The sequence below is a fragment of the Bos taurus genome, chromosome 12, assembly GCF_002263795.3.
Source record: "Bos taurus isolate L1 Dominette 01449 registration number 42190680 breed Hereford chromosome 12, ARS-UCD2.0, whole genome shotgun sequence".
Classification (NCBI taxonomy): Eukaryota; Metazoa; Chordata; class Mammalia; order Artiodactyla; family Bovidae; genus Bos; species Bos taurus.
The window spans coordinates 5,302,642-5,446,820 of NC_037339.1; positions in this window are offsets into that span (position 1 = coordinate 5,302,642).

Sequence of the window (144,179 nt, forward strand, 5' to 3'; positions counted from 1 at the left end):
AGGAAGCAACAGTTAGAACTGGACATGGAACAACAGACTGGTTCCAAATAGGAAAAGGAGTACGTCAAGGCTGTATATTGTCACCCTGCTTATTTAACTTCTATGCAGAGCATAGAAACGCTGGACTGGAAGAAACACAAGCTGGAAGCAAGATTGCCTGGAGAAATATCAATAACCTCAGATATGCAGATGACACCACCCTTATGGCAGAAAGTGAAGAGGAACTCAAAAGCCTCTTGATGAAAGTGAAAGTGGAGAGTGAAAAAGTTGGCTTAAAGCTCAACATTCAGAAAATGAAGATCATGGCATCCAGTCCCACCACTTCATGGGAAATAGATGGGGAAACAGTGGAAACAGTGTCAGACTTTATTTTTCTGGGCTCCAAAATCACTGCAGATGGTGACTGCAGCCATGAAATTAAAAGACGCTTACTCCTTGGAAGGAAAGTTATGACCAACCTAGATAGCATATTCAAAAGCAGAGACATTACTTTTCCAACAAAGTTCGTCTAGTCAAGGCTATGGTTTTTCCTGTGGTCATGTATGGATGTGAGAGTTGGACTGAGAAGAAGGCTGAGCACCGAAGAATTGATGCTTTTGAACTGTGGTGTTGGAGAAGACTCTTGAGAGTCCCTTGGACTGCAAGGAGATCCAACCAGTCCATTCTGAAGGAGATCAGCCCTGGGATTTCTTTGGAAGGACTGATGCTAAAGCTGAAATGCCAGTACCTTGGCCACCTCATGCCAAGAGTTAACTCATTGGAAAAGACTGATGCTGGGAGGGACTGGGGGCAAGAGGAGAAGGGGACGACAGAGGATGAGATGGCTGGATGGCATCACTGACTCGATGGACGTGAGTCTGAGTGAAGTCCGGGAGTTGGTGATGGACAGGGAGGCCTGGCGTGCTGCGATTCATGAGCTCACAAAGAGTCGGACACGACTGAGTGACTGATCTGATCTGATCTGAGTTTTATTCAGTTTTGAAAATTATTTTTATAATAATTTAAGTAACCTATTTTACATGTTCATTCTTTTTAGGGGAAACTTATTTACCTGTTACTTTTAGTTACTCAAACCCTCCTACCTTCCCAAAGAATTGTCTCAGAATGTGGAGGGATAATCTAGTGAGCTCTAGGGGTAACCATGCTGATCTGGTGGTCTCTGCTATACTGGTTCTAGTAACACTTGTTCAGTCCCTTGTCCAGGTACTGGTGGTAGTTCCTGATTAACTCAGCTCCTCCTTTCCTGACTCACATAATCCTTCTCAGGGTGTCTCCCATCTTTTCCTTCTGAATCCTGGACTCATCTGTGTACCATGCAGTCTCAACTTCCGGGTAAAGTTTCCCTTTGAAATAGTAGACATCATGTAGACTGCCAGCCTTGACATCAACTTCTTTCTCAGTCTCCTCTATGCAGCACCAGAAGGTTCTGCAGACTAATGGCTGTTTGTCAGTACTAGGCATTTGGTAAAGTCAAAACTGGATTTCAAGTAACCATGATGCCTATAGTTGTGGATAAAATATGTCTCCTGCCATTTCAGTAAACAAAGGATGTTGGGCTATAACCATCAGTCACTGCAGTAACCCCCAAGAGTGTACACTGAGGAGAACTCAGGATGGAGAAAAGCAGGATATTGGTCTTAGATAGTTAAGATGCATATCAAAGGAATAATTCCAGTAAGTCCAGATTCTAGCATATTTTTGAATCAGATGCCCACTTACCCCAACACCCAGACACCCAGGGAAAGCAATTTGAGTTCATTCATTGAGGAAAGAAACTCCAAACTATCAGTAGAAGCTCAATCCAGAGAGGAGGCTGGGCTTTCCCAAATAAAAGATAAGAGACCACGTGTTTCTCATTCTTGAAGTCAAGGAAACTTCCCTGACTAGAAAGATCCTTGGAGGTAAAAGGGGAGTGATGTCAAAACTATCCATAAATGTCTTCATTGGAATCCATCTTGGGTGAGAGATGCATGTACACAAGTCAGAAGATCCTGAAATATACCAAATAATCAATATGACTGACCAAAGAAGCCTGGAAGAAATGCCACATATGACTGATTTAAACTAACACAAGAGTGCAACTCTCTCTCTGAATCCACCTGTGTGTTTATTCATACTGTATTCTTTTTCCACCTAACAAACACTTCACTTGTTTCAGTACTTTCTGTCCTTGTAGGAATACTTTTTCTCAAAGCTGAAGGGACAGGGCCTTGCCATTGACCAGTGGCTAAGATTCAACTTTCTCACTGCTCCAGCCAACCTCTGTCTCTGGCCTGGAACTCAAACCCTGCTTCAAGCCACTGCAGGCTGAGGCCAACTGAGATCATTACCACACATATTTGCTCAATCACTAAGTCATGTCCAATTCCTTGCAACACTGTGGACTGTTACCAGCCAGGCTTCTCCACCCATGGGATTCTCCAGCAAGAATACTAAAATGGGTTGCCATTTCCTCCTACAGAGGATCTTCCCAAACCAGGGATGGATCCCAGGTCTCCTGCCTTGGCAGGTGGATTCTTTATCACTGTGCCACCTGGAAACTCTTTCGTTAACATGCATGGAAAAGTAACATGCATGGAAAGTCATTAACTTGAGATGTCTGCTTTTTGTAATTAGCTTTAATTTTTTGATGTTCAACTATATATATATATATATATATATTTTTTTTTTTTTTTTTCTCCCAGAAAAAACTCTTATATATATCCTGGATTCTCCTTTACTCTTTGAAACAGTCCCTCAGAGCTAACTGAGAGGCTATGTCTCTAGCTATAGTTTTCAGTAACCCTGTCAAGTAAACCACAATTCTCAACTTTTAAGTTGTGCTTTTTATTTTATTTTATTTTTCCAGTCAACACAGAACTGTATTGTGATGAGGCTACCCTCTGAGATGATGTGAGGGTATAGTTTAGAAGGTGATCACTCATCCCATACATGAGTGGTAGACAGTAACCTTTGTCTTCAGCACAACATCCCTATGGAATTCTAGAGTCTAAAGAAATGTACAGATTTCTTTTATTTTTTTCTGAAGGTGTGATGGATACATTCTGAGGAATGTACACTTCTATTTCTCTCTTCTCTCTCACCCTCTTTTTTTCTTTTCGTCATGAAATATAGAAACATACTCTCTCTCCTCTATTTTTAACACAATCCTTAAGAATTGGAAGTTATCTGCTTTTCTGTTTTCTACTTCCAGACTGATTAGGTCTTCCCTTATCTAAAAGTTTATTATCAAATTTGCCAGTTGAAATCATTAACTGATTAAAAAAAGAGAGAGAGAATGATAATGAAATTTAGCTTACTCACTTTTTTGTTACACAATAAAACATCCCCCTCTTTCTTGAGAAAATCACTTTCTTGGCTTGATGGAGGTGGAAGGCTGCAAAAGAATATTGTAAAGGATTATAGTGTAAGCTTTGACAGTTGGTTTTTCTTCTTTGTAATGCAAGTGCCTGACTTAAGCTTTGATTGCCTAAGAATTCACTTCAAAGAGTCATCCACTTCAAAGGCAGCTATCTCTAATAAACACATTTTCACATGTCTGACTAGGTAAAGAGTCAGCCCCCCAGCCTCCATTGTTTTAGAGATCTTGGATGATTTCAATAAATGACCAGTTAGTAGCCCTGATTTTATTTTTTTAGTTCCAGAGATTTAATTCTCACTCTTTTGTTGTTTCAAATTCACCAGTAGAGTCAATTCTAGAAAACCTAGGCTTCCACAATAGGTCAGTAAAAACAGAATTCTAGATCCCCCAATTTTCTCTATCTCTCTCTACCTGTGATTTTAAGGAGCTTCCCAGGGGGTGCTAGTGGTGAAGTACCTGCATGCCAATGCAGGAAACTTAAGAGATGTGAATCTAATCTCTGGGGGGTGGGGGGCAGGGAGAGAGATTCCCTGGAGGAGGGCATGGCAATCCATTCCAGTATTCTTGTGTGAAATGAAATATTTTCTGCTGTACATTCTATCAGTAAACAAGCCTTTTCCAAATGCAAATTTCTGAAACCAGGGGAAACAAACCCAGCTATTTGGAAGCCATTGGCTACTTTCTCTCTGGTAAGCATGAGAAACTGAGAGGATATGAGGGGCAGTCATCCCCAATTCACCATCTCTTATGGTAAACAAGGAATTAGTATGTGAACAATAAAGAAAGCAGGATTGGCCCCAGAGACCTAAATGCATATGAAAGAAATAATTTCAGCAGGCCCAGACACTTGAATCTTTCCATACACCAGTTCAGTTCAGTTCAGTTCAGTTGCTCAGTCATGTCCGACTCTTTGTGACTCCATGGACTGCAGCATTCCAGGCTTCCCTGTCCATCACCAATTCCCAGAGCTTCCTCAAACTCATGTCCATCAAGTCAGCGATGTCATCTGATAATCTCATCCTCTGTTATCCTCTTCTCCTCTTGCCTTCAATATTTCCCAGCATCAGGGTCTTATCTGATGAATCAATTCTTCCTATCAGGTGGCCAAATTATTGGAGTTTCATCTTCAGCATCAGTCCTTCCAATGAATTTCCTTTAGGATGGACTGGTTTGATCTCATTGTGGTCCAAGGAACTCTCAAGAGCCTTCTCCAACACCACAGTTCAAAACCATCAATTCTTCAGGTCTCAGCTTTGTTTATAGTCCAACTCTCACATCCATATGACTACTGGAAAAAACACAGCTTTGACTAGATGGACCTTTGTTGGCAAATAATGTCTCTGCTTTTAAGTATGCTATCTAGGTTGGTCATAGCTTTGCACCCAAGGAGCAAGCATATTTTAATTTCATGGCTGCAGTACCATCTGCAGCAATTTTGGAGCCCCCCAAAATAAAGTCTCTCTTTGTTTCCACTGTTTCCTCATCTATTTGCCATGACATGATGGGACCAGATGCCATGATCTTAGTTTTCTGAATGTTGAGTTTTAAGCCAGTTTTTTCACTCTCTTCTTTCACACTCATCAAGAGGCTCTTTAGTTCTTCTTCGCTTTCTGCCTTAAGGGTGATGTCATCTGCATATCTGAGTTTATTGAGGTTTTTCCCTGCAATCTTGATTCCAGTTTATGCTTCATCCAGTCTGACATTTTGCATGATGTACTCTGCATATAAGTTAAATAAGCAGGGTGACAATATACAGCCTTGATGTACTCCTTTCCCAATTTGGAACCAGTCTGTTGTTCCATATCCAGTTCTAACTGTTGCTTCTTGACCTTCATATGGATTTCTCAGGAGGCAGGTAATGTGATCTGGCATTTCCATCTCTTTAACAACTTTCTATACAGAGAAGATCACTAAATCTCTTCATGTGAGAGATTTAGCTTTCTTTTAATTAACAAAAATATTTTCATATTCAGATTACTTGTCCCTTACTGCAAACATCACCAAAGAATGTTCAAACTACCACACAATTGCACTCATCACGCATGATAGCAAAGTAATGCTCAAAATTCTCCAAGCCATGCTTCAACAATACATGAACTGTGAACTTCCAGATGTTCAAGCTGGATTTACAAAAGGCAGAGGAACAAGAGATCAAATTCCAACATCCATTGAATCATCAAAAAAGCAAGAGAGTTCCAGAAAAGCATCTGTTTCTGCTTTATTGACTATGCCAAAGACTTTGACTGTGTGATTCATAGCACATAACAAACTATGGAAAATTCTTCAAGAGATGGGACTACCAGAACACCTGACCCCTACTGAGAAATCTGCATGCAGGTCAGGAAACAACAGTTAGAACTGGACATGGATCAACAGACTGGTTCCAAATCTGGAAAGGAGTACGTCAAGGCTGTATATTGTCCCCATGCTTATTTAACTTATATGCAGAGAACATTATGTGAAATTCTGGGCTGGATGAAGCACAAGCTGGAAACAAGATTGCTGGGAGAAATATCAATAACCTCAGATATGCCAATGATACCACCCTTCTGGCAGAAACAAAGAACGAAAGAGCCTCTTGATGAAAGTGAAAGAAGAGAGTGAAAAAACTGGCTTAAAACTCAACATGCAGAAAGTTAAGCATGGCATGGGTTACTAAACCATTGTTTACATGGTTTCCATGGCATTGAAATCCAAAACATGGCATCTGGTCCCATCACTTCATGGCAAATAGATGGGGAAACAGTGGAAACAGTGAGAGACCTTATTTTGGGGGGCTTCAACATCATTACAGATGGTGACTGCAGCCATGAATTTGCTCCTTGGAAGCAAATTTATGACCAACACAAACAGCATACTAAAAAGCAGAGACATTACTTTGCCAAAAAAGTCCATCTCATCTAAGCTATGTTTTTTTCCAGTAGTCATGTATGGATGTGAGAGTTGGACTATAAAGAGAGCTGAGTGCCAAAGAATTGATGCTTCTGAATTGTGGTGTTGGAGAAGACTCTTGAGGGTCCCTTGGACTGCAAGGAGATCCCACCAGTCCATCCTAAAGGAGATCAGTCCTGAATACTCATTGGAAGGACTGATGCTGAAGCTGAAGCTCCTGTACTTTGGCCACTTGATGTGAAGAACTGACTCATTGGGAAAGACCCTGATGTTGGGAAAGATTGAAAGTGGGAGGAGAAGGGGACAGCAAAGGATGAAATGGTTGGATGGCGTCATGGACTTGATGGGCATGAGTTTGAGTAACCTGGGAATTGGTGATGGACAGGGAAATCTAGAGTGCTGCAGTCAGTGGGGTCACAAGGAGTGAGACACCACTGAGCGACTGAACTGAACTGAACTTCTACAAACTTGTATCGAGCCTGGCTCCTCCCCTGTCTCCTTGGAGTCTGCTCCCTTGGGGTCACCTGAGATGCTGTTTCCCATGACCAAGTCCTAACATTCCCACAAAACAAAACCTACCTCTCAACTTTTAGGTTGAGCACATTTTTTTTAGTCAACATTTGCTTGGAGAATTCCATGGACAAAGGAGACTGGCAAAGATTCGACACAACTAAAGAGACTTAACACAAACTACCTGTCACCTTACTGTGTGACTCCACATGTGCCCTGTACCCTCCAGGAGTTTTAATAAAATCTTGTTCTTTTTCTTCCCTAAAATTCACTGATTTTACTGCGAAGGTATCATCCAATCATAGTAAGACCCACAAGGGCTGGTCCAGCCACTACATTGGTTATGGATAGGTTAAGATAAGTACAAAAGGAGGATGAAGTAAAGATTTAAGTTAATGTTTTCAAATTGTTTTCCACATAATACTTCCTTGGTAACATTTGGTGATACTTAAAAACTTTTTTAACCCAAATATTAAAACAGGGCTTGAGAAGCTATAACCCAATTCCTGTTTTTGTAAATAATGGAACAGAAGCACATCCATTCATCCACATGTATATGTGCCCAGTATGAGAGATATAAATATAAAGTGATAGCCCAGAGAGAATGCACAAAATAGGGCAGTAAACATTGATAGAGTAATAGATATCCAGATTGCCATAGTCTCCTTACAAATATGTGGACTTGCTAATGAGCTTTTGTAACCAGTCAGTGTTGACTCTTCTACTCTAGAGGTGTGTTTTTGGCATCTTTTGCTATTATAATTGCACATAATGGCCTGCCTCAGAGAATCCTACCCCTCTGCCTGGCTGTTAAGCTAAAGTGCCTTTGTTCAGCACCCTGTCACCTGTGGATGGCAAGAAAGACAAAATTAGCACATCCCCCTGCCTGAGGCTTGCGATTTTAGGAGATATTTGCAAGATTAAGTGGCCTTTTTACTTTGTTTCCCCCACCTTTCCCCTTTCCTGAACCATTAAAGAACCTAGCATCCAGACACCTACAAAATGGTTATTTTGAGACGTTAGTCTGCCATCTTCTCTGTCAGCCTGCTTTCAGAATAAAGTCTTAATGCTTGCCTTAAACCTCATCTCTTGGATTCATTGTCCTCTTGCACAGCAAGTTAGAGCAAGCTCAGACTCAGTAACACTCACATGAGCTATTGAGTTTTTGCACTAAAAACACAGAGTTTCAAATCTTCCTTATGGCTGGATCATATAAATCTACCATGATCTTTTCCTAAACCCCACTTAAAGTTAATTACTAGAATTCAGTTTCTAATAGCTAAAATATTTAACTTCATTTTGACCACAACTCTCTGCAAAGTAATTCTGCTAATATTAATTCTGCCCTTCAGAATGCTGCTTACTATCTAATTGACATACCCAAATAGTAATGTCTGGGGAGTGTGTAATTTCCTTGGTTCTGTCTCACCACAGAAAAATTTGAAGTGATGGATGGACCAGTGTTATAACTCAGTGTGAGGGCAGGCCAGTCCAAAAGACTTCAAGAGAAGAGAAGCCCATGGCTCAATTTTGGCTCCTCTTTTTATGTCTTTTTCTCTTCCCCCTGAGCCTGCCCTATGTAAATTGGGATGGGCAGGAGGGCTGTTTGTTTTACCTGAGGTTCTCACTCTGGTCCTTGGACCTTCCTTTATTCCATTTTCATGGGTTTTTTTCTTTCTTTGTCTTTTCAGTTCAGTTCAGTTCAGTGGCTCAGTCGTGTCCAACTCTTTGCGACCCCATGAACCACATCTTTATCACTGATTCTAAGGTAGGAGTTAGATGGGCTTCAGGTTGGACATTTACAATCAGCCAACCTCCTCTTTGCATTTCCTGAGACAAGAAATAGGTGGGCTCCAGTTTTGGAATTTACAATCAGCCTCCTGTTTGCCCTCCAAAATGGAAGTAACAACAGAAACAGAAAGACTGGGTAAATGCCCAGTCTTTGTCTCTTGTAAACATCTTAAGGAAATAATCATGGCAAAGATGGAGAGACAAAACTCTCTTTGAGTAAAGGATTAAGGGATCTCCACTCCCCCATCTTTAGGATAAGGAGACACTACACATGCACAGAAAGACTCCTTGGAGTCAAAATTAGAGGATAATTTGAGAACATAATGAATCTTGCTCCTCCCAAAAGCCTTCACTTCAAGATTCATCTTGGCTGAGGGGTGTATGCACACCCCAGGGGAGAGTCATAATACACATTAACCAGGAAAAGGGGGAGGGGTGAAAAGCAAAATGATTGGCTTGAGAAAAGACAAAGACCCAGAAAACTGCCCCTTTATAAAGGATTTTAACTTCCCAAAGGCACAACTCTCTGTCTCAGCTCACCTATGCGCCTCTCTGCATGTACTTTTCTTTTCAATAAATTTCTTACTTTACTTATTTTACCTTCTGCTTCCTCACCTGAATTCATTCTTGACTAAAGAGGTAAGGATTGGGGACTCTATCCCTAACTGCTGGCTCCTGTGGTCCAGTGCTTAGGACCCCTGGTCCAGAAAACTTTGCTTCCAGCTATTGCTTGCTGGGGCTTGCTGCAAGCTGTCACTTACTGCTGAGGGACTGAAATAAATTCTTTCCACAAATAGCCCTATGTTCAGGATAATAAAGGGCCTATAGCCTGTAGCGTATGTTTCATGAAGATTTCTAGATCATTTAAAAATTTTCAGTGACAAACCATGCACCAAATGGCAAAAACATGAGTGAGATGTGATCCCTATCCACAAAATACTGGAGAGATAAAACATGCAAGTAAATTTCATATAAATAATACAGTGGTGGCCCTACAGGTATACTGGTAAAGTCTACCTGAGTGATGATAGCAAGAATGTTGGGAAAATAATGAGAAATAAAATAAAAAAAATTGTGAATTTAGACTGAAAATATTTTGGAAATGATAGTTATAACAAAGCATGTTAGTATTAGTCACTCAACCATGTCTGACTCTTTGCGAGCCATGGACTGTAGCCTGCCAGGCTCCTCTGTCCATGGAATTCTCCAGACAAGAATACTGGAGTGGATTGTCATTCTCTCGTCCAGCTGATCTTTCTGACCCAGGGATTGAATACAGGTCTCGCACCTTGCAGGCAGATTCTTTACCATCTGAGCTACCAGCAAAGACCTACAGAAAAGTGTATATGTGTATATATACATATATGTGTGTGTGTGTGCGCTTATGTATATATGTGTTAAGTCTAGACATAAACAAATTGGATTATGAGCAATTTGCTTCAAAGATAAAAATGCTGAAACAGTAAAATGTATACTGAATCAGGTTTTTCATATTAGCAGTAATTTTACTGAAAATTAGTGACTAGATGAGTAGAAAGATGGGACTACAAAACATGGAGCTATTAAATATCAGACTATATAGGTACTGGAGATTAGCCAAAAATTTGAAACTTGGAAGGCTGCATTAAAAAAGATACTAACAGTTTCCAAAAAGAACCTTGTTAACTGTGGAAGTGTTTGCTCATTTGGGGGTAAAAGAGTTCTATTACACAAGTAGTGTATTGATAGAAAAAATCTAACAATTGCATTACTTTTTCATGTTTTATATTATATTTTAATACATTTAAAATTATATTCTTTATGTTTTAGTTTTCTGGTGTACAATAATATATTTTTGTGAAAATTTGTGTAATTATCTTTTAGGTGGTGAGTATATAAGAGAGTTATTCCAAGCATTTGGACTTAAGACATTTGGGGGAAAAAAAATCTTAGGAAAAGTCATAAATTTACACACAACAGTACATGCTAAATAGAGCTGTATAAATTCAAATCAGGAACTTTGATATATGTGTGTGTGTTTGTGTGTGGAGAATGTGAGGTAAGAATTTTTATTACTACTTCGTCTTTAGGGATCACTGCATCAGTTTTTCAGTAAAGCAAACAGATTACTTATATATGTGCCAAGAATTCAGTGGAATTCCACTGACTGATTTAAAGGGTCCATAGAAGAGGGTTTTGTCATGAAACACCTTTAATTTATTTAATGACAATAATAAATAATATATATTTATATTTATATATAAATTTATAATTATATATATTTCAGTATATATATATATATATATATATATATATATATATATATATCCCAGCCATAGGAGCTTAAAACAGGAAAGGAGAATGTTGACCCCAACCAAGGGACAGAATAACCCTACATTTTGGGGACTGAATGTTTGTGTATCCCTTGAATTCATATATTGATGCCCTAACCCCAATGTGAAGAAGGCTGAGCACCGAAGAATTGATGTTTTTGAACTGCGGTGTTGGAGAAGACTCTTGAGAGTCCCTTAGACTGCAAAGAGATCCAACTAGCCCATTCTAAAGGAGATCAGCCCTGGGATTTCTTTGGAAGGAATGATGCTAAAGCTGAAACTCCAGTACTTTGGCCACCTCATGTGAAGAGTTGACTCATTGGAAAAGACTCTGATGCTGGGACGGATTGGGGACAGGAGAAGGGGATGACAGAGGATGAGATGGCTGGATGGCATCACTGACTCAATGGATGTGAGTTTGAGTGAACTCCAGGAGTTGGTGATGGACAGAGAGGCCTGGAGTGCTGTGATTCATGGGGTCACAAAGAGCTGGACATGACTGAGCGACTGATCTGATCTGAATCCCAATTTGAAGGAATTTGTAGATAGGGCCTCTGGGAGGTAATTAAGTTTAAACTGAGTCATGAAAGTGAACCCCTGTGATAGTATTTGTGTCCTTATAATAAGAAGACGAGATCATGGCTCTCTGCCATGTGAGGACATAGCAAGAAGGTGGCCATCTACAAGTCAGGAAGAAAGTTCTCATCAGAATATGACCCTGCTGGCACCCTCATTTTGGACTTCTACCCCCTAGATTTATGAAAATATAGATTTCTGTGTTTTAGCCATTTTGTTATGGAAAACTAAACTGACTAAGACACATTTTGGCAACTGGAAGTGAGGTGTTGCTGTAACAAATTTCTAAAAATGTGAAAACAGCTTTGGAATTAGATAATGAGTAGAGGTTGAAAGAGTTTTGAGGTAAAAAAGCCTTACTTTTCTATGAAGCGACTATTAACTGTTTCTGGTGAAGGCTCAAGAAGGAAAGAAGAGAATTATAGAAAGAGCTTCCATAAATAATTATGAATAGAATGTTGGTAGATATATACATGTTAACGATGATTGTGATGAGATCTCAGACAGAAATGAGAATGATGTTATTGGGAACTGGAGGAAAGGTAATTCTTATTAAAATGTTGTGAACTCTTGGCTGGACAGTGTTCTAGTGTTTTTGCGAAAGGTAGAACTTGAAAGCAAAAATTTTATATGTTTAGCTGAGATTTCTAAGCAAAATTTTGAAGGATAGTTTTAGCTCCTCCTGACACCTTATAATCAAATGTGACAGAGAGAATGAAACTAAAGATGGAATTGTTAAGCAAAAAGGAAACATAACTTGGAGGTTTACAAACTTTCAGCCTATTCTTGTTTCAAAAAATGAGGAAGCCTGTTCAGAAGAGAGTGCTAAGTGTTGACTACACAGTCATAAGAGAAGGAAACAAGTGTGGGTGTGAATACTGGACTAAATCAGTCTTTCAAGGAAAAGACAAAACAACAAAACTGCAGTATGAACTGAAGGGAAGAGAGAGGAGAAAAATGGAGGGGTTTCCCTGGTGGCTCAGGGGTAAATATCTGCCTGCCAATGAATGGGATGTGTGTTCCATCCCTGGGTCAGGAAGATCCCCTGAAGAAGGTAATGGCAACACACTCCAGTATACTTGCCTGGGAAATCCTATGGACAGAAGAGTCTGGTGGGCTATAGTCCATTGGGTTTCAACAGAATTAGGCCTGACTTAGTGAACTAAACAATAAAAACAAAATGAAGGAAGACTGTCAGATTTCTTAGACTATACCAGACCATATCATCAACAATTTCAGCCACAAATGTGCCTTATTCTTTAATACAAGGAGGAATGACCCTGAACATTATTCAGAGATCTTCAGGGCTGCCTCTGTGGTTTTAAAGGTGGAGATGGGGGTCCATTTCCCCAGTTTCAGCAGACCAGATGATGGCTATCTGGAATCATAGAACAGGACCAACTGAGCTGTGGGAAAAGTGTGTCCTAGAGTCTTGGGGCTACCAATCCTGCCTAGAAGAGGTGCAAGCATAGTATGATAGACCCACTGGGTCTGAAAAATGGAGCTGCCATCCCTGTAGGTCAAGAAGACAGAGCCTCAAATCAAAAAGGATTATTCTTAATAGTATTTTTCTTGCTAGGTTTTGAACTCTCTTAGGACCTATCATATCTTTTTGCCACTTCTTACTGTTCATGAGGTTCTCAAGGCAAGGATACTGAAGTGGTTTGCCATTTCCTTCTCCAGTGGACCACATACTTTGGCCACAAATCAGATGCAAAGAACTGATTGATTGGAAAATACCCTGATGCTGGGAAAGATTGAAGGCAGGAGAAGAGGATGAGATGGTTTAATGGCATCACCAACTCGATGAACATGAGTTTGAGCAATCTTTGGGAATTGGCGATGGACAGGGAAGTCTGGCATGCTGCAGTTCATGGGGTTGCAAGAGTTGGACATGACTGAGCGACTGAAATGTACTGAGTTGGAGGACCATCCTTCCCTGTCATTGTGATGTCTCCTTTTAGAACAGGAATGCCTATCTTATGTCTTATATCTTATGCTATTCTAGCATATTTTGGAAACATAAAATTGTCTGGTTTCACACGTTCACATTTAGAGAGGAATTTTACCTCAGGACAAATCATATCTCAAATTCTAACTATCTGATTTAGATGATGTTTTAGAAAAGACATTGAACATTATTTAAAAATATTTTTCTCTACTTATTGCTATATTATTGACATATAGCATACATATGTAACTGCAAGTTGTACAATATGATTACTTGATACACATATATATTGCAAAACAATAACACCTTCATTCATATACATATTTATAAATACACTTATATTTATACTTATACTTTATAAATATATATATGCTGCTGCTGCTGGTAAGTCGCTTCAGTCGTGTCTGACTTTGTGCGACCCGATATACGGAAGCCCAGCAGGCTCCCGCTGTCCCTGGGATTCTATAGGCAAGAACACTGGAATGGGTTGCCATTTCCTTCTCCAATGCATGAAAGTGAAAAGTGAAAGTGAAGTCGCTCAGTTGTGTCCGACTTTTCGCAACCCCATGGACTGCAGCCCATCAGGTTCCTCTGTCCATGGGATTTTCCAGGCAAGAGGCAAGATTCTACAGGCAAGAACACTGGAATGGGGTGCCATTGCCTTCTCCAATAAATATATATACATAAAGATATATAACATGTATGTTGTTTGTTGTTTTAGTTGTTAAGTTGTGCCTAACTCTTTTGCGACCCTATGGACTGTAGGCTGCCAGGTTGCTTTGTCCAAGGGATTTTCCAGGTAAGAATACTTCAGTCAGTTGCCATTTCTTTCTCCAGGGGATCTTCCCAACCCAGGCATTGAACCCATGACTCCTGCTTTGGCAGGTGGATTCTTTACCCCTGAGCCCCCAGGGAAACTCCTGCATATATACATATGTATATATAAATATATACACATTTTTGGGTCGTGACATTTAATTAACATTTATATTAGCATCATTATGTTATAGTCTCTATGCTGTACATTAAAGCCCCCCAACTTACTCATCTGAAATCTGGGAGTCTGTACCCACTGGCCAATATCTTCCTATTTCCTCCACTTCCCTATCCCTTGACAACTGTCATTCTACTCTCTATTTCTATGAGTTCAGGATTTTAGATTCTGCATATAAGTGAGAATATACTGTATTTTTTACTTCATTTTGCATAATGCCTTCAAGGTCCATCGGTGTTATTGCAAAAGGCAGAATTTACCTTTTTTATGGTTGAATAATGTGTCATTGCATGTATGTGTGTGTGTGTGTACCACATTTCTTTAGCCATTCATCTATTGATGGACACATACTTTGTTTCTATGTCTTGACTGTTGCTAAGAAAACTGTAATAAGCATGGGGGTACAGATATGTCTTGCAAACAGTGTTGTCACTCTCCAGAAGTAGAATTGCTGAATCTTATACATTTCTATTTAAAACATTTTGAAGAACCTTCAGGCTGTCTACAAGGGCCAGTGTGAGAGGGAACATGGATTGGTGGGAGCCCATTGGGGAGCCATCTAAGGCCTTGGGTTTCTGCCTGGTGCCCAGGCTTGCTAGCTCTGGAGTCTGCCATGAAGCCAGGTTCACTTTACTCTCCTGTGGGGAAGGTGTCTCTCTTCAGCTAGATTTCACAGGCTTGAGAGAGGGATAATAGAAGTGGCGTGGATCTATCTTTCCTACCTTCCTCAATGTGTCCTTTATTGTTTCTGCCCCTCACCCTGGCTCTCATGAAAGTGCAGATAGTTGTTTAAATTGATGCTACTTGGGGTGTACCAAGAGAGGTAGAAATGCCAATGCCACCATTTTGCTGGCATCACCCTTATATCATGACTTTGGATGATAGACTTTAGGGTTGATGCTGGAATGGGTTAACCTCCTTTTGGGGTGTTGGGAATGTAATGAATATATTTTGCTTGTGAGAAAAAACAGACATTTTGGGGGTCTAGGTAGAATGCTTTGGATTGCATTTTTATACATCCTCCAAATATATATAGTGAATTATTAACTCCAAATGTGATGGTATTTGTAGATGGGGCGTTTTTTGAGGTAATTAGGCTTGAATGAAGTCATAGAGATGGGATCCCCATGATGAGATTAGTGTACTTATAAGAGGAAGAAGAGGAAGAGACAGGAGCTTGCTCTCTCTGCCTTGTGAGGACATGGGAGAGCACGTGTTGCCATGTAACCATCTGCAAGCCATGATGAAGACCTTCACTAGAATCCAACAATGCTGGTATCCTGATCTAGAACTCCAGCCTCTAGAATTTTGACATGCATACATATATATACTATATGCGAGGCTTCCCAGGTGGTGCAATGGTAAAGAATCCTACCTGCCAATGCAGGAGATGCAAGACATGGGGGTTTGCTGTCTGTATCAGAATGATCTCCTGGATGAGGAAATATAATCCACTCCAGTATTCTTGCCTGGAAAATTCCCCAGGCAGAAGAGTCTGGAGAGCTGTAGTCTATGGGGTTGCAAATAATTGGACATTACTTGGCACACACACACACACACACACACACACACACACACACACACATAATGAATAGTGAAAGCTATTTATATGTAGTATTTTGCCTATGGCATTTTGTTATGGAAGCCAAGAAGACTAAAACTCTAAAACATTGCCCTGCTACTTGTCTTCAAAATTGTTCTCTAAACTTGAATACTACTCAGACACACAACTATTCTCTCCAATAATAATACAAAACTAAATAACACATAAAACATCTGAGGATCAGGAGATGCTCTGGGGTGAGGGGGAGGAATTTACAAGAGAAATATATGTTAGAAATATGCTTTTTGTTACCAGTAAGATTTAAGTACATGTATTCTGTTGGGATCCCATCACTTCATGGGAAATAGATGGGGAAACAGTGGAAACAGTGTCAGATTTTACTTTTTTGGGCTCCAAAATCACTGCAGATGGTGATTGCAGCCATGAAACTAAAAGACACTTACTCCTTGGAAGGAAAGTTATGACCAACTTAGATAGCATATTCAAAAGCAGAGACATTACTTTGCCAACAAAGGTCCGTCTAGTCAAGGCTATGGTTTTTCCTGTGGTCATGTATGGATGTGAGAGTTGGACTGTGAAGAAAGCTGAGCACCGAAGAATTGATGCTTTTGAACTGTGGTGTTGGAGAAAACTCTTGAGAGTCCCTCGGACTGCAAGGAGATCCAACCAAAGCATTCTAAAGGAGATCAGTCCTGGGTGTTCTTTGGAAGGACTGATGCTAAAGCTGAAACTCCAATACTTTGGCCACCTCATGCGAAGAGTTGACTTATTGGAAAAGACCCTGATGCTGGGAGGGAATGAGGGCAAGAGGAGAAGGGGATGACAGAGAATGAGATGTCTGGATGGCATCACCAACTCGATGGACATGAGTTTGAGTAAACTCCGGTAGTTGGTGATGGACAGGGAGGCCTGGTGTGCTGCAATTCATAGGGTCAAAAAGAGTAGGACATGACTGAGCAACTGAACTGAACTGAACTGAACTGATTCTGTTGGGGCAGGGGAAGGAAGAAAAAGATGTAACAGAAAGAACTAGTAAAACAGTAAATTAAATTACTAATTGTCTCCTTGGGCCTGCGATGACCAGCACACTAAGCGCTGCCAAGAGGAGCTACCCCACGTCTGAGGTTAGGGGCAGAAGCCAGGAGGACCCCATGCCTAAAGGGCGGTGGCCAAGAGGAGTTACCCCACATCTGAGGTCAGGGGCAGCAGCTGAGAGTGCAAGGCTGCGGCAGTGCAGGAACGGCCAAGAGGAACTACCCCACGTCCAAGGTCAGGGGCGGTGACAAGAGGAGTTACCCCGCATCCGAGGTCAGGGGCGGCGGCCGGGAGGAGCTACCTCATGCTCCCACGCCCAAGGCCAGGGGCAGCAGCTGGGAGGACCAACTCCACTTCCAAGGAGCCGTGGCTACGCGGGCGCAGGAGGGCCTAGAGGAGCTATCCCACGTTGAAGGTCAGGAAGGGTGGCAGTGAGGAGATACCCCTCGTCCAAGGTAAGGATCAGGGGCTGCGCTTTGCTGGAGTAGCCGAGAAGAGATACCCCACGCCCAAGGTAAGAGAAACCCAAGTAAGATGGTAGGTGTTGCAAGAGGGCATCAGAGGGCAGACACACTGAAACCATACTCACAGAAAACTAGTCAATCTAATCACACTAGGACCACAGCCTTGTCTAACTCAGTGAAACTAAGCCATGCCTGTGGGGCAACCCAAGATGGGCATGTCATGGTGGAGAGATCTGACAGAATGTGGTCAACTGGAGAAGGGAATGGCAAACCACTTCAGTATTCTTGCCTTGAGAACCCCATGAACAGTGTGAAAAGGCAAAATGATAGGATACTGAAAGAGAAACTCCCCAGGTCAGTAGGTGCCCAATATGCTACTGGAGATCAGTGGAGAAATAACTCCAGAAAGAATGAAGGGATGGAGCCAAAGCAAAAACAATACCCAGTTGTGGATGTGACTGGTGATAGAAGCAAGGTCCGATGCTGTAAAGAGCAAAATTGCATAGGAACCTGGAATGTCAGGTCCATGAATCAAGGCAAATTGGAAGTGGTCAAACAAGAGGTGGCAAGAGTGAATGTCGACATTTTAGGAATCAGCAAACTGAAATGGACTGGAATGGGCGAATTTAACTCAGATAACCATTATATCTACTACTGCGGGCAGGAATCTCTTAGAAGAAATGGAGTAGCTATCATGGTCAACAAGAGTCCGAAATGCAGTACTTGAATGCAATCTCAAAAACGACAGAATGATCTCTGTTCATTTCCAAGGCAAACCATTCAATATCACAGTAGTCCAAGTCTATGCCCCAACCAGTAACGCTGAAGAAGCTGAAGTTGAATGGTTCTATGAAGACCTACAAGACCTTTTAGAACTAACACTCAAAAAAGATGTTCTTTTCATTATAGGGGACTGGAATGCAAAAGTAGGAAGTCAAGAAATGCCTGGAGTAACAGGCAAATTTGGCCTTGGGGTACGAAATGAAGCAGGGCAAAGACTAATAGAGTTTTGCCAAGAAAATGCACTGGTCATAGCAAACATCTTCTTCCAACAACACAAGAGAAGACTCTACACATGGACATCACCAGATGGTCAAAACCGAAATCAGATTGATTATATTCTTTGCAGAAAAAGATGGAGAAGCTCTATACAGTCAGCAAAAACAAGACCAGAAGCTGACTGTGGCTCAGATCAAACTCCTTATTGCCAAATTCAGACTGAAATTGAAGAAAGTAGGGAAAACCACTAGACCATACAGGTATGACCTAAATCAAATCCCTTATGATTGTACAGTGGAAGTGAGAAATAGATTTAAGGGCCTAGATCTGATAGATAGAGTGCCTGATGAACTATGGAATGAGGTTTGTGACATTATACAGGAGACAGGGATCAAGACCATCCCCGTGGAAAAGAAATGCAAAAAAGCAAAATGGCTGTCTGAGAAGGCCTTACAAATAGCTGTGAAAAGAAGAGAAGCGAAAAGCAAAGGAGCAAAGGAAAGATATAAGCATCTGAATGCAGAGCTCCAAAGAATACCAAGAAGAGATAAGAAAGCCTTCTTCAGTGATCAATGCAAAGAAATAGAGGAAAACAGGATGGGGAAGACTAGAGATCTCTTCAAGAAAATTAGAGATACCAAGGGAACATTTCATGCAAAGATGGGCTTGATAAAGGACAGAAATGGTAGGGATCTAACAGAAGCAGAAGATATTAAGAAGAGATGGCAAGAATATACAGAAGAACTGTACAAAAAATATCTTCATGACCCAGATAATCATGATGGTATAATCATTCATCTAGAGCCAGAAATCCTGGAATGTGAAGTCAAGTGGGCCTTAGAAAGCATCACTAGGAACAAAGCTAGTGGAGGTGATGGAATTCCAGTTGAGCTACTTCAAATCCTGAAAGATGATGCTGTGAAAGTGCTGCACTCAATATGCCAGAAAATTTGGAAAACTCAGCAGTGGCCACAGGACTGGAAAAGGTCAGTTTTCATTCCAATCCCAAAGAAAGGCAGTGCCAAAAAACTCTCAAACTACCACGCAATTGCACTCATCTCACACGCTTAAAGTAATGCTCAAAATTCTCCAAGCCAGCCTTCAGCAATATGTGAACCCTGAACTTCCTGATGTTCAAGCTGGTTTTAGAAAAGGCTGAGGAACCAGAGACCAAATTGCCAACATCCGCTGGATCATGGAAAAAGCAAGAGAGTTCCAGAAAAACATCTATTTCTGCTTTATTGACTATGCCAAAGCCTTTGACTGTGTGGATCACAATAAACTGTGGAAAATTCTGAAAGAGATGGGAATACCAGACCACCTGATCTGCCTCTTGAGAAATTTGTATGCAGGTCAGGAAGTAACAGTTAGAAGTGGACATGGAACAACAGACTGGTTCCAAATAGGAAAAGGAGTACACCAAGGCTGTATATTGTCACCCTGTTTATTTAACTTCTATGCAGAGCACATCATGAGAAACGCTGGACTGGAAGAAACACAAGCTGGAATCAAGATTGCCGGGAGAAATATCAATAACCTCAGATATGCCGATGACACCACCCTTATGGCAGAAAGTGAAGAGGAACTAAAAAGACTCTTGATGAAAATGGAAAAGGAGAGTGAAAAAGTTGGTTTAAAGCTCAACATTCAGAAAATGAAGATCATGGCATCTGGTCCCATCACTTCATGGGAAATAGATGGGAAAACAGTGGAAATAGTGTCAGACTTTATTTTGGGGGGCTCCAAAATCACTGCAGATGGTGATTGCAGCCATGAAATTAAAAGACGCTTACTCCTTGGAAGGAAAGTTATGACCAACCTAGATAGCATATTCAAAAGCAGAGACATTACTTTGCCAACAAAGGTCCATGTAGTCAAGGCTATGGTTTTTCCTGTGGTCATGTATGGATGTGAAAGTTGGACTGTGAAGAAGGCTGAGCGCCGAACAATTGATGCCTTTGAACTGTGGTGTTGGAGAAGACTCTTGAGAGTCCCTTGGACTGCAAGGAGATCCAACCAGTCCATTCTGAAGGAGATCAGCCCTGACATTTCTTTGGAAGGAATGATGCTAAAGCTGAAACTCCAGTACTTTGGCCATCTCATGCGAAGAGTTAACTCATTGGAAAAGACTCTGATGCTGGGAGGGATTGGGGGCAGGAGGAGAAGGGGACGGTAGAGGATGAGATGGCTGGATGGCATCACTGACTCAATGGAAGTGAGTCTTGGTGAACTCCGGTAGTTGGTGATTGACAGGGAGGCCTGGCGTGCCGCGATTCATGGGGTCACAAAGAGTCAGACACGACTGAGCGACTGAACTGCACTAATTGTCTCCTTGAGAAAAAAAACAAAAACAACAAGTGAATAATGATGGAAACAAAATGCCACATCAGAGTTAAAAATCATTGTGAAAATGCAGAAAAATGAATGAGTGCTGTAAAAATAAGAAAATATAAGAAATTATTATTCTGGAGAAAAGAAGGGAATAGAAAGGGAAACCTGGGCACAAACACTCAAAGACACAATGGGAAAGAAAAGAATTTTCTACATTAAGATTTTTCATAAATCAAGATTTATTGTGTGAAGAAAATTATTTGAAAATAAATTATTAATTCCTATGCAGAGTACATCATGAGAAACGCTGGGCTGGATGAAGTACAAGCTGGAATCAAGATTGTTGGGAGAAACATCAATAACCTCACCTACTCAGATTATGCCACCCTTATGGCAGAAAGTGAAGAAGATCTAAAGAGGCTCTTAATGAAAGTGAAAGAGGAGAGTTTAAAGTTGGCTTAAAACTCAACATTCAGAAAACTAAGATCATGGCATCCAGTCCCATGAATTCACTTCACTTCACAGCAAATAGATGGGGAAACAATGGAAACAGTGACAGACTTTATTTTCTTAGGCTCTAAAATCACTGAAGATGGTGACTGCAGCAATGAAATAAAAAGATGCTTGCCCCTTGGAAGAAAAGTTATGACCAACACAGACAGCATATTAAAAAGCAGAGACATTACTTTGCCAATAAAGGTCTGTCTAATCAAAGCTATGGTTTTTCCAGTAGTCATTTATAGATGTGAAAGTTGGACTATAAAGAAAGCTGAGCACTGAAGAATTGATGCTTTTGAACTGTGGTATTGGAGAAGACTCGTGAGAGTTCGTTGGACTACAACGAGATCCAACCAGTCCATCCTAAAGGAAATCAGTCCTGAATATCCATTGGAAGGACTGATGGTGAAGCTGAAACTCAAATACTTTGGCCACCTGATGTGAAGAACTGTCTCATTGGAAAATACCCTGATGCTGGGAAAGATTGAAGGTGGGAGGAGAAAGGGACGACAGAGGATGAGATAGTTGGATGACATCACCGACTGAATGGATATGAGTTTGAGTAAACTCTGGAAGTTGGTGATGAACAGGGAGGCCTGATGTGCTGCTGTCCATGGGATCACAAATAGTCAGACACATCCGAGTGACTGAACTGAACTGATTGAACTAAAAATTCCCCACACATTAATGGATAAGTAGGCTAAACTAAAGAACTTAAGATGGAAATGTATAACTGAACAAATAAATAGTAGGCAATTTGCTCTTCTCATTGGCACTGTGGTAGTAGGACAGTGGTAAAGAGATTTTAAAATATGAATGATTCAAAAAGTCTGCTGCCACATACTTAACCATGTAACAAAGTACTGAAAGACTCAAATAATGAAAACAGCACCAAAAATTAAGCATCTGCAGAGGATGAATCAGTATAAGACAGAAAACATAAAATAAAAATAAGAAATAAGAAGGAAAAAGATAAAATAAAACATTAGGAAATTAAACAGCACAGTTAAAAGTTTTTAAAAAATCATTAAAAGACAAATTCCTAGTTAATTTGAGGATAACAGTTAAAGCTACACAATTAAGTCAAAGTTTTATATATTTATAACTGAACTATTTAGTAAATATAGTTTCAGAAAACACCGAAAAAATCAGAATAGAATAGAAGATTTTTAGAATATATAAAGATCAGTAGGTCTTAAAGAAGAAGCAGAGAATAAAGTTAGACTGACAGCAAGGATGTAATGAAATAACATGCCCAATACCTATCTTAAATAGAAAACACCAAGATCATATATATATTTTTAAGATAAATTTAAAATTTGCTGTGAATTTTTTTAAACATATATCTTCAAGGCGTTCAAATGTAAAAAATAGGATACCAGATTTCTGAATTATTTTATGAGGCTAGGAAACTTCTGTTACCAAAACAAGACAAAAACAGTACAAGAAAGAGTATTAAAGATACATTCCATGTTTGAAAAATGAAGTGAACATTTTAGTTTAATATGTGTGTAATCTAACAAAACAAAACTAGCAAAACATAATCAAGCAGGATTATTTTCTGGGAGTTCTTAGAAAGGATAATACAATCAGTCTACTAATGTTCCAATGTATTAATATAATTCATTTAATCACAGGTCAAAGGGAAAAATATAACTATGTGGTAGATACAAATTGGATAAAATCAAATAGATAACATTGATAACATTTGTTAATGGGATAGGAACAGAAGGATATTATTTTGTATATCATAAGTGTAGTTATTAATCAGATCAGATCAGATCAGTCCCTCAGTTGTGTCCGACTCTTTGCGACCCCATGAATCGCAGCACACCAGGCCTCCCTGTCCATCACCAGCTCCCGGAGTTCACTCAGACTCACGTCCATCGAGTCAGTGATGCCATCCAGCCATCTCATCCTCTGTCGTCCCCTTCTCCTGCCCCCAATCCTTCCCAGCATCAGAGTCTTTTCCAAGGAGTCAACTCTTCGCATGAGGTGGCCAAAGTACTGGAGTTTCAGCTTTAGCATCATTCCTTCCAAAGAAATGTCAGGGCTGATCTCCTTCAGAATGGACTGGTTGGATCTCCTTGCAGTCCAAGGGACTCTCAAGAGTCTTTTCCAACACCACAGTTCAAAAGCATCAATTCTTCAGTGCTCAGCCTTCTTCACAGTTCAACTCTCACATCCATACATGACCACAGGAAAAACCATAGCCTTGACTAGACGAACCTTTGTTGGCAAAGTAATGTCTCTGCTTTTGAATATGCTATCTAGGTTGGTCATAACTTTCCTTCCAAGGCGTAAGTGTCTTTTAATTTCATGGCTGCAGTCACCATCTGCAGTGATTTTGGAGCCCAGAAAAATAAAGTCTGACACTGTTCCCACTGTTTCCCCATCTATTTCCCATGAAGTGATAGGACCAGATGCCATGATCTTTGTTTTCTGAATGTTGAGCTTTAAGCCAACTTTTTCACTCTCCACTTTCACTTTCATCAAGAGGCTTTTGAGTTCCTCTTCACTTTCTGCCATAAGGGTGGTGTCATCTGCATATCTGAGGTTATTGATATTTCTCCCGGCAATCTTGATTCCAGCTTGTGTTTCTTCCAGTCCAGAGTTTCTCATGATGTACTCTGCATAGAAGTCAAATAAACAGGGTGACAATATACAGCCTTGACATACTCCTTTTCCTATTTGGAACCAGTCTGTTGTTCCATGGCATTAATCTTGAATTTTCATCCCATGTAATAAAATATAAAATAATACATCTATTGTTTAAAAAAGTGCCTAACACTTTTTATTTTAAAAATAAATGTTCCCTCTAAAAAAGGAAAAAAATATTGATTCAAATGGTCTCAGAAATAATAATAGATTAATTAATAAGACTGCTTTAAAATGAGAATTTTAAAAAACAATGATTCTTCCCATTTTCGACAATAATTTGTTAAGTAGAATAATAGAATAGGAACCCCTCTTCATAATTAACCAAAAATATAAGTTTAAAAAGTGTTTAGCCAGAAATCTAAATCCCAGTAGGATTCAGGCACTGGAAGCTTTTCTAAATGGTGTTTTTCAAAGATGGTTCATTTTTGAAGTCCTAAGATTGTAATAATGGAACAATAATGAAGTTCTCAGTGAATCATATGGATGTGATCTGCTCTGTACAGATGAGCAGGTGGTAAGTTTTTTCAGCACAATTCACATAACGATATGGGCTGTGTGGGTTGTAATTAAGGAATTGTAAATGGCTCTGTCAGAAGCTACCTCAAATTGGCCAAAAATGCCATACATTTCCAGGGACATAGACTTTGAATTTTTGACTAGAGAAACTCCAGATATATAGACTGAAGCAGGAATGCTAAAAACAAAGCTGTAGTTAAGTTGATAAGAATATAAATGCATATTTTCAAAAGTGCTCTTTATCCCACTCTGTGGTTTTATGCAGATGTTGTGAAAATAAATTCAGTTGAAAAACTATTTTGTTACAGACTTAATGCAGTATTTCCTGGTAAGTAAGTTGCATTATTGATTTGATTGATTTTTTAAAAATTTTAATGAAAACCAGTGAATTTTGCAAAGTCTGAAATTTTGTGAAAGAACTGGTAGAGCAAATGCATTATTTCTGCTCAAATCTATAAATTTTAGATTTTCATGTAACCTGCTATTTCTTCAATGTTCAGATAAAGCAAATTATTTTAAATGGATCCAAAAATGACAGCATATTGGTAATCCATTTTCATTGAATGATAATGCTGCATAATGGTGGAAGGGGCTCACTGGCATATACTGCTGCTTCCATTTTGGGTGTGGATAATTTACATGCAGAGAAGGAAGAGAAAACCTACTGTCCTCTAAATTGTCAACTTTTCACTGTATGGAGAGACATGGTGCTGTTTGCTACATGTCATCACCAAGGTTTCAGCAGAGTGGAGCCAGCTTCAACTCAAAAGTTAGGCATGGGACCAAAGCATACCATGGGAAAGAGCAGGAAAATCTCCCAACATCACGTTACATATTTGTAAGTTAGCAGCCCAATATGAGCCAAGGAATGCCTAGTTTCTCTTTTGCTTGAGAACTCTGGTCCAGGAGAAGTCCTGGGATGCATACCTATGCCCTGGGGACAGTTCTACCAGCCAGAGATTGTTCAGCTGGACAGTTACCAGCGTTTGTTGTTGTTGTTACATCCTATATCTTAGGGAAACTTCCCTATTTTCATTATTTTGATCTGGAACTATAACAGAACCAAGAGTTTGGAAAACTAGGAGGGGGTAATTGTATTTGGTGTGTTAGAAGAATGTAAATGATTTGTGGGAAGAGGGCCAACTCTGATGAATTAAAAATAGACATAGGTGCTTTGCCCCTTTTCTTTCATGCAGTGGAATCTAGTAATCTTCCCCTTGAATCTTGACTACCTGTGATGGATTTGACCAGTAGAGAATAGCAAAAATGACTTTCCTAAACCAAGCCATTAAGAAGCTGGAAGCTTAAGCCTTAATTTCTTGAACCCTGAGATGACATGCATGAAATTCAAAAACTGCTAAAGAAACCATGTGGAGAAGCCCTGAGATTAAATGGAAGGGGACCTTTCCAGCTCTCCATGTTGGAATTATGGGCAAGGGAATTATTGAATTCACATACAATTCAATGTATGTGAATTGTTAGGTATTAGATATGTGAATGAGACTGTCTTGGAAACTTCAGACCAGCTCAGTCAGACTGGAATATCACCAAGTGACCCTAATTGAAACTGTGTGGCACAGAATTGACTAGCCAAGCCTGGCACAAATTTTTGATCCCCCATGTCCATCATAGGATATGATAAGATGTATGTCACTTTAGGCCACTAAGGTTGGAGGTAGTTAGTTATACACTAATTGATAACTAGAACAAAATTCTTTTTGGATGAATATCACCTTTTCATGCAATTTCAATAAAACCCAAGTTCTATTGTTTAACTGATAGAAATATCTCACATGGGAAAAAAAAGTGAAATCCAAATGAAAAAAAAAATATTGTAAAAGAAAGTTAATGGAGAACTGTAAGGCCAGATAATTAAATGTATTCTAAACTTTAAATAGTTTAGGAGAGTATGATACTAGCACTATAAAACACAACCATGGTAATAAAACTAAAGTGAAAATACAGAAAAAGATCTCAGCTTGCATAAGTGTTGTTGTTGTTCAGTAACTCAGTCATGTCTGACTCTGCAACCTCAAGGACTGCAGCATGCCAGGCTTCCCTGTTCATCAACTCCCAGAGTTTACTCAGACTCATATCCATTGCGTCGGTGATGTCATTCAGCTATCTCATCCTCTGTCGTTGCCTTCTCCTACTGCCCTCAATCTTTCCCAGCATCAGAGCCTTTTCCAATGAGTTTGTTCTTTGCATCAGGTGGTCCAAATATTGAAGCTTCAGCTTCAGAATCAGCCCTTCCAATGAATATTCAGGATTGGTTTCCTTTAGGATTGACTGATTTGATCTCCTTGCAGTCCAAGAGACTGATTTTATGATAAATTTGTCATTGGTGAATAATTCTTTTATAATGTATCTTGTATATTACTTAGCATGTTATAAGCATTTCTAAATTAGACAAAACTGAAATCCCCAAAGAACTGGAATGGAAATGTGGCTGATTATTAGATTGGGATTTTTATAATTATTTAAAAAGCATATTTATTCATGCATTTTTCACTTGTTTAACTGAATATTTTTTTATGGGCAGAAATCATATATTTGTCTTTAATCTCTCACAGTGATTATCACAGTTTAATATTTTTATGAGACATTTAGTACTTTCTTCTATATATAATGCTTCTTCCAAAATGTATAAATGTGATGATTTAGTAACAACCCTGGATTATATTATTAAAATGTAGACAACTTTCCCTAACTAGTGTGAGAAAAATTTGCATGCAGTCAATTTTTGTTCTGCTAAAGAATCTTGCTTCCAAGACATCAGAGTACAGAAAGATATTCTTGCAGTTAATACACTGCTATGTGGGAAAATGTATAGTTTCCCATGTGCAAGGGCTCATGATATCATCGAGTGACATTTAGCAGCACTTACCTCTTGGCTGCTAATTCATCACTTTGCATGATACATTTCTTACATAAAAACTAAGACATAGGGAAGTTTACAGTTGGTATGTCCTTGTGGGATGATAGCATGGTTAACATAAGAGTAATAAACGCAGACTTCGAATGTACAGAGACAGCCATATTTTCGCCCTCTAACATTTGCCCACACTTCATACTTCCATGCTGAAATGCTGAACAATTACAGAAGGAAAAAAAACAGTGCACCATGGAAAAAAGTAGTATAAAAATAGATAACACTAAGTACAGTTGCTATATGGTATACCATTCACTATATGACAGTTCTATTTTTTCTGGGTAGTTACTTTAAATACCACTTAGTGAACAAGGCAATACATTCATTTTGGAAGAGATTTGCACTTCTAGGCAGTATTATAAAACACGTTTTAAATCAAAGAGATTGACTATACAGCATTTCAAATTGAAAATTTTCTTATTTTTCCTGACACATTACAAATAAAATCATATTTTTCTCCAGATTGCCACTGAATATTTTGAAGTGCCATAATGTGAATGCTGGTTGCTTAAGTGAGTTTAAATTTTATTAAATTCATGATCACATCACTGCTACTTTTTGTCTCCTCACACATGTAACAGGGGCAGAGGATACAGCTGAATACTTCACACCTGACAGAGCTTGAAAGGTCGTTGAAAAAACAAATATGTGTGTACTCAGTCAGTTCAGTCGTGACTGACTCATTGCAACCTTATAGACTCTGTCCATGGGATTCTCCAGGCAAGAATACTGGAGTGGGTTGCCATGCCCTCCTCCAGGGGAATTCCCAACCCAGGGATCAAACTTGAGTCTCCTGTGTCTCCTGCATTGCAGGTGGATTCTTTACCCATTGAGACACCACAATAGAAAATTGAGCTAATTTGGTAAGCAGGCTATTCAGTAAAGTATAAACATATATAACAATACTAGTGAACAGATATTCAGTCAGTTCAGTTCAGTTCAGTTGCTCATTCGTGTCCGACTCTTTGTGACCCCATGAGTTGCAGCACGCCAGGCCTCCCTGTTCATCACCAACTCCCAGAGTTCACTCAAACTCATGTCCATCGAATCAGTGATGTCATCCAGCCATCTCATCCTCTACCGTCCCCTTCTCCTCCTGCCCCCAATCCCTCCCAGCATCAGGGTCTTTTCCAATAAGTCAACTCTTCGCATGAGGTGGCCAAAGTATTGGAGTTTCAGCTTTAGCATCATTCCTTCCAAAGAACACCCAGGACTGATCTCCTTTAGAATGGACTGGTTGGATCTCCTTGTAGTCCAAGGGACTCTCAAGAGTCTTCTCCAACACCACAGTTCAAAAGCATCAATTCTTCGGCGCTCAGCCTTTTTCACAGTCCAAGTCTCACATCCATACATGACTACTGGAAAAACCATAGCCTTCAATAGACGGACCATTGTTGGCAAAGTAATGTCTCTCCTTTTCAATATGCTATCTAAGTTGGTCATAACTTTCCTTCCAAGGACTAAGCGTTTTTTAATTTCATGGCTGCAATCACCATCTGCAGTGATTTTGGAGCCCCCCAAAAATAAAGTCTGACACTATATCCACTGTTTCTCCATCTATTTCCCATGAAGTGATAGGACCAGATGCCATGATCTTAGTTTTCTGAATGTTGAGCTTTAAGCCAACTTTCACACTCTCCTCTTTCACTTTCATCAACAGACTTTTTAGTTCCTCTTCACTTTCTGCCATATAGGTGGCATCAATAACTTGCATATCTGAGGTTATTGATATATCTCCCAGCAACCTTGATTCTAGCTTGTGCTTCTTCCAGCCCAGAGTTTCTCATGATGTACTCTGCATAGAAGTTAAATAAGCAGGGTGACAATATACAGCCTTGACATACTCCTTTTCCTATTTGGAACCAGTCTATTATTCCATGTCCAATTCTAACTGTTGCTTCCTGACCTGCATATAGGTTTCTCAAGAGGCAAGTCAGGTGGTCTGGTATACCCATCTCTTGAAGAATTTTTCACAGTTTATTGTGATCCACACAGTAAAAGGCTTTGGCATAGTCAATAAAGCAGAAATAGATGTTTTTCTGGAACTCTCTTGCTTTTTGGATGATCCAGAGGATGTTGGCAATTTGATCTCTGGTTCCTCTGTCTTCGGTCAACACTGAAATCAGATTGATTATATTCTCTGCAGCCAAAGATGGAGAAGCTCTATACAGTCAGCAAAAACAAGACTGGGAGCTGACTATGGCTCAGATCATGAACCCCTTATTTCCAAATTCAGACTTAAATTGAAGGAAGTAGGGAAAACCACTAGACCATTCAGGTATGACCTAAATCAAATCCCTTATGATTATGCAGTGGAAGTGAGAAATAGATTTAAGGGACTAGATCTGATAGATAGAGTGCCTCATGAACTATGGATGGAGGTTCATGACGTTGTACAGGAGACAGGGATCAAGATCATTTCCATGGAAAAAAAATTACAAAAAAGCAAAATGGCTGTCTGGGGAAGCCTTACAAATAGCTGTGAAAAGAAGAGAAGTGAAAAGCAAAGGAGAAAATGTAAGATATAAGCAGCTGAATGCATAGTTCCAAAGAATAGCAAGGAGAGATAAGAAAGCCTTCCTCAGTAATCAGTGCAAATAACTAGAGGAAAACAACAGAATGGGAAAGACTAGAGATCTCTTCAAGAAAATTAGAGATACCAAGGGAACATTTCATGTAAAGATGGGCTCGATAAAGGACAGAAATGGTATGGACCTAACAGAAGCAGAAGATATTAAGAAGAGGTGGCAAGAATAGTATTCTCCAGGCAAGAGCACAGAAGAGGGTTGCCATTTCCTTCTCCAATGCATGAAAGTGAGAAGTGAGAGTGAAGTCGCTCAGTCATGTCCGACTCTTCAGGACCCCATGGACTGCAGCCCACCAGACTCCTCTGTCCATGGGATTCTCCAGGCAAGAGTACTGGAGTGGGGTGCCATTGCCTTCTCCAAGAATACACAGAAGAACTGTTCAAAAAAGATCATGACCCAGATAATCACGATGGTATGATCACTCATCTAGAGCCAGACATCCTGGAATATGAAGTCAAATGGGCCTTAGAAAGCATCACTATGTACAAAGCTAGTGGAGGTGATGGAATTCCAGTTGAGGTATCTGAAATCCTCAAAGATGATGTGAAAGTGCTGCATTCAATATTTCAGCAAATTTGGAAAACTCAGCAGTGGCCATAGGACTGGAAAAGTTTTCATTCCAATCCCAAAGAAAGGCAATGCCAAAGAATGCTCAAACTACCTCACAACTGCACTCATCTCACATGCTAGTAAAGTAATGCTCAAAATTCTCCAAGCCAGGCTTCAGCAATACATGAACTGTGAACTTCCAGATGTTCAAACTGGTTTTAGAAAAGAGTGAACAAGGAGCTGCTTAATAGTAAGTTTATCATTTTGGAATAAGAATAAGTCTAGTTTTTGTCATTGTTTTTGCCATTTTGTGACCTTTATTACTACTGCATAGATGTGATTTCTAGCAGTATGTTTCTCATTACCATATTAAATGAGTTCAACAAAGGCACATTCACCCACTGCCACCTCCTAACATTATTCAATGCTGCCTGAAGCATCCCAGTCACTTTCCAGACACTGAGCAGTGAGGGACTAAATATTTCAATGCTGTTGCATTGTGATCTCCTTTTTCTGCACTTTGGCTGTATATTTATTTGTTAGAAAGGCATTCTCCCATAGTACATATAATATGCACCACAGAAGAACTAGGTGGCCCTGTAGGATTTGTAGTGTGAGCTATCCATCCATGTACTTACAGCTTTTCCTTAATGTTATTCCCATTATTCAGAAGATTGCTTTTGTTGGACTGAATGATTTCCACTGGTGCAAAGAAATTTTATATTAGCTTTCTTAGTATTTCAACACTTCAATGCATGCCTGATCTGTAGGTTTAGCTTGTTAGATTTTTCTGCAATGTATTTGCCATCCTGCAGTTTCTCACTGTTTTGATCATTTTGAAGTATAATTCTTTCCTACTTACTAAGACATTTCTTATGATATTTCATCATCAACACTGTTTCTTGTACTCTCAGAGACTGTAGAATCTTTTTGTCTTAAATAAACACTCCTATGCAAGCAGACATATGCACACACAACATGCATATATATGTGTATATATATATATATATATATATATGCATGCATACATATATATATATATTTAAGAGAAGGTTAACCACAGGAGTTAACTGTCCAGTGTTTTGCCTGGGCTAGCCAAAGAGGACTATATGTAAGGGTCAGTACTTGGGACTTTGTGTCTTCTTAGCTTTGGTATCACACAAAATTAAGTCCTTGATTTTCCGTATGATGATTTGTGATGAGGAAGATGATGCAATATAACTCTTCATAGGCTAAGTGAAGCAGAAATTGGTGGTATAAGAGTGAGTGATTGTCAACTTTTATTAATTGAAAAACTCCATTCTGATGATTCTATTGTTACTAAAATATAAGGAATTAAAAAGACTCTGCAAGAAACTCATAGAAAAGAATATTTTTTTCCTTGAAAAAAAAAATGGTCCTATTTTGTCTATCTTACTCATGCACTGATAAAATGCCCTCTTTAGAGTAGTTCTGATTATTTATGGATGACCATTGTTTTAATATTTGCTGTTGGTAAACATCTGCAAAACACTTATCACCTGCTGCACTCAAGAGATTTATGGGGAATCCAAACAGTTATATGTGTTTGATTTGACATTTTAATTAAATAGTAATTTTAAAGGTTGGGTTTGGTTGACTAAACTTTAAATCTCAGGTAAAAGTAGCATAATGAAAGGAATGCCATTTAACTAAGCAAAAGTACTTTTATTTTTATAATCTATGTTGAAAGAAAATGCTCTTCAAATACTCAAATTATCTTAAATGCTCATTATGAACATGAGAAATTATTTGGTAATTTGTATTTTGCTTTGGGCTTTCCTGATGGCTCAGAGGGTAAAGCATCTGCCTGCAGTGTGGGAGACCAGGGTTCGATCCCCGGGTCGGGAAGATCCCCTGGAGAAAGAAATAACAGCCCACTCTAGTACTCTTTTCTGTAAAATTCCATGGATGTAGGAGATTGATAGGCTACAGGCCCGTTTAGCCAATTAATTTACAATTACTATGTTTTATGAAAATCAGATGAAACATGAGTAAAACTACAGATACAAATATGTATATTATTACTATCTGTGAGGAATAAGTGCTTGAAAAAAGAGGGCTGTATACTTTTATATATGTCTGAAATACTTCACCATCATCATCATAAAGAAATGAAGGATAAAAGGAGGGATAGAATAGCTCAAATGAATATCATAGCTATTTATAAGGACACTATTATAATAGTATTATGTTTATGGGAAAATAGAATAGAAATAAACAAACCACTAGTAATCAGCATGGGTTTTCTGAAAATGAATTGCATTTATAATACACAGTAATGTAGGATGCTTTTGTCTCATCATCAGTATTTTATACAGTATGATACAAGCAATAAATCCTTCCCACTTTTGTGATTTGGTAAAATTTTCATTGTGTTAATGGTTGATGATTTCAAAAATATAGTAGACACATTTTGTTGTGATTTTAGATGTGTTTTTGATAATAACTCATGTTGAATAGCTGTTCAGGTTTATCAGATATTTTTAGCTCCTCTTTGGCAAAGTTTTATCTCTCATTCGCCTGTTTATTAATTTGTTCTACTGATTCATGTAAAATATATATGACATTTTTATATTATAAAGTAATTAACTTCCTTTCCTGTTTTTTTTTTTTTTTTTCTTTTTACCGTGAATATTTTCTGAATTTTGTTGGCCTTTTTATAACTTGTTTTAAATTGTGAAGTTGCTCAGTCGTATCCGACTCTTTGCGACCCCATGGACTGTAGCCTATCAGGCTCCTCCGTCCATGGGGTTTTCCAGGCAAGAGTGCTGGAGTGGATTGCCATTTTCTTCTCCAGGGGATCTTCCTGACCCAGGAATCGAACTCAGGTCTCCCACATTGCAGGCAGATGCTTTTACCATCTGAGCCACTAATAGTAAAATTTGGCAATATTTTTCTTTCTGATATTTTCTATCAGTATAAATTTTCATGTTTCCGTTCATAATATATAGAAATTTAATTTTCTCTTTAGTTTTTTTGGCTTAATTCTTACTTAGTGTTGCTGATTATGACTCTTGAGTTTGTTGAGAACATTTACTTCTCTCCATCCTCTGCCCTGAGAGCATTTTGTCAACCTTGATTCTGTAGATTATTGCATGAGTTACCTCATTCTCTCCATTCCAGTTTTGCCTTTTATCAATCCACTTTCTATGATTCAAACTGAGTGATCTGTTCATTTCACTTTGATACTTGGAATCTGTTCTGGTTTTCTAATGCATAAGCAAACATTACCTCACGCCCTGTGTGATTGCCTGCTGAGCCTTGTTCCCAGCACTTTAATGCTTCTACATTTCACCTCAGTCAAATGCAGTGTTTTTTAGTTTCATGAGTGCAATAAACACTATCTTTCTTTTGTGGCTTTTCATGCCTTCTTCCTGATAATTTCCTTTTTCATGTTTGCCTTCAAGTCTTGCCCAAGTTCATGCTTACTTAATACATTGAGCCAATATTCATTAAGGGCTATTTTGATCAAGATAGAATTAGTATATAATCTTCAGAATTTGCAGTTTAGTTGTGAAGACATAAAGTAGAAGATAAAAGAAAATATGAAATTGATATGAAATTATAATTTATGACAAATATTATTTAAAAAATAGGTCCAATGAAATAAAATAGCAAGAGGTAAATAATTTATGCTATAAGAAAATAAGAGGTAAATAATTTATGCTATAAGGAAATACAAAATAGCATCTGAAAAAGTGGCACTTGAATTTAGAATTGAAGAAATAATGAAAATAAACCAGGATACAAGTAGAATAAGAATGCCTGTGATTCAGGTAATTCTTTAGACATCACTATTTCTAGGAAGCTCTGTAACTGCTTAATTAGCTTAAGCTCTGTGTTCAGAGAAAAACTTCATCTCTTCTTATTATAACTTGTTCTTATTATAGTCATTAAATAATAATAGCAATGTACTCTATGAGCTATGATTTATATATGTTTTTCTATTTCTGGGTAAAGGTGCCACACTGTGTGGTCTGATAGTATTTATACTCATATCAATTCACACCTATCACTTTCCCATCACAGTCATTTCAGAATCATATCTTTGTATATAAGAATAGGGTACTATGCCTTCAGCTCTGATAGACTCCAACTTGCAAAGGTCACTGATGTCTTTCCCCAGAAAGCACTTAAGTATAAGTGCTTCCAAAATTGCATTTTTATGAAGTTTATAAGTCTGGTTGCCATCCACAATATTTAATACATAAATATTATCTAGATGACCTTCCCGAATTCTTAATGGTATATGTAAGCTTTCCTATTTGCCACCAATCACTGCTACAGATCGGAGACATCTCATTCACCACTGAAACTCCTGGCTATCCCTTGCTGATTGAGAGCTGAGTGGTTATATTTAAACCACATTAATAAGGTTTGTTTTTACAGGAATAATCATTTATAAAGTCACCTGATCTCCTTGTTGTAAGAATCTTCCTATGTTGCATTTGCTGTTCTCTGAGTCCAGTTTGCTCTTCCTCCCCAAATCTCAATGGTTCAATCCATCACCACTTTCAAGTGTCTGTTTTAAATGTAATCTCCTTAATAAAACTTTACCTGACCATGGTATTTTCTATAGCACCTATATTCCAAACCACATATTATCCACCATCCATTCCCTTCATTTTTCTTCATATCAGTCAACCCAATGTTATGAGGTTGATAGGATGAGATCAGTTGGTAAAAATTTACAACATTTTGGACCTGCTATTCATTGCTTGATGAAGGTGATATGTTCTATATCCTTAACTGAGAAAACATGGGCCCTAGTCCAATGAGAGTTTCAATCCTACCTCTAAGATTCACAGTTACTGTAAGCAGTTTTATTATGTTTCTCCAAAGTCCTCTCAAACATAGCATCATCCACATTCAGTGCTTTCAAATACCTCATTCCTCTACTGTCAGATGAGGAGATGATGCCCTCCCTCAGATGACCCAAAACACTTTCTCAAACATTCTGACCCTACTGGACAAATACTGAAGGTCCATGTCCCCTTATCCTTCTCCATGATAGAGACTAGTCTGTCTGTGCTCAGTCATTTCTACTACTACTAAGTCGCTTCAGTCGTGTCCGACTCTGTGCGACCCCACAGACGGCAGCCCACCAGGCTCCGCCTTCCCTGGGATTCTCCAGGCAAGAACACTGGAGTGGGTTGCCATTGCCTTCTCCGTCATTTAGTTGTATCCTATTCTTTGTGACCCCATGGACTGTAACCCGCCAGACTCCTCTGTCCATGGGATTTTTCAGAATACTGAGGTGAGTTGCCATTTTGTACTCCAGGGGATCTTCCTGACCCAGGGATCAAACCTTTGTCTCCTGTGTCTCCTGCATTGCAGGCAGATTCTTTACCAGCTGAGCCATTGGGGAAGACCAATAAATCTTACTAGTATCTATGTCTTTCTTAATTTCTTTCTTTTTAATAGCTCTCTCTCTCTACTAGGCAATTCAAAATTGCTATTCTTTTTTATTTGAAAACATATTGTTCTTTGTTTAGCATTCTTTAACTGACACAAATTTAATATTCCAGACTTTTTAAGCACTGCCACAATTAGAGATGTGTATAGACTCTGAGAAAGGGACACAGGACTATGAATGAATGGTTCCTTAATATTATTTCTTAAATAATTGATCACAGACCTATAGGTCTTCTGGATTGTTTAATAGAATGTCCTCTAAATATCTCATGCTGCTCACCTCACTTCCCATTAGAACGGAGAACACTTTGCTCCTAGTAGGGAGCTTTTCCTTCATCTTCCCTTTTTGTTCCTCTGGTGTTAGTGAATATACAGAGTCAGACTCTCTATACTTAGAGCTCTGGTGCCTCCCTTTCAGAGACTTTTGTCCCTGACTTCAGTAATCCTTTCCAAGAGTTTTTTTTTTTTTTTTTTTTTAATGATTATCTGATAGTCTGAGTAAGCAACTTTTGCATATGGAGGAGTAGGTAGAAGATTTTTTCAGGTGCATTCAGACATGTGGTTTATTTTTAACCCTCAAATTCCTTTTGAGACTTTGGGCTTATCACAGGATTATAGAGATATGCATAACCATTTGCACTCTGACCGAAAGGGCAATGTAAAGAAACATATGAAATCTGTTACTAATAAATTAAAGACTGAAATTTATTGTTACTTGAAATTCACTGTCAAAGATGGCTTTTCTTTTCTCCTCCTCATGCATATGTCCAATGGTTGTCTCTCTAAGCTTGAAGGAGTAGGCCACAAAATGGGCAGTGCTATTGGAAGTGCCTCAATTTTATTGATTATATTTAAATGAATTATTTATCAGGGTTTGGCTGACTTTTGCTAAAGTCTGAAGTCATGTTTCCTAAAAAACATGCAAAATGATGGAGGCATAACAGAGATGGAAGGAAGAACATTAACAGAAAGAAGAGAAAAGAGAGAGGAACTGTTTCGCATGTATGGAGAAAATTACAGAGTAGGGGAAGGAACCCAAAGGAACTGAAAGGTAGGTCAGGGTCCTACCATGGACTAGAGGGCATTGAAATTGCCTTGTTTTCAGCTCATTAAGTGGACTTCTCTGGTGGCTCAGTTGGCTAAGAATCCAGCTGCAATGTGGGAGCCCCAGATTTGATGTCTGGGTAGAGAAGATCCCCTGGAGAAGGAAATGATAACCCACTTCAGAATTCTTGCCAGGGAAATCCCATGGACACAGTTGGACACGACTAAGTGACTAAACCACAACCATCAGCTCAATAAAGAATGGAAACTGTGTATGCAGAAAAGAACTAGTTCTAAGTTATTGCAAAGTTTCCCTGTTCACTCTGCACTACAGAAACAAATTCTCTGTCTACTCCATGCTAAAATGATTTTTTAATTGTAAAATTGGTTGTGTGTTTATTCATAGAATAGTTCCTTTATGATCTATGGGTAATCTCTGGGCAGATATTATGTCTAGAAGACAATCTGGGTGATTGAATGATACATAGATCATTTTGAATGCTTAATAAATGGTAACTGACAATGCTAGTCCAAACTTTGATAATCTTTTGGCAGTTTTTATATGATTTGGAAGTGTATTTCTACACAGACAGTTCATACTTCTCATTGTTTATCAAAGGAAGACTGTAAATAAGAGAAAACTGAAACAGTAAAAAGGAAAGGAATTAAGCAGCAAAGGTTATATACAAAATCATGTATGTGTATAACAGACACGGGCTCAATCCCTGAGTCAGGAAGAGCCCCTCTTCCAAGGGAACCCTCTCCCGTATTCTTTTCTTTTTTTTTAATTGAAGGACAATTGCTTTACAGAATTTTGCTGTTTTCTGTTAAACCTCAACATGAATCAGCCATAAGTATACATATATGCCCTCCCTTCTGAAACCCCCTCACATCTCCCTCCCTTTCCCACCCCTCTAGGTTGATACAGAGCCCCTCTTTGAGTTACGAAAACCATAGAGCAAATTCCCGTTGGCTGTCTATTCCACATATGGTGATATAAGTTTCCATGTTACTCTTTCCATACCTCTCACCCTCTTCTCCACTTTCCCTGTGTCCATAAGTCTGTTCTCTAGTCTATTTCCCCATTGTTGCCCTGTAAATAAATTCCTCAGTACTATTTTTCTAGATATGTGTTAGAATATGATATTTATATTTTTCTTTCTGACTCATTTCACTTTATAAAATAGGTTCTAGATTAATCCACCTCATCAGAACTGACTCAAATGCATTCCTTTTGATGGCTGAGTAATATTCTGTTTTGTATATGTACCACAACTTCTTTATCCATTCATCTGTCGATGGACATCTGGGTTGTTTCCATGTTCTAGGTATTTTAAATAGTGCTGCAATGAACAATGGTATACATGTGTCTTTTTCAATTTTGGTTTCCTAGGGTATATGCCTAGGATTGGGTTGCTGGTGGTTTCATTCCTACTATTTTAAGGAATCTCCATACCATCTTCCATAGTGGTTGTATCAATTTGCAATCCCACCAACAGTGCAAGAGCATTCCCTTTTCTCCACACCATCTCCAACATTTATTGTTTGTAGATTTTTTGATGATGGCCATTCTGACCTGAGTGAGGTGATATCTCATTGTGGTTTTGATTTGCATTTCTATAATAATGAGTGATGTTGAGCATCTTTCCATGTGTTTGCTAGCCATCTGTATGTCTTCTTTGGAGAAATGTCTGTTTAGGTCTTTTTCCCACTCTTTGATTGGGTTGTTTATTTTCTGGCATTAAGTTGTATGTATGCTTGTATATTTTGGAAATTAATCCTTTGTCAGTTGTCTCATTTGCTATTATTTTTTCCCATTCCGAGGGTTGTCTTTTCACTTTGCTTATAGTTTCCTTTGCTGTACAAAAGTTTTTAAGTTTCAACAGTTCCCACTTGTTTACTTTTGTTTTTATTTCCATTTCTCTAGGAGGTGGGTCATAGAGGATACTACTTTGATTTTTGTCATGGAGTGTTCTGCTTATATTTTCCTCTAAGATTTTTATAGTTTCTGGTCTTACATTTAGGTCTTTAATCCATTTTGAGTTTATCTTTGTATACAGTGTCAGGAAGTTTTCTAATTTCATTCTTTTCCATGTAGTTGTCCAGTTTTCCCAGCACTATTTATTGAAGAGGTTGTCTTTGCCCCATTGTATATTCTTGCCTCCCTTGTCAAAAATAAGATACCTTTAGGTGTATGGGTTTATTTCTGGGCTTTCTATCTTGTTCCGTTGGTCTATACTTCTGTTTTTGTGCCGGTACCATACTGTCTTGATGACTGTAGTTTTGTCATATAGTCTAAAGTCAAGAAGCTTGATTCCTCCAGCTCCATTCTTCTTTCTTAAGACTGCATTAGCTATTTGGGGTCTTTTGTGTTTCCCTATGAATTCTGAAATTTTGGTTCTAGTTCTGTGAAAAATGCCATAGGTAATTTGATAGGGATCACACTGAATATATAGACTGCATTTCGTAGTATAGTCATTTTCACAATATTGATTCTTCCTACAAAGGAACATGGAATATCTCTCCATATGTTTATGTCATCTTCGATTTCTTTCATCAGTGTCTTATAAGTTTCTGTGTACAGTTCTTTTATCTCCTTAGGTAAGTTTATTCTTATTTAATTCTTTTTATTGCACTGGTGAATGGGATTGATTCCTTAATTTCTCTGAATTTTCATTGTTAGTATATAGAAATGTATGTGATTTCTGTGTATTGATTTTGTATCCTGCAACTTTGCTAAATTTACTGATTAGCTCTAGTAATTTTCTGATCCTATCTTTAGGATTTTCTATGTACAGTATCATGTCATCTCCAAACAGTGAGAGTTTTACTCCTTCTTGTCTGAGCTGGATTCCTTTTATTACTTTTTATTCTCTGATTGCTGAAGCTAGGACTTCCAGAGCTATGTTTAATAATAGTGGTGGAAGTGGACACCCTGGTCTTGTTCCTGATCTTAGGGGAATGCTTTCAGTTTTTCACCATTGAGAATGTTTGCTGTAGGTTTATCACATATGGCCTTTAATATGTTGAGGTAGGTTCCTTCTATGCCAATTTTTTGAAGAGTTTTAATTATAAATAGGTGCTGAGCTTTGTCAATGGCTTTTTCTGCATCTATTGAGATTATCATAAGGTTTTTACCTTTCATTTTATTAAAATGTGTATCACATTTATTTGCATATATTGAAGAATCCTTGCATTTCTGGAATAAACCCATCAGGATTATGGTGTATGAGCTTTTTGAAGTTTTGCTGAATTTCGTTCCCTAACATTTCATTGAGGATTTTTGCATCTATCTTCATCAGTGATATTGACTTGCAGTTTTCATTTTTTGTCTGGTTTTGGTATCAGGGTGATGGTGACCTTGTAGAATGAATTTGGAAGTGTTCCTTCCTCTGCAATTTTTTGAAAGAGTTTTAGAATGATAGGCATTAGCTTTTCTCTAAGTGTTTGATAGAATTCTTTTGTGAAACCATCTTGTCCTTAGCTTTTGTTTTATGGGATTTTTTTTTTTTTTTTATCACAGCTTCAATTTCAATGCTTGTAACTGGGTTGTTCATAATTTCTATATCTTCCTGGTTCAGTCTTGAAAGATTGAACTTGTTTAAGCATCTGTCCATTTCTTCCAGGTTATCTTTTTTATTGCCATATAGTTGTTCATAATAATCTATTATAATCCTTTGTATTTCTGCATTGTCTGTTGTAACCTCTCTTATTTAATTTCTAATTTTGTTGATTTGATTCTTCTCTCTTTTTTCTTGATAAGTCTGGCTAAAAGCTTGTCAATTTTGTTTATCTTCTCACAAAACCTGTTTTTAGTTTTATTAATCTTTACTACTATTGTTTCTTTCACTTCTTTTTACATTTGTTTCTCCTGGGATCTTTATTATTTCACTCCTTCTGCTATTTTTTTTTCTTCTTTTTCCAGCTGTTTTAGGTGTAAAGTTAAGTTGTCTATTCAATGTTTTTTCTTGTTTTTTTGAGGTAGGATTGTATTGCTATAAACTTCCCTCTTAGAAATACTTTGGCTGCATCCCATAGGTTTTCAGTTGTGTTTTCATCATAGAAATTCTTTGATTTCCTTTTTGATTTCATCAGTAAACATGTTGGTTATTTAGAAACATCTTTTTTAATCTCCATGCATTTGTATTTCTTACAGTTTTTTTTTTTTTCTTTCCTTCTTGTAATTGGTATCTAGTCTCATAGCATTGTTGTCAGAGAAGATGCTTGATATGATTTCAATTTTTTTAAATTTCCTGAGATTTGGCTTGTGACCCAAGATGTGGTCTATCCCGGGGAATGTTCCATGTGTATTTGGAAAAGAAGGTGCGTTCTTCTGCATTTGGATGGAATGTCCTGAAGATATCAATGAGATCCATCTTATCTAATGTATCATTTAAGACTTGTGTTTCCTTATTAATTTTCTGTTTTGATGATCCATCTGTTGGTGTGAGTGGGGTGTCAAAGTCTCCTACTATTATTGTGTTACTGTTAGTTTCTCCTTTTATGTCTGTTAGTGCTTGTCTTGTGTATTGAGTTGCTCCTATATTGAGTGCATGCTGCTGCTGCTGCTAAGTAGCTTCAGTCGTGTCCAATTCTGTGTGACCCCATAGACAGTGGCCCACCAGGCTCCCCCGTCCCTGGGATTCTCCAGGCAAGAACACTGGAGTGGGTTGCCATTTCCTTCTCAAATGCATGAAAGTGAAAAGTGAAAGTGAAGTCGCTTAGTCGTGTCCGACTCTTCGTGACCGCATGGTCTGCAGCCTACCAGGCTCCTCCGTCCATGGGATTTTCCAGGCAAGATTACTGGAGTTGGGTGCCATTGCCTTCTCCATACTGAGTGCATAGATATTTACAATTGTTATGTCTTCTTCTAGGATTGATCCCTTACTCATTATGTAGTGTGCTTTCTTATCTTTTATAAGGAATAAATATCTTGTATTTATTTTAAGGTCTATTTTGTGTGACATGAGGATTGCTACCCCAGCTTTCTTTTCATTTCTATTTGCATCAAATTTATTTTTCTATCCTCTCACTTTTAGTCTATATGTGTCTTGAGGTCTCGGGTGGGTTTCTTGTAGGCAGCATATATACAGATCTTGTTTTTGTATCCATTTAGCCAGTCTGTGTCTTTTGGTTGGAGGATTTAATCCATTTACATTTAAAATAGTTATTGATATATATGTTCCTGTTGTAATTTTCTTAATTGTTTGGGGTTGATTTTGTAGATCTTTTGTCTTCTCTTGTATTTCTTGACTATATAAGTCATTTTAACATTTGTTGTAAAGCTGCTTTGGTGGTACTGGATTCTCTTAACTTTTGTTTGTCTAAAAACCTTTTGATTTCTCCATCAATTTTGAATGAGATCCTTGCCAGGTACAGTAATCTTGATTGTAGATTTTTCCCTTTCAGTACTTTAAATATGTCCTGCCATTCCCTCCTGGCCTGCAGAGTCCTGCTGAAAGATCAGCTGTTAAGCATTTGAGGTTTCCCTTGCATGTTACTTGTTGCTTCTCCTTTGCTGCTTTTCATATTCTTTCTTTGTGTTTAGGCTTTGTTAGTTTGATTAGTATATGTCTTAGCATTTTTCTCCTTGTATTTATCCTGTATGGGACTCTTTTTGCCTCTTGGACTTGACTGACTATTTCCTTTTGCATGTTGGGGAAATTTTGAACTACAATCGCTTCAGAAATTTTCTCATACCCTTTCTTTTTCTCTTCTTCTTCTGCGACCCCTATAATTCAAATGTTGATGTGCTTGATATTGTCCCAGAGGACTCTGAGACTATCCTCAGTTCTTTTCATCCTTTTTAATTTATTCTGCTCTTTAGAAATTATTTCTACCATTTTATCTTCCAGCTCACTGATTCCTTCTTCTGCTTCAGATATTCTGCCATTGATTCCTTCTAGAATATTTTTTTTTTTTAATTTCCGTAATGGTGTTGTTTGTCTCTGTATGTTTATTCTTCAATTCTTCTAGGTCTTTTAATTGATTCTTGCATTTTCTCCAATTTGTTTTCAGTGTTTTGATCCTCTTTACTATCATTCTGAATTCTTATTCAGGTAGTTTGCCTATTTCCCCTTCATTTATTTGGACTTCTGTGATTCTAGTTTGTTCCTTCATTAGTGTATTATTTCTCTGTCTTTTCATTATTATTATTATTTTAACTTATTGTGTTTGAGGTCTCCTTTTCCCAGTCTTCAAGGTTGAATTCTTTCTTTCTTGGTTTCTGCCCTCCTGAGGTTGGTCCAGTGTTATGTATAAGCTTCATATAGGGTGAGATTTGTGCTGAGTTTTTGTTTGTTTGTTTTTCTTCTGATGTGCAAGGCTGAGTGAGGTGTTAATCCTGTATGCTGATGACTGGGTTTGTGTTTTTGTTTTGCTTGTTATTTAGATGACATCCTGCACAGGGTGCTACTGGTGGTTGGGTGATGTGGGTTTTATATTCAAGTGGTTTCCTTTGTGTAAGTTCTCACTATTTGATACTCCCTAGGGTTAGTTCTCTGGTAATCCAAGGCTTTGGAATTAGTGCTCTCGCTCAAAAGCCTCAGGGTTTGACCTCTTTCAACCAAGATGGAATAGCCAATACCTGTACCTTTCTGCTGAAACTAATTCTGATATTAATTGGGCAGGATCCAGTCTCCTTCCATTTGTGGCTTTGCCTCTGAGAAGTCATGGAGTATTCTTCCTTCAGATCCCTCAGGGATCCAGGGTCTAAATGTTCAGAGAGGAACATGCAAGGTTTCAGCTCACCTTTCCAAGTGCTGCCTAGGGCTCTCAAAGCAAAAGTACCCTGACCTCACATCTTTGGCTGAGTCCAGCAACTCCTTGGGCTGTCCCAGCAGTAAGCTGCCTCCACCTCCATCCTACAGGTGCCTAGAGCCCTCTCAAGTATTCTTGCCTGGAGAATCCCATGGAAAAAAGTGCCTGGTGGGTTAGAGTCCATAGGGTCATCAAGTCTTAGGACATGCCTGAAGTGACTTAGCATGCATGCACACATGCATGTAAGCAAAGACCTGCACTCTAAGATTTTAGAATATGTTTACTTTTCTTTCTTTAACTTTTAGTTCCATTATACAAAAATATGCTAAAATAAAAGACTTTTGTTTTGTAAAAGTAGTTAGAGTTTGGGCCAGAGTATGTCTATATACATGGATATCAGTGTATTTATCACGGTTTATTAATAGAGTCTAAGAGAGTTCCTTTTACATACTTTATTTGCACTGGTTGCTGTTTAGTCGCAAGTAGTGTCTGACTCTTTTGTGATCCCGTGGACTGTAGCCCACCATGTTCATCTCCACGGATTTCCCAGGCAAGTATACTGCAGTGAGTTGCCATTTCCTTCTCTAGGGGATCTTTGCAGACCAGGGATTGAATCCACATCTCCTGTACTGGCAGGCAGATTGCTTACCACTGAGCCACTGGGGAAACCCTCATTTTATTTGCACTGCTTGTCATCAAATCAGAAATGATACAGCAAGATATAAGGAGAATGTGCTAAATTATTTTATTTGATTTCATTTGAATAGAAGATAGAGTTTATTTAACTCTTTTTAAAATCAAAGAGAGAATAAACTCAAATTATGTAATTCCAATTTTGTAACACTTCCTCTCTTGCACAGTCTACTGAAAGTACTGGCTAATTATATTTTATATGAAACAAGAACATAATTTCCAATGTTTTGACAATCAACAAATTGCACATTAGTTAGTTGTAAATAAATTTATTAGAAACAGTTGTCCTTGTTTGTAGATTCTGCTTTGAAAGAGTAAATTAATTTAAGGGTCATCATTCACAAGAAATGTATTATAATATCAAAGCAATAGTTATGAAAAATCAGAAACAGAGACCAAAGCCTACCTACTAAATAGCAGAAGAAATCTAATATTGCAACAAGATAAAAGAAGAAAGCATGTGAGGTCTATGATATCAGCATGGTGCCTTCTGGTAATCAGATTTTCAGTCATGATTCATTTGGCTCAATTATTTTACTAATAATGTTATCTGTGCTATAATATAAACATTATACTGGTTTCCACTGAGAAATGTAAATTACAGGTTGTTAAGCATCTTTTCTTGAGGATTCTTTCATTGTCAATTAATTGGTAGAAATGTCAGCTTCTTTACACTTTGAGAACAATAGTTCTTGAAGTATATTAGCAAGAATGGCTATATAGAAATCATAATCTTTCTATAATAAGATTTGGATAGCCTAACTAAAACAGGGACTTTATTTGAATATGGCCTGTAATTATTTAGCTTTTGTAAAAATGTCATAATTTAGTCATAAATATCATTTTCCATATGTAGGAGGATGGTTTGAAATATGTCTGATTTTCTTACCAATTAGTATTCATTAGGTAGGCATCCTAGGTGGCAATAGTGAAGAAGAATCTACCTGCCAATGCAAGAGATGTAAGAGATGTGGGTTTGATCCCCAGGTCAGGAATATACCCTGGAGGAGGAAATAGCAACCCATTCCAGCATTCTTGCCTGGAGAATACCATGGACATAGGAGCCTGGCAGGCTACAGTACATAGGGTTGCAAGAGTTGGACGTGACAGAAGCAACTTAGCACACAGCATGTCAGGATTGAGGAATGTGAGGCTTCAGAAAGTGAATAATCCAGTCAGCTTTACAAAAGAATATCTGTATTTAAGTTTAAAGGATATGTCACAGTTTAGGTACTTCAGGCAGTTGATCCTGATCCAGAGATAAGCAAGCTAAAAGTGTACTCCAAAGTGTTTGTGAGTTCACCACCTGTGGAAGAGAATGGAATAAGGCAGGGCTGTCCACAAGGAGAATTTGGGCTAAATTGCATGCTCAGGAAGGCATTACTTCACTCTCCAGCGATTGAAGCTGAAATAGCCTTTTGGAACTCTCTCAAACTTGGGAGATGTGGACAGTTCATTATATACTGATGTAACTTAGTCATTGAATATGGCCTGCCCTAGAAAGGTGGTTTAACTTAGGCAAAAAGGCATCCTCAGCAGAGGTAACTCCCAAAGAGAGCTGAATGCTGAGGGCTTTCTGCAGGCAGTACTCCCAGTAGTGGAGGAATAAACTGCCAATTCCAAATGAGGATTTGGGAAATCTCACTACATGTATATGTAAGTTCAGTTCAGTTCAGTTCAGTCGCTCAGTGGTGTCTGACTCTTTGCAACCCCATGAATCACAGCACGCCAGGCTTCCCTGTCTATCACCAACTCCCAGAGTCCACTCAAACTCATGTCCATTGAATCGGTGATGCCATCCAGCCATCTCATCCTCTATCATCTCCTTCTCCTCCTGCCCCCAACCCCTCACAGCATCAGGGTCTTTTCCAATGAGTCAACTCTTCACATCAGATTGCCAAAGTATTGGAGTTTCAGCTTTAGCATCAGTCCTTCCAAAAACACCCAGGGCTGATCTCCTTTAGAATGGGCTGGTTGGATCTCCTTGCAGTCCAAGGGACTCTCAAGAGTCTTCTCCACCACCACAGTTCAAAAGCATCAATTCTTCAGCGCTCAGTTTTCTTCACAGTCCAACTCTCAAGGTACATATATATGCATGGGTCAAATGTACCCATATGTATATGTATATATGTGCATATGAATATGTATATATACACATATGTATATATAATGTCTGCTAAAAGTACTGGTGAAGTTATGATTCTTATTAGACTTTAATATGTAACAAAATAAAATTAAACTTATTAAAATGTAATGATGTCATGATAGGAAGATAATTTCTCAGTTACACACTATTTTAAGTTAAGACATTAAGATAAAAACAATGACATTTATGTAGTAAAGCAATAGCTTTCTATAGGTAGTAAGACTTGGAATTCTGTCTTTAAAATTATAAATTACATTAAGGTGTACTAGCTACAGATTCACTATATTTCTTGCTGCTGCCCATAAAATAATAACAACAATTAAAAAATGCCTTTAAATGACAATTCTTTTGAATATCAATTTAAAAGAAGAGAAGTGAAAGGCAAAGGGGAAAAAGAAAGATATACCCATCTGAATGCAGAGTTCCAAAGAATAGCAAGGAGAGATAACAAAGCCTTCCTGCATGATCAAGGCAAAGATCTAGAAATCTCTTCAAGAAAATTAGAGATACCAAGGGAACATTTCATGCAAAAGTGGACACAATAAAGGACAGAAACATTATGGATCTAACAGAAGCAGAGAATATGAAGAAGAGGTGGCAAGAATATACAGAAGAACCATACAAAAAGGATCTCATGACCTAGATAACCACGAAGGTATGATTACTCATCTAGAGCCAAACGTCTTAAAATGTGAAGTCAAGTAGGCCTTAGGAAGCATCACTACAAACAAAGCTAGTTGAGTTTATGGAATTTCAATGGAGCTATTTCAAGTCCTAAAAGATGATGCTGTGAAAGTGCTCCATCCAATATGCCAGCAAATTTGGAAAACTCAGCAGTGGCCACAGGACTGAAAAAGGTCAGTTTTCATTCCAATCCCAAAGAAGGACAATGCCAAAGAGTGCTCAAACTACCACACAATTGCACTCATCTCACATGCTAGCAAACTAATGCTCAAAATTCTTCAAGCTAGGCTTCAACAGTACATGAACTGAGAACTTCCATAAATTCAAGCTGGATTTAGAAAAGGCAGAGGAACCAGAGATTAAATTGCCAACATCTGTTGGATCATAAGAAAAGACAAGAGAATTCCAGAAAAACATCTACTTCTGCTTCATTGACTATACTAAATCCTTTCACTGTGTGGATCACAAGCTGTTGAAAATTCTTCAGGAGATGGAAATACCAGACCACCTTACCTGCCTCTTGAGAAATCTATATGCAGGTTAAGAAGCAAGAGTTAAAACGACATGGAACCATGGACTGGTTCCAAATTTGAAAGGAGTACATCAAGGCTGTATATTGTTACTTTCTTGTTTAACTTATATGCATATGGCCTCATGCTAAATGCCAGATTGGATGAAGCACAAACTGGAATCAAGATTTCAGGGAGAAATATCATTAACCTCAGATATGCAGAAACCACCCTTATGGCAGAGAGTGAAGAAGAACTAAAGAGCCTCTTGCTGAAAGTGGAAGAGGAGAGTGAAAAAAAGCTGACTTAAAATTCAATATTTACAAAATGAAGATGATGGCATTTGGTCCCATCACTTCATGGAAAATAGATAGAGAAAGAATAGAATCAGTTATAGACTTTATTTTCTTGGACTTCAAAATCACTGCAGATGGTGACTGCAACCATGAAATTAAAAGATGCTTGATCCTTAGAAGAAAAGCTATGACAAACTTAGCATATTATGAAGCAGAGACATTAGTTTACCAACAAAGGTCCAACTAGTCAAAGCTGTTTTTTAAAGTAGTCATGTATGGATATGAGAGCTGGACCATAAAGAAGGCTGAGAGCTGAAGAACTGATGCTTCTGAGCTGTGGTGTTCGTGAATACTCTTGAGAGTCCCTTGGACAGCAAGGAGATCAAACAAATTAGTCCTGAAGGAAATCAGTCCGGAAGATTCATTGGAAAGACTGATGCTGAAGGTGAAGCTCCAATACTTTGGCCATCTTCTGTGAAGAACTGACTCATTGGAAAATACTCTGATGCTGGGAAAGATTGAATCCAGGAGGAGAAGGGGATGACAGAGGATGAGATGGTTGGATGGCATCATTGACTCAATGGACATGAGTTTGAGCAATCTCTGGGAGAAGGTGAAGGACAGGGAATTCTGGCGTGCTGCAGTCCATGGGGTCACAAAAAGTCAGACATGGCTGAGTGACTGAACTGAACTGAAAAATGCCTTTGAATCACACACCTACACATTTTTATATTTTTGTGTTTTATCTAAATTCAAAACATTGATAAAGAATTAAATAAAACGTTAATTGTACAGGATATTAGAAGAAAGATAAGTTGTATTTTAAATATAGAAATAAACTTTTAGGATAATCAAACTACTGCTCAACATGAAAGAAGAAAAAATATATAGATTGCCAGAGAATAAGATGGTAGAGAAATAGGTGGATGCGGAGTACATCTCTCTCCATGATACATCAGGAATACACTGTCAGACACAGAAGTGCATGGATAACACCAGCTGAGAGCAGACAGGAGTACCTGACCAGTGGAAAAGAATATATAGACCCACGCAAAACTTGGTAGGATGAAGGAACTAGGGGAAAAAACAGGAGTGTTAGTAGGATTGGACCTGCCCGCATCGGGATGGGGAGCTGAAGTAGGGGTCCGATCCCCACATTGTGGCAATTGTCTAAGTCAGAGGAGAAACATTTAAGAGTGAAACAGCTGATCTGTGGTAGCCTAAATGGAATGAGAATCAGACAGTCTTTGGTGCAGCCATATATACCCAGGACAGGGACGCTGGTCCCCTGGAAGGCCCATTGGCTGGGAGCTGGAATTCAGGGATTGTGCAGCGATCCAGGGCGAGGGCTGCTGTTGACTGCAGAAAGACAGATCGAGGGGATGCGAGGGAGGATACTGTGGAGGGCATTTCCTGTGGAAGAAAGCCAGGCAGCCATGAAAGCAAGGTTTTAACTGCTAAGTCATGCATAGTGGGTGGAGTCATCACCATAGCCTCTCTCTCCACACGCCAGCATCGGCAGCTGAATGATAGAGAGGCTGGCCCATCAAACGCCTGATGCACTGCACTACTGAGTAGGACACCACCCAGGGTGCTCATTTAGGTGACTGATGCACTGAACTACAGAGTAGGACCGCTCCCAAGGTGCCCCTTTAAGTGCCTGATGTGCTGATCTACAGAGTAGGATCCCAGCCAGGGGGTCTCCTTTAGGTGCCTGACCTGCCAAACAACAGAGAAGGACCCGAGGCAAGGGAGCCATCTAAGTGCCTGAATGGAGGAGCTATGGAGAAAGACTGGCCAAAGAGGCCTTCTGATTGCCAGCTACAAGAGGCTTGAAAGAGGCTTGAAAAATGACTCCAATAGGGCCATATCTCCTGCGGCAGAGGCAGTCTATGTCCCTGCACACTTGGCGACACCAGAGTCCCTGCAAGCCAAGCAGCTGTGCCACCTTCATGCTCAACTCTCACTGGGACAGAGCTGACAGAGGCAAAACATAGTCTTGTATCTTTGCACACAGGGTCACTTTGGTCGTGTCCAACTATTTGCAACCCTGTAGACTGTGGCCTTCCAGGCTTCTCTGTCATGGAGGGAGGTTCTCCAGGCAAGAATACTGGAGAGTATTGGCCAATACTGGTTGCCATGCCCTTCTTTTGTATGGCACTAGAAGGGTATGTATTTCCTGCAGCCCCTTCTGTCAACTCCCCCAAGTACCTGGTGCTACCAGAACCCCTGCAACCAAAGAAACTGCACCACCTCCACACCTGGCCCTCACAGGGGCAAGCCCAAGTCCTCCAGGGCAGTCTCAGTTGCAAATCCCAGTGGACGACCCACAAGCAGAGGTGGAAATAAAACCACAATTGAAGCCCAGGGGCAGTGTAGCTAAGGAAGGAGACCCAAAGCCTTTCCACCAGCTATACAAACTGCAGATTAAATCCACAGGATCAACTAGGCAGACTGTGTCTATGGAATATGTAAAAGGACACTGAGAGTTCCTGCAAAAGAAAACACACTAAGTCTGATAGCTCTGGGCTTTGGAAGCAAGAACACAAAGGAGTAGGAACAGATTAGAATCTGAACTGCCCCCACAACAGTTCCAGAGATCAGTACAGTGCTGGAGGGCATGCTAGGGAGGTGAGGTGGACTGTGATTCCAGTGAGGAAAAGGATTCTGACAGCAGAGACTCAAGATAAATATTTATTATTCTTATGTTTTGACTTGTTCTGTATATATTTTTCCTTTTTCTTTCCTCCCTCTGTTGTATTGTTGATTTTATTGGCACTATGAAATCTAATTAAGCTCTTGAGTCTTTTCCCCCCCTCAGTCACATTTTTTGCATTTTTTTTCAGTTCAGTTCAGTCACTCAGTCATGTCCTACTCTTTGCGACCTCATGAATTGCAGGATGCCGGAGTTCACTCAGACTCATGTCCATCGAGTCAGTGATGCCATCCAGCCATCTCATCCTCTGTCGTCCCCTTCTCCTTCTGCCCCAATTCCTCCCAGCATCAGAGTCTTTTCCAATGAGTCAACTCTTCGCATGAGGTGGCCAAAGTACTGGAGTTTCAGCTTCAGCATCATTCCTTCCAAAGGAATCCCAGGGCTGATCTCCTTCAGAATGGACTGGTTGGATCTCCTTGCAGTCCAAGGGACTCTCAAGAGTCTTCTCCAACACCACAGTTCAAAAGCATCAATTCTTCGGTGCTCAGACTTCTTCACAGTCCAACTCTCACATCCATACATGACCACAGGAAAAACCATAGCCTTGACTAGATGGATCTTTGTTGCCAAAGTAATGTCTCTGCTTTTCAATATGCTATCTAGGTTGGTCATAACTTTCCTTCCAAGGAGTAAGCGTCTTTTAATTTCATGGCTGCAGTCACCATCTGCAGTGATTTTGGAGCCCAGAAAAATAAAGTCTGACACTGTTTCCACTGTTTCCCCATCTATTTCCCATGACGTGATGGGACCGGATGCCATAATCTTCCTTATCTGAATGTGGAGCTTTAAGCCAACTTTTTCCCTCTCCACTTTCACTTTCATCAAGAGGCTTTTGAGTTCCTCTTCACTTTCTGCCATAAGGATGGTGTCATCTGCATATCTGAGGTTATTTATATTTCTCCTGGCAATCTTGATTCCAGCTTGTGTTTCTTCCAGTCCAGTGTTTCTCATGATGTACTTTGCATAGAAGTTAAATAAGCAGGGTGACAATATACAGCCTTGACGTACTCCTTTTCCTATTTGGAACCAGTCTGTTGTTCCATGTCCAGTTCTAAATGTTGCTTCCTGACCTGCATACAGATTTTCCAAGTGGCAGGTCAGGTCATCTTGTGTTTCCATCTCTTTCAGAATTTTCCACAGTCTATTGTGATCCACACAGTCAAAGGCTTTGGCATAGTCAATAAAGCAGAAATAGATGTTTTTCTTGAACTCTCTTGCTTTTTCAATGATCCAGCGGATGTTGACAATTTGATCTCTGGTTCCTCTGCCTTTTCTAAAACCAGCTTGAACATCAGGAATTTCACAGTTCACGTATTGCTGAAGCATGGCTTGGAGAATTTTGAGCATTACTTTATTAGCATGTGAGATGAGTGCAATTGTGCGGCAGTTTGTGCATTCCTTGGCATTGCCTTTCTTTGGGATTGGAATGAAAACTGGCCTTTTCCAGTCCTGTGGCCACTGCTGAGTTTTCCAAATTTGTTGGCATATTGAGGGCAGCACTTTCACAGCATCATCTTTCAGGATTTGAAAGAGCTCAACTGGAATTCCATCACCTCCACTAGCTTTGTTCCTAGTGATGCTTTCTAAGGCCCACTTGACTTCACATTCCAGGATGTCTGGCTCTAGGTGAGTGATCACACCATCTTGATTATCTGGGTCGTGAAGATCTTTTTTGTACAGTTCTTCTGTGTATTCTTGCCATCTCTTCTTAATATCTTCTGCTTCTTTTAGATCCCTACCATTTCTGTCCTTTATCGAGCCCGTTTTTGCACGAAATGTTCCCTTGGTATCTCTAATTTTCTTGAAGAGATGTCTAGTCTTTCCCATTCTATTGTTTTCCTCTATTCCTTTGCATTGATTGCTGAGGAAGGCTTTCTTATCTTTTCTTACTATTCTTTGGAACTCTGCATTCAGATGCTTATATCTTTCCTTTTCTCCTTTGCTTTCACTTCTCTTCTTTTCACAGCTATTTCTAAGGCCTCCCCATACAGCCATTTTGCTTTTTTGCATTTCTTTTCCATGGGAATGGTCTTGATCCCTGTCTTCTGTAATATGTCACGAACCTCATTCCATAGTTCATCAGGCACTCTGTCTATCACATCCAGGCTCTATTTCTCACTTCTACTGTATAATCATAAGGAATTTGATTTAGGTCATACCTGAATAGTCTAGTGGTTTTCCCTACTTCCTTCAATTTAAGTCTGAATTTGGTAATAAGGAGTTCATGATATGAGCCACAGTCAGCTCCTGGTCTTGTTTTTGCTGACTGTATAGAGCTTCTCCATCTTTTTCTGCAAAGAATATAATCAATCTGATTTCAGTGTTCACCATCTGGTGATGTCCATAGCAAACTGGTTTGCTATGACCAGTGCATTTTCTTGGCAAACTCTATTAGTCTTTGCCCTGCTTCATTCCGTATTCCAAGGCCAAATTTGCCTGTTACTCCAGGTGTTTCTTGACTTCCTACTTTTGCATTCCAGTCTCCTATAATCAAAAGGACATCTTTTTTGAGTGTTAGTTCTAAAAGGTCTTGTAGGTCTTCACAGAACTGTTCAACTTCAGCTTCTTCAGTGTTACTGGTTGGGGCATAGACTTGGATTACTGTGATATTGAATGATTTGCCTTGGAAACGAACAGAGATCATTCTGTCGTTTTTGAGATTGCATCCAAGTACTGCATTTTGGACTCTTTTGTTGACCATGATGGCCACCCCATTTCTTCTGAGGGATTCCTGCCCGCAGTAATAGATATAATGGTCATCTTAGTTAAATTCACCCATTCCAGTCCATTTTATTTCACTGATTCCTAGAATGTCTACATTCACTCTTGCCATCTGTTTGATCACTTCCAATTTGCCTTGATTCATGGACCTGACATTCCAGGTTCCTATGCAATATTGCTCTTTACAGCATCGAACCTTGCTTCTATCACCAGTCATATCCACAGCTGGGTATTGTTTTTGCTTTGGCTCCATCCCTTCATTCTTTCTGGAATTATTTCTCCACTGATCTCCAGTAGCATATTGGGCACCTACTGACCTTGGGAGTTCCTCTTTCAGTATCCTATCATTTTGCCTTTTCATACTGTTCATGGGGTTCTCAAGGCAAGAATACTGAAGTGGTTTGCCATTCCCATCTCCAGTGGACCACATTCTGTCAGATTTCTCCACCATGACCCGCCTGTCTTGGGTTGCCCCACGGGCATGGCTTAGTTTCATTGAGTTAGACAAGGCTGTGGTCCTAGTGTGATTAGATTGACTAGTTTTCTGTGAGTATGGTTTCAGTGTGTCTGCCCTCTGATGCCCTCTTGCAACACCTACCATCTTACTTGGGTTTCTCTTACCTTGGGTGTGGGGTCTCTCTTCATGGCTGCTCCAGCAAAGCTCAGCCCCCTCCTTACCTTGGACGAAGGGTATCTCCTCACCGCTGCCCTTCCTGACTTTCAATGTGGGATAGCTCCTCTAGGCCCTCCTGCGCCTGCGCAGCCATGGCTCCTTCAGGTAGCTCCTCCTGGCCGCCACCCCTGACCTCGGACTTGGATAGCTCTTCTCAGCCATTCCTGTGCCGTTGCAGCCTGGCACTCTCGACCGCTGCCCCTGACCTCGGACGTGGGGGTAGCTCCTCTTGGCCACACTTGGTGTGCTGGTCACAGCCGCCCACCCTTACATTTTTTATTGTTGCTATAAACCTCTGCCTCTACACTGGGCTTTTGCAGCTCTGTGGAGTTTTGTTTTTTTCCCTTTCTTTTTTTTAGTTTTAATTTTTAAACCCGTTATCATTTTTTCCACATTTACTCTTTTATTTTCTTTTCCTACTGTTCTTTTCCCCTTGCAGTTAATCTTTAATGTATATAAATCTTCTTTATCTACTTCTATTTAACTTTGCATATGTATTCTTTTTTTCTTTCCTTTCCTCTCAACATATTTGTTAGTTTTATTTTCATTGCATTACTTCCCAATTGGCATCTTGTTTTAGCTTTGCTTTCCAGTTTGTGCTTTAGTTAGCTTTGTTCTTAACAGGTAGATATAATTTTTGGTTACCTTTGTTCACCAGCTCAGTCTATTGTACTTTAGTTTGTTGGGCTGTTTTGATTTCGCTTATGGATATATATGTATATGTGTATATTCAGTCATACTTTTTATTGTTGCTATAAACCTCTGCCTCAACAGTGGGGTTTTGCAGTTCTTGGAGTTTCCTTCTTTTTTACCTTTTTTTCTTTTTTTCTTCTTTCTCTCTCTCTCTCTCTTTTTTTTTTTTTTACCTTTTTTATAATTTTAATTTTTTAAACCTATTATATTTTTTCTACATTTATATCTTTGTTTCCCTTTCCTACTGTTATTTTCCCCTTGAAGTTAATCTTTAATTTATATAAATCTTCTTCATCTACATCTATTTAACTTTGCTTATCTATTTTCTTTCTTTCCTTTCCTCTCAGCATATTTGTTAGTTTTGCTTTCACTGCTTTATTCCCCACTTGGCACCTTGCTTTAGTTTTGTTTTCCAGTTTGTGCTTTGCTTAGTTTAGTTCTTAACAGGCAATATAATTTTTGGTTTCTTTTTGATAACTTATGGTGAAAGGTGTCAGGTTCATGATCTCTGAAGAAGATTTAGCTTAGGGACCAGGGACCAGGCTTGATCACTCAAGAGCTTTTGTGTAACAGAGTTTTATTAAAGTGAAAAAGGAACAGAGAAAGCTTCTGACACAGAAATCAGTAGGGAGTGGAGAATGCCCACTTTGCTAGTCTAAGCAAGGGAGTTATATTCTTTTTAAATTAGTTATTACAATCAATCAAAAGAACTGAGGATAGTCTCAGAGACTTCTGGGACAATATCAAATGCACCAACATTCAAATTATAGGGGTCCCAGAAGAACAAGAGAAAAAGAAAGGGTATGAGAAAAATTTTGAAGAGATTACAGTTGAAAATTTCCCCAACATAGAAAAGGAAATAGTCAAGTCCAAGAGGCAAAAAGAGCCCAACCATCTCATCCTCTGTCGTCCCCTTCTCCTCCTGCCCTCAATCATTCCCAGCATCAGGGTCTTTTCAAATGATGTGAGCTCTTCACATCAGGTATCCAAAGTACTGGAGTTTCAGATTAAACATCAGTCATTCCAATGAATATTCAAGACTGATTTCAATGCTCCAACCACAGGATGAATACTGGCTGAATGGATACAAAAACAAAACCCATATATATGCTGTCTATAAGAAACCCACCTCAGACCTCAAGACAAATATAGACTGAAAGTGAGAGGATGGAAAAATATATTCCATGCAAATGGGAAGCAAAAGAAAGCTGGAGTAACAATCCTCATGTCACACAAAATAGGCCGTACAATAAATATTACAAGAGATAACAAACGACACTACAGAGTGAGTAAGGGATGAATCCTAGAGGAAGACATAACAACTGTAAATATCTAGGCACCCAGTATAGGAGCAACTCAATACATAAGACAAGCACTAACAGACATAAAAGGAGAAACTGACAGTAACACAATAATAATAGGAGACTTTGACACCCCACTCACACCAATGGATGGATCATCAAAACAGAAAATTGATAAGGAAACACAAGTCTTAAAGGATACATTAAATGAGATGGATCTCATTGATATCTTCAAGACATTCCATCCAAATGCAGAAGAATACACCTTTTCAAGTGAACATGGAGCATCCTGCAGGATAGACCACATCTTGGGTCACAAATCAAACCTCAGTAAACTTAAGAAAATTGAAATTGTATTAAGCAGCTTCTCCATCCCTGTTGTAAGAATAGATATCAACTATAAGAAAAAAATCTGTAAGAAGCACAAACACATGGAGATTAAACAACATGTTTCTAAATAACCAAAAGTTTCCTGAAGAAATCAAAAGGGAAATAAAAAACATTGTAGAAACAAAAACAATGAAAACACAACTCAAAACCTATGGGATGCAGCAAAAGCTGTTTTAGGAGGAGGTTTTAGCAGTACTATCTTACTTCAAGAAACAAGAAAAACATCAAATAGACAGCCTAAATATACACCTAAAACAACTGGAAAAGAAGAACAAAAAACACCCAAAATTAGGAGAAGGAAAGAAAACATAAAGTTCTGAGTAGAAATAAGTGAAAAGGAAAAGAAACAATAGTATGGATTAATAAACATAAAACCTGGTTTTTGAGAAGATAAACAAAATTGACAAGCCTTTATCCAGACTTATCAAGAAAAAAAGAGAAGAATCACAACAACAAAAGTAGAAATGAAAAAAGAGAGGTTACAACTGATGCAGAAATACAAAGGATTATAAGAGACAATTATAAGTGAACACGGATTATAAGTGAACAACTATATGGCAATATAATGGATAACCTGGAAGAAATGGACAGATTCTTTAGTTCAGTTCAGTCACTCAGTCGTGTCCGACTCTTTGCAACCCCATGAATCACAGCACGCCAGGCCTCCCTGTCCATCACCAACTCCTGGAGTTCACTCAAACCCATGACCATTGAGTCGGCAATGCCATCCAGCCATCTCATCCTCTGTTGTCCCCTTCTCCTCCTGCCCCCAATCCATTGGAAAAGCATCAGAGTCTTTTCCAATGAGTCAACTCTTCACATGAGGTGGCCAAAGTACTGGAGTTTCAGCTTTAGCATCAGTCCTTCCAAAGAACACCCAGGACTGATCTCCTTTAGAATGGACTGGTTGGATCTCCTTGCAGTCCAAGGGACTCTCCAGAGCCTTTTCCAATACCACAGTTCAAAAGCATCAATTCTTTGGTGCTCAGCTTTCTTCACTGTCCAACTCTCACATCCATACATGATTACTGGAAAAACCATAGCCTTGACTATGCTTTTAAATATGCTATCTATGATGGATTCATTTTGATATTTGGCAAAACTAATACAATTATATAAAGTTTAAAAATAAAATAAAATAAAAAAAAATATGCTATCTAGGTTGATCATGACTTTCCTTCCAAGGAGTAAGCATCTTTTAATTTCATGGCTGCAATCACCATCTGCAGTGATTTTGGAGTTCCCCCAAAATAAAGTCTGACTCTGTTTCCACTGTTTCCCATCTGTTTCCCATGAAGTGATGGGACTGGATGCCATGATCTCAGTTTCCTGAATGTTGAGCTTTAAGACAACTTTTTCACTCTCCTCCTTCACTTTCATCAAGAGGCTTTTTATTTCCTCTTCACTTTCTGCCATAAGGTTGCTGTCATCTGCATATCTGAGTTTATTGATATTTCTCCTGACAATCTTGATTCCAGCTTGTGCTTCTTCCAGCCCAGGGTTTCTCATGATGTACTCTGCATAGAAGTTAAATAAGCAGTTAACTTAAATAAGAAGTTAAATATACAGCCATGATGTACTCTTTTTCCTATCCAATAAAGCAGAAACAGATGTTTTTCTTGAACTCTCTTGCTTTTTCGATGATCCAGAGGATGTTGACAATTTGATCTCTGGTTCCTCTGCCTTTTCTAAAACCATCTTGAACATCTGGAAGCTCATAGTTCATGTATTGCTGAAACCTGGCTTGGAGAATTTTGAGCATTATTTTACTAGTGTGTGAGATGAGTGCAATCGTGTGGCAGTTTGTGTATTCCTTGGCATTGCCTTTCTTTGGGATTGGAATGAAAACTGGCCTTTTCCAGTCCTGTGGCCACTGCTGAGTTTTCCAACTTTGCTGGCATATTGAGTGCAGCACTTTCTCAGCATCATCTTTCAGGATTTGAAATAGCTCAACTGGAATTCCATCACCTCCACTAGCTTTGTTTGTAGTGATGCTTTCTAAGGCCTACTTGACTTCACATTCTAGGATGTCTGACTCTAGGTGAGTGATCACACCGTCATGATTATCTGGGTCATGAAGATCTTTTTTGTACAGTTCTTCTGTGTATTCTTCCCACCTCTTCTTACTATCTTCTGCTTCTGTTAGTTCCATACCATTTCTGTCCTTTATCGAGCCCATCTTTGCATGAAATATTCCCCTGGTGTCTCTAATTTTCTTGAAGAGATCTCTAGTTTTTCCCATTTTGCTGTTTTCTTCTATTTCTTTACATTGATTGCTGAGGAAGGCTTTTTTAAATCTCTCATTGCTATTCTTTGGAACTCTGCATTCAGATGGGAATATGACCCGCAATCCCACTCCTGAGGAAACCAAAATTGAAAAATACACATGTATCCCATTGTTCATTGTAGCACTATTTACAATAGCTAGAACATGAAAGCAACCTAGATAATCTATCAACAGATGAATGGATAAAGAAATTGTTGTACATATACACAATGAAATATTACTCAGCCATAAGAGGGAACACATTTGAGTCAGTTCTAATCATGTGGATGAAACAAGAATCTTTTATACAAAGTGAAGTAAGTCAGAAAGAGAAAGACAAATATCCTAGTCTAATGGGTATATATGGAATCTAAGAAAATGGTACTGAAGAATTTATTCACATGTCACCAATGGAGCAACAGACATAGGGAATACACTTATGAATATGGGGAGAAAAGAGGAGAGGGTGAGATGTATGGAACAAGTAACATGGAAACTTACATTACTAAATGTAAAATAAATATGCAGCAGGGATTTGCTGTATGGATCAGGAAACTGGAACAGGGGCTCTGTATCAACCTAGAGGGATGGTATCAGGAGAGATGGGAGGGAGGTACAAAAGGAAGGGGATATATGTATACCTATGGCTGATTCATGTTGAGCTTTGATTGAAGACAACAAAATTCTGTAAAGCAATTGTCCTTCAATAAAATAAATAAATAATAAAAAAGAAAAATGTGTAATAGATATGACATCAGATCAGATCACATGTATGCATATATGAGCTTCAAAGAAAAAGTGTGGTACTGAAGATAATAAATATATGCAAAATTAAAATATCTTATATGATATATATTCTATAAATACCTTCAAAGATACATGAATGAGATTATTTTCATTATAATGGATTATGATGCCAGGTTTGATAATAAAAAATTACTTGCTATTCTATCTACTTGCTATTTCCAGTTCAAAATATTAGATACCTTCAGGAGAAAGTGTGTGAAATAAAATCTATTTATCTCTAGTGACCAGAATTCCAAAATGTAACATGGGGTTTTCAAACTTAAAAATATGTTTATAAGCAACAAAAATTATTATAAGACAGTATATTTGAAATAATATGAAATGTTAAATTAGAAACCTTAAATTATCTAGTTAATATTTATCTACAAAGTTTATCTTTGTCTTAAAAAGCAACATGCTGCAATAGAACTTTCTGTTTATTCTAGCTTTAATTTAATATAATTTTTATTAACAAATTCACATGTCAGATCACACATTTATAGGTCATTTCTGTGTAAAAGAAAAGTAGACATTATCATTTCAATGGATACAAAAAATTGACTCATATATTGAAGAAGGTATAAGTTAGTAAAATTCTGTGAGTTCTGAATTAACTACTGTAAATTCAAACTAGTGCATTGGAAGGTTCTCCAAAAGCACTGTACTGTGACCCTGTATTAGATGGTGTTATGACCCTTACGGACCACTAGGAGGCACTGATTTGATAACGCATAAAGAACGTGGAAAACAATGCCACTCTATAACATTAGAATGCTGGGTTAAAGAGTTTTGACACTGACAAAACAAGAGTAAAGATAAGTGTTGCTTGTTTGACCATTCACTCTTTATGTTTGGGTGAACAGTGTCAGTGAGCCAGAAATAAAGGCTTAGGTATTATGTGTGTTCTCAGACAAGCAGTCCTCCTACAGTATTTCTGCTTTGAATGCTTGTCATGAATGTGATAGGCAGGAAGCCATGGCAACTAGAAATATACGAAAGGCATCAGAGAGCAAAGCTAAGCCACTCTGCTGCTATGACAAATACTATATTTGCGTTTTCCTGATTTACCTAAATTAAAGCTTTCAAATCAATCTGTGTAGATTTTTTTTATTAGTATTTCTCTTTGAAAGATAATCACACCCCCTCAAAGACTGGTGGAAGAAAAAAGAAAAACAAAGGCATGCATAATTTAGTCTTACATAATACTCTGTTTTTACAAGTAATTTCTAAAAAAAAAAAAGAAAGAAAATAAAGCTATGAATAAATGCAATTACAGTTGATATTATTTACTTCCCAATGGAAATACATGTTGCACACAAAAAGTTCTGTATAATAATAAAATAAGTATTTAAATGTCTATTAACTATAGCTTGGGATTGGATTAGTTATTTCTCTGCACAATTAAACAAATGTTTAATTGAGCTTAAACTCACACTTCAAAAACTAAAACTAACAAAGGAACTATATCAGCTATAGAATTTCACAGAATGCTTCTATCTCTCAAGCCTTTTTTCTTTTTGCTATAACTTACTTAAAGCAGTATCTTGCTCCATTCAACCTCTGTCTTATATAAGGATGATTTCTGATACAATAGTAGTAAAAATCGGCTTATTTTGGGAGGATTCTGTTCTATATTATATGAAAACTTTGGAGACAGCTATATATTGAACACTATAATATTCTTAGCTTATAATTGAAATAAAGTAACAGTATACAAATTAAAAACATAGAATTTTTGCTTCAAATATAAATGTGTTCAGCCCTTGAGGTGAAGACAGTTTACCCTCTATTTTATGTCCTCCCCTCCCTAGAGGACCATCTAACTCTACCCATTGTTATCTGCATATTTGCTTGTCTTTATCAGAAACGACAGAAATGAGATCCTGATGAAGAACTTCTGTCTATAAGCCAGCATCATAGAAAACCTTTGCCTGAGAAGAAGCAGGTCTCATATGGATTGCACAGGGCAAATATACTAGAGTGGTTAAGCATGAGAGCTCAGAGGACAGTTTACTTGGGTCAGTTTCAGCACACTTCCTTTAAGCTAATTTCCTTCAATGTGATGGAGGTTGTAATCACACTCACCGGATAACTTTGCTAAAGGAAAATCACTTAGCAAATCACCTGGTGCACAGTAAGCCGTTGATAAATGTTAGTTTTATCATCATCATTATCATCATCATCATTGTTGTCATCCTCCTCATCAAAGGACTTTTTAGACACTTTAGTTCAGGAAAAAGGATGTTTATCAGCTCAGTTCTTTCAGTAATTTGGCAGAGTACAAGTAGAAAAAATTCATACAAGTACACTTGCAAAAACTTTTCAGAAAATTTTATGTATTAAAGGTTTCCTAAGTTTTAATTATTTTTAATAGGGCAGCATTAATTTAAGAATAGAGGTTCTACAGACAGGATACATTACAAATTTATTGTTTTTAAATCTTTCTTAATTAACTTTGCATGGCTACTTTTAAGCACTTCTAGTAGATTTCTCATTCTTGTGTTAGAAGTTATCCTGAACTTCAGATAGCCTTTTAGGGAACTTTCACAAGCTTATATCCAACCACTGTTCTCTGAAAACTAGCAGCAAAGTCGGTGCTATCCTCTCAAGAGAACAGTGTAAGGTTTCTTCAGAGTGCTTAAGAGGCTAGTGAAAAGAACTGAAAAAAAAAAAAAAAAGAAAGAAAGAAAGAAAAAGGAAAAAACAGTCATTTGTAAAATCAAGAAAGGTAACGATGAAGAGTAGTTCCAAGTTCAGGCTTGACAACCAGACCGTTTGATTCTGATCTTAGCTTTTCACCTCACTGGCTGTGCACCAGTCAGGACAGGGTAAGTTTGGCTGTGATAACAGACACATGCCAATTTTTTCTTGGTTTAAGATAATTAAAGTTAATTTCTCATTCACAGCTATTTTATCTTCAAGTGTTTACAAGGGTGCTCGCCACATATTCACTGATGAAGGCTTCTGCTTGGCTTATCCTCTAAGATAATAAAAGCAGGTAAAAGAAAATATGATGGATTTTATGCTGGTTCTGAAAGCTTATGCTCAGAATTGACAGGTACTTGTACTTACATTGTATTACATAAGCCAAGTATCATTACCATCTCTGAATTTAAGAAGAAGATATATAATTTTTCTTAAGGAAGATGGCTCAAATATTAATGAAGTAATGAAATAGTCTATTGTATGTAGCACTAAGTAAAAATTTTACCCTTCAAGTTTTTTTATCAGTAAAGTGAGAATCATAATAAAACCTTTTTCATAAGGTTGCTGTGAGAACCAAATAGGATAATAATTTTAAAACACTAAAGAGGTTTATCTGAACCTGATAAATGGTTAATTAATGGCTTTTGTTACTCAGATCCCATGTGAGAAAAATCATAACTTAAAGATCAACTGTTTCAAGAATAACTAATATTTTAATGATCATTTCACAAGTAATAATTGATATTCACAGCATTGCTTCTGAGGTATTATTATTTTAATTTGAAAAATGATATATTTATTTATGATTGATCAAGTCATGGCTCAAATATAACTCTTCCAGCTCAGAAAATAAGACATGTGAACCTTAGGAGGACCAAAATTGAAAAAAAGAGCTAATGAATCATCTGCTCAGAAAAATATATAGTGCAAAATTTTGCATAAAATTTCCAAATTTTACTGACTCCCTGAAATACAAGTATGTTAAGAACTCCATTTTTATGTAATAAAACAAACATGGACTCATGAATACAGAAAGCAAACTAGTGGTTAGCAATGGAAGAGAGGTAGGGGGAAGGACAAGATAGGAGAAGGTATTAAGAAGTAAAGACTAGTAGGTATAAAATAAATAAGATACAAGGATGTAAGGTACAATGTAGGGAATAGTCCATGGGGATTCTCCAGGCAAGAATACTGGAGTGAGTTGCTACACCCTCTTCCAGGGGATCTTCCCAGCCCAAGGATCGAACCCAGGTCTCCAGTGTTACAGGAGGATTTTTACTGTCTGAGCCACAGGGGAAGCCCTATAATAATTTACATGGAATGTAATCTCTAAAAATATCAAGTCACTATGTTGTATACCTGAAACCAATATAACATTGTAAATCAGCTATACTTCAATTAAAAAATAACCCCATTTATAGAAATTCTTTCTGATGGAAAGTCAGCCTTACATTCCACTTGCATTTTGACAATAAGACAGAACATCCATCAGAAAATCATTTATAGTTTTTAATGTACATTGCAACATCTTTAAGAGGTGAATAAAAGTACCATTAATTATTTTGCAAAACTATTTGAATAAAATGATAAATTCATGGGCTGTCTAATAGGAGTAACTTCATGCTAAAAATAAAGACTAATCAATGAGTCCTATGAGTGGAACTTATGATTGTATGAAATGAGCCTAATTCTATGCTTGAACTCTAGTTCTATTGTCTTACCAGTGACTATTTCAATTTACTTGTCTGGTTTTAGTAATGATCTTCAAATATCTAGCTATGGAAATGGAAGATTCTTAATTTTGTCAAAAAGTAAACTGTACCTATTTTATACTTATTGTAGTAGATAGTGACCAGAGAAGCCCACTATTAATCCCTCCCCTTTTCCATCAAGATATAGTCTTGGGACTTCCCTGGTGGTACAGTGTATAAGAATCTGCTGTCACTGCAGGGACATGGGTTCAATCCTTGGTCTAGGAAGATTCCACATGACATGAAGCAACTAAGCCTGTGTGCCTCAACTACTGAGCCCATGTGCCTAGAGCTCATGCTCTGCAACAAGAAAGGCCACTGCAGTGAGAAGCCGGTGCACCACGAGGAAGAGTAGCTCTTACTTGCCACAACTAGAGAAATCCTGCACGTGGCAGCAAACACCCAGCATGGCCAAGAATAAATAAATAATTTTAAAAAAGATGTAAAGTCTTCTAATTTTAAATATGAGCTGGCCTTCTTTAACCAAAAAACTGTGGAAAAAACAATGACTAACTCTATCTGTGCCTAAGCTTTAAGAAGCCTGGGGTCTTACAGTAACGTGCTCTCAGTAACGTGCTTACAGTAACGTGGGGAAGGGAGCCTTCTTGTAAGGAGAATGACTAACTTGAAGCAATGTGCTATAACAAAGTCCCAACCTGCCATGTGGATACACCCTGTACAAGAACACTAGAGGCCAGTTGTGCATGAAGCTGTCTTTGATTTTTAAAGCAGCCTGGCCACCTGTTTAGTGCAAGTGAATGATTTCAGCTGGTGCTTTACAGAAGAAACATCTAGCAGAGAGAAGAGCCAGTCTGGTGGAGCCCAGCCAAATCAGAACTGCAAGAAATAGCAAACTGATGTCTGTTGTAAGCCATTAAGTTTCAGAGTGACTTGTTATACTGCAATAAATAATTGAAGCATGTATTCAATATGCATAGTTTAAATGATCTTACCTATAGGGATTTGTTAGTTAAATAAAATGAAAGGCTTAGCTCTCAGGAAATGAAAACCTTATTTTGATTGTTCAATAAGACGGTTGATATCTTTCATGTTGTTTTCAAGATATGTATGTATTATTTTAAAAAAAATATATAATGATTTTTCAATATTTACAAGTTGATTTTAAAACTTAAAAATATGCCTGAAAATGAAATGTGTAAAATGGAACCTGGAAAATGCATATATGTAAATAGAGTAAAATAATGACTTTTGTATAGCCAGTTCATAATTATAAGCATGTTACATAGTTACTCCAAATCCTTCCTTGTCTGTTTAGTGTGGATTCTAGATAGATCCATGCTTAATTTTCTGATCACATTTCCCTATATTGATTTCTTCTCCTTTTGTAATATTGACTAGTTCTATCTCTTTTCAAACACATCCTTTCAATGTTCTATGCATTATTGCAACTCCTGTCTCTACCCTGCTTGACTTTCTTAACTATTCTTAGCTTTTTCTCCAAACTGCACTTAAGTTCAGCCCTATCTCTGAAGCTTTCTGTGAAATCACCTATCAAAACTTAATCATACCATCATCTATTGTATTATTATCTACTGTTGTGTAACAACATTATCATAAATATAGGAGCTTGAAACACCACATGGTTCAGTTTCTGCGAATCTTGGCCAAAACTTAGTTGAGTTCTCTGTTTCATGATTCCACAAAACTGAAATCAAGGTGTTGACCATGACTACAGTCTCATATATTGCTTGTCTGGGGAAATATTTGCTTTCAAGATCACATGTTTCTGGACAGCTTAGTTCCTTGCAGGCTGAGAACTGAGAACCTTGGTTTCTTGCTGGTTGTTGCCTAGAAGTCACCCTAATTTGCTTATCATGTGGTCATTTTCATAGGCCAACTCTCCACCTAGCATCTTGCTTTTTCAAAGACAACAGGGGAGATGGTTTCTCAGGAAAACAGAAATTGTAATCTTATGTAATATCATCACTAAACTGACATCAGTCACTATTATGGACTGAATATTTGTGTCCCCCTGAAAATATATATATTGAAGCCATAATCCCCAGTGTGATGGTACTTGACATGGGGCTTCTAAGAAAGATATTAAGTGAGGCTATAAAAACAGAGTCCTGGTTCCATAGAAGAGAGAGCACAGAGCAGATTCTCATTTTTCCTCTGTGCATATGCACCAAGGAAATGCCATGTGAGAATGCAGTGAGAAAGTGGCCAATACATAAGCCACGAAGAGAACCCTCGCATGAAATGAAATAGACCAGAATCTTGAACATGGATTTTTCCAGCCTCTGGATATGTGAGAAATAAATGATGTATAAAACACTCAGATACTTTTCTAAGTAGCCCCCACATACTAATTACCTCCAAAATATTATTTTGATTAAAACACGTAAAGGGTCCCACTCATATTCAAAGAGTGGGAATTTAAGCAAGACATGAATACCAAGAGGTGGAGATCATGTGGGCTACGTTAGAGCCTGTCTACCACGATTCCTTTTTATTTTCTGTTATTCTATTATGCATGCATCCTGCTTTGGGACATAAGTCAACCTTTAGATCTATTCTCGTGTATTCCTAAGGTGCTTCCTAGGAAGCACTATTTGATTCTGTCATTACCATACAAGTGGAAGATACTGTGTCATTTCTGAATGGCAGATTTAAAAGCCAGTGGTTGATTCACCTTGTTTTTTTCCCCATTTGCTTTGATGATTATCAAAGCATGCCACAAAACAGACTCTGTCAACCTGGATCCTGGAACAACTATGATGTGCACAGTTCTCCCATCAAACTCTATTTGACATGTAGTATGAATAAGGAAATAATTTTTATTGGGGTGAACTAAAGAGCCTCTAAGTCAAATCAAGTCCCTTATGATTTTGCAGTGGAAATGAGAAATAGATTTAAGGAACTAGGTCTGATAGATGGAGTGTCTGAAGAACTGTGGACGGAGGTTTGTGACATTGTACAGGAGGCAGTGATTAAGACCATACCCAAGAAAAAGAAATGCAAAAAGGCAAAATGGTTGTCTGAGGAAGCCTTACAAATAGCTGTGAAAAGAAGAGAAGTGAAAAAGAAAGGAGAAAAGGAAAGATATATCCATTTGAATGCAGACTTCCAAACAATAGCAAGGAGAGATAAGAAAGTCTTCCTCAGTGACCAGTGCAAAGAAATAGAGGAAAACAATAGAATGCAAAAGACAAGAAACCACTTCAGGAAAATTAGAAATACCAAGGGAATATTTCAAGCAAAGATGGGCTCAATAAAGGACAGAAATGGTATGGACCTAACAGAAGCAGAATATATTAAGAAGAGGTGGCCAGCAATCCCACTGCTGGGCATACACACTGAGGAAACCAGAACTGAAAGAGACACGTGTACCCCAATGTTCATCGCAGCACTGTTTATAATAGCCAGGACATGGAAGCAACCTAGATGTCCGTCAGCAGATGAATGGATAAGAAAGCTGTGGTACATATACACAATGGAGTATTACTCAGCCATTAAAAAGAATACATTTGAATCAGTTCTAATGAGGTGGATGAAACTGGAGCCTATTATACAGAGTGAAGTAAGCCAGAAACAAAAACACCAATACAGTATACTAACGCATATATATGGAATTTAGAAAGATGCTAACAATAACCCTGTGTACGAGACAACAAAAGAGACACTGATGTATAGAACAGTCTTATGGACTCTGTTGCAGAGGGAGAAGGTGGGAGGATTTGGGAGAATGGCATTGAAACATGTATAATATCATGTATGAAACGAGTTGCCAGTCCAGGTTCGATGCACGATACTGGATGCTTGGGGCTAGTGCACTGCGACAACCCAGAGGTATGGTATGGGGAGGGAGGAGGGAGGAGGGTTCAGGATGGGGAACACGTGTATACCTGTGGCGGATTCATTTTGATATTTGGCAAAACTAATACAATTTGTAAAGTTTAAAAATAAAATAAAATTCAAAAAAAATTTAAAAAAAGAGAGAGAAAAAAAAAGAAAGTTAGAAGAAGAAAAAAAAAAAGAATACACAGAAAAACTGTACAAAAAGGGTCTTCACAACTCAGATAATCACGATGGTGTGATCACTCACCTAGAGCCAGACATCCTGGAATGTGAAGTCAAGTGGGCTTTAAGAAGCATCACTATGAGCAAAGCTAGCGGAGGTGATGGAATTCCAGTTGAGCTATTTCAAATCATGAAAAATGATGCTGTGAAAGTGCTGCACTCAATATGCCAGCAAATTTGGAAAACTCAGTAGTGGTCACAGGACTGGAAAAATCAGTTTTCACTCCAATCCTAAAGAAAAGCAATGCCAAAGAGTGCTCAAACTACCGTACAATTGCACTCATCTCACACGCTAGTAAAATAATGCTCAAAATTCTCCAAGCCAGGCTTCAACAATATGTCAACTGAGAACTTCCAGATGTTCAAGCTGTATTTAGAAAAGGCAGAAAACCAGAGATCAAATTGCCAACATCTGTTGGATTATCAAAAAAGCAAGAGAGTTCCAGAAAAACATCTACATCTGCTTTATTGACTATGCCAAAGCCTTTGGTTGTGTGGATCACAATAAACTGTGGAAAATTCTGAAAGAGATGGGAATACCAGACCACCTGACCTGCCTTCTGAGAAACTTGTATGCAGATCAGGAAGCAACAGTTAGAACTGGACATGGAACAACAGACTGGTTCCAAATAGGAAGAGGAGTAGGTCAAGGCTGTGTATTGTCACCCTGTTTATTTAACTTATATGCAGAGTACATCATGAGAAATGCTGGGCTGGATGAAGCAAAAGCTGGAATCAAGATTGCCAGGAGAAATATCAATAAGCTCAGATACGCAGATGACACCACCCTTATGGCAGAAAACGAAAAGAACTAAAGAGCCTCTTGATGAGAGTGAAAGAGGAGAGGGAAAAAGTTGCCTTAAAGCTCAACATTCAGGAAACTAAGATCATGGTATCTGGTCCCATCACCTCATGGCAAACAGATGGGAAAGCAATGGAAACAGTGAGAGACTTTTTTTTTTTTTTTGGGAGAGGGGGGTTGGTTTCCAAAATCACTGCAGATGGTGACTTCAGCCATGAAATTAAAAGACACTTGCTCCTGGGAATAAATGTTATGACCAAGCTAGACAGCATACTGAAAAAGTAGAGACATTACTTTGCCAACAATGGTCTGTCTAGTCAATGCTATGGTTTTTCCAGTAGTCATGTATGGATGTGAGAGTTGGACTATAATGAAAGCTGAGCACCGCAGAATTGATGCTTTTGAAATGTGTTGTTGGAGAAGGCTCTTGAGAGTCCCTTGGATTGCAAGGAGACTGAACCAGTCTATCCTAAAGAAATTAGTCCTGAATATTCACTGGAAGGACTGATGCTGAAGCTGAAACTCCAATACTTTGGCCACTTGATGTGAAGAACTGACTCATTTGAAAAGATCCTGATGCTGGGAAAGTTTGAAGGCCGGAGGAGAAGGGGAAGACAGAAGATGAGATAGTTGGATGGCATCACCTACTCCATGGACATGAGTTTGAGTAAACTCCAGGAGTTGGTGATGGATAGGGAGGCCTGGCATACTGCAGTCCATGGGGTCACAAAGAATCGGACACAACTTAACTACTGAACTGAACTGAGAGAAGTGAAAAAGCTGGCTTAAAATGCAACATTCAAAACACCAAGATCATGGCAGCCACTCCCATAACTTCATGGAGAAAAAGGGGAAAAAGTGGAAACAATGATAAATTTCTTGGGATTCAATATCACTGCAGATGGGGACTCCAGCTACAAAATTTAAAGAAGCTCCTTGGAAGGAAACTATGACAAACCTAGACAGCATATTAAAAAGTAGAGAAATCACTTTTTGTTGACAAGGTCCATGTAGTCAAAGCTATGGTTTTTCCAGTAGTTATGTATGGATGTGAGAGTTGTACCATAAAGAAAGCCGAGCCCCAAAGAATTTATAATTTTGAATTGTAATACTGGAGAAGACTCTTGAGAGTCCCTTTTACTGCAAAGAGATCAAACCAGTCAATCCCAAAGAAAATTCACCCTGAATATGCAATGGCAGTACTAATGCTAAAGCTGCAGCTCTAATACTTTGGCCACTTGATGTGAAGAGACGACTCATTGGAAAATACCCTGACACTGGGAAAGATTGAAGGCAAAAGGAGAAGGGGGCGGCAGATGATGGGATGGTTAGGTAACATCACCGACTCAATGGCCATGAATTTGAGCAAGCTCCAGGAGACAGTGAAAGACAGGGGAGCCTGGCTTGCTGCAGTCCATGGAGTCACAAAGAGTCAGACATCACTTTGTGACTGAACAACAACTATTAGAATGTTAGATACTTTTGTCATTGCAGTTTAAATAATATTAGTCTGATATAGAGTTTTGTACATTTTTTTTATTGTTATAGATTTAATCACAGTTGTCAAAGGAATCATCTCTGCTTTGTTCACCCCATGGCACCCAGTTTTTAATAAGTATTAGGCATATGGTAGAAATTCCCCCAACACTTATGAAATGAATGAGAAGGTTAATAAATGCATCTGACTCTGTTTCACTGATTCTTTTATATATTTGCCTCTTTTTTCTTGGGATATATCAGATATTTCATAACTTCTATCAAATTATACTGATTACTTATCCTGATGATTTCAGCATCCTCTTAACTCATTTCAAACATTAGTTTCACAGTCTCTTGATATGTATTCTAATAAAAGTGATCTGATTAAGTAACTTCTTCATATGAACACTCATAACCAGAGTCTTCTAATTATCTTCACCTAAAATTTCTCAATCTCTCCTGCTCTCTTCCTCCTCTTTACTGTCTTATTTATTAAAAAAAAAAAAAAGTTGAAACTTATACCACATTGCAAATCAACTGTACTTCAATTAAAAATAAAAATAAAAAGCTGATTAACTTGATCCTAACCTCCAATTCTTTGAGCTCTGTACTAGTTTAACAGTCCATTAACAATTATTACACCAACCCCACCATTACTGTTGCTATATTTTCCTGTGTGTTATGAACATCTCAGTCAAAAAAGCACAATATAACTCCCTGAGGTCCTTCAGATTCTAAACTCCTCTCACTTTCTTTTATAACTGCACTGTAAATATGCATTTGAAAATGATCAGAGACTTTCCCCCTTCTCCTGGCTTTGAGATGTGGAATTCAATTGAGAACTCACTGGAGTGCCTTGATTAGCATCTATGTAAACTTGCAGGACCTATCTTGTATTAGGAATAGATTTTACTGTGTTCACATCTCACTTTTGACTGTGACTTTTTCAAGGATGGTTTACTATTTTTATTCATTTGTATGTGTATGTGCATTATTCATAATCCAACATGGTGGATAATACTAACAATTTATAAGTAAATATAGAAATTTAAAGTGAAATAATATTAAACACAACTATCAATAATTTATACGTACATTTGTCCTGGAATGCAAACTACTAAAAGACATATCTTCAGAAGCTGATACTTGTTTGATAAGGCTGGATGAAACTGAGGGTGAGCTAATATTTACATTTAAGAGCCTAACTTAAAGACATGGGTCAATTTAACTTCTGTGAGCCAATTTACTCATGTATTAAACAGAAAAAGTAATGTTAAACATGCCATTCAGTTGATATAAAAATTAAATGAGATAATGCCTTGCACATACATTATGAACTGTCAAGTCCCATGCAAATACAAAGTAATAAAAGGCAAAATTTTAGCACTCCGCAGAAACCAGTTGCCTCCTGAGTGTACGTATTTTTCTAACACCTATGAATTTCCTGTCATCCTCTCTTGCTGCTGAATGGAAGATATAAATAATAGACACTAAAAGTCTTTGTCCCTGAATTTTAAAAGTCTGTAGGTAGAATTTAAAAAAAAAAATGTATACAGAAAACAAAATATGACAGGATAATTTTATGTTCTTTAATACCGGCATCAAAAATATGTCAGGAAAAACAAGCTTAGGAAAATATGCCTGTAAGTTCAAAAGGGTGGTTATTTAATACTATATTTTGGAGAATTTGTATAAAAATAGCTCATTTGTGAGAAACTGTAATCCCTCTTATGTTACAAAAGTCACAGAATCTTTATACAATGTTCTAACAAAAGTGATTTTATTTCTTAGAGCTACAAAGAACTATTTTTGCTACCTTCCTGATTACACTAAACCTCATAAAATTGTTGGTATATCTGTTTCTAACTATCCTATATTTCCAAATTTACAAAAAGAGAGAAAATTATATCTTCTTTCAGAGGCCAAATTATCCATGTCATACAAAAGAATTTAAAAATAAATTACCGAATCTGTTGCTGATGTGAGAAAATTGCATATGGAAAATTTTATTTTGATATATTCTCACTCCAGTAATAAGACCTGCTTAAGGGTACAGGCTACCTATCTCATAGTGTCAGGAATTTTGAGTTTGTTGTGATAAATTCCCAATAGTTTTCTTTAAAATATGTTAAAGAAAATCAATTTAGGCAAATTTTAATGAGCCATATTTTAAATGATGTGTTTTATCCATACATTCATATTTGATTCACAAGTGAGAGTTTAGTAGTTTTGTAGTTTTAAAAAAATCGCAGTTATGTAATATATTGTTTCTCATATTGAGGTTATAGATGAAAATATAATATCCTCACCATATTGGAATAATTCTCAGATTTCTTGTTTACCCTTTAGGGTACTACAAAATAACTAATACATGCACTCAGAGAAGGTAAGGAATATTTAAGGGAAAATGCAGTAAATCACTTCTGTTGTAACCAACTCCAGGTTGAGCTTACATAACTTTATGTTACAAGTTTAAAAGTCCCAAACTTCCTCAAAGTTTCAGTCAGTCCATATTCCCTGTGATTTTATACTTTCAAGGTACCAAAAGTTATACTGATTTTAAGATAGGTGTCCCAATAATAATGAAGGTAAAATAATTCAAAACAGTAAGTCAAGAGGCAAATACACTAATTTCTGCTTTGTCATTATCTGGTTTTGGGGAAAAAGGTTTCTGGCTTTTGCTTCAATTAAAAGTCTGTTTATGCTTCTATAGTGACCCACTCCTTGCTCTAAAATTCAACCAATACTTAGGTAATTATGAACCACAAAATCTTCTGTGGCTGTATATATGGGGGGGGGTAGTTTTTAAAAACATACATCTAGTTTGATCACTATTTGTTATCAGGGAAGGTGATATACAACATAGGTGTAAAGGAGGAGAATAGAAAGGCAGAGACTTTGCAAATAGAAGTCATTGTTAAATCAAGGAATCTGGAGAAAATAACTTAATTATTGATGAACAATAACAAACTCTGTCATCTCTCTTACTTAACTGCCCTAGATAGATAAACCACAAGATCCTAAGGTATAGCCCAGGGAGCAATATTCAATATCCTGTGATAAACCATAATGGAAAAGAATATTAAAAAAAAGAATGTATATATGTATATGTATAACTGAATCACTTTACTAAACAGCAGAAACTGGGACAACATTGTAAATCAACTATGCTTCAATAAAAATATAATTAATTAAAAATTAAAAGTCAATGATATTTCCTAATGGAGTTATATTGTGTATAATATAAACATTTTGTATATATGCATTAACTATATAATGTGTATACATGTACCATAAATATGTGAGTATGAGGCGGGGTGTGTATGTGTGTGTCCTTTATATGAGCTAAAGATGTTGCTACTATTTTTGTTTTGCTGTGTAGCTATTGAAATGTTAGTTAGGGTATTATTAAATATAAATATAGTAAATGAAGAATGACTTTTTATTTATATCATGATTTTTTGTTTTGAACCTCTAAAATGTTTTTAATACTGATGTGGGTACCACAGAAGATATAAAAATAATGCAAATTATGTAAGTCATGGAAACTACCCTGGGAGATTTACACTTTGTCTCTACAAATTAGGGTCTCTTGAATTAGATTATTGATAGTAAATTATATCCAGGTTAACCATAGACATATTTAGCAACCTTAAAGATTGGCATACCTATAGTTGCAAGTGACTTTAGATAGATAGACTTGTTGAGCATTAATAAGGATTACTGAGATAATTAGCATTTCATATGCTACTTCATTAACTATAATTTGACATTAAAAAAAAATATCTGAAACATGAAGACAGAGGTGAGTAGTAGCAGCACTAAGGTCACTTAGAATTTAGCCTTCATGACCTTTATTATTCTATTCTCCTAGGCACTGATCACTCTTCAGGGCTGACATTTCTTATGCAATTTATACACTACTCTAGTCTTAAGATTTATTTATTAAAGACCTTGCATTAAAACACATAAATTTTGTCTCTTTAGAAGCCAGTCAGATTGAAGAGAGCAGTTAAAGGGATAAATGTTATGTGGTAAGTTTTAGAAGGCATTGTCCCTGAGAATAAATAATTTTTAAATTTATGGTTATAACTATGGTTTCCACTCAAGGTTAGGTTTTTGTCTCTGTCTCACCTTTGTAAATTCAGTTATAATTTACTAATATTAGCTAATATGAAGTGTTGTCCATGAGCATGGTTTGGAGTGATACTCTACCTGATCCATTTCCCCCAAATCATTTCTTTCTTATTTGCTTGACTGAAGATTAAGGAAACTATAAGAGCTTCTTAGTTTAAAAAATCCAACTGAAGTTGGGAGTGAGGCTCAAGATAACCTGCATTGTTATCTTTGAGAGGGGCAATGCATAATGGATGATAAGTACTTATATTGCCATTTTCATATGTTTAAGTCTATTTTCCAGCAAATCCAAACTGGCCAGTACAGCGTTTTCAGAAGGGGATGAATAAACAAAAAAGTAAAGCAAAACAGATTCAGAGAAATGAAAGCCAGCATATTAAGGTTGTATACTCTTTATTGTTCTCTGAGTAAATCTTTTATTTATTTTATTATTTTTTTTTGTATTTCTATATTATTTATTTTTTAATTATTTTATTTTTAACTTTACAATATTGTATTGGTTTTGCCATATATCAACATGAATCCACCACAGGTATACACGTGTTCCCCATCCTGAACCCTCCTCCCTCCTCCCTCCCCTTACCATCCCTCTGGGTCGTCCCAGTGCACCAGCCCCAAGCATCCAGTATCGTGCATCGAACCTGGACTGGTGACTCGTTTCATATATGATATTATACATGTTTCAATACCATTCTCCCAAATCATCCCACCCTCTCCCACAGAGTCCAAAAGACTGTTCTATACATCAGTGTCTCTTTTGCTGTCTCGAATACAGGGTTATTGTTACCATCTTTCTAAATTCCATATATATGCGTTAGTATACTGTATTGGTGTTTTTCTTTCTGGCTTACTTCACTGTGTATAATAGGCTCCAGTTTCAAAAAGGAGTAAATATTTCATCATGGAAATCTTTTGGAAATGATCTACTCTTCCGTAAGTCCAGTGATTTTTAAAAGTCATTTTAGAGTTAAAAAATGTATTTTCTCTTTCTTATGTATGCAAAATAGTACTAATTGTATTAATTTACAAACAATCAAATCAAATCCTATATAGTTAGTTATTATGATGGTCTTATTTTTAATCATTGAGTGAACTTGTGAATATCATATATATTCAGCTTTATTATAATTTTTGGAGGTTATGTGGATTTATACAATACTTTGTTCACATATTTTCTCAGAATAATTGATATTAGTCAACTGAACAGAATTAATGTTTTTTAACATTGATAAAACAAAAAAACATAATTATGACTCTAAGTAATCATCAAATGGTAACAGTTTTATTTCTTCTTTCTAAAATACATATTTGTGATGATGGCTAGAAGTGTGAATACTTTTCATAATCTTTAAATAAATAATTCTTCCTCTATTTTTGTATTTTATCAGATTGTTTCATACATAATAAGAATAGAGAAGGTTCTAACTTAAACTCACAAAACTAGAAAATGTGTAGTGAGACATCATTGTGTTCCAAGTCACACCAATGTGTTAATTAGTATCATTTCTGTAATAGGGGTCTAACTGAATTTATCTGCATAAGTGTTGTTCTACTTTACTGAAATGGAGAGAGGAAAACATTCAGGAAAGAAGAGATTAGTTTTAAGTGGAAATATACTTTTATATTCCCTCACATAATATTAGTCATGGCTAACCATTCCCTTAATGTAGCTGATGCACTTATAGGTGGAGAATGAAGGCATATATAAAGTTATATTCCTATTGCTTTAATATTTGGTGAAATACAAGACTGGGCAACTAACTAAAAACAACTACCAATATTGGTGAGGTACTACCAATATTTCACTTGAAGTGATTTTAATTAATTTCCATTTTATTTTTTATTTTATTTTATTTTTTTTGTTTAAAAAATATTTTATTTATTTATTTTTTTTTTAAATTTTATTTTATTTTTAAACTTTACATAATTGTATTAGTTTTGACAAATATCAAAATGAATCCACCCCAGGTATACATGTGTTCCCCATCCTGAACCCTCCTCCCTCCTCCCTCCCCATACCATCCCTCTGAGTCGTCCCAGTGCACTAGCCCCAAGCATCCAGTATCGTGGATCGAACCTGGACTGGCAACTCGTTTCTTACACCATTTTAAAATGACTGAAAACACAGCTGTATCACTGAACTTTATTTAAATTCCTTGCAATTTCTTTCAAAACTGAAAAAGAATGCTACTACTGCATTTAATGCATGCTACTTTCAAAAAATATTATATCTCTAAAGGGTTATTAAAATATCTTTACTTCTAAAAATATAAATACATTAATCATTTTCCAGATCACTGGAAATATTTCTTAGGAGTCAAGTAGAAATACATCCAACATTTCTATTATCTCACAATCAGTAATATGATACTATCGTATTTTTGGAGAAATTTTTCTTAATCTCTGCATGTTTTAATCTTTTCAATTTATTTTATAATGCACTTTCAGTGTTTACATTAGCAGTGTTCTCTTAAGATAGTTGACTGTAATAACACAGTATTGTCTCAAATATGATTTTTCATGTTTTATCTTTTCCAAACAACTTCTTGTGGTGGTGGTTTAATCACTAAGTTGTGTCCAACTTTTGCAAGAATACTGAAATGGGTTGCCATTTCCCTTTCCAGAGGATCTTTCCAAGGGCTAGGGATCGAATCTGGGTCTCTTGCACTGCAGGCAGACTGTTCACAGACTGTTGTTCAGTCACCCAGTTGTATCCAACTATTTGCAATCCCATGGACTGCAGCATGCCCGCCCTCCCTGTCCTTCACCGTCTCCCGAAGTTTGCCCAAGTTCATGTCCTTTGCATCAGTGATGCCATCTGCCATCTAATCCTCTGACGCCCTCTTCTCCTTCTGCCCTCAATCTTTCACGGTATCAGGGACTTTTTATAGATTACAATAATTCACATTCCAGAGTTTCAGAAAGTGGAAATTTTCTTCATAATCATTCAATGACTGAATTTGGGAAGATAAGATTTCCATTCTCAGTATAATTTCCTGTGGACAGATACATAACAACTTTGTATTGAATACCAAGCCTCATTATTAATTTTCTTTAAATAATTCTGAGAATTATTATTTTCATCACATAATTCAGGACTTAAACTTCTTTGTGCTATTTCTTTGAAATATCTACAGCTATTGGAGTAAACAATTCAGCTGCAGAAACCATGGCTTGTATATTTTCTCAAGAGCCCATATTTCCTTACTAACTTCCTAGATATATAATACTTATGCTGCATAACATAAATGACTGATAGACTCTGAAGACAGAGGACAAACTTCAGTGCTATAGCATATAAATTAGCTTATTGCACATTAGAAATTTTGAAATTATAATCATTTGAGATAGGTCATGAAAACAGCATTCTGTGTTCTGCCAATTTTGGAAAATGTTGCATGAAATATATCTAATTAAGAGATTAATAATGGATAGGCTGGAGGCTTTGAGTTATTCTGTCTTAGGGAAAACGATATATTCTTCATTAATCTAGCATTTTTCAATTTATTCACATAATAACACTTTTTCTTGTAATACCTAATCACAGTAGGAAGTTTCTACAGACATTCCATCAAAAATACTAATAAACTAGTTCATCTTCACTCTTCACTGTTTTTTCCTTAAAGACAAAAAACAAGGCCCTTTTTTCAGACCTGTAATATTAATTTGCTTCTCCTTTCAGGGACAAGCCACTGATACTCTTTTCTTCACCCTATTCCTTACACTTAAAATATCTCTATTTATTTCTTCCATCTAATTTCAAATACATGCAAGGTCTCTTAATGCTATACAATTTTAAAATATATTATGTTATGATTTCAAGTTACCAATATAATTAAGTCAAATTCTTTGGCATATCAAACATTGTTTATAATCTACCTTTCTAAACTTTGCTGCCTTCCCTCATGCTCTGATATTTTAGCCACATAGCAATATCTCCCATATACATTGTAGGTTTCTCAGTTTTTTTCTCCAGTGCTGTCTCTTTCTGGAAAAAAAATATCTTTCCCTTTTCCAGATAATTCAATACTACTCAATCATATACTTTCTCATATTTTACTATTTCTAGAAAGCTTTCCCTAATTTTTTTTTTCTCACTGGTGATAATAATTTTTTTCATTCTAAGTAACTTACAGTCTTTAGTACAAATCACTTTTGGTTGGTGTACAAGAGAATTATTCAAATGCCTTGTTGGTTAGACCCTCTCTGAGGGAAAATAATTATGCCATATTGTCTTGTAAAATCAACGATCATCACTTAGCTCAACATTTATTGTTGTTGTTCAGTTGCTCAGTCTTTTTGACTCTTTGCAACCCCATGGACTGCAGCACACCAGGCTTCCCTGTCCATCATCTCCCAAAGCTTGCTCAAGCTGATGTCCATTGAGTCAGTGATGCCATCCAACCATCTCATCTTCTGTCGTCCCCTTCTCCTCCTGCCTTCCATCTTTCCCAGCATCAGGGTCTTTTCAAGTGAGTCAGTCCTTCGCATCAGGTGACAAAAGTATTGGCATTTCAGGTTCAGCATCAGTCATTCCAAGGAATATTCAGGATTGATTTCCTTCAGGATGGACTGTTTGGATCTCCTTGCAGTCCAAGGGACTCTCAAGAGTCTTCTCCAACACCACAGTTCAAAGGCATCAATTCTTCAGTGCTCAGCTTTCTTTATAGTCCAACTCTCATATCCATACATGACAACTGGAAAAACCATGGCTTTGAGTATATGGACCTTTGTCAGGAAAACCCTGTTGCTGTTTTTTAATATGCTGTTTAGATTTGTCATAGCTTTCCTTTCAGGGAGGAACCATGATTTCATACCATGGCTGTAGTCACCACTCACAGTGATTTTGGAGCCCAAGAAAATGAGATCTGTCACTGTTTCCATTTTTCCCCCATCTATTTAAAATTTCTAGTTTAAAGATGTTTTTATTTTTTTAATATAAATTTATTTATTTTGTTGGAGGTTAATTAAATATTGTATTGGTTTTGCCATACATCAACATGAATCCGCCACAGGAATTCACGTGTTCCCCATCCTGAACCCCCCTCCCTCCTCCGTCCCTGTACCATCCCTCTGGGTCATCTTTTTTAAAATAAAAGTAATTAATTTTTAATTTTTCTGTCTTGAAATAAAAAAGACATATTTTGTTCAATAGACTGTATTAGAAAAGAGTTAGCATTTACTCTTTTTTTTTTTTTTTTTTGTGCTTTAACTTTTATGGTAGGTGCTCTTTGGACTTTCCAGGTAGCTCAGTGGTAAAGAATTTGCCTGCCAGGCAAAGACGTATGTTTGATCCCTGGGTTGGGAAGAGCCTATGGAGAAGGAAAAGGCAAATCACTCCCATATTCTTGCTTGGAAAAATCTGTGGACAAAGCAGTCTGGTGGGCTACAGCCCATGGATGTGACTGAGACTGCACACATGCAAGACACTTTTTATTTTAGTTCATTTTTACTTCACAAAAATTAATTCAAAGTGAATCATAAACCTGAATGTAAAATGCAAAATTATAAAACTTCTAGGAGACATCATGAGGGAAAATCTAGATAACCTTGAACATGGGGATGACTTTAGATACAAACACCAAAAACAGGACCTATGAAAGAATTGACAATCTAGACTTCAGTAAAATTAAAAAATTCATGCTCTGTAAAATATATTGTCAAGGGAATAAGAATACAGACCACAAACTGGAAAAAATATTTGCAAAAAGGAACACATTTGAGTCAGTTCTAATGAGGTGGATGAGTCTAGAGCCTATTATACAGCATGAAGTAAGTCAGAAAGTGGAAGACAATTATAGTATATTAACTCATATGTAAGGAATCTAGAAAGAAGGTGCTGATGAGCCTATTTACAGGGCAGCAAAGGAGACACAGATATAAAGGGCAGACTTCTGGGGTGGGATGATTTGAGAGAGTAGCACTGAAACACATACATTACCATATGTAAAATAGACAGCAGGTGGGGATTTGCTGTATGGATCAGAGAACCCATGTGGGTGCTCTGTGACAATTTAGAGGGGTGAGATGGGGAGAGAGGTGGGAGGGAGTTTCAAGAGGGAGGGGACGTATGTATACCTATGACTGATTCATGATGATGTACGAAACAATCACAATATGCAAGGTAATTACCCTCCAACTGAAAAAAAAAGAAAAAGAACACATTTGATGAAGGGCTGCTCCCCAAATATACAAAAAGGAAAAAAAAAAAAAAAAACTCTTTTAAAACTCAACAAGGAAGCAAGCAACCCAATTAAAAAATAGGCTAAAGACCTTAACATCTCATCAAAGAAGACAAACACACACCAATAAGCATATGAAATGATGCTCCACATAATACATCATTAAGAAAATAAAGATGAAAACACCAATGGAAATAGCTGTACATTAAAATGACCAAAATCTGTACCCTGATAATGTCAAATGCTGGTGAGGATGCAGAGCAATAGGAAGTCACATTTATGAGTGGTGGGAATGCAAAATCATACAATCACTTTGGAAGACAATTTGGTGGTTTCTACTAAGCATACTCTTACTATATGATTCAGCAATCACAGTCAATGCTATTTATACAAAATAGGTGGAAATTTGTCCTTACACAAAAAAAGCTGTAGATAGATGCTTATAGTGGCTTTAGTTATAATTGCCACAACTTGGAAGCAAGCAAGATTCCCTTCAGGATGTAAATGGATAAACAAACTCTGGTACAGCCAGACAATGAAATGCTAAAAATTAATATTATTCATTGCTATCATTTATGGCTTAAGCTTTCCAAAAGACATGAAAGAACCTTAAATACATATCACTAAGGAAAAGCAGACTTTACAGTTATATTGTACATTATAGTTTTAAGAGCGTGCATGTATCTTGTAAGTGGTAGAGGACTCATTAAAGTCCATAAAAACAAATAACAACCAAAAAAATACATTCAGTTTTTCAGAGTTTTCAGAAAGTATGAAGTCATATATTTTGTTTATTTTCTGGAACAAGTAGTACATGTAGAGTTGTAGAGTTTCGGAGGCATTTCTAATGATAAATGATTCTATATTTAAATATTCTCATTTAAATGCACTATTATAAATGTGTTAGGTTGGGCTCCCCAAAGCAGATAGTGATTCTAGGATTCTTGTGCAAATGATTTATTAAAGAAATTCTCCCAGGCAAATCCCATGAAGGATTCGAGGAAGCAGGACAGATTGAGAAGAAATGAAGGAAGAAGACCTGGGTGAAATTTCAGGAAAAATCTCACAAACTGTAGCTTCAGCCTGATATATCAAGAAAACTCTGCTGGGAAGATTATGCCCTGGAAACTGTCTTAACCAAAGGTATGTAAGCTGGGGTTTCATCAGTTATTTCAGGGTTGCTAGGATTATGCATGTGGTGTGATATATCATGGAGAAGGAAATGGCAACCCACTCCAGTATTCTTGCCTGGAGAATCCCAGGGACAGAGGAGCCTGGTGGGCTGCCATCTATGGGGTCACACAGAGTCGGACATGACTGAAGCGACTTAGCAGCAGCAGCAGCAGCTGCAGTGATGTATCTTTCAGTCAATTTAGGTTCTCTGGGCTTTAGGACACCAAGGTCACTTCTCTAAAGAGTAGCAGCTACAGGTTATTGGAGGGAAAATCAAAAGTACACCAAAACTAGGGGAAATTAATACAGAAATGCTATAATGGATCTGAAAGGTTCTGGGTGGGACAACAAAAGTGTCCTCTAAAATGAAGTTGACAGAACAGTGCCATCCAAATTTACAAGTAGGAATATTCGACAAAAAAAGAATAGTGATTTCTCCACTTAATGTGGCAGATAGTGAAACACAAGTCTTCTGAGTCCCCTGTTTTTTGGGCTTCTCTGGTGGCTCAGACAGTGAAGAATCTACCTGTGATGCAGGAGACCTAGGTTTGATCCCTGGGTCATGAAGATCCCCTGGAGAAGGAAATGGCTACTCACTCCAGTATTCTTGCCTGGAGATTACTACAGAGACAATCTTGGTGGGCATAGTCTATGGGGTTCCAAAGAGTCGGTCACATTGAGACACATAGAGCATAGTGACTTTCCCACTTAACAGGGCAGATATTGAAACATGAGTTTCGGAGTCCTCTACATTTTAATGCTATTTAAAATTACTCAATTGGTAACGAATCTGCCTGCAATGCAGAAGACCCTGTTTTGATTGCTGGGTTGGAAAGATCTGCTGGAGAAGGGTTAGGCTACCCACTGCATTATTCTTGGGCTTAGCTTGTGGCTCAGCTGGTAAAGAATCTGCTTGCAATACAGGAGACCTGGGTTTGATCCCTGGGTTGAGAATATCCCCTGGAGAAGAAAGGCTACCCACTCCACTATTCTGGACTGGAGAATTCCAAGGACTGTATAATCCATGGGGTCACAAAGAGTTGGACATGACTGATCAACTTTCACTTCATTTCACTTTAATTACTTGGCTAAGTAACTTATATCACATGTAGGAACAAAGAGATGTGCTTATTATTAATTAAGCCTGCCATTAACAACTCTGAATTTCAGTAGATCAACCTCAAAGAATTCTGTTCTCTCTCAATTTATTTCAGCTCAGTTGCTGAGCTGTATCCAACTCTTTGTGACTCCATGGATTGCAGCGTGCCAGGCTTCCCAATCCATCACCAACTCCCAGAGCTTGCTCACACTCATGTCCATGTTAGTGATGCCATCCAACTATTTCATCCTCTGTTGTCCCCTTCTCCTCCTGCCTTCAATTTTTCCTAGCATCAGGGCCTTTTCCAGTGAGTGGGTTCTTTGCATAAGGTGGCCAAAGTATTGGAGCTTCAGTATCAGTCCATCAAATGAATATTCAGGACTGATTTCCTTTAGGATTGACTGGTTTGATCTTCTTTCAATCCAAGGGACTCTCAAGAGTCTTCTCTAGCACCGCAGTTCAAAATCATCAATTCTTCACTATTCAACTTTCTTTATGGTCCACCTCTCAAATCTATACATGACTACTGGAAAAATCTTAGCTTTGACTAGAGGGACCTTTGTCCATAAAGACATGTCTCTGCTTTTTATTATGATGTCTAGGTTTGCCTTAGCTTTTCTTTCAAGAAGCAAGGGTCTTTTAATTTCATGGCGCAATCACTAACCTTAGTGATTTTGGAGCCCAAGAAACTAAAGTCTGTCACTGTTTTCATTTTCCCCATCTATTTGTCATGAAGTAATGGGACTGTATGCTATGGCCTTAGTTTTATGAATGATGAGTTTTAGGCCCATCTCTTTAAGAACTTTTCACAGTTTGTTGTGATCCACACAGACTTTAGTACAGTCAATGAAGAAGAAGTAGACGTTTTCCTGGAATTCTCTTGCTTTTTCTATGATCCAGTGGATGTTGACAACTTGATCTCTAGTTTCTCTGCCTTGGTTCACATACTATTGTAACCCAGCTTGGAGAATTTTGAGCATTACTTTCCTAGCATGTGAGATGAATGCAATTGTGCAGTAGTTTGAACATTCTTTGTCATCCTGTTCTCTATGTTGGTCATTAAAAACTTAGGTTTCTGATCTGTACCTATAGTCTTGAATTCTCTGGGATGAGAACTTGGCTCCAAAAACCACACGCTATCTTCCTGGGTTGATGGAGAGCCTCTGGCCTTAATCTTTCTCTCTCTCTCTCTTTTTTATTTTTTTTTTACTTCAGAATTTCGGGTTTTCATACAATGTCCTAATTCTTGTAATTTTTTGTTTCTTGATCATATATATCAAAATATTTCCAACATAGAAAACATATCAATTAATGACGTTTTCAGTATCTCCTGAATTGAAAATTTAGGTAACATAACTTTATTACCAAGTAAGATTTTTATACATTTTATTTATCCATTGTATAAGCAAAAAAAAAAAAAAATTCTTCACAGGATAAGTCAAGTTTTAGTTTTATTTAACATTGTACAAATGTATTTGAATAATACTTCAACCTTACAAACTTGGTGTAAAAATTTGCAAAGTTTTAAAAAGGTGACATTTGATAGAATGTTTCCAGATTATATTGTCTTTCCCCTCCAACCAGCCCCTAGAAACCTACAATTTCAATATGTGCTATTAGGTTCAGGTATGATGTTAAATTTACTGTTTTATGCTGTGTCTGATTGAGTTAGGTTATGCAGTTTTATTTGTATCTTTCTTTCACAAACCTTCGTGAGATCTGCTACTACTCATTCATTTTGGTGCTATTATTTTCTAGAAAATGAAGCAGGAGTAATTTACAGGGTGACTGAAAGCTCAGGCTCGTAGTCTTACTCACAGTTTTCCCCAGCCTGCTGTGTGGGTATATATAGATCACTCTGACACTTTTTACAAGGCTTGATGCTTGTTTATTAACACCCTGTTCAGAATTTCTCTGTAATACTTCTCCAGCAAGAATTAATTAATTTTATTTTTATTATTAGCACAGAAAAATTGCATTAAAATTTTGCTACTGCTTTTTAAATGTCCTTAAAATTGTTTCTTGTTTATCTGAAGAGGTAGAACAAAGATGAGTAAGCTAATTGTCATGCAGCTAAGTAAATCATGTTGCTTTTGCAAACAACCTAACAATTCATCATACTTTGGTATTTTACTTATAGTTGAAAAATAAAGTTCTCTGACATCTGATAGTTGTAAATCATTGTTGCTCTTTCAGAGTGGGGTTTTAGTTATAGCCATTAATTATTTAAAAAATCAATCAAAATAAAATTATTTGAAAATGTACACATATGATCTTCACCTCACTACACAAAGAGCAATTTATTGTGAGTGGAAACAATTGCTACCTCCACAGACACACTCAATTATTAATTTATTTAAGATCAGAAAGATCAATAAGATTTTAACATAAAAATTGAAGTGTTACACTTCCACTAGATACCCAAATACAGAATTAAATATTACTCCAAATGATTATTCGGAGAAAGCAATGGCAACCCATTCCAGTACTCTTGCCTGGGAAATTGCATGGTCAGAGGAGCCTGGTAGGCTGCAGTCCATGGGGTCGAAAAGAGTTGGACACAACTGAGAGACTTCACTTTCACTTTTCACTTTCATGCACTGGAGAAGGAAATGGCAACCCACTCCAGTGTTCTTGCCTGGAGAATCCAAGGGACATTGAAACCTGGTGGGCTGCCCTCTGTGGGGTCACATAGAGTTGGACACGACTGAAGCGACTTAGCAGCAGCAGCAGTAGCCAAATGACTATTAACTTGATAAAGTCCTTTATATTCAGGAATAAACTAAAATCATTAGTAGTCATTAGATTCTCTCCATCAAAAAAAAAAATTGAAATTTCAGTACTGACTGACTATATTTTAGTGTATACTAGGCCAGTGTACCTAATTTCTCAAAATAAAATATTTATTGATAGATATAAGGTGAGCAGAAATAGTTGGAGTCTTTTTTAAAATATACTTTTTCTTTGTTTCTTTTAGATTTTGAACTAAAAAGAAAGAGGTAATTATAAACATAACTGTATATTTAACTCCTGTAGCATTTTGCTCTCTATTTTATGACTTTTAATGGTTTGTCAGAATTCCTGATTTCTAAATAAAATCCCTATGATTATACAGTGGAAGTGAGAAATAGATTTAAGGGACTAGATCTGATGGACAGAGTGCCTGATGAACTATGGACAGAGGTTCATGACACTGTACAGGAGGCAGGGATCAAGATCATCCCCATGGAAAAAAAATGCAAAAAAGCAAAATGGCTGTCTGTGAGGCCTTGCAAATAGCTATGAAAAGAAGAGAAGTGAAAAGCAAAGGAAAAAATGTAAGATATAAACATCTGAATGTAGAGTTCCAAAGAATAGGAAGGAGAGATAAGAAAGCCTTCCTCAGAGATCAATGCAAAGAAATAGAGGAAAACAACAGAATGGGAAAGACTAGAGATCTCTTCAAGAAAATTAGAGATACCAAGGGAATATTTTATACAAAGATGGGCTCAATAAAGGACAGAAATGGTATGCACCTAATAGAAGCAGAAGATAGTAAGAAGAGGTGGCAAGATTACACAGAAGAACTGTACAGAAAAGATCTTCACGACCCAGATAATCACGATGTTGTGATCACTGACCTAGAGCCAGACATCCTGGAATATGAAGTCAAGTCGGCCTTATAAAGCATCACTACGAACAAAGCTAGTGGAGGTGATGGAATTCTAGTTGAACTATTTCAAATCCTGGAAGATGATGCCGTGAAGTGCTGCACTCAATATGCCAGCACATTTGGAAAACTCAGCAGTGGCCACAGGACTGGAAAAGGTCAGTTTTTATTACAATCCCAAAGAAAGGCAATGCCAAAAAATGCTCAGACTACCACACAGTTGCATTCATCTCACACGCTAGTAAGTTCAGTTCAGTTCAGTTCAGTCACTCAGTCGTGTCCGACTCTTTGTGACCCCATGAATCGCAGCACGCCAGGCCTCCCTGTCTATCACCAACTCCCGGAGTCCACTCAAACTCACGTCCATCGAGTCAGTGATGCCATCCAGCCATCTCATCCTCTGTCATCCCCTTCTCATCCTGCCCCCAATCCCTCACAGCATCAGAGTCTTTTCCAAAGAGATAACTCTTTGCATGAGGTGGCCAAAGTACTGGAGTTTCATCTTTAGCATCATTCCTTCCAAAGAAATCCCAGGGCTGATCTCCTTCAGAATGGACTGGTTGGATCTCCCATACTCCAGTAAAGTAATGCTCAAAATGCCCCAAGCCAGGCTTCAACAATACATGAACGGTGAACTTTCAGATGTTCAAGCTGGTTTTAGAAAAGGCAGAGGAACCACAAATCAAACTGCCAACATCCGCTGGAAAAAGGAAGAGAGTTCAGGAAAATATCTATTTCTGCTTTATTGACTATGCCAAAGCCTTTGACTGTGTGGATCACAATAAACTGTGGAAAGTTCTTCAAGAGATGGGAATACCAGACCACCTGACCTGCCTCTTGAGAAACCTATATGCAGGTCAGGAAGCAACAGTTAGAACTGGACCTGGAAGAGCAGACTGGTTCCAAATAGGAAAAGGAGTACGTCAAGGCTGTATATTGTCACCCAGCTTATTTAAATTATATGCAGAATACATCATGAGAAAGCCTGGGCTGGAAGAAGCACAAGCTGGAATAAGGTTGCTGGGGGAAAGATCAATAATCTCAGATATGCAGATGACACCACCCTTATGGCAGAAAGTGAATAGGAAATAAAAAGCCTTTTGATGAAAGTGAAGGAGGAGAGTGAAAAAGTTGGCTTAAAACTCAACATTCAGAAAACTAAGATCATGGCTTCTGGTCCCATCACTTCATGGGAAATAGATGGGGAAACAGTGGAAACAGTGGCAGACTTTATTTTTTGGGGCTCCAAAATCACTGCAGATGGTGATTGCAGCCATGAAATTAAAAGACACTTAGTCCTTGAAAGGAAAGTTATGACCAACCTAGATAGCATACTGAAAAGCAGAAACATTACTTTGCCAACAAAGGTCCATCTAGTCAAGGATATGGTTTTTCCAGTGGTCATGTATGCATGTGAGAGTTGGACTGTGAAGAAAGCTAAGTGCCAAAGAATTGATGCTTTTGAACTGTGGCATTGTAGAAGACTCTTGAGAGTCCCTTGGACTGCAAGGAGATCCAACCAGTCCATTCTAAAGGAGATCAGCCCTAGGTGTTCTTTGGAAGGACTGATGCTAAAGCTGAAACTCCAGTATTTGGCCACCTCATGTGAAGAATTTGGAAAAGACTCTGCTTCTGGGAGGGTTTGGGAGCAGGAGGAGAAGGGGATGACAGAAGATGAGATGGCTGGATGACATCAGTGACTCGATGGACATGAGTTTCGGTGAACTTCGGGAGTTGGTGATGGACAGGGAGGCCTGGCGTACTGCAGTTCACAGGGTCGCAGAGTCGGACAGGACTGAGCGTTTGAACTGAACTGAAGGGAAAAAAGACTGAAGAGGAAGGAAGCTTGATAGAGAATAATCCTGCTGTCCTGACTTTGAAGATGAAGAAATGGGACCAGGAGTCAATGACTATGAAGGTATAGGAAGGAGTAGCCTTAAAAACATCTGGGAATAGCCCTCAGTTTTATAGCAAAATGTTAGTCACTTGACCGTGTCTGACTCTTTACAACCTCATATACTGTAGCCCCCCAGGCTTTCTGTCTATGGGATTTCCCAGGCCAGAATATTAGAGTGGGTGACTATTCTCTTCTCCAGGGGATCTTCCAAATTGAGGGATTGAACCTGGGTCTCTTGCATTGAAGTCAGATTTTTTACCCTCTGAGCCAAGAGGGAAGCCCTCTTATGGCAAAAGGAACTGAATTTTGTTAATTCAAATGAACAGGAAATGGATTTTCTCCTATAGCTTCCAGAAATAAAAGTTGCTCTGTTAACACTTAGATTTTATTTAAATAAGGCCCTTACTGGACTTTTGACCTACAAAACTGTAATGAAATACATTTGTGCTGTTTCGAGCCACCAGCTTTAGGGTAATTTGTTACTACAGAAAAAAAAAAGTAACATAAAAAGGTGAATCTATTTGTCTTTAAAGTATGTTCATTTTTTGAAGTATGTTCATTGAATATTTTTCAGTTCAATCTCCAGGTTTAACTAAAAATATATATACATGGGTATATGTATATACATGTGTGTGTCAGGGTGTGTCTCTGTGTTAGTTGCTCAGTCATGTCTGACTCTTGTGACCCCAGGAACTGTAGCCCACCAGTCTCCTCTGTCCATGAAATTCTCCAGGCAAGAATACTGGAGTGGGTAGGCATTTTCTTCTCCAGGGGATCTCCCCAACCCAGGGATCAAACCAGTGTCTCTTGCATTGCAAACAAATTCTTTACCATCTGAGCCACCAGGGGAGCCCACATACACAAATAATATGATTTAGTGTTCCTTGCTTTTTCAGGATCTAACAGGATTTCCATTTGTTTATGCCAAACATATTAGAGAAAACCATGGGATAAATATATGTCAATGATTCAATGAAAATTATTCTCCAAAGATTCAGGGTACTAAGTGGGGAGCTAACAATGACTTCCTGTGAATTATTTTTCCCAGTTTATTGGCTATATTTGTTGGTGATTGTTTTGGTGCAGGACTTACCATTCTGCCTGCCATACAAATGAGCGACCATCCCCGAGTTTCACACTTTCCGTTCTCTTCCTCCTTGGCCTATAAACCAAGCTTCAGCATGTGGGCTGTTAACATCACATATTTCAGATCTTTACTGTTATTTCTATTTTCAAGTTCCTTTTGCACACATTATTTCTTCATGTATTCCTCTGGCACTTCAGGGAAGTCTTTTTATATATTGCTGTAAATTTTTCCCAATAGAAAGCTCAGATGGTTAATAGTCTTGCTTTCACTGTTGCTTAAATATGTGATCATAAATCTCTGTTGCAAGTTTTATTTCAGGTTTTAGAGCTTAGCATCATTAAGAAGTTATTTTTCTTAGGAATAACTAAGTCTTCATTTGGAAGATGTTGGTGCTATCAGTGATCTCAGGGGACAGATATAGTACAGATGGTTGGGAGGCTTTGTTTTTTCTCACTTATCAAAAAACAAGAAGGACTGTTTTTCACGTTTTTATGATTATTTTCAAAAAAAATAGGTAATTTAATCTTATATCTTCTGTTAAAATAAGAAACCAACCAAAAAACAAACAAACAAAAATCAACTCAGTGTCTTACAACAGCTTTTCATATACAGGTTGCCTGAGCCTTATTTCTACCATATGCATGCTAAGTCACTTCTGTCATGTCTAACTTTTTGAAACCCCATGAACTATAGCCTGCCAGACTCCTCAGCCCACAGGATTCTCTAGGCAAGAATACTGTAGTGGGTTGTCATGCCTGCCTCTAGGGAACCTCTAGGAACCCAGGTAACGAACCCTCATCTCTCATGTCTCCTACATCTCTTGCTTTGGCAGGCAGGTTCTTTATCACTAAAGAATCTGCTTGCAATGCAGGGGACCTGGGTTTGATCCCTGGGTCAGGAAGATCCTCTGGAGAAGGGAATGGCAACCCACTCCAGTATTCTTGCTGGAGAATCCCATGGACAGAGAAGCCTGGTGGTTTACAGTCCATGGGGTAATAAAGAATAGAACACGACTGAGCGACTAAGCGCACATCACCTGGAAGCGCTCTTTCTACCACAGCACAGACTACATAGTCTACTTTTATATAGGATAAGATGTTCTTCTGATGGAAATGTACAAAGGTTAGTAATTTACAAAGCACAATTCCATTTCATCCTAATTTTAATGATCAAATCAATTCACATGCCAAAATATGACATCAATGGGGTGGGGAAAATTCCTCTCACAGAAGGAACTGGAGGTCACACGGCAAGGGGTTTTACAGAGAGCTGCTGCTGCAACTTCTAAGTCGCTTCAGTTGTGTCCGACTCTGTGTGACCCCATAGACGGCAGCCCACCAGGCTCCCCATCCCTGGGATTCTCCAGGCAAGAATACTGGAGTGGGTTGCCATTTCCTTCTCCAATGCATGAAAGTGAAAAGTTAAAGTTAAATCACTCAGTCATGTCCCACTCTTAGCAACCCCATGGACTGCAGCCCACCAGGATCCTCTGTCCATGGGATTTTCCAGGCAGGAATACTGGAGTGGGGTGCCATTGCCTTCTCTCTCTCTCTCTTTTTTTTTTTTACAGGGCGGGGGATACATAATTGATACAGTAATAAAATGCAGCATACTATATTTAAAATATGCTTCATGTGTTTCTATATAATGCCTTGTTTTCCTCTCTTGTTTATGAGTAAGGAGCTAAATACTTCTCAGTTTCTAGAATGAGTAAGCTCTGTGGTAACCCAGTTTATTATTCTTTCAGATATATTGCAAGCAACCAGTTTGCAATCATCAATCAGTTATTTTAAACACTTTAAAATCTATAGAGTAACAGTTGAAAATATGAAATAAGGTGTTATATTAATCAATGTTATTCTTAGCAATCTTTAAAATTATTAAGCTTTACTGTGTGTCCACTATATAGATTTCCCTGCAACTGTTGTTACCAAAATTCATATTCCCTGTTTAAGTAGAAGGGGAGGGGAAGGAATAGAGATATTTTTGTGCTTTCTCTATGTTAATTTTTCTAAAAGGTGAATTATAATTGATTTACAATATCATAATAATTTCAGATGTACAACATAGAGATTCAACATTTGTATAGGTTATACTCTTTATAAAGTTACTGTATAGTATTGACTATGCTGCTAAGTCACTTCAGTCGTGTCTGACTCTGTGCGACCCCATAGATGGCAGCCCACCAGGCTCCCCAGTCCCTGGGATTCTCCAGGCAAGAATACTGGAGTGGGTTGCCGTTTCCTTCTCCAATGCCTGAAAGTGAAACGTGAAAGTGAAGTCACTCAGTTGTGTCCGACTCTTAGCGACCCCATGGACTGCAGCCCACCAGGCTCCTCTGTCCATGGGACTCTCCAGGCAAGGGTACTGGAGTGGGGTGCCATTGCCTTCTCCAATATGTGTACATATATAATATTGACTATATGTGTGCTAAATTGCTTCAGTGATGTCTGACTCTTTGCAACCCTATGGACTGTAGACCACCAGGCTCCTCTGTCCTTGGGATTCTCCAGGCCCTCCTCCAGGGGATCTTTTCAACCCAGGGACTGATACTGCATCTCCCACATTGCTGGAAGATTCTTTACCACTGAGCCACTGGGGAAGCCCATAATATTAACTATTATGGACACATTTACTTTATTCATTCATCTGTTAATAGACACTTAGAATGTTTCCATTTGTTGGCAATTGCAAACAGTGCTGCTATAATCATTGAGATGGATGTCATCTTTTCAAATTAGTGTTTGTTTCTTCTGGATATATACCAGGGAGTAGATTTGCTGGATCATATGGTGGTTCTAGTTTAAGTTTCTTTAGGAAGCACACTGTTCTTGCCACAGTGACTGCAACAATTTACATTCCCATCAACAGTGTACCAGGACTCTCTTTTCTCCACATCCTGGCCAATATATGGTTTTTGTGGTCTTGTTAATGGTAGCTATTCTGACAGATGTGAGGTGGTATCTCATTTTGGTTTTAATTTGCATTTCTCTGAGCGTCTTTTCATGTGCCTGTTGATCATACGTGTGTCTTCTTTGGAAAAATACCTATTCAGATTTTCTGCCCACTTGCTAATCACGGTGCTTGTTTGTTTTTGGATGTTGAGTTGTATGAACTGTTTATATGCTTTGGGTATTAACCCTTTATCAGTTATATCATTTGCAAATATTTCCTCCTATTCAGAAGGCATGGAAAAATGAACTGGTTCCAAATTGGGAAAGGAGTTCATCAAGGATGTATATTTTCACCCTGCTTATTTAATTTATATTCAGAGTACATCGTGCAAAATGTCAGGCTGGATGAAGCTCAAGCTGGAATTAAGATTTCCAGGAGAAATATCAATAACCTCAGATATGCAGATGATACCACCCTAATGGTAGAAAATGGAGAGGAACTAAAGAGCCTCTTGATGAAAATGAAACAGGAGAGTAAAACAGCTGGCTTAAAAATCAACATTCAAAACACTAAGATCCTGTCATCCAGTCCCATCAGTTCATGGCAAATAGATGGGGAAAAAAAGGAAAGAGTGGGAGACTTAATTTTCTTCTGCTTCAAAATCACTATGGATAGTGACTGCAGCCATGAAATTAAAAGATGCTTGCTCTTTGGAAGAAAGCTATGAGAAACCTAGACAGTGTACTATGAAGAAGAGACACTTTGCCAACAAAGATCTGTCTAGTCAAAGTTATGGTTTTTTGAGTAGTAATGTGTGGATGTGAGAGTTGGAGCATAAAGAAGACTGAGCACTGAAAAATTGATGCTTTCCAAATGTGGTGCTCTTGGACAGTGAGAAAATTAAGCCAGTCCATCCTAAAGGAAATCAACCTTGAATATTCATTGGAAGGACCAATGCTGAAGCTGAAGCTCCAGTACTTTGGCCACCTGCTGTGTAGAACTGACTCACTGGAAAAGACCCTGATGCTGGGAAAGATTGAAGGCGGAAGGAGAAGGGGATGACAGAGGATGAGATGGTTGGATGACATCATGGACTCAATGGGCATGAGTTTGAGTAAACTCTGGGAGTTAGTGATGGACAGGGAGGCCTGGTGTGCTGCAGTCCATGGGGTCTCAAAGAGTCGGACACAACTGAGTGACTGAACTGAACTGACCTGATAGAAAAGTTACTCCTACCTCTATTTATTTTATCTGCTCTTGTGTTATTATGGTTACACATAATATGTCTATATATTTTAGAATTTATCCAATATATTATTAAAGGTATTCGTTTTTATAATTTTACATATTTTAAAAAAGATTAGATATGCAGGCAGAGCAAGTATATATTTATATTGTTTGTTATATTAAAAATTATTGTCCATTTCTGTATCCCTTCATTTCTTACTGAAGATTTAATTACCATAGTGTGGCAAGTCCCTGTTCCAAAACAGCTTTATTCTCACCCATCTTCTTTAAGCCATTAGTGCTGAATCTGTTATATCTCTACATGTTTGTTATAAGACAAATAATACACTTTTATATATATATGTCCACATACCTAAATATATGTGTGTGTGTGTGTGTGTGTGTGTGTGTGTATATGTGTGTGTGTGTATATATATGTGTGTGTGTGTGTATATATATGTGTGTGTGTGTGTATATATATGTGTGTGTGTGTGTATATATATATATATATATATATAATTGTTCAGTTCAGCTCAGTCACTCAGTCGTGTCCGACTCTTTGTGACCCCATGAATCGCAGCACCCCAGGCCTCCCTGTTCATCACCAACTCCCGGAGTTCACCCAGACCCACATCCATCAAGTCAGTGATGCCATCCAGCCATCTCATCCTCTGTCGTCCCCTTCTCCTCCTGCCCCCAATCCCTCCCAGCATCAGAGTCTTTTCCAAAGAGTCAATTCTTTGCATGAGATGGCCAAAGTACTGGAGTTTCAGCTTTAGCATCATTCCTTCCAAAGAAATCCCAGGGCTGATCTCCTTCAGAGGACTGGTTGGATCTCCTTACAGTCCAAGGGACTCTCAAGAGTCTTCTCCAACACTACAGTTCAAAAGCATCAATTCTTCAGTGCTCAGCCTTCTTCACAGTCCAACTTTCACATCCATACACGACCACAGGAAAAACCATAGCCTTGACTAGATGGAAGTTACATATATTTATATATAGAATTACTATAGGTGGTCTTTCCAGGTGGTGCTAGTGGTGAATCTGTCTGTCAAAGCAGGAGATGCAAGAGACATGGATTTGATTCCTGGGTCAGGAAGATCCCCTGGAGTAGGCATGGCAACTACTCCAGTATTCTTACTTGGAAAAGTCCATGGACTGGTGGGCTGTAGTCCATGGGGTCACAAACAGTCAGACATGATTGAGTGATTGAGCACACACACAATTACTATATATAAATATACAGTTTTATAAAATAGCTTTTTGAATAAGTTAAGAGAAAGGAAGTAAACTAAGAAGCATTTATACCATTTTCTATAATTACATAATTACTTTTACTGATGGTCTTTATTTTTTCTTATGGGTTTGAATTTCTATCTAGGTTTACATGCTTTCTGCCAAAGAGCTTCCTTTAATATTTTTTGTGTTATTGGTTATGTAGATGAGTTCACTCAGGTTTTGCCTTTGGAAAGAAATGTCTTTACTGCATCTTCAGTTTTTGAAACATACTGTTCTGGGTATAGTAAAACATTCTTGTTTGAAAGTTTTTCTTTGGGAGATGTAGTGAGGGTTATTGATTATTTTACTCACTGTCTTCTAGATTCTATTATTCTTAATGAGAGATTTTCTATTAATTTTATTGGAGGATGTCTCCATTGTAAGAGGTAAGTTGTTTTATCATGCTGCTTTCAAGAATTTCTTTTCATTTTCACTTATCAAGATTTTGGGCTTCCTGGGTAGTGCTAGTGGTAGGAGACATGTGTTTGATCCCTGGGTTCTGGAAGCTCACCTGGAGGAGGGCATGGCAACCCACTCCACTATTCCTGCCTGGAGAATTCCATGGACAGAGGAGCCTGGTGGACTGGAGTCCTGTGGGGTCGCAAAGACTTGGACACAACTGAAGCTTCTGAGCTTGCATCAAAATTTTTATGATAAATGTGTCTGGGTATTTATTGTAGTTGTAGTTCATTGAGCCTCTGAGATGTGTAATTTAATCTTTTCCATCAAATTTGAAGAGAATTTTGTTGTTATTTCTTAAAAAAAAAATATTTTTTGCTTATTCTTTTTTTTTTTTTGTTCTACTGTGCTTCTGGCATTTCAATTGTAAGTCTGTGCTGGTGGTTTTCCACATTTCTCTGAAGCTGTGTTCAGTTTTTACCATTCTCTTTTTCTTTTTGTTTTTTAATTTGTAATCTTTTATCATCCTATCTTTAAGTTCATAAATTTGTTTTTCTGCCAGTTCAAATCATCAATAGAACATCTCTAGTGAATTTTTTATTCAGTTATTTTTTTTTTTTTACTTTTTAACTGCAATTTTTTTATTTTGTTTCTTTTCAAAAATTCCATCTCTTTATTATTATTTTCCATTTGAGGAGACTTTTTCATCTTACCCTCCTTTAATTCCTTAACATGGTTTAAATCCACACTCTATATTTTGAGTGTATTTATAATATTTACCTTGCAGCTTATGTCTCTTAAACCCAGCATTTGGGTTTCCCTGAAATGTAAACAATATTTCTGATCAAAGGCATATATGCTATCAACATAATTTTATTTCCTCAGTATTCTAAAATAAGTTTGGTGACTGCTATTTAAACTCTTTTCTTAAATATTATTAGCTGTTGTGCTGCACTAACTATGTTAATGTGCTAGATAGTATCTGGTAAATTAATATTCTGATATATTATTAGTAATGTTGATGGCTTAATCCAATATAAATTTTATAAAATTCTATTAGATTCAGTACCTTTTGTTCTTTGACTTAGCATTCTAAATATTATTTTATGTATGTTTAGAGAGTAACTGCTTTTATTATAAAATAAGTAAAAAAATATGCATATATTACATATATAATCTGATTGGTAAAATGTTAGCACTCTCACTTTTCAATGTGTGTCCATTTAATAGAAAATTCAACAGGTGAAATATAATATTTATCACAACATATTCTAATCTTTTCTAGATATGAACATGATATGGGAAATAACATTCTTAAATATGTTCATATTTTAATCTATTTGAAATTAAAAACTAAGCTTCTCTAAGGCTACTTTTAGGAATTTCTAAACTCTCAAGGTGTAAATGAAAATTTTGAGTCAAGAAGGAATATGCAACTTTTCTGGAGTAAAAAAAATATATATATATATATATAATTAATTAGAATGCTTAAGTTCTTTAACAACATCAAAAGGAATTTCAATTAAAATAATAAATTTGCAAGATTTTTGAATAATATTGATTCAAATTAATCTATATATATATATATTAATTATAATTATTGACATACAGAAACAGAAAGTTTGCCTTTGATGCGATTTTTAACACAAACTGTAAACCTTGTCACAAACATTAAGGTTGACAAATTAGAACATTGGAACCATAGAATATTAAGAACTAAAATTGCTAGTTAAGATAATGTCATCAATGCTTACTTCTTTCACAGAAAACTCTGGAAATCTTAGTGCCAACAAAATTAAATATTTATTTTTTATTCATGTGAAGGATAACTAATTCACTGCTCGTGTGAATTGATAATACTCAGGCTTTTGCTTTATGAAGTTGTTCCTAGACATGTGCATAATACCAGAAAGATCAATTGAATTAATTTCTCTAAAATTTGACTCTAAAGATGGGAAATATTTACTATATTTCTTTCTACAGGAACATATAAGTGTATGAGTCATTATGGGATGCAAACTGTAAGCGTGACTTCTCCAGTGATTTAAACGGTGGCTCTAGTGGTAAGGGGCTTCCCTGGTGGCTCAGAGGGTAAAGTGTCTGCCTGCAGTGCGGGAGACCCGGGTTCGATCCCTGGGTTGGGAAGTTCCCCTGGAGAAGAAAATGGCAACCCACTCCAGTACTGCTGCCTGGATAATTCCGTGGACTGAGAAGCCTGGCGGGCTACAGTCCATGGGGTCGCAAAGAGTCAGACACGACTGAGCGACTTCACTTCACTTCACTTCTTCTAGTGGTAAAAAAAAAAAAAAAAAACAAAAACCCTGCTTGCTAATACAGGAGAGGTAAGAGACACAGGTGTGATCTCTGGGTTGGGAAGATCTCCTGAAGGAGGGCCTGACAATCTGCTCCAGTATTCTAGCCTGGAGAATGCCATGGATATAGGAGGCTGGTGGGCTACAGTCCATAGGGACGCAAAGAGTGGGACATGACTGAAGCGACTTAGAATGCATTCAGTAATGATACTTATATTCGGTTCAAGCTTTATATTTAGGTTTTAGTATTGACTAGCCCCTGAAGCTTTGAAGAAAATAACATAGGTTAACACCTTCTACTTGATCTCAGGCTTATGCAATAAAGCTTGAAATTTGCTTACATCATTATTCTTGGCTAGTGTAATTATAAATGTGATTAGTAAGAATAAAGTACAATTATACTGTTTATAAAACCAGTAGTGATTTTTCAGCTTCACAAATTTGTTTCTCTCAGAGAAGTTAACTTCTTTGAGCAAGGCACTGCTTATATTTTAATTCTGTATATTTATTTTTTAAATTATCCAATCCACTAGGGATAGGGGGATTATCCAATTCCCTTATCACTTCCCTATCCCAACTTCTCACTGCTGTATTTCATATATCTCAATATTAAAACAATATTGAATATTATGGCTCAGTATTAATCATTACAGTGGGTTATGAGTTTTACAAGTAAACTTACATTTAGTTTACATTTAGTTCTTACATTTTGTACACTCTTGTTACTGAGATAAATGAGCTACATTTCCTGATAACTTAGTTTAGGATCAAAATAGACTTTTAAATAGATGGTTGCACTACAATGTGGGTGTCCTATGAAAGAAATATTTAACCCTAACTATAGAAGCATTTGGGATTTCTGCTTGGACAATAGCTTCCCAAGTGGATTATTAGTTTCCCTGGGAAATGATCAAGGGGAAGGAAAGTTCTAAATTCCAGAGAGAGGAAACAGGTAAAACACAGATTTTTTTCGTTGTTTAGTTGCTAAGTCATGTCTGACTCTTTAGGGACTCACGGACTATAGCCCACCAGGCTCCTCTGTCCATGGGATTTCCCAGGCAAGAATACTGAACTGGGTTGCTATTTTCTTCTCCAGGGGATTTTCCCAACCCAGGAATTGAACCTGTGTCTCCTGTATTGGCAGGAAGATTCTTTACCACTGAGCTACCAGGAAAGTCTAAAGAACAAATGCTAGTGGTAAAAATTGTATGATTGCAAGCAGTTTAGTAGCAGTAGAATGATCTATGTGCTTTGGTGTGCTGGAGCTGATCCCTACTTGCTCACAAGACCCATTTATGCATGTTTTTCCCCTACATTGTTTTCAATGAAATCTCTTTGGTAGCTCAACATTGGCCATGTCCAGACTATTAACATGATGACACTTGGCAAATTTTCAGTGCTGTTCCCTTTCTTTCTTTCTTTCCTCCTGCCTTGCTTTTTGTCCTGGAGGGTTGATGGTTAAACATTTATAAGGACAAAACTGCTTTTGTAGTAAAATGTTTTTAAGAATGTTACATACTAGGATGTATGCAAAAAGCATGCAGAACTATGACTTAGCCACATGAGCTAGGATGTGAAAGACTCTATTTCTCACAACTTCTCTAGGGGATATTTCTATACTCTAAAGCATGGGAAATACTGACAAATATATGATGGGAAGCTGTTGAGGATTTTGAAGTGAAAAGATGGCTCTGATGATTTGTAGTGGGACTGAAATCAGTGTCCAAGAAACCAGTGACTGCATGGTTCATGAAAAAACAGACAATCTTTATTTATTTTCTGGGAGTTGAAACTGAATGCTTGGAGAGCTGTTCAAAAGAAAAGGAGCACTTCAGAGTCAGATGCAGTGCTCATGGGGAGAGCTACAGGGGTTGAAGAAAACATCTTTTATTTTTCCCCCAGGTTGAGCAAGAGGCTTCCTATAGCATGAGGGAGGAAATATTTGTCTGTTTTATTGTAATAACAGTGAATGACTATTGTTGTTAAATTCTTGAATTCTTATAGAAGAATTTAGAAGAGAAGAATGGAGATCTGTCAAACTATGGAGATAGAATAGATTTGGTTGAACTACAAAGCAATGTATTGCTTTGACAATAGGACAAGATTCTGCTTAAGCCAAACTGCAAAAGACCCATCAACACTTTATAAACTGTTGAAATAACTTCTTTATCAGTAGAGCATCACACTGTTTCACCACTTAACTTTCATAACTTTATCTTCTTTGAGCTATTTAATTTCTTATTATGATCTTGAGTGCTTGGCAGACAGATGCATATAAAATGACATAATGGACCTTTTATGGGCTATTCAACTGGTGATCTTTGAACTCATATTGTTAAGTAGTCTGTGGAAAGATAAGCCATTTTAGTCAAGCTTTAAAGCAATCTGCATTTCAAACCCATACTGATGGTATATTTATTGATTCTAGTAAGATATTATACATTGTTAAACTTTTTTTTTTTTAATGATGTGAGAATCTGTCAGGTTTAGGAAAGAGTGATTATGTTTAATTCAGTTCACTGGCCATAAATTTCATGACTGAGTTCTGGTATATTATCTTCACATAGCCATTTTGGTTGTACTCTGGGGGGTCTAAAAAGATTCAAATTATGTAAACTGTAATGTAACTATACTCCAGATGAACTGGCTTGAACATTAAAGCTGTAGATTGAAGAAATCTTACATAGGTAAAGATTAAGATGTGAAGAAACAGCTTCCAACATACCTGTCCTTAGAAATATAAAATTTCCGAGTGTCTTTAGTAATGAAGATGGAGATACTATGCAGTTACATAAAACTTTTCTCTGGATAATCCTTTACCTCTAAGGAGGAAAATGAACCAAGATAATATTATCATATACTCTCATTAGACTATGAATACATCTAGGAAAAGATGAGGAAAAAAATGTTCAGAACTGTAGAGTCTGAGATATTATCATAGCTGTGAGCTTAAAAAGTTTCCTGCCATAGGTACATAGATGCTGGCAGAAGACATAGGGCTCCTGATTGGAGACAAATGGCCTTATTGTTCCCAGACCAACAGTCAACATGTTTTTGCTTCAGTTTCATTAGTTCCCTAATGAGGCAGATTCTTCCTCTGTTGGGACTCTAGATGATCAAGGATCCTGAGTGGCACCTTAACTGCAGCCTTGTGAAACCTTGAGAACAGGACCAGTTTAAGCTGTGTCTGGATACCTGACCCATGGAAATAATATGTGAGATAATAACTTCATCTTGTCTTAAACTACTAAATTGTAGTTATTTGTTATGTGGCACAGAGAACATGGCTGAAATCCCTTGAGAGCAGAAGCAGGCCTTGGTGGATGCTGTCCACACAGTGGGTCTGTGTCACAGTTGGCGACCCTTGAGACTAGGAAATTCTAATTTCATATAAGGTATTCTAGAAAGCCTGTATAAACTTTCTCTTCCTTAGAACATATTATAATCCTGTACAAGAAATCTGCCTTCTGGCTCTGAGGAAGGTACTATATTCATCTTCCAAGGCTGTTTGCTATACAAATATCCTTGAAAAAGTCATCTGGGACAACTGCTGTCACAAGATTAGACATGGAGAATTGTTGCCAACAGCCCAGAGGTACTTTCAGCACTCTAGGAGAATTTCCATATACTTAGTGGGATACAGTTTTCTGGAAGAGACTGTTGTTGTGTCTCATTCATGCCAAAAGGTTCATTTGGGGCAATAAAATAACTTAGCCTATTTTATAAAATAATATTTAGTTATCTAGTTTCTCCCTTGATAAACAAATTATAATCACATTTGCTGATGCACAGATTATATTGTGCTTTGATATAAAGTAGCTGTGGGATTCTGGGGAACTTAAAAATATCCATTAAAAGATACAGGGAGAATTTTATGCTCTGCCTTAAATATATATATATATATATATATATATACACACACACACACACACACACATATATATATACACATACGATCTCATTTTCAGTATTCAAAATAATGGTACTTTAAGATATATAGACATAGGAATCTGAAGATGTTACAGAACATTAATAAAAATTATTAAATTCATTTTAAGTAACCATTTAAAGCTATAAATATTTTGGTTGTTTATGAGTTTCTAATATTTTTAATTTAAAGGATTAAATACAGATTGTGACTCCATGAGCAGACTTAAGTCTTGGGTGCTTTATCATAAGAGCTGGAACATCAGACTAAATGAATAAGACTTTATTGATTTGGTAGTATTTGCTCAAGATGCAGGATTTAGGATCCTGGCAAGGATCTCAGGAGATGATATAGATTCCACTAGAGTAAGATTTAAGTGTGGAAATATTGATAGTCAAAGTGAATGAGCACTCAAGAATCTGTACCTGTGATATTGTAGCTAATACGGAAAAATGTATTTGGCCATTTAGATGAGAAAATATACACTTCTCATATATATATCAGGGCTTTATCCACAGTTCCTGGCTCACATCTTCCAAAACCCTTGGAATTTCTTGAGTGCAATGGAATAATATTTGATCTCTTGCCCTGAGTTCTTGAAAACTGAGGGAGCTTGTGGTTGAATCAATCAACAATGGCCAATGGTTTAATCAATCTTGCCTATGTAATGAAGCCTCCATAAAAATTCAAAAAGACAAGGATCGGAGAACTTTCATGATGGTGAACACATGGGGATTGGGGAAAGTGGCACACCTGGAATGGAAATGGAAGTTTTGAGCTCTTTCCCCAAGCCTTGCCCAAGGAGTCTGTTCTTCTGGCTGTGGATTCTTATTCTCTAGTATTCTTTTATAATAAATCAGTAATCTAGTGGGTAAACTGGGTTTTCCCAAATTCTGTGAGCCATTTGGAAAGTGAAAGTGAAGTCGCTCAGTCGTGTCCGACTCTTCGAGACCCCATGGACTGCAGCCCACCAGGCTCCTCCATCCATGGGATTTTCCAGGCAAGAGTACTGGAGTGGGGTGCCATTGCCTTCCCCATGGTAGTAAGCTAGCCTATCTCAAACTGATTCTTACCTCAGGAAATAGAAATGGTCTAAGACAAAATAAAACAGTACTTAATTTTTATATTTGGCATTAGTTTTTAAAAGGCTTTACTAACAATTCTTTGAAAGCCCTTGAAAAATGTTATGGCTGTGTTTATTTTCTTTTAAATATTATAAAATCAGTTAATTGAAAAGTGCCACTCAGACTGTTGTTTAGTTGCTCAGTTGCATCTGACTCCTTGAAACCCTATGGACTCTAGCAAGCCAGGCTCCTCTGTCCATGGGATTTCCCAGGCAAGAATACTGGAGTGGGCTTCCATTTCCTTCTCCAAATAACAACCTGAACTTTCAATTGGCATCATGAGCTGGAGAGGGATTTTGAAACCTCCAATTGTAGGTAGTCTGTCAGAAGCACAGGAAGCAACCTGGTCTTGCATCTACCCTTGTAGAGGGCAATGCATGGGACTCAGCCCTTGAGTTGAGTGGAATCTGATTCTATTTCCAGGTAGATAGGGTCAGAATTGAGCTGGCATCCAAGAATAGCTGATTTGTGTGGGAAAGATTACACACACACAGACACATGGAATGAACTGACTCTAAGAACCCTGAAGCTATCCCCAGTGGTCTGATGGATAAAGAAAACTGTCCTACTAAACAGTTAAATTCTCTTTCTTATTGATAGTATCTGGACCTAGGCCAATTTGATTCAGAGACTACTCATTAAAGAAAATGTTAGGTCCTTTGGCAAAAGGACTCTGTAACACCATGGCAAATGTACCAGAGAAAGTGCCTTCAGTGGGACACAAATCCTTGTAGGACAATGAAGATTCTTTGGTAAGTTTGACAACACTGATTCCATTTCACCCTGGAATGGCCATTCATTCATTCAGATGGGGATAGAGACATATGCTGGGTATGGGTCTGTCTTTCTGCCTCCAAAGCCACAACCAACACTTTTATTAGAGAGCTTATAGTCTGCTTGCTTCATGGACATGGGCTCCCATAAAATATCACTTTTGACAACTGTAGCCATTTTATTTATTTATTTATTTTTTAAGTAATGTGCAGTAACTAGCTGTGACTGTGGGATCCACTGGTCCTATCACCCAACCTAGAAGCTATTAGACTGATAGTAGACTGGAATGATTGCAAAGCTGAACTGGCAAATCAGAAGTGATACTTTTGAAATGGCCAAGTATCGTTGTCTAGGATTCAGGATCCACCTTAAAGAAAAGATGTTTATATAGTGCTATGTACATATTAGGAGGAATTCCTGGACCTGATATTCACATGGAAAAAGGAATGGCCAAGCTTATCATAAATCCCAATGATCCCTTGGGGAATATTGCTTCCTATCCCTGCTAATCTGAGTTCTGCAAGATTGGGTGCCAATGGGAGAAATATTTCAGCCAAGGGACATATCAAGAATTCTACTGAACTCTTAAGAGACTGGCACTGTTTGTTGAGGAGTCTGATTTCAAGGTCAAAATCTGGTATGACCTTTCAGACCCAAGTTTAGTTAATTAACAAAGAAGCCTTTGTTAATTTGCAGGATCATGGGAGAAAGCCCTACTCACAGAAGACTTAGTGTACAGCCTTGCCTTACAAACTTCCAGAGAAAGTTACTGTCAAAGACTCAGGTCTCCTCCCCAGGCCGGCTAACATTCATATTTTTGGCTGAGGTACCTCCATTCAGAGGCCTTCCAATCAGTGGGGCATCAACTGAGATGTTTTTACTTTTCCTCCTTGCCAGGGAATCTTGACTGAGACGACTTTCTCCACTCAGACTCAGGACTGCTGCAGTCTTATTACTTTCTACTCGTCTCCTCCAGACCCCAGTCACACACACACACACACACACACACACACACACACACACACACATGCACACAAATAACAGGAATTTATTCAGGATTCCTTTTTAATAAGACAGTTCTCCTCATCTGCCCTGATCTGCCTGACTCCCACTTGGTACCACTCAATGGGGAAAAATGGATCATTGGGAAAGCAGTGCCTTATTTTGCCTCTTTCTTACACTCCTGCAGAAAGTGAATAGAAGCTCAATTGTTATTTTTAGCTTAATTGTCCCATGACCACCTTGACACCTGGCTGCTTTGGGCTTTGGGCATGCGAAGGAAAAACATGTTAAAAAAGGAGTCATCAAGTTGTCTGGGATCCTGATCATCAATCTGAGACAGAACTTCAGTTACACAGTGTGGTTAGGGAGGGATACTGTTGTCACCCAGAGAAGCTATTTGGATGTTTTTTGGCACACTCCTGCCCAATTCTGATGGTCAGTAGATAAATACATTGATTTCTGTCAGAGAAGGTCATGGTGATCCCTTGGGCACCAGCATCTGTCCCATGCCATAACGAAACACTGCAAGACTGCCACAGGCAATACTTCAAGCTGCGGGGGAGCAGGCCAGTCAATCCTAAAGGAAATCAACCCTGAATATTCACTGGAGGGGCTGATACTGAAGCTGAAGCTCCAGTACTTTCACCACCTGATATGAAGAGCCAACTCATTAGAAAAGACACTGATGCTGGGAGAGATTGAAGGCAGGAGGAGAAGGGAAAACAGAGGACAAGATAGTTGGATGGCATCACTGACTCAATGGATATGAGTTTGGGCAAGCTCCAGGAGATAGTGAAGCCAAGGGAAGCCTGGAGTGCTGCAGCTCATGGGATCTCAAAAAGTCAGACATCACTGAGTGACTGATAATAAGAGAAAAGAAGACAGGTGTCTATTGCAAAGTTACATTGAGAGGTTTTAATTTGTCTTACTAATCTCCTACTTCTAAGTTTCCTCATGAACACTGACCTATGTGAACCTTGAAAAAACTTCTGGCAATTCATATGCAAGCAAAAAAGATGCAAAACAGCAAAGCAGTCTTGGGAAAGAAGAATGGAGCTGGAGGAATCAGTCTTCCTAACTTCAGATTATACTACAAAGCTACAGCTATCAAGACAGTATGGTACTGGCACAGAAACAGAAATATAGACCAATGGAGCAAGATAGAAAGCCCAGGAATAAACCCATACACCTATGGGTACCTTATTTTTGACAAACGAGGCAAGAATATACAATGGGGCAAAGACAGCCTCTTCAATAAGTGGTGCTGGGAAAACTGGACAGCTACGTGTAAAAGAATGAAATTAGAACACTTCCTAACACCATGCACAAAGATAAACTGAAAATGGATTAAAGACCTAAATGTCAGACTAGAAACTATAAAAATCTTGGAGGAAAATATAGGTAGAACACTTCATGACATAAATCAAAGCAAGATCCTCTAAGACCCATCTCCCAGTGTAATGGAAATAAAAACAAAAGCAAACAAGACCTGATTAAACTTAAACACTTTTGCACAGCGAAGGAAACTGAAAGGTGAAAAAAAAAGCAAGGTGAAAAGACAACCCTCAGAAAGGGGAGAAAATAATAGCAAATGAGACAAGTGACAAAGGATTAATTTCTAAAATATATAAGCAGCTCACGCAACTCAATACTGGAAAAACAAACAACCCAATCAAAAAGTGGGAAAAAGACCTACAAAGACATTTCTCCAAAGAAGACATACAGATAGCTAACAAACACATGAAAAGATGCTCAACATTGCTCATTATTAGAGAGATGCAAATCAAAACCACAATGCAATATTATCTCACACTGGTCAGAATGGCCATCATCAAAAAGTCTACAAACAATAAATTCTGGAGATGGTGTGGAGCAAAGGGAACACTCTTGCACTGTTGGTGGGAATGTAAATTGATACAGCCATTATGGAAGATGGTATGGAGTTTCCTTAAAAAACTAGGAATGAAACCACCATATGACCCAGCAATCCCACTCCTAGGAATATACTATGAGGAAACCAAAATTGAAAAAGACACATATATCCCATTGTTCATTGCAGCACTATTTACAATAGCTAGAACACGAAAGCAAACTAGATGTCCATCAACAGATGAATGGATAAAGAAGCTGTGGTGCATATACACAATGTAATATTACTCAACCATAAAAAGGAACACATTTGAGCCAGTTCTGATGAGATGGATGAACCTAGAACCTATTATACAGAGTGAAGTGAGTCAGAAAGAAAAAAGATAAATATACTATTCTAACACACATATATGGAATCTAAGAAAATTGTACTGAAGAATTTATTTACAGGGCAGCAATGGAGAAACAGACATAGAGAATAGACTTATGGACATGGGGAGAGAGAAGGAGAAGATGTATGGAAAGAGTAACATGGAATCTTAAATTATCATATGTAAAATAGATAGCCAATGGGAATTTTATGTCTGGCTCAGGAAACTCAAACAGGGGCTCTGTCTCAACCTAGAGGGGTGGGATGGGGAGGGAGATGGGAGGGAGCTTCAAGAGGGGATATATGTATACCTATGGCTGATTCATGTTGAGGTTTGATAGAAAACAACAAAATTCTGTAAAGCAATTATCCTTCAATAAAAAAATTAATTAAAAATAAATGCTTTTGAAGATGTAAAAAGAAATGTATATGAGGTGGGTAAACCAGCACAAGTGGTGGACACTGTGATGCACACTGGGTTCTGTTAAAGAAGGATGAGAAGTGCTGCTGGCAGTGTGGATGGAAGATAGCCTTCAGCTCTTAGGTTCTTCAGGGATCGCCTCCGCTGTAGAAATCTGGAGGTCCATACTCTTCTCACAGTCTAAATCCAATGATGGATAGAGCCATAATCTAAAGGCCTAGCTATTTTGGTTTCCAACAGTATAACTGATAAAGCCTACTAGCTCCAGACATGGCCATAGTTTGGCTATCGGGATTTCCCTCTCTGAAGGATACTGTTCCTTTCCCCTTCATTCTGGAATCACTGATTCCAAGGACACTCACTAATGAAGAGTCTGCCAAGGAAACTCCCGTGTGAATCTCTTGGGCTACCCCTTCTGTGCCAATTTTTTATTTTGAATCACTAAAATTCTAATGACTCATAGGTGGAAAGCATAATCTACCTTAGTCTAATTAATTCTTTTGAACTCATTTCCAAGTTAAAAATTTAACTTTAAAAATTAAGTACAATGTTTTAAATTATATAGGTAGTACAAGGGCTTCCCTGGTGGCTCAGATGGTATAGAATCCATCTGCAAAGTGGAAGATCTGGGTTCAGTCCCTGGGTTGAAAAATCCCCTGGAGAAGGAAATGGCTACCCAATCCAGTATTCTAGCCTACAGAATTGCATGGACAGAGGAGACTGGCAGGCTATAGTCCATGGGGTTAAAAAGAATCAGACATGGCTGAGCAACTTTCATTTTCACTTTCTTTTAAATTTTGATAGCTGATTTACATTTTAGACTTCATAAATATTGAAATAAAATGTTTCAGGTATTTGCTTATGAAAAATTTGGGCCATTATAAATAAAACCGTAAGTAGGTATGCACTTTAATCAATATGAAAATAAATTTATGTATTGGGAGACTACAACTGTTTTATATTGCATATTTGGATATTATTCAAAAGCTGTAGTTGATTATTCTGTCTTAAATGACATTTAGTTAAAGACTAAATGTTTGCATCCTCACCACTTCCCTGCCCAACCCATATGTTTATATGTTGAAATCCTAACCATCAGTGCGATGACATTTGGATGTAGGGCCTTTAGAGGGTGATTATGTCATGAGAATGGAGCCCTAGTGAATAGGATTGATGTCCATATCAGGAGATCCCAGAAACATCCTTTGCCCCTTCTATCTTGTGAGTTATAGAGATAAGATGGTCCTCTATGAATCAGGAAGCTGGAACTCATCAGACAGCAAATCTGCCAGGACCTTGATTTTGGACTCCCCAGCATTCAGAGCTGTGAAAAATCCTGTTTAAAAGGCACACAGTCAATTTTATCACGTTACAGCAGCCTGAATGGACTAAGACAGCGGGTTACTTTTGCTTATTGAAATAATGGGTCTCAGAAATTTACTGCAGATCAAATTATTTGTAAGAGAAACATGGTTTCTCAGTATTAAAATTCATTCTACTGGGGGCCAAGTTTTGCTTATGACAAAAATGAAGCTATGTTTTAAAATATGTTTAGTAACTCAAATAAATCAAGATTTCAGAAAAATGTCCACACAGCAATGCTGTTGTATTGTAATATACATGTCACACACACACACACACACACACACACACACACACAAACACATAGATGACAATGAAAACTTAAATACTTGTAACTGACTTATGTGTGTAACTTTGAAGGGAAAGTAGTCTGTATTTCATATTTTCACAAGATAACCTCTTCATAAATTGAATCTTGCCTTATAATATCCTTGTGTCCAGGCCAAACCAGACCCATGAGGAATCAATGTCTTTATATAAGTGTCCAGTGTAATTTTTATGAGGACAAGAGATTGTCTCATTTTCCCATGGCTCTGTGCTAATCACAGTCTGGAATTTCAGCCCTCCCATCTTTCCTTAAGATAATGCTAACTCCATTGCTCTGATTTGAGCAGTAGGATGATTGAAGACAATGCCAAACTTTCCTTTTCTGTTCCCAAACTGAGTCATTGACCATAGTTCAGAAGTATAAGTATATATAATAGCCTTTTCTGAAAAATGGAAATTCCTAAGATAACTATAATCTAGAGGGAAGATGTCTTCCAAAAATAATTCCATAATGGCCACTAAAATTTATTTCTTTAGTATCACCATTTACTTTTTTAGCCTCCAATAAAAGGTGAGGAGGAGGTGTATTTAAAAAGAAATTGTGGTTTTCTAAAGGGATTTTCTTATTCAAAAAATTTTCTACCATGAGATTTCCCTTCTCTCTCTACTTTCTAGACAGTTTCTTTTCTTCAACCTTCCATATTTTTATTTTTCTCTCTTAGAGTTTGCACATCTGCTGTCTTCACCTTGGCCTACAAGGATGATCAGTAGACATCACTGTCTGTAACAGTATGTGACAATACTCATTCCTGTGCTCTACAATGTGTAATGGGCAGAGTAAGAAGGTACTTCTCCATAGACAGAAAATGTGTTTATCAAATTGACTAATAGCTACCTCATATTTACTTTGTGTTTCTAATGTTCTGCAGCAGAGTTGCAACTGAATTTAGCTATATGTGCTTTGTATGACCATTATAACTAAGTGAACAATCAAATAAATATTGAATATCATACTTTTTGAGGAAATCCTAGAAATAGCATGATTAAAGTCAGACAAAAACAAGGATGCCAATAATCTTGAACAGTATTTAACATTGTTTCAGAAGTATTAGCAAAATGCAATTAGAGGTAAAAGAAAAGAAATATACTTTAAAGGAGGACAAAATATTTCACTATTTACATGTATCATTCTAACCTGAAGCTCAAATAGAAGCAAATTAAACATTGCTGAAAAAGGTTAAATGATTCAGAAATTAGGTTAAATTAACCTAATTTACACCATTTAAAGCCAAGCCAAATATAAGAAACGTTACAGCAACAACACATTAAAAGATAAAAGATATTAAGAAATAAAAAGCATAGAAATGAAAGAAAAATTAAAATGAGATGTAAAGATGTATATCACCCTAAGTGAAAAAAAAAAATGTTTAAGATTTCAATGGTTGATAACATGAAGTTTCCAAGCTTCCCTGAATTCACAAATAAAATCAACAAGTAAATCTAATTTTTAAAATTCTTATTCTTAGGCAAAAGGACTCTAATGTTAATGTAGGAAAATAAACATGATAATATCCCAAATTCTGAAACATTAGTTTCCTATTGCTGCTCTAACAAATTACCAGAAACATAGTGGCTAAACATTACAAATGTATTGTCTTATTGTTCTGTGGGTCACAAGTCTGACTTTGGTCTCATTGAGCTAAAATCAAGATGTCAGTAGGGCTGAATTCCTTTCCGGAGGCTTTAGGTGGGAACCTGTTTCCTTGCCTTTTCCAACTTTGTGAGGCCACCAGCCTTCCCTGGCTTACGGCCCTTTTCCTTTTTCTTTACCAGAGATGGCTGACTGGATCCTTCTTACACCACATCTTTCTGACCTTCTCTTCTGCCTTCTTCTTTGATATTCAAGGACTCCTGTGATTATACCAGGCCTAAATAGATAATCCAGGAAAATCTCACAACCCTAAATTCAACTGGTTGGCAAACTTAATTCGGATTCAACCTCAGTGACTCTTTGCCATGTAACATAAGATATTCACAGGTTCCATAATGTAGAGCATATGTGTCTCAGGTGGACATTATTCTGCCTTCCACAAATGGCTAATTCTAGTCACTCGACTTGTTTTCTCACATTTTCCCACTTTTGTCCTCTCAATCTTACTTAAAACTTTAAAAAGATCATATGTGAATGTGCTTTATAAACTGTGAAGCAATCTACTCAGTAAAATATACAAATTACTTTACTTGTGTTATTTATACATTAATTTGTTTTATGTAAGTGATAATGTCTTCTTTTCATATTACTCAGTCTTCCTGTAGCATATGCTACTAAACGTAACAGCAAGCAAATGAAAAACTAAATATGAATCCAGCCCAAAAAAGGGAAAAAAAAAAGCATTTCCTTAATTTGCTAGAAAAGTGTCTCATTAACCTATACCAAATTCCCTTTCAATCAAACTTTTCAGTTACACAAAATAAATTCAAATTTTGTTTAAATTAAGCACTGTGAAAACTCTACCTCATTAAATAAATACATTGAACTTTGGTATTAAAAGTGAAAAATATTAAATAAAAAACATATTTCTGAATATACAGGGCATAATTTCATGCAAATTGACATAGTGCAATTAATTCAGAAATATTGAGTAAATATGGATGAATCAGTAAGTAACAGCTAACAGAAAAATTAAGAAAAAACACATGTTAAAGCTCAGCTAAATATATGAAAATTTACATTTGTATATTTTTTATTAATAATGTACAGAATAGGAAGTTCTATCTAACTGTATTTCCAAATGTTTCATAGAAATCAATTTAATATCTTTGAATTATAAATTAAATGATTTTAATGGTTTAATTAAACTCCAGTTCTGCTATATAAAATTTATCATCTGTGCACTACTATAAAATTGTTATCCTTTACTAGATTTGAATACTAAAAATATGCAAAGTCTATCCTTAGATCCAAAGACTATGTTAAAAGATGTAATTGTTCATTCTTCTAGACTGCTATTTTTTAACCTGCTCTCTGGATGTTAAATTATATTTATTTATTGACATAAAATAAGCATTTTGAGAAATAGTATGTCATATTCTTGAATGAACTCACCAGATAGCTTTATATTTCTCAATTTTCCTTTCTAGGATAATATTCCTTTGACTGAGGAAAACAATGAAGATATCTCAATAACAAAATGTGAAGTCTACTTGAAGAGCAGCTCAATAGTTAAGTCATTGATCATCAAACTTATCTTTATAATCACATAACTAGTTTTGAAACTTCCCTTGTTATAAATGTTAACATTAAAGTGAAATATTCCAGAAGAGTAAAGACTTAAGAAAGAATGATGTAAAGACAGAATGAAAAAAAAGAAAGGAAGACAAGGAAGTGAAGGAGGGAAGGAGGAAGGAAACAAGAAAACCATTAAACTTGACATCATATTAATGACTAGTAATAAGAATACAGGCCTATTAGGTTTTAGAGAAGGCATGATCTCTCAAGTCTTGAAAATCACTTTAAGGCAATATTTCTTTTAGAGTATTAAATGTCATTAACCAAATGATCTCAAAGATATCAATCAGTAGAGCATTTACTTGGATATCTCTATCTCTGGTTGATTTAAAAGTAGTAACATATATGATCCTTGTCTAAAGACCTGCTTTCTCTCTTAGAAGACAAGATTAATTTACCTGAAATCTCAGAAGAACAATGAAATTAAAAATGAAAAATAAAAACAATCTAAACACTAAATTGTGTGCTTCAGCCTTTAAATGCGATTGCATTCAGAAAAAGGAGAAATTCCTCCAAATTGGATTATTCAAATACATTTTTCATAAAATTATTTTTTCCTTTAACGGAGGTTTATTTGACATCCTGAAAATTTTATAGCAATTGATTTGGCAAAAAAGAGATAGAAGTGTTTTCCAGGCAGGTGAAGTGAGAGGCCATACTCTTCTGGCAAAATTGTAGTACAAATATGATGTTGATTAGTGGCTATGAACTGACTCTTCAATGATTTGGTCAACTAAGTTATAATTAAACAACTGACAAACTTTCTGGTAGAAGTTGGAAGGGGTGTGTGTGAGAGAGAGAAAGGGAGAGAGAGAGAAATCTATAATCATCTTCACTTTGGTCTTACAGTACCTTCCATTCATATGCAGTAGAATTTCATTATAGTAAATTTCCTTAAAGAGTCTGGATTATATAAAATGATCCAGCATCCTGACTTCATATGAAGTTATTTTCATGGCTTGTTGTAATATTGCTTTTTTATTTTCTATGACAATTAATTCTATATGACAAATATTTTCTCCATCTTTTTCTATACCACAATCTCATGAGGGAAAACTACTGGACATGCTGTTTAGGGCATAATTTTTAAATTATGTACCAGTAACTATACAGACTGATTCCAAATAGGAAAAGGAGTATGTCAAGGCTGTATATTGTCACCCTGCTTATTTAACTTCTATGCAGAGTACATCATGAGAAACTCTGGGCTGGAAGAAGCACAAGCTTGAATCAAAATTGCTGGGAGAAATATCAACAACCTCAGATATGCAGATGACACCATCCTTATGGCAGAAAGTGAAGAGGAACTAAAAAGCTTGTTGATGAAAGTGAAAGAGGAGAGTGTAAAAGTTGGCTTAAAACTCACCATTCAGAAAACGAAGATCATGGCTTCTGGTCCCATCACTTCATGGGAAATATATGGGGAAACAGTGGAAACAGTGTCAGACTAAATTTTTTTTTTGGGCTCCAAAATCACTGCAGATGGTGATTGCAGCCATGAAATTAAAAGACACTTAGTCCTTGAAAGGAAAGTTATGACCAACCTAGATAGCATACTGAAAAGCAGAGACAGACATTACTTTGCCAACAAAGGTCCGTCTAGTCAAGGCTATGGTTTTTCCTGTGGTCATGTATGGATGTGAGAGTTGGACTGTGAAGAAGGCTGAGCACCGAAGAATTGATGCTTTTGAACTGTGGTGTTGGAGAAGACTCTTGAGAGTCCCTTGGACTGCTAGGAGATCCAACCAGTCTACTCTAAAGGAGATCAACCCTGGGTGTTCTTTGGAAGGAATAATGCTAAAGCTGAAACTCCAATACTTTGGCCACCTCATGAGAAGAGTTGACTCATTGGAAAAGACTCTGATGCTGGGAGGGATTGGGGGCAGGAGGAGAAGGGGACAACAGAGGATGAGATGGCTGGATGGCATCATGGACTCGATGGACATGAATTTGAGTGAACTCCGGGAGTTGGTGATGGACAGGGAGGCCTCGCGTGCTGATTCATGGGGTCGCAAAGAGTCGGACATGACTGAGCGACTGAAGTGAACTGAACTGAACTATAGGGTGTTTTAAATCAGCAATAATAAAGTTGACATTGGTCATTTAAGTATTATGTATCTTTGTTTTCATTCTTGACCATCTCAAAGGCAAAGAATCTAAAGGCAATTTAATAATTGCCCCAAGAGGGAAAAGTCTTCCTGTCTCTTACTGAAGAAAACTTAAGAAGAAGCTAAGTAGAGTTGCCTGTCCCTTTGTATGGGTAATAAAACACTAGGAAAAATAAACTTTATACCTTTATTAAATTTACATTATTAATTCATTACAATATTGATTGATTCATTAATAAATATCTATGGGCCACAACATACATATCTATTAATAAATATGGTAAATGTGGTTTCAGACAAGTCATTGAGCTATACTCTGGCAGAGTTCAAGAATGGATGACCTTTGATGAAAAAAATTGAAGAGAAAACTAAATGGAAATATATTCTGTGTTTGTAGATTGGAAAAACTAGCATTGTTAAAATTTCCATATTAACCAAAGTAATTGACAGATTCAAGTCCAATCCTTGTAAAGAAATCCAATACCATTTTCACAGACATATAATAATTTTAAATTTAAATGGAGCTAGAAGTAGCCAGTGACCATGAAGAGTCACAGCAGTCTTAAAAGAGAACAAAGCTAGACGCAGCATGCTTCCTGACTGAAGCGATATTACAGAGTTACCACAATCAAAATAATATGGTTTCATCCTAAAAACAGACACATAAACCAATGGAGCAGAAATGAGAACCCAGAAATAAACCCACGCATATATGTTCAATTAATTTACAACAATGAAGGAAGCAACATACAATAGAGAAAGGACAACCTTTTCAATCAACAGTGGTTGGAAAACTGGACATTAACATGCAAAAGAATGAAATTAGCCTATTATCTTAAACCATACACAAAGTTAGCTTAAAATGGATTAAGGACTTAAATATAAGGAACAAGACCATATAACTCCTTGGAAAAAATAAAGAGGGTAACTCCTTGATCTGGGTCTTGGTGATGATTTTTTGGATCCGATTACAAAAGCAAAAAAGAAAAAAAAACAGTAAAAGATATTTGTAAACCATATATTCAGTAAGGGATCAATAAGTAAAATGTATAAATAATTGACACAACTCAATAGCAAAACCTCAAACTATCTTATTAAAAAATGGGCCGAGGATCCGAAAGACATATTTCCAAAGAAGATCTTCAAATCACCAGCAGTTGCATGAGAAGATGCACAACACCATTAATAATCAGGAAAATGCAAATCAAAACTGTAATGAGATATTACCTCCTGTTAAAATAGCTATTATTAAAAACAAACAAACAAACAGCAAGTAAATGTTGGTGAAGATGTGGAGAAAAGAGAACACTTGTGCACTGTTGATGGGAAGGTAAATTGATGCAGCCACTATGGAAAACATTATGGAGATTCCTCAAAAAATATGATGGAAGCTCCATATGATCCAGTAATTCCATTTCTGAGTATTTATCCAAAGAAAATGAAAATACTGTTTCTAAAAGACATATTTTCCCCTACGTTCATCATAATGTTATTTACAATAAACAAGAGGTAGAAACAACCTCTGTCCACTGATGTTTGAATGGATAAAGAAGATATGGTATATAAAATAGAATACTACTCAGGCATTAATTTTTTTTTTTTTTTTTATCATTTTGGCCAACATGATGGACCTAGAAAGTATTATGCCAAGTTATGTAAGTCAGGCAGAACAAAACCAACAAATAACATATGATTTCATTTTCATTTGTAATCTAAAAAAACAAATCAAACCAAGCAACAAAACAAAATAAAACTCACTAATACAGAGAACAGAATGGTGGTTGCCAGAGGGGAAGAGAAATTGGAGGGTGAGCAAAAAGGGTGAATGGATTCAAAAGTTATAACCTTCTTGCGTATATTTAAATGTTGCCATGAGAATAAATCTTGAAAATTCTCAGCACAAGAAAAAAATTTGCAACTCTGTATGGTGACAGATTGTAACTCAATTTTTATTGTGGTGATCTTTTTGCACCATATAAAAATATGTAATCATCATGTGTTCACCTGAAACTAATGTTTCATGCCAATTATACCTCAAAAAATGGAACTGCCCACAATGTGTGTTTAAATATCCATTTTACTGTAATCTATAAAAAAGTTATTTGAGTAAAAATTCTTTTTAATTTATACTTTCACTATCACTCATTAACATGTCTGTTTTTGGGGAAATGATATGCCATTAGCCTAATTCCATAAAAATGAACACAAAGACTAAGTCGGGGGGAAGCACAAGCATGGTAGCTGCCTTGATCCCTGCTACTGCAAAGTTCATCATCTACTGAAATACTAAGTTTTGTAATCTACTAAAAAAAATAAGGATAGCAAAATACAGAATTTTAAAAAAGAATATATGTAACAATAGAAGTTAGTAATTTTAATAATGACTAACATGCTACCATGTTAAGCACTGTTTGAAGCACTTTATAAGTTTTCGTTTTTCCTTTGAATAAAAATTATTCTCACACTTTGTAGTGAGGAAGCTGGTGCTGAGATAGATTAAAATCTGATAAGGGGATGACAGAGGATGAGATGGTTGAATATGAGTTTGAGCAAGCTCCAGGAAATGGTGACAGGCAGGGAAGCCTGGCTTGATGCAGTTCCTGGGGTCACAAAGTGTTGGACATGACTGGGTGACTGAACTACAAGGGGTAAACTTTGTTTTAAAACCTATGTCAACTCAACTTTAGTCATATCTGTTAACCATATGCTGTATCAAACAGGGATTCATTCTAAAAACTGCTAATACCATACATTTATGCAATGTTTCTCTCTTACATATGAAAGAGCTATTTTACATAGTATATCATTTGATCTTTATATTTCTGTGAATAACATTAAATTTTATTCCATTATGCATAAGAGTAAGCTAAAATTTTGAGTGGATATTCATGACAAACTTCTAGTGAATGGCAATGTTAGGAATCCAAAGCAAGTCTTCCCAATATATAACACTAGTATATTTACTTTATGTCACTCTGAGATCACTTTAGTGCTGTAAAATGCTGAGCAGGGATGAGAACTAAAATGTTATAACTCCTATTAACCAAAAATATCAAGAAAAATATTTTTATGGTGAGCTATCTGCCTGTGAAGTGATATATAGGATGTATTGTCAATATCTGCTATTGTAATTTCACATTGGTTGAATTTAAAATTTTATACTTCTAATTTTATATATACTGCTATTATGAAATAAAATAATTTAAAACCTCAAAATAATGACGTTAAAATATTGGCACAGCAGTAAAGAGTCTGCCTTTATAGGAGATGTAGGAGATGCATGAGACGTGGGTTACATCCCTGGATCAGAAAGATCCCTTCGTGGAGGAAATGGCAACCCACTCCAGTATTCATGTCTGGAGAATCTCGTGGACAGAGGAGCCTGGTGGGCTACAGGTTATAGCCTCACAGAGTTGGATGTGAGGATCCATCCAACTGATCAATCGCACCACAGTTGGTGCGAGTGATCAGATGTGGATCACTGAGCGCACATGCATACATTAATTAAATAAATTGAGAACAAACTGACATCAATTTTCTTTCCTTTGTCTTTATTAACATGCCTTTCTGATCCAGTGTTTGGGAGGAAAAAACAAAACAAAACATATGTTCTTTTTTTTTTCATAACGATATCAGAGAAAAATATTTTAGTTAACTGTTCAAAGAAATATGTATTACTGAAATTCACAACTGAGCCAACTAAAAATTACCTTATCCGTACTATACTTTACATTGTACAGGAGGCGGTGATGAAAACCATCTCCAAGAAAAAGAAATGCAAAAAGGCAAAATGGTTGTCTGAGAAGGCTTTACAAATAGCTGAGAAAAGAAGAGAAGTGAAAAGCAAAGGAAAAAAGGAAAGATATACTCACTAATGGCAAAGTTCCAAACAATAGCAAAGAGAGATAAGAAAGCCTTCCTAGATGAACAATGCGAAGAAATAGAGGAAAACAATAGAATGGGAAAGACTAAAGATCTCTTCCAGAAAATTAGAGATACCAAGGGAACAATTCATACAGAGATGGGCGCGCACACACACACACACACACACACAAATAGCATGGACCTAACAGAACCAGAAAATATTAAGAAGAGGCAGCAAGAACACACGAAGAACTGCACAAAATATGTCTTAAAGACTTGGAAAACCGCAAGGGTGTGATCACTCACCTAGAGCCAGACAACCTGGTGTGTGAAGTTAACTGGAAATTAGGGAGCATTACTGTGAACCAAGTTAGTGGAGGTGATGGAATTCCAACTGAGCTATTTCAAATCATTAGAGATGATGCTGTGAAAGTGCTGCACTCAATATGCCAGCAAATTTGAAAAACTCAGCAGTGGCCACAAGACTGTTAAAACTCAGTTTCATTCCAATCCCAAAGAAGGGCAATGTCAAAGGGTATTTAAACTACCACACAATTGCACTGATTTCACATGATAGCAGGAAAATGTTCAAAATCCTTCAAGCTAGGCTTCAATAATATGTGAAGCTAGAACTTCCAGCTAAACAAGCTGGATTTAGAAAAGGCAGAAGAACCAGAGACCAAACTTGCAACATATATTGGATCATAGAAATAGCAAGAGAATTCCAGAAAAAAACATGTGCTTCTGCTTCATTGACTATACTAAAGCCTTTGACTGTGTGGATCACAAGAAACTGTGGAAAATTCTTAAAGATATGGGAATACCAGACTGCCTTACTTGTCTCCTGAGAAATCTGTATGCAAGTCAAGAAGCAACAGTTAGACAGGACATGGGACAGCACACTGGTTCAAAATTGGGAAAAGAGTATGTCAAGGCTGTATAATGTCACCCTGCTTATTTAACTCTGATGCAGAATGGTGTAATGGTGAAAATCACTCAGTTGTGTCTGCTCTTTGTGATCCCATGGACTTTACGGTGCATGAAATTCTCCAGGCCAGAATACTGTAGTGGTTAGCCATTCCCTTCTCCAGGGTATTTTCCCAAACAAGGGATCAATCCCAGGTCTCCTGCATTGCAGGCGGATATTTTACCAGCTGAGCCACCAAAGAAGCCCCATGTACTCTATGCAGATACATCATGTGAAATGTTGCCTGGATGAATCACAAGCTGGAATCAAGATTGCCTGGAGAAATATCAATAACCTCAGATATGCAGATGACACCACCCTTATGGCAGAAAGTGAAGATAAAGTAAAGAACTCTTGATTGATGAAGGTGAAAGAGTGAAAAAGCTTGCTTAAAACAGCATTCAAATCCTAAGGTTATGGCACCAGGTCCCATCACTTCATGGCAAATAGATGAGGATGCAATGGAAACAGTGACAGACTTTATTTTCTCGGGCTCCAAAATCACTGTGGACTGTGAATGCAGCTATGAATTTAAAAGATGCTTGCTCCTTTGATGAAGAGCTATGATAAACCTAGATAGCATATTAAAAAGCAGAGATATCACTTTGCAGACAATGGTTCGTACAGTGAAAGCTATGGTTTTTCTAGTAGTCATGTACAGATTTGAGAGTTGGACCATAAATAAGGCTGAGCACTAAAGAACTGATACTTTCAAATTATGGTTTGGAGAAGACTCTTGAGAGTCCCTGGATAACAAGGTGGTCAAGCCAGTCAATCTTAAAGCAAATAAACCCTGAATATTCATTGAAACGACTGATGCTGAAGCTGAAGTTCCAATACTTTGGCCACCTGATGGGAAAAGCTGATGCATTGGAAAAGACCCTGATGCTGGAAAAGATTGAGGGCAGGAAAGGAAGTGGGTGACAGAAGATGAGATGGCTGGATGCATCAATGAATCAAAGGACAAAAATTTGAGCAAACTCCAGGAAACAGCAAAGGACAGGGAAGTCGGCATACAGCGGTCCATGTATTGCAAAGAGTCAGACACAACTGAGTGGCTAAACAACAACTTTGGTTTAAGACTCAATCTCTGTGGGTCCACCAGTCCAAACCTATAAACTCTCTAATAGTCTGTCCAATCCCAACTCATTCTCCATTTTATAAAATACATGATAGTATACTCATTTTCACTATATTGATTCTTCCAATCCATGAACATGGTATATTTCTCCATCTATTAGTGTCCTCTTTGATTTCTTTCACCAGTGTTTTATAGTTTTCTATATATAGGTCTTTAGTTTCTTTAGGTAGATATATTCCTAAGTATTTTATTCTTTCCATTGCAATGGTGAATGGAATTGTTTCCTTAATTTCTCTTTCTGTTTTCTCATTATTAGTGTATAGGAATGCAAGGGATTTCTGTGTGTTGATTTTATATCCTGCAACTTTACTAAAGCAATTTATAGATTCAACGCAATCCCTATCAAGCTACCAACAGTATTCTTCACAGAGCTAGAACAAATAATTTCACAATTTGTATGGAAATACAAAAAACCTCGAATAGCCAAAGCGACCTTGAGAAAGAAGAATGGAACTGGAGGAATCAACCTACCTGACTTCAGGCTCTACTACAAAGCCACAGTTATCAAGACAGTATGGTACTGGCACAAAGACAGAAATATTGATCAATGGAATAAAATAGAAAGCCCAGAGATAAATCCACGCACATATGGACACCTTATCTTCGACAAAGGAGGCAAGAATATACAATGGATTAAAGACAATCTCTTTAACAAGTGGTGCTGGGAAATCTGGTCAACCACTTGTAAAAGAATGAAACTGGACCACTTTCTAACACCATACACAAAAATAAACTCAAAATGGATTAAAGATCTAAACGTAAGACCAGAAACTATAAAACTCCTAGAGGAGAACATAGGCAAAACACTCTCCGACATACATCACAGCAGGATCCTCTATGACCCACCTCCCAGAATATTGGAAATAAAAGCAAAAATAAACAAATGGGACCTAATTAACCTTAAAAGCTTCTGCACATCAAAGGAAACTATTAGCAAGGTGAAAAGACAGCCTTCAGAATGGGAGAAAATAATAGCAAATGAAGCAACCGACAAACAACTAATCTCAAAAATATACAAGCAACTCCTACAGCTCAACTCCAGAAAAATAAACGACCCAATCAAAAAATGGGCCAAAGAACTAAATAGACATTTCTCCAAAAAAGACATACAGATGGCTAACAAACACATGAAAAGATGCTCAACATCACTCATTATCAGAGAAATGCAAATCAAAACCACTATGAGGTACCATTTCACACCAGTCAGAATGGCTGCGATCCAAAAGTCTACAAGCAATAAATGCTGGAGAGGGTGTGGAGAAAAGGGAACCCTCTTACACTGTTGGTGGGAATGCAAACTAGTACAGCCACTATGGAGAACAGTGTGGAGATTCCTTAAAAAACTGGAAATAGAACTGCCTTATGATCCAGCAACCCCACTGCTGGGCATACACACTGAGGAAACCAGAAGGGAAAGAGACACGTGTACCCCAATGTTCATCGCAGCACTGTTTATAATAGCCAAGACATGGAAGCAACCTAGATGTCCATCAGCAGATGAATGGATAAGAAAGCTGTGGTACATATACACAATGGAGTATTACTCAGCCATTAAAAAGAATACATTTGAATCAGTTCTAATGAGGTGGATGAAACTGGAGCCTATTATACAGAGTGAAGTAAGCCAGAAGGAAAAACATAAATACAGTATACTAACGCATATATATGGAATTTAGAAAGATGGTAACAATAACCCGGTGTACGAGACAGCAAAAGAGACACTGATGTATAGAACAGTCTTATGGACTCTGTGGGAGAGGGAGAGGGTGGGAAGATTTGGGAGAATGGCAATGAAACATGTGAAATATCATGTAGGAAACGAGTTGCCAGTCCAGGTTCGATGCACGATGCTGGATGCTTGGGGCTGGTGCACTGGGACGGCCCAGAGGGATGGTATGGGGAGGGAGGAGGGAGGAGGGTTCGGGATGGGGAACACATGTATACCTGTGGTGGATTCATTTTGATATTTGGCAAAACTAATACAATTATGTAAAGTTTAAAAATAAAATAAAATTGGAAGAAGAAAAAAAAAATAAAATAAAATACATGAAAATAAGTTACACCATGTGGAGATGCTGCTATATATCCATTCAGTTCAGTTCAGTTCAGTTCAGTAGCTCAGTTGTGTCTGACTCTTTGTGACCCCATGAACTGCAACACGCCAGGCCTCCCTGTCCATCACCAACTCACGGAGTTCACTCAAACTCATCTCCATCAAGTTGGTGATGCCATCCAGCCATCTCATCCTCTGTCGTCTCCTTCTCCTCCTGCCCCTAATCCCTCCCAGCATCAGGGTCTTTTCCAATGAGTCAACTCTTCGCATGAGGTGGCCAAAGTACTGGAGTTTCAGCTTTAGCATCAGTCCTTCCAAAGAACACCCAGGACTGATCTCCTTTAGAATGGACTGGTTGGATCTCCTTGAAGTCAAAGGGACTCTCAAGAGTCTACTCCAGCACCACAGTTCAAAAGCATCAATCCTTTGGTGCTCAGCTTTCTTCACAGTCCAACTCTCACATCCATACATGACCACTGGAAAAACCAGAGCCTTGACTATATGGACCTTTGCTGGCAAAGTAATATCTCTGCTTTTTATTTATTTATTTAATTTTATTTTATTTTTAAACTTTACATAATTGTATTAGTTTTGCCAAATATCAAAATGAATCCACCACAGGTATACATGTGTTCCCCATCCTGAACCCTCCTCCCTCCTCCCTCCCCATACCATCCCTCTGGGTCGTCCCAGTGCACTAGCCCCAAGCATCCAGTATTGTGCATCGAACCTGGACTGGCATCTCATTTCATACATGATATTTTACATGTTTCAATGCCATTCTCCCAAATCTTCCCATCCTCTTCCTCTCCCACAGAGTCCATAAGACTGTTCTATATCTCTGCTTTTTAAAATGCTATCTAGATTGGTTATAACTTCCCTTCTAAGGAGTAAGCATCTTTTAATTTCATGGCTGCAATCACCATCTGCAGTGATTTTGGAGCCCCAAAAAATAAAAAGTCTGACACTGTTTCCACTGTTTCCCCATCTATTTCCCATGAAGTGATGGGACCAGATGCCATGATCTTAGTTTTCTGAATGTTGAGTTTTAAGCCAACTTTTTCACTCCCCTCTTTCACTTTCATCAAGAGGCTTTTTAGTTCCTCTTCACTTTCTGCATAAGGGTGGTGTCATCTGCATATCTGAGGTTATTGATATTTCTCCTGGCAATCTTGATTCCAGCTTGTGCTTCTTCCCAGCATTTCTCATGATGTACTTTGCATAGAAGTTAAATAAGCAGGGTGACAGTATACAGCCTTGACATACTCCTTTTCCTATTTGGAACCAGTCTGTCGTTCCATGTCCAGTTCTAACTGTTGCTTCCTGACCTGCATATAGGTTTCTCAAGAGGCAGGTCAGGTGCTCTGGTATTCCCATCTCTTGAAGGATTTTTCACAGTTTATTGTGATCCACACAGTCAAAGGCTTTGGCATAGTCAATAAAGCAGAAATAGATGTTTTTCTGGAACTCTCTTGCTTTTTCTATGATCCAGCGGATGTTGGCAATTTGATCTCTGGTTCCTCTGCCTTTTCTAAAACCAGCTTGAACATCTGGAAGTTCATGGTTCACATATTGCTGAAGCCTGGCTTGGAGAATTTTGAGCATTACTTTACTAGCGTGTGAGATGAGTGCAATTTTGTGGTAGTTTGAGCATTCTTTGGCATTGCCTTTCTCTGGGATTGGAATGGAAACTGACCTTTTCCATTCCTGTGGCCACTGCTGAGTTTTTCAAACTTGCTGGCATATTGAGTGCAGCACTTTCTCAGCATCATCTTTCAGGATTTGAAATAGCTCAACTGGAATTCCATCACCTCCACTACCTTTGTTTGTAGTGATGCTTTCTAAGGCCCACTTGACTTCACATTCCAGGATGTCTGGCTCTAGGTGAGTGATCACACCATCATGATTATCTGGGTCAGGAAGAACTTTTTCGTACAGTTCTTCTGTGTATTCTTGCCACCTCTTCTTAATATCATCTGCTTCTGTTAGGTCCATACTATTTCTGTCCTTTTTCGAGCCCATCTTTGCATGAAATATTCCCCTGGTATCTCAAATTTTCTTGAAGAGATCTCTAGTCTTTCCCATTCTGTTGTTTTCCTCTATTTCTTTGCATTGTTCACTGAGGAAAGCTTTCTTATCTCTCCGTACTATTCTTTGGAACTCTGCATTCAGATGCTTATATCTTTCCTTTTCTCCTTTGCTTTTTGCTTCTCTTCTTTTCACAGCTATTTGCAAGGCCTCCTCAGACAGGCATTTTTCCTTTTGCATTTCTTTTCCATGGGAACGGTCTTGATCTCTGTCTCCTTTACAGTGTCACGGACCTCTGTCCATAGTTCATCAGGCACTCTATCTATCAGATCTAGTCCATTAAATCTATTTCTCACTCCACTGTATAATCATAAGGGATTTGATTTAGGTCATACCTGAATGGTCTAGTTGTTTTCCCTACTTTCTTCAATTTTAGTCTGAATTTGGCAGTAAGGAATTCATGATCTGAGCCACAGTCAGCTCCTGGTCTTGTTTTTGCTGATTGTACAGAGCTTCTCCATCTTTGGCTGCAAAGAATATAATCAATCTGATTTCAGTTTGACCATCTGGTGATGTCCATGTGTAGAGTCTTCTCTTGTGTTGTTGGAAGAGGGTGTTTGTTATGACCGGTGCATTCTCTTGGCAAAACTCTCTAAGCCTTTGCCCTGCTTCATTCTGTATTCCAAGGCCAAATTTTCCTGTTACCCCAGGTGTTTCTTGACTTCCTACTTTTGCATTCCAGTACCCTATTATGAACAGGACATCTTTTTTGGGTGTTATTTCTAAAAGGTCTTGTATGTCTTCATAGAACTGTTCAACTTCAGCTTCTTCAGTGTTACTCTTTGGGACATAGACTTGGATTACTGTGATGTATCTATTATACAAGCTAAAATATAAAATAGTGGTTATACCAAATGATGAAGAGGATGTGAAAAAATTAGGTCTCTTATAAACTGCTGATGAAATTGTAAAACTATAAGACCATTATTGAAACTATTTTGGATGTGTCTTGTAAAATTAGGGCTTCCCTGGTGTCTCACATAGTAAAGAATCTTCTTGCAATACAGGAGAACTGGCTTCGATCTCTGGGTCAGGAAGATCCCCAGAAGAAGTGAATGGCTACTCACTTCAACATTCTTTCCTGGAGAAGTACATGGACAGAGAAGCCCTTTAGGCTACAGTCCATGGTGTCACAAAGATTTGGACTTGACTGAATGACTAACACACACACACGCATACACACACACACAGAAAGCCATTATTGAAACTATTTTGGTAGTTTTCTTGTAAAATTAACACTACAACACAGAAATAGCACACTTGATCATTTAGCTCACAGGAATGAAAACATCTGTCCACACAAAAACCTGTATATTGACAGTCATAGCAGCTTTCTTTTTAATACCAGAACCTGGATCAAATATCCTCTTCTTATGTCTATCGGAAAGTCTGCTAAGCCTCCATATTGGCCTTGTTCTTTTTTACATATAAATCAACTAAACTTAGCTTTGCTTTATCAGGTTATTCTGCTGGCATTTTTGGGGGCTGAGAAAAGACAAGATACAAATGTATCTGGTCTCTACTGTGCCAGGTACTGGGGACACAAAAATAAAAGATAGAAGAGACCTGTATTTTCATGGAGCTTGAAATTAATTGAGGTAGCATGTGAGAAAGAGGAAAACCTACAAATAAGTAATTGCAGAATATATTGTTATGGGAGAAAGAATAAGACACTTCTATTTAGAATAGTAATTGGCAAATCACCACCTACTTTGTTAAATAAAATTTTATTAAACCTGGCCACAAACTTTTTTTTTTTTTTGCATATTGTCTATGACAATATTCATGATATGAAGGCAGTATTGAGGAGTTACAACATAGTTTGTATAGTCTACAAAGGCTAAAATATTTACTATCTGAAACTTTAAGAAAAACTTTGCACATCTCTGACTTGGGATATATATTTTGAGTCTCAAACTGGATCTTAATATGTTTATATTCTCTCTTCTAGTAAGATATTTGTTAAAGCCAGGTGTTAAGGACTTTTTAAAAATGGTTTTTAAAAATTTTCTTAAGCCTTATATACAGACCAAAATCTAAGTCTGGTGGTCTATTACATAGTAGAGTTTGTTCTAGGCACAGTTAAACCATAAACATTTTCAATTACACCATGGTAGTAGGAAGATATGGTTTTCTAAACCATGGTAGAGACTCATCAATAGATCTCAAAATCAATTTTCAGGTTGTAACTAAAAATTTTTAAGTGAAATATACAAAGAAAAATAGACTGTAATGCACATAGTAAGGACACATTGCTTATGAAAGCTTTGTTCAGTTTGGTATGCATAGGCACATGGACAAACACACATACACATGCATGTTTTTGTTTATCATATATGGAAATAAATTATACAATGCTTGGAAGTCATTGCTTAATGAGATATGAAACTTGTAGCTTAACTGCTAGGGAGCATTAAGGGTGATGCAGTTAAGTGGAACTATATTGTTCCTATTTCATACTTATGGACCAAAGATTGGGAGAACGGAAAAGCCTATAGTATATTTAAGGAAGAATTCCCTTGGTACCCTTCTGCTTTAGAATTCTAGAAGTAAATCACTTTGAAGACTGCAAAAAAACCAAGGGCATGCCAAGGAGAGTTAGAAAGGCTGTGGGTATATTCTGCACTTATTCACTTCTAAAACAACTTGTATTATTGTACTAGAGTATAGATGATGAACCCTGAGAAGGGACATCACCAGATGGTGAATAACCAAAATCAGATTGATTATATTCTTTGCAGCAAAGATGGAGAAACTCTGTACAGTCAGCGAAAACAAGACCAGGAGCTGACTGTGGCTCAGATCATGAACTCCTTATGCCAAATTAGACTGAAATTGAAGAAAGTGGGGAAAACCACTAGACCATTCAAGTATGACCTAAATCAAATCCCTTATGATTATACAGTGGAAGTGAGAAATAGCTTTAAGGGACTAGATCTGACAGAGAGAGTGCCTGATGAACTATGGATGGAGCTTTGTGACACTGTATAGGAGACAGGGAGCAAAACCACCCCCAAGAAAAAGAAATGAAAAAAGGAAAATGGCTGTCTGAGGAGGCCTTATAAATAGCTGTGAAATGAAAAGAAGCCAAAAGCAAAGGAGAAAAGGAAAGATATACCCATTTGAATGCAGAGTTCCAAAGAATAGCAAGGAGAGATAAGAAAGCCTTCCTCAGTGATAAGTGCAAAGAAATAGAGGAAAACAATAGAATGGGAAAGACTAGAGATCTCTTCAAGAAAATTAGAGCGCAATATACTATTAACCAGATAGCCCACCATGTTCAGCTACTTTGAGACGACTGAAAATAAATGTGTTTCTGTCCAAAGTCACTTCAGTGGTGTCTGACGCTTTGCGATCCCATGGACTATAGCCTGTCAGGCTCCTCTGTCCATAGGATTTCCAGGCAAGAATACTGGAGTCGTTGCCATTGCTTACTCCAGGGGATTGTCCAGCCCACGGATGGAACCCACCTCTCTTATGGCTCCTGTGTTGACAGGCGGGTTCTTTACCACTAGCACCACCTGGGAAGCCCTAAAAAGTAAATGACCAGGATGTAAATCTGCTGCTCTCTTTTCCCTGTCCCAAAGCCAGATAACAATAATGATCTCAAAAATGACTGGTGTAGGTTCCAGGACACACTACTCATGCCTCAGCAATCAGTGTGTTTCTAGAGGCAATTTTCCATAATTCTAAGAACTCTGATTTCTGCTCTATAAGATTATATAATACATGTCCTCATGAATGTAAAGATGTTGTGGGGCCTAATGCTTATATAATCTTGGAGGTACACCTTAAGAAAAAGGATTCAACAGTGCATATCCTTGTTAAGGGCCCATTGTATAAGTGTCCCAGATTCTTTTCCTTTCCATTCTAAAGTCACCTTTGCAATTAATTCTCCAATCTATACTAAGAAATGCTTAGAAAATATAAGGCATTGGTGGACAATTGAAATACTGAGAAAGTACTTGAAATTAGCAAGCAGAAATTACTAAGAAGAGTTTATTTCTTCAGGCTAAATTTAACAATTTTGACTGAATTGAATTTTAACCCATAGAATAATTGGGAAATCATAAATATTAACATTTGATCACACTTTGTGGGAGATGACATAGGGTAAGAAGTATGGAGCAGAACTGGTTGCCAATTCTGCCCAATACTCTTCCCTTTTCTTTTTGAAATTTGTTATTTTATTCTGATAATTTGTTTTTATTTATTTACTTGTAGACAATATCTACCAATAGAGAGTTTGAAATGTCAGATACTCTCCAAGCCAACCCCGAGCTGGGGCAAATGCATATGGCATATGGTTTTATAGTGGGAAATAAGATTATGGAATTTTGGTGATGACCTTCTGGGAAAAGATGTCTTTTCAAATAAAAAGACCTGTGAGAGATGTTCTCAAGCCAGATTCCACAACTGGGTATCATGTTTAAAACTGTACTAAGTAATCTTAAATGAACACAACTAAGTTCCAAACCAATATGTTCAGGGTTATATACAAAAGCAAAAAAAACAAAACAAAATTCTTAATAACCTGAGTAACTGACTTGATTTGTAAGGTGTTGAATAATTTGACCTTCAAAATATGGAAATTTGTAGCTATAAAATACCCTCAGATCAGATCACATCAGATCAGTCACTCAGTTGTGTACGACTCTTTGCGACCCCATGAGTGGCAGCACGCCAGGCATCCCTGTCCATCACCAACTCCCGGAGTTCACCCAGACTCACGTCCATCGAGTCAGTGATGCCATCCAGCCATCTCATCCTCTGTGGTCCCCTTCTCCTCTTGCCCCCAATCCCTCCCAGCATCAGGGTCTTTTCCAAGGAGTCAACTCTTCCCATGAGGTGGCCAAAGTACCGGAGTTTCAGCTTCAGCATCATTCCTTCCAAAGTAATCCCTGGGTTGATCTCCTTCAGAATGGACTGGTTGGATCTCCTTGCAGACCAAGGGACTCTCAAGAGTCTTCTCCAACACCACAGTTCAAAAGCATCAATTCTTTGGCACTCAGCCTTCTTCACAGTCCAACTCTCACATCCATACATGACCACAGGAAAAACCATAGCCTTGACTATATGAACTTTTTTTGGCAAAGTAATGTCTTTCCTTTTGAATGTGCTATCTAGGTTGGTCATAACTTTCCTTCCAAGGAGTTAGCGTCTTTTAATTTCATGGCTGCAGTCACCATCTGCAGTGATTTTGGAGCCCAGAAAAATAAAGCCTGACACTGTTTCCACTGTTTCCCCATCTATTTCCCATGAAGTGATGGGACCGGATGCCATGATCTTTGTTTTCTGAAGGTTGAGCTTTAAGCCACCTTTTTCACTCTCCACTTTCACTTTCATCAGGAGGCTTTATAGTTCCTCTTCACTTTCTGCTATAAGGGTGGTGTCATCTGCATATCTGAGGTTATTGACATTTCTCCTGGCAATCTTGATTCCAGCTTGTGTTTCTTCCAGTCCAGCATTTCTCATGATGTACTCTGCATAGAAGTTAAATAAACAGGGTGACAATATACAGCCTTAGTGTACTCCTTTTCCTATTTGGAACCAGTCTGTTGTTCCATGTCCTGTTCTAACTGTTGCTTCCTGTCTTGCATAGAGATTTCTCAAAAGGCAGGTCAGGTGGTCTGGTATTCCCATCTCTTTCAGAATTTTCCACAGTTTATTGTGATCCACACAGTCAAAGGCTTTGGCATAGTCAATAAAGCAGAAATAGATGTTTTTCTGAAACTCTCTTGCTTTTTCCATGATCCAGCAGATGTTGGCAATTTGATCTCTTGTTCCTCTGCCTTTTCTAAAACCAGCTTGAACATCAGGAAGTTCACAGTTCAGTCTTTAGTTATTTTAATTTAAATATTTTCTTTTTTAATGCTATAAAACACATAATATGGCATCTACGCTCTTAAATTCTTAAGTGTGCAGCAAAATATTATTAAGTATAAATACAGTGTTATACCAAAGATCTCTATAACTTTTTCATCTTAAGCATCTGCAAAAACTTACATGTAGTGAACAGCAGCCTCCCATTTCTCCCTCTAGAATTCCTGGCAACCACCATTCTACTTTTGCTTTAATGAGTTTGACTAGTTTATACACCTCATATAAATGGAATCATACAGTATTTGTCTTTTGTGACTGACATTTTCTTAGTGTAATGCCTTCCAGATTCATCTGTGTTGTAATATTTGACAAGATGTTCTTCTTTTTTTGTGGCTGAATATTACTCCATTGTATGAATATAAAACATTTCTTTACCACTTGGTCTGTTGATGGACATTTAGGCTATTTCTCCCTCTTAGCTAGTGTGACTTGTGCTGCAGTTACCCTGGGCCTGAAAATATCTTTTTGAGATCGTGATATTAATTTTTTGGATATACATACAGAAGTGAGACTGATGAGTCATATGGTAGTTTTTATTTTTAATTTTTTAAGAAAATTATATACTGTTTTCCATAGTGTCTACACCATTTTATTTTATTACAACAAGGGAAAAATTTTCCAATTTCTCAACATTTTATCAATGTTGTTATCTTTATTTTAATAGTATCTTTTCATCTTGTTGATCGTTTCCTTTGTTGTTCAGAAGTATTAGTTTGATGTGGTCCCTCTTGTCTGTTTTGTTGCTTATGCTTTTGATGTCACATCCAAGTAATCGTTGCCAAAGACAATGGCATGAAGCTTTCCCCTTATTTTTTCTACCAGGAGTTTTATAGGTTAAGATGTACATTTAAGTCTTTAATCTATTTTGAGTTTAATTTTATGTATGGTGTATGATAGGATCCAATCTAATTTTCTTGTATGTGGATAACTGGTTATCTTAATACCAGATTGAAGAGACTGTGTTTTCCCCATTGTGTATTCTTGTTACCCTTTTTGAAGATTAGTTGACTGTGTATGTGTAGTCTCATTTCTAGGCTCTCTATTCTCTTTTGTTAATACACATGCCTATTTTTATGCCAATACCATACTGTTTTAATTACTGAAGCTTTGAAATGTATTTTAAATCAGAATAGTGATGCTCTTAGATTTGTTCTTTGTCAAAATTGTTTTGGGTATTCAGAATCCTTTCTGGCTCCATATAAGTTTTAGAAATTAATTATTACTGTAAAAATGCAATTAGGGTTTTAATAAATCTATAGATTTCTTTAGGTACTGTAGACATTTTAATAATATTAATTCTTCTAATTCATGGATGCATGATATCTTTTACTCATTTGTCTTCTTAATGTCTTCCATCAATGTTTAGTAGTTTTCAGTACACAAGTCTTTAACCTTCTTAGTAAAGTTTGATCTAAAGGATTTTATTCTTTTTAATGCTAATATAAATTAGATAATTTAAATTTTTATTTTTGGATAATTCATTGTTACTATATTTGGGAATATTACACATTTAGAATAATTCATTTTTAGTATATAGAAATGACTGTTTTTTTTTTCATGCTGACGTGTGTGTGTATGTGTATTTGTGAAGTTTTCAGAGGTTTTTCATATGTAAGATTATGTTATTTGCCAACAGAGGCAGTTTTACTTCTTCTCTTCTAATCTGGATGCCTTATTATGTTGAAGTACATTCGTTCCATACTATGTTTGCTGAGATTCTTTATTACAAAAAGATGCTATATTTATCAAATGCATTTTCTACATCTACACTGAGATGATCATGTGATTTTTGTCTTTCATTATGTTAGTGTGGTGTATGACATTTATTGATTTGCATACTTTGAACCCTGTTTGCATCGTAGCATAAATCTTACTTGATCATGGTAAGTACAATTATAAACCTTTTTAATCTGCTGTGAATTTGGTTACTGGTACTTTGTTAGGTCTTTGCATCCATGTTCATTAGGGTTATCAATCTGTAATTTTCTATTCTTGTATTGTTCCTGAATAACTTTGGTATGACTTTGGTATCAGGTTAACTCTGCTGTCATAAAATGAGTTTGGAAATGTACCTGACATCTTTAGAATTTTGAATAGTTTGATATGGATCAATATTAATTCTCCTTTAAATATTTGGTAGACATCTCCAATGAAGCCATCTGATTGTGAGTTTTCCTTTGTTGGGAGGTTGGTGATTATTTACTTAATCTTTTTTTTTTTCATGATAGGTCTGTTCATGTTTTCTATATTTTTATTATAAAGTATTGGTAAGGTTTTTGTTTATAAGTTTTCCCATTTTTTTCTAGGCTATCCAATATGTTAAAGTATAATTATTTATTATAATTTCTCTTATTTCTGTGGAATCAGATTTAATGTCACCTTTTTCATTCTAATTTTATTTAATTCACTTTTTTAATGTTATCTACCTAACATTTTTGTCAACTTTGTAGTCTTTTCAAAAAAACAACTTTTATTTTGTAGATTATTTTCTTTCTTTCTTTTTTTTGGTTTAAAAACTTTCTTCTGTTATCTTTGGGCTTAATTTGTTCTTTTTCTAGTTTTTGTATGTGTGGTGTTAGTTTATTTGATGTTGCTTTATTCTCTTTAATGTAGAGGTTTATTGCTATAAACTTTGTTATGAGTACTTTTTTTGATGCATCCTATTCGTTTTGATATATTTTAAAAATTTTGTGTAAAGCTACTTTCTACTTTATCCTCTAAGTTCTTCTTTAATCCATTGGTTGTTCAAGAATGTGCTGTTTAATTTCCACATATTTGTAATTTTTTTTAGCTTTCTTTCTGCTACTGATATCTAGTTTCATTCTATTGTGGTTGGGAAAGATACTTGCTATAATTTCAACCTTCTTACATTTACTAAGGCTTATTTTATATACATATATATATGCATATATATTATGTATATCGAGGAAGGCAATGGCACCCCACTCCAGTACTCTTGCCTGGAAAATCCCATGGACAGAGGAGCCTGGTGGGCTGCAGTCCATGGGGTCACGAAGAGTCGGACAACACTGAGTGAAATCACTTTCACTTTTCACTTCCTACATTGGAGAAGGAAATGGCAATCCACTCCAGTGTACTTGCCTGGAGAATCCCAGGGACGGCGGAGCCTGGTGGAAGCCGTCTATGGGGTCGTACAGAGTCAGACACGACTGAAGTGACTTAGCTACCAATAGCAATTATGTATATATATGTATTATATATATAATATATATAATTTTATATAATATATTATAATATATCATAATATACAATATATCATAATATATCAATATAGCATATATTATATATGATTATTAATATTATATATAATGTAAATAATAATTATAAAATTTATAAATATATTTATTATATTATATTATCATTATATTATTATAATGATGTATATTAATTATATAAAATATACATATATATCAGATCAGATCAGTCACTCAGTCGTGTCCGACTCTTTGCGACAGGCATCCCTGTCCATCACCAACTCCCGGAGTTCACCCAGACTCAAGTCCATCGAGTCAGTGATGCCACCCAGCCATCTCATCCTCTGTCATCCCCTTCTCCTCTTGCCCCCAAATCCCTCCCAGCATCAGAGTATTTTCCAAAGAGTCAACTCTTCCCATGAGGTGACGAAAGTACTGGCGTTTCAGCTTTAGCATCATTCCTTCCAAAGAAATCCCAGGGTTGATCTCCTTCAGAATGGACTGGTTGGATCTCCTTGCAGACCAAAGGATTCTCAAGAGTCTTCTCCAACAACACAATTCAAAAGCATCAATTCTTCGGCACTCAGCCTTCTTCACAGTCCAACTCTCACATCCATACATGACCACAGGAAAAACCATAGCCTTGACTAGACGAACCTTTGTTGGCAAAGTAATGTCTCTGCTTTTCAGTATGCTATATAGGTTGGTCATAACTTTCCTTCTAAGGATTAAGCGTCTTATAATTTCATGGCTGCAGTCACCATCTGCAGTGATTTTGGAGCCCAGAAAAATAAAGTCTGATACTGTTTCCACTGTTTCCCCATCTATTTCCCATGAAGGATGGGACCGGATACCATGAACTTCGTTTTCTGTTGTTGAGCTTTAAGCCAACTTTTTCACTCTCCACTTTCACTTTCATCAAGAGGCTTTTGAGTTCTTCTTCACTTTCTGCTATAAGGGTGGTGTCATCTGCATATCTGAGATTATTGATATTTTTCCCATCAATCTTGATTCCAGCTTGTGTTTCTTCCAGTCCAGCGTTTCTCATGATGTACTCTGCATAGAAGTTAAATAAGCAGGGTGACAACATACAGCCTTGACGTACTCCTTTTCCTATTTGGAACCAGTCTGTTGTTCCATGTCCAGTTCTAACTGTTGCTTCCTGACCCACATACAAATTTCTCAAGGAGAGATCTGACAGAATGTGGTCCACTGGAGAAGGGAATGGCAAACCACTTCAGTATTCTTGCCTTGAGAACCCCATGAACAACATGAAAAGGGAAAATGATAGGATACTGAAAGAGAAACTCCCCAGGTCAGTAGGTGCCCAATATGCTACTGGAGATCAGTGGAGAACTAACTCCAGAAAGAATGAAGGGATGGAGCCAAAGCAAAATGAATACCCAGCTGTGGATGTGACTGGTGATAGGTCCGATGCTGTAAAGAGCAATATTGCGTAGGAACCTGGCATGTCAGGTCCATGAATCAAGGCAAATTGGAAGTGGTCAAACAGGAGATGGCAAGAGTGAATGTCAACATTCTAGGAATCAGCGAACTGAAATGGACTGCAATGGGTGAATTTAACTCAGATGACCATTGTATCAACTACTGCAGGCAGGAATCCCTCAGAAGAAATGGAGTAGCCATCATGGTTAATAAAAGAGTCCAAAATGCAGTACTTGGATGCAATCTCAAAAATGACAGAATGATCTGTTCATTTCCAAGGCAAACCATTCAATATCACAGTAATCCAAGTCTATGCCCAATCAGTAATGCTGAAGAAGCTTAAGTTGAATGGTTCTATGAAGACCTACAAGACCTTCTAGACTAACACCCCCAAAAGATGTCCTTTTCATTACAGGGGACTAGAATGCAAAAGTAGGAAGTCAAGAAGCACCTGGAGTAACAGGCAAATTTGGCCTTGGAATACGGAATGAAGCAGGGCAAAGACTAATAGAGTTTTGCCAAGAAAATGCACTGGTCATAACAAACACCCTCTTCCAACAACACAAGAGAAGACTCTACACATGGACATCACCAGATGGTCAATACCGAAATCAGATTGATTATATTCTTTGTAGCCAAAGATGGAGAAGCTCTATACAGTCAGTAAAAACAAGACCAGGAGCTGACTGTGGCTCAGAACATGAACTCCTTATTGCCAAATTCAGACTGAAATTGAAGAAAGTAGGGAAAACCACTAGACCATTCAGGTATGACCTAAATCAAATCCCTTATGATTGTACAGTTGAAGTGAGAAATAGATTTAAGGGCCTAGATCGGATAGATAGAGTGACTGATGAACTATGGAATGAGGTTCATGACATTGTATGGGAGACAGGGATCAAGACGATCCCCATAGAAAAGAAATGCAAAAAAGCAAAATGGCTGTCTGCGGAGGCCTTACAAATAGCTGTGAAAAGAAGAGAAGCGAAAAGCAAAGGAAAGATATAAGCATCTGAATGCAGAGTTCCAAAGAATAGCAAGAATAGATAAGAAAGCCTTCCTCAGCGATCAATGCAAAGAAATATAGGAAAACAACAGAATGGGAAAGACTAGAGATCTCTTCAAGAAAATCAGAGATACCAAAGGAACATTTCATACAAAGATAGGCTCAATAAAGGACAGAAGTGGTATGGACCTAACAGAAGCAGAAGATATTAAGAAGAGATGGCAATAATACACAGAAAAACTGTACAAAAAAGACCTTCACCACCCAGATAATCATGATGGTGTGATCACTGACCTAGAGCCAGACATCCTGGAATGTGAAGTCAGGTAGGCCTTAGAAAGCATCACTACGAACAAAGCTAGTGGAGGTGATGGAATTCCAGTTGAGCTATTCCAAATCCTGAAAGATGATGCTGAGAAAGTGCTGCACTCAATATGCCAGCAAATTTGGAAAACTCACAAGTGGCCACAGGACTGGAAAAGGTCAGTTTTCATTCCAATCCCAAAGAAAGGCAATGCCAAAGAATGCTCAAACTACCGCACAATTGCACTCATCTCATACGCTAGTAAAGTAATCCTCAAAATTCTCCAAGCCAATATGTGAACCATGAACTTCCTGATGTTCAAGCTAGTTTTAGAAAAGGTAGAAGAAGCAGAGACCAAATTGCCAACATCCGCTGGATCATGGAAAAAGCAAGAGAGTTCCAGAAAAACATCTATTTCTGCTTTATTGATTATACATATATATAATTATATATACAATATAATGTATATATATACATATATACATTATATATATATAAAATTATCTATTCCAAAGCCTTTGACAGTGTGGATCACAATAAACTGTGGAAAATTCTGAAAGAGATGGGCATACCAGACCACCTGACCTGCCTCTTGAGAAATCTATATGCAGGTCAGGAAGCAACAGTTAGAACTGGACATGGAGCAACAGACTGGTTCCAAATAGGAAAAGGAGTACGTCAAGGCTGTATATTGTCACCCTGCTTATTTAACTTCTATGCAGAGTACATCATGAGAAATTCTGGGCTGGATGAAGCACAAGCTGGAAATAAGATGGCCAGGAGAAATATCAATAACCTCAGATATGCAGATGACTCCACTCTTATAGCAGAAAGTGAAAAGGAACTATAAAGCCTCTTGATGAAATTGAAAGTGGAGAGTGAAACAGTTGACTTAAAGCTCAACATTCAGAAAACGAAGATCATGGCATCCGGTCCCATCACTTCATGGGAAATAGATGGAGAAACAGTGGAAATGGTGTCAGACTTTATTGTTTTGGGCTCCCAAATCACTGCAAATGGTGACTGCAGCCATGAAATTAAAAAACGCTTACTCCTTGGAAGGAAAGCTGTGACAAACCTAGATAGCACATTGAAAAGCGGAGACATTACTTTGCCAACAAAGGTCCGTCTAGTCAAGGCTATGGTTTTTCCTGTGGTCATGTATGGATGTGAGAGTTGGACTGTGAAGAAGGCTGAGTGCCGAAGAATTGATGCTTTTGAATTGTGTTGTTGGAGAAGACTCTTGAGAGTCCCTTGGACTGCAAGGAGATCCAATCAGTCCATTCTGAAGGAAATCAGCCCTGGGATTTCTTTGGAAGGAATGAAGGTAAAGCTGAAACTCCAGTTCTTTGGCCACCTAATGCGAAGAGTTGACTCATTGGAACACTGTGATGCCGGGAGGGAATGGGGGCAAGAGGAGAAGGAGACGACAGAGGATGAGATGGCTGGATGGCATCACTGAGTCAGTGGACGTGAATGTGAGTGAACTCCAGAAGTGGGTGACGGAAAGGGAGCCTGGCGTGCTGCGGAGGTCACAAAGAGTCGGACATGACTGAGCGACTGAACTGAATCGAATGGAATTATATGTACATATATATATATTGAATATATATATATAATAATGTATACATTTATAATAATGTATATATGTATTATATATAATATATATAATGTATACATTATAAATGTGTACATGATGTATAATAATGTGTATATAATGTATATATTTATAATAATCTATATATCTATTGTATATATAATGTATGTATGTTTACACATATGCATTATTATATAATGTATATATACATATATATGTGAATATAATTATATTATATATAAATTATAATTACAAATTATAAATATAATATGTATTATATTATTACATTATTTTAATAATTTATAACAATTATAAATGTTATAAATATATATAATTATATATAATATAATGTATATTATATATACATTATTTATGTAATATATATAATATATCATATTATATAATGATAACATATATCATATTTTATGTATTATATTTAAATAATTTTATATTATATTATAATATGATACAATATTATACTGCATATTATATAATAATATATAATATAATATATCATTATATTTATAGTATATAATATATTAATATATCATATATTAATGATATATTAATATCGAATATCATATATCATATATACCGTATATCATATGTTAATATTAAATACAATATAATGTATATTATATAATATATAGTATGTATGCTACGCTATGCTATGCTAAGTCACCTCAGTCGTGTCTGACTCTGTGTGACCCCATACATGGTAGCCTACCAGGCTCACCTGTCCCTGGGATTCTCCAGGCAAGATTACTGGAGTGGGGTGCCATTGCCTTCTCCAATGCATGAAAGTGAAAAGTGAAAGTGAAAGTGAAAGTGAAAACCAATATATAATATATTATATTATATATTGTTCAAATATAGTGTCATATATAATATAATATAAAACATTATATATAATCATATGTATATCATATATTATATATCTTATCATATTTTATATGATATGATATATAATATAATAATATAATATATTATATTACATTATGTATTTTACTAATATAATATCATATATTTATAATATGATAATGTAATAATATAATATATACTGTATTATATAATGTTATTATATTATATTATTATAATATATAATATATACCATGTATTATAATATGTAATTTATACAATATATAATATTTAATATAATATATCTTATATATGATATTGTATTAGTAAAATATATAGTATAATATGATAATATATATTATATTATATTATATATTATATATATCATATATTTATATGATTTGTATATATTATATTATATATAATTTATATTTGATACCTAAATTACTTTATATTTGTATATATTATATAATATTATATTATATATTATATATAATAATATATACAAATTATATATAAATGTATATTTATAATATAACAATGTATAATATATATTATTTCATATATAAATTATGTATAATATATATTATATATAAATATATAAATATATATAATTTATGTAAATATATAAATATATATATAATATATTTATACACATTGTAGTACAATGTGTGATTTATCCTGGAAAATGTCCGTGTCGTCTTGATAAAACTATCTGGGCTGTTGGGTGGAATAGTGTATGTGTCTCTTCAAGCAAGTCCACTGATTTCTTTTTGATGTTCTACCTATGTGATATATTCATTAGTGAAAGTAGGACAATGAAGTCTCTATTTTGTTTTAGTGTCCATCATTCCTTTCTGATCTGTCAATGTTTGTTTTATAGATTTAGGTACACCAATGTACACATATTATTTACAATTTTTATATATCCATGTATGTTGACCATTTTCTCTTGTATAGTGTGTTTCTTTTTTCTTTGGACATTTTTTGACATTAAAATCTACCTTGTTTGATATAAGCATAGTTACTCTGGCTATCTATTGCTTACTATTTGTATAGAATAATCTTTTTCTTTTACTTTCATCCTATTTTTATACTTAAATTGAATGTGACTTTGTTGTAGACATCATTTAGCTGTGTGCTTTTTTTTTTTAAGTTTTTGAAAATCCATTGGGTTATTATCTTTTGGTTGGGGAATTTAATCCATTTATATATAAGATAGCTCTGTGTATCTTTCTATCTTTTGCAATTTTTGTGTGTGTCTCATGTATTGTTTACTTTATACTGAGATGTTTTGATTCTTTGTGTGTGTGTGTGTATGTGTATGTTTGCTAGATATTTTCTTTGTAGTTATATAGAATGTCTTAATCATATACAAAATCTCTATACTTTCAGCCTACACACACAAACACTCTTTGTTGGTATATGACAATTTACATTTTATACTGTATATACAAGGTTTCCAATTGTATACTGTGTATACAATTCTGAAGAATTGATGCCTTCGAACTGTGGTGTTGGAGAAGACTCTTGAGAGTACCTTGGATTGCAAGGACATTGAACCAGTCAATCATAAGGAAATCAGTCCTGAATGTTCATTGGAAAAACTGATGCTGAAGTTGAAGCTCCAGTACTTTGGCCATCTGTTGTGAAATGAAGAACTGACTAACTGAAGAAGACTCTGATGCTGGGAAAAATTGAAGACAGGAGGAGAAGGGGACAACAGAGGATGAGATGGATGGATGGCATCACTGACTCGATGGACATGAGTTTGAGCAAATTCTGGGCGTTGGTGATGGACAGGGAAGCCTGGTGTGCTGCAGTCCATGGGGTTGCAAAGAGTTGAACACGACTGAACGACTGAACTGAATTGAACAAGCTTCCCAAGTGGCTCAGTGGTAAAGAATCCACCTGCCAGTGAAGGAGATGCAGGTTTGATTCCTGGGTCAGGAAGATCTCTTGGAGAAGGAAATGGAACCCACTCCAGTATTCTTGCCTAGGAAATCCCATGGATAGAGGACACTGGCGGGCTACAGTCCATGGGGTTACAAAAGAGTCTGACATAACTTAGTGACCAAAGAACAAAAAGAATTGCATAACCGTTAACAATATTTTGTCATTTTCCTTATTAATAATACTCCTGTCTTTTAACTTTTAACCTAAAATTTATGCAAATCTCTTTTGATTCATAGTTTAGATTGTTTGGTTTCTTGAATCTGAATGTCTTTTTCCTTCCCTAGATTTTAGAAGAATTTAGTCATTATTATTTTAGCTAAACTTTCTGCCCCTTTCTCCTTCTGACACTCTCAAAAATTGTCTCTTTGATGGTGGCTCATTAGTCTTTTAGCTTTCTTCATTTTTTTTTCTCCATGGTTTAGTTTTGTTCCTCAGACTAGATAATTTCAAATGACCTGTTTTTGAGTTTACCATTTTTTTTTCTCGGCTTATTCAAGTCTGTTGTTGAACCCCTCTAGTGAATTTTTTAGTTTATTTATTTCATTTTTTTAGCTTCAAATTTGATGATTCTTTAAATATTTTCTGTCTCTACTGAAATTCTAGTTTTGTTTATACATCACTGTTTTCATCTTGTTTAGCTTATTTTTGACTGTTATTTGGAAGTTTTTGTCGGGTAACTTATATATCTTCTTTAGAGTCTGTTTCTAGAGTTTATCTTTCTTCCTTTAATTGGTGCATCCCTCCTGTTTCTTTGCATTCCTTGTAACTTTGTACCAGTATCAACATGTCCAAATATGCCATTTATCCTAGTCTTCATGGACTTCTAACAAAGAAAGACTTTCACCATTCAGCTCAGCTGGAGATTCAGAGGATCTCTCAATCTTTCTCTGTGGATGTCTTCTCTGGACTTGCAGATTCTTAATTAGAGCCATCTTCTAGTTTCTTTTTCTCATAGGAGCTCATAGCCTTTCATTTCCTTTGGTGTTAATCTGCTATTTGATGGGTCCTCTAAGGTAGCAACATGCCACCCTACATTTTTTTGTTCTCAGAGACCCCTAGCAATCTATAGTATGTGGCTTTCTTTAGCAACCCAAATTGGGTTAGATAGAAAGTGGTTCCTTAAACAGCCTCCTGTAAAGCCAAAATGAATATAGGACATAAAATCCATTCTTCTTTTTCCCTCTTTACAGGTGGCCAATAAGCTGCATTGGTCTCTGTCACTGGAGAAGCAGCATGCTTCCCTTACATTCTTTCTTTCTTTCTTTTTCTGCTCAGGGACTGTAAGGGATCTAGAATATTGTCTGCAGTATAAGACAGCCAGGGCAGAGTCTATCTCTCAAGAAACTCCCCTGAAAACCTAGTATGTTGGATGAATGGTCTGGTCTCCTCTTTCTTTCCTTAGGAAGAAGCTAAGAGCTGTGAATTTTCTTCTGTTCATGTGGCACTGCACTGGGGGGATCAACAAAGGTGAAAAGATATAAAAAATTCTGGCTGTGCTGTGGCTAGTTTTGTGTTTGTATAGGGTGTAGGAATATTTTATCTGGTTTATGGATTTCATACAAATTGAATTAGTGCATGTGTTGTTTCATCAGTGTCTCTATGAGTGGAAGGAGGGTCTGGAACTGTCTGCTTGTCATCTTATTGGCATCACTCTACATAATCTTTTATTGCTGAAATATCTAAATCAATACAAAAACTTTGGGGAAGTTACAAAAAAAAATGCCTCCAGGAAAAGGTATGCTTCCGTACAAAGACAATTATTAAAACAAAGTAGTGAAGCATGAGTTAAACAGAAAAATACTTTGATACCATGGAAACTCAAATGCGAATTCCTCCCACATATGTATTCAATTTAAAGTATGTGGTCAAAGTAGATAAATCTTCAGAGATTCAGTAACATGGGGAAAAAGATGTTTGCCAGCTTCATAATCTCAAAGTAAATAATGTCACAGCACATCAATTAAAAGTACAAATGTAAATGTGTTACTAAAGTAAACATTTTTCCCCCTAGCTATCTCACACTGTGCTTTGAAAAGAGTTTTTAGCTCAGCTGTATTTTAGGAACTTGTCTACATGGAGAAGCTATGGGCTTCTGGGCTCATAATGATCTGGGCTCTGGGAAAAATGCACTTGATGGGTTCTGTATTCTGGGGCTTCCCTGGTGGCTCAGACAGTAAAGAACACACCTGCAGTGTGGGAGACTCAGGTTACATCACTGGGTGGGTAAGATCCACTGGAGAAGGGAATGGCAACCCATTCCAGTATTCTTGCCTGGGAAATCCCACGGACAGAGGAGCCTGGCGGACTAGAGTCCATGGGGTTGCAGACAGTTGGACTTTTATTTTTTATTAACATAAGAATCAAACTAGATGCTAGAACTTTCATTCCAACTGTATTCTTTGCTTTTGTTTTGTAAAAAATAATATCTAATGCTTCTGTGTTTCTCTCACATATATCTCTTTATAATTTAAAAATTGTAAATGATTCATTTATTCAACATATGTGGCATTATTTTGTGTTAGATAATGAATTAACAATTTTAACCACCATTTGCATAGGATTTAAAATGTGCCAGTGACTATTCTTTATATTTATTAGTACATCTTAAGCTTAATAATTTTATTGTTGTTAAGTTGCTAAGTCATGTCCATCTGTCTTGAGACCCCATGAACTGTAGTCTACCAGGCTCCTCTGTCTATGGGGATTCCTAGCCAAGACTACTGGAGTCATTTGTCATTTCCTTTTCTCTATTGGCAGGCAGACTTTTTTACCTCTGTGCCACCTAGGAAACCCTGTAAAAAGACAATGTAAAAATATCTATATTGACCTAAATTACTTCCATTATTAATTATACTGTGGTGCTGAACAAGTCATTTAACTATTCTTGATCTCAGTTCCTTCATTATAATGACTATAACACTTTCCAGAATTGCTCATGTGATTTTTTAAATGAAGAAATTAGATATGTGCACAGTTGTTCATTTACAAATTGCAATTATTGTAGGAGCTTTAACACATGTTTTATAGATAAATGTTTATAACCTCAAAATAGATTAAAATGTTTATGGTTTCTTAGATTAGATCATTATTTTTACTGGGATAAGGGGAGAATGGCATTTATTGAGTGTTTATTATGTTCTCAAATTCTGCTAGGAATTTTGATTATATCTCAATTCCATAAAATGTATCTTTACTTTAAGAAGTAATTTATTACCTTTGTAATTTATTATAATTAATTCTAGAGATGAGACTGAAGCTCAAGGAATTTAGTTTGCCTAATATTTTAGAGATAAATACCAAATGTTGGATTCCAATTTATAATACAGACAGATTACATAAATTGTGTTCTTTTGTGTGTGTGTGTGTGTGTGTGTGTGTGTGTGTGTGTATGTATGTGTGTGTGATAGAGAGAGAGAGACAGAGAGTGGTGGGAAGAATGACTGTATACAAATTTTGTACAAAAAAAAGCTTTAGAATACTAAGCATGTTGTTTATTAATGCAAAGTCATCATTTCTTTTCTTATACCAGTGCA